This window comes from Hyla sarda, chromosome 5, assembly GCF_029499605.1.
Source record: "Hyla sarda isolate aHylSar1 chromosome 5, aHylSar1.hap1, whole genome shotgun sequence".
Classification (NCBI taxonomy): domain Eukaryota; kingdom Metazoa; phylum Chordata; class Amphibia; order Anura; family Hylidae; genus Hyla; species Hyla sarda.
In genome coordinates this window covers 213,807,302-213,938,190 of record NC_079193.1, presented here as the reverse complement: position 1 = coordinate 213,938,190, position 130,889 = coordinate 213,807,302, and the positions used below count along the sequence as shown (strand labels likewise).

Genomic DNA, 130,889 nt, shown 5'->3' with positions numbered 1-130,889 from the left:
TCATTCCGAATATATATCACTATATTCTAAGTATTCACGAAATTGCGAAGTGTCTATATTCACGGTAAAAGTTCCCAATTTGAATATTTGCACTCAACACTACCTCAACTCCGCTACATTAGGCATATTGGGAACAAGAAAGGTCAGTGGTATTTATATTTAGCATTTTTGCACTTTCGTTTGTTCCTCATCACCTTCTAAAAATCATAACGCTTTCAATTTTGCACCTACAGACTCATATGAGAGCTTATTTTTTGTGCCATTAATTGTACTTTGTAATGACTTCAATCATTTCGCCACCAAATTTATGGCAAACCTAGAAAAACAACTATTTGTGGGGCAAAATTGGAAAAAAAACACAATTTTTTAACTTTTGGGGGCTAACAATTCTACGCAGTGCACTTTTCGGTAAAAATGAAACCATATATTTATATATATATATATATATAAATATATATTCATTATTTAGGTCCATACGGTTACAATGATACACAATATATATAGGTTTTCTTTATTTTACTACTTAAAAAACAATTTTAACTACATGCACCAAAATGTGTATGTTTAAAATTGTCCTTCTGACCCCTATAACTTTTTTATTTTTTGGTTTACCGGGTGGTATGATGCCTCATTTTTTGCCTCGCAATCTGAAGTTTTTATTGATACCATGATTGTTTTGATAAGACTTTTTGATCACTTTTTATACATTTTTTTAGGGTATACAAATTGTCCAAAAGTATGCAATTTTGGACTTTGTAATTTTTTTTGTGTGTATGCCATTGACCATGCGGTTTAATTAACCTTATATTTTTATAGTATGGACATTTACGCATGCGGTGATACCACATATGTTTATTTTTATTATGTTTATATTTTTTATAAGGAATTTGGAAATAGGGGAATGATTTGAACTTTTAATAAGAAAGGGGTTAATGTGTGTGTTTTTAAACTTTTTTAAACTTTTAGTCCCCTTGTGGACTTTTAGGAGGAATCATTAGATTCCTCATACAGATCAATGTGGTCCTGCCAGGCTTTATCATTGTCAGAGCCACAGCCAGCACAGAAAGTGAGGTAAGCCTGACGGCTACCTCCACAATGGATCATCCCCCATACCCCCTAAACCCCCCCCCCTCCTGCACGATCTGCGCTGTGTGTGTGTGGGGAGGGGGCGATCCACCCCACTGGACCACCAGGGAGCAGTTAAAGGTACCTTAAGACACTGCTGTCAGCTTTGACAGAGGCAATCTAAAGGGGTAATAACCGGCCATGGCGATCGCCACATGTCGGCTATTAATGCCGGCCCTCAGCTACAAGAATCGGGAGCCCGCGCTATACCTGCTTAATAGCACATGGACATGTATAAACAACCATTATGCACATAAGCTGGTATAGTTTCAATAATAGATAAACTCAAAACATCAAAGTTGCTGTCATGTTTAAGTGATAAGTGACGGGGCACGCTGTGTAGCATGTAACAGTTCTTAACATTTTATCTATGCTTATTCATGCAGGCCGCATTGTCTGAAAAGTGTGGCCCACATATTGAAGACTGCATGAACAAGATAAATTGCATACATAGTATCACAGTTACTAAAAACATAAATACAATACATGTTTTTAGAGATATTGGAGGTAAAAGAATGTTTAGCATACCCAATTATAGAGCAACAACCTAGATGTGTTGCATGGAAAGATACCCTTCTCAGCGGTACTGCTTGCATCAGTTGTATTACTCAAAATGTCATTGTTTATCTACTGGGGGCGATTAGATTTTGCAGGTTCACAGACCTGCGGAATGTAACCCCAGGCTGAGCTGGGAGAAGATCACCCAAAACTGGGTCATCCTTTAGAATGGACCAATGCTTTCCAAAGATTCGCTTAATGTCATTCGCAGCACAGTTAGAGCAAGTAATGAAACCATATCTATATTCATTTGGATTTTCCTGACTATTATTGATATTCTGTGGTGGAATCTGGGGTTTAAGGGATACCAGGTCTAGAAAGTATAGCCTTAGAGTAACCCTTTTCAAGAAAACGATCATGTAAAATAAGGGATTGTTTGGAAAAATCTTCAAACTTCGTACAGTTTCTACGGATCTGCAAATATTGCCCGTAGGGCACATTGCGGATCCATTTTGGATAATGCAAGCTATTAAATTCAAGTAGACTACTAATGTCCACTGGTTTAAAAAAAAGTTTGGGTATTAATTCCCCCCAAAGAATCCTTTCTAATCAATAAATCTAAAAACTCTATATCGGTGGAAGAACAGTGGAGAGTGAATTTAAGGCCCACTCGTTTGTATTGAGCAAGTCCACAAAATCATAAGCCTGTTGTAATGATCCAGTCCAAATAATAAACAAATTGTCAATGAATCACCTTTAAAAGGTGTCAAACTGACAAAAACTGGGAAACTGCGCGATATGAAGGGACTCGAAACGCCCCATCACCAAATTAGCATAGCTAGGGGTGAATCAAGTCCCCATAGCACAGCCTCTCGTTTGCCTGTAAATAATATTGCTGAATGAAAACACATTGGGGGGATTCATCAATTTATATAGAGTAATAATAATAATTAATAATTTTATTTATATAGCGCCTACAGATTCCGCAGCGCTTAGTAATTTTAGGTGTATTTTCTTGCGCAAGGATATTTCCTGCATTCTTTTTGTGCGTGTTTTTTGGTGGAACTTTTTCTAAAGATATCACCATTCAGGTGTACCGTAGAGCCGTTTTTCCTATAGACATGAATTTACTAACTGCGTCTTTTTTTTTGCGCACAAAAAGAACGCAAGTGTCATTTTTTTGCGCAAATATACACCAGCTCCGAGCACACATACAAGTCTGCCTTATATTTTTTTCAAGAGCTGAGATGGGCTGGATTCTATTACTGCACATGATTCACAGAGACCTGTGCGCAAGTTTAGTAAGTTTTGCGCAACTTAATGACAAATACACGCAGCAGAAAGGGGTAAAAAAAAAAAGCTCTACCATACACTGATGTTGATGAATCCCCCCCATTGTGTCCAAGAATAAAGTGCATAACATTAATTAAAAATGTTGCCAGAACAGAAGAAAAATTTGTGTCCATAGAAAAAGTGTCTTAAATAGCCCGTATCCCAAAAGATTTAATAATATTAGAATACAGTGCAGACTTTCACCGTTAGAAGTTCCCGAAGTTCCACACACCACGTAAGGCACACAATTCCTTGGAAACAATGGAATAAAACATATCAATATGTGGTCCCTTATGATGAATGAGATAAAAGGATGACGGTGGAACAACTCTAACATGTTGAACATTAAGATCAACAGTAGGTAAAGTTTCTGTGGGGACTATCGGGTCTGTAACAGTACCTAATTTTTCTAACAAAGAAAAATGGCATCCTAACGTTAGTTTGCGAATAAAACAATTCAGGTCCAAAAATAAATGAAGATCATTAGGAAAGGCTACGGGACAAAACGATAACCCTTTAGATAACAAATCTATCTCATTTTGATTAAGAATATATGAAGATAAATAAAAATAATCTTAATTTTATTCTTATTTGTATTGTCTTTAGTTACAGAAGTGTTATTAAATTAGATTTTTTTTTTTTTGAGTCTGGACTGGGACCTTCTCATTCTGTGTTTTTTTCCACCCCTACAGCCTCTAAAAGGAATTTTCTTTTTACTGATTTCCCTTGGACAGGTTGGAAATTTTGGGTAATGAGGTTCGAAGTCGCACACTCCTGAATTTGATGGAGTGCCGCAGTGCTGACAATAACAAGACGGGAGTCCAAAAAATGAATTGGATACATCATGTACGGTAAGGATTGAACTATTAAGAGTATCTTCCTCAATAGTAGAATCAAACCAATACCATTCAGGGTAATCGAGGAGTATGATAAGCATGTTTTCACACACTGCAGTGGTGCGATAACAGCCGACAATTTATCAGCTGAACCAGCAACTCCCGGTGGTGTGGACAACATGCTGCTCGGAACAAGAGAAACAACAGAAGCTGCACCAATGGAGCCCTTAGAAGTGACCTTGGTATAGCTCATACTAGATATAGAATTGGTTTGCAAATTAGAGGTACCAAAATCTTTTTCGGATTTTTCTTATGAAACCTAGAATTGTAAATCATCCGACTGCAACTCGGAGAAAACTTAGATTTATCATTACCGCGGGGATGACTCTGATGGTAGGAATTATTTCTATTTTTAATATTATTTTTAGGAATAGCTCTTAATGATTGAGGCCTCAAGCTTACATCAGCACAGGTGGTAGAATTATTCACCTGTGTTACAGACAAAATTTCCTGTGTATGGTGCAAATTCACATTAGAAGTAGATAACCCTGAAAAGTTTGTGGATATATCTTATTCTTGTTATTGTTGGTAGTACTGTTAATAGATGTCACATTATGTTGGTTATATTTAGGCCATTTCTGTACCTGGCAACAAGCATAGTCATTTTTGTCCCTGTTAAATGTATGGACCTTTTAATTGATGGTATCTAATTCAATTTTTTTCAAACAATTTAACACCAGATTATCCAATCTTTTAAAGGGGTATTCCGGGAATTTTTTTTATTTGACGATGCTACAGGGGCTGTAAAGTTAGTGTAGTTCATAATATAATGTCTTTAGCTGTGTGTGACTGTTTTCTCACAATTCTTATGTGATTTTCACCCCAATATTTATTTTTAACAGCATACAAAATGACTGCTGTCTCGGATTTTTTCCCAGCTTGCAATGCGGTTGAGACCTAACTCACTAGTCAGCTGATGACAGGTAGCCTGTCTGCTTCAATGGGTGGAGGGATCAATCTGCAGCTAATGCAACAGCTGTAGGCATCCTGATTGAAGACCACAGGTCTGCAGCTCATTTATGTTTCAATGGGTGGGGTAGCTGATGCGTGGGAAGAAGGAAAATGGTATCATGGGATTTGTAGGCAAACAAGAAAACTGAAAACAGGAAATACAAGTTCACAGAAAGCTAGCCATAGTGTTCTGGTAATCTCACAGCACAGCCATTTAGCCCCAAGACAAGTGCAGATCCTTCCTAAACATGTCCATTACTGTCTGCCAGGTACGTACTAAAATCACCTTGTGGTGGATAACCCCTTTAAATTCACCACAATGACTAAACTGTAGCAAAGGATCTCTAATCTTACGAGCAGTGAGCATATAGCTCATGGATAAGGTATTTCTTTTCTTACGAAGGCGTTCAATCATACCTCGTGAGCAGGACTCAAGATATTCCTCCCATACAAGGGTAAAAGCAGTATCATTATGAAATTAAGATTCAATAGGAGGATATAATCCTCTTGGTGAAATATGATTCTCAAAATATCTAGTTAAATATAGCACATCAACACTATGCTGTATTTCCAATTTACAAGCATCCTCCTATTGCTTAAAAAGTTTATGCAAACGATTAAGATCCAGTTCAGACAATGTGTCATGATTCGTCTCCACTAAAAACAACAACTCCCAGTATTGCTGGACAGCTATTGACTGTCCAGCCATGCTGAAAGTTTTGCATTAGCAAAAGGCACCCTGTTTGAGAAACACTGCCGTACAGTATTCCCTAATTTAGGCTTCAAATGCGCACTCCAGAGCCCTGTCATATTTCAAGGCAACAGTTTTGTGCCAAACATGGGGCATTTCCGTACTCGGGAGAAAATGCATTACAAATTTTGAGGACTTTTTCTCCTTTTGCCCCTTATGAAAAGGTAAAGTTGGGGTCTACACCAGCATGTTAGTGTAAAAAAATTTTAAGTTTTGCACTGACATGCTGGTGTTGCCACATACTTTTCATTTTCACAAGGGGTAAAAGGAAAAAAAAGACCCCCAAAATTGTAACTCAATTTCTCCTGAGTATGGAAATACCCCATATGTGGGCGTAAAGTGCTCTGCGGGCGCACAACAAGGCTTAGGCGTGAGAGTGCACCATGTACATTTGAGGCCTAAATTGGTGATTTGCACAAGGGTGGCTGATAGTTTCAGCAGTTCTGACATAAATGCAAGAAAAAAAAAACACCCACATGTGACCCTGTTTTGGAAACTACACCCCTCATGGAATGTAACAAGGGGTATAGTGGGTCTTAACACCCCACAGGTGTTTGAAGAATTTTCGTAAAATTTGTACGTGAAAATGAAAATTTTTTATTTTTTCATTACAATGCTGGTTTAATCCCAGATTTTTCATTTTCACAAGGGGTAATAGGAAAAAAAAAACAACATAATTTGTAACACAATTTCTTCTGAGTACATAAATACCCTGTGTGGACGTAAAGTACTCCCTAACGTAATGTGGGGTGCAAATGCTCACTGCACCCCTTATTACATTCTGTGTGGAGTGTAGTTTCTGAAACAGGGTCACATGTGGGGGGATCCATTGTTCTGTTAGCATGGGGGCTTTGTAAACGCACATGGCCTCCGACTTCTGTTCCAAACAAATTCTCTCTCCAAAAGCCCAATGGTACTCCTTCTCTTCTGAGCATTGTGGTTAGCCCGCAGAGCACTTTGCATCCACATATGGGGTATTTCCATATTCAGAAGAAATGGGGTTAAAAATTTTCAGGGGCTTTTTCTCCTATTGTGAAAATGAAAAATTTGGGGTAACACCAGCATTTTAGTGAAATTTTTTTTAGTGAAAATTTGTCAAACACCTGTGGGGTGTAAAGGCTCACTGTACCCCTTGTTATGTTCCTTGAGGGGTGTTGTTTCCCAAATAGTGTGCCATGTGGGGCTTTTTTTTTTTTTTTTGCTGTTCTGTGCACCTAAATAGGGGCTTCCTAAATGTGACATGCCCCCCAAAAACCATTTCAGCAAAATTTGCTTTCAAAAAGCCAAATGTGGCTCCTTCTCTTCTGAGCATTGTAGTGCTCCGCAGAGCACTTGACGTCCACTTGAGTATTTCCATACTCAGAAGAAATGGGGTTACATTGGGGGGCATTTTCTCCTAATACCTCTTGTAAAAATGGCACGTTTGGGGAAAAAACTGCATTTTAATGAAAAAAAAAATGTATTTACACATTCGACTTTACCGAAAAGTCATCAAACACCAGTGGGGTGTTAAGGCTTGGTGCACCCCTTGTAATGTGCCATGAGGGGTGTAGTTTCCAAAATAGTATGCCATGTGTTTTTTTTTTCTTTTTTGCTGTTCTGGCACCATAGAGGCTTCCTAAATGTGACATGCCCCCCAAAAACCATTTCAGCAAAATTCATTCTCCAAAATCCCATTGTTGCTTCTTTGCTTCTGAGCCCTCTAGCGCACCCACAGAGCACTTTACGTTCACATATGAGGTATTTCCTTACTCGCGAGAAATTGGGTTACACATTTTGGGGGGCTTTTTCTCCTTTTACTCTATTCTAAAACTGGGTCTACATGTTAGTGTAAAAAATGGAGATTTTGAATTTTCTCCTTCACATTGCTGCTATTCCTGTGAAACACCTAAAGGGTTAACATACTTTCAAGATGTCATTTTGTATACTTTGAGGGGTGCAGTTTTTATAATGGGGTCATTTATGGGGTATTTCTAATATGAAGGCCCCTCAAATCCGCTTCAATACTGAACTGGTCCCCGAAAAATTCAGATTTGAACATTATGGGAAAAATTGGAAAATTGAAGCCCTCTGATGTCTTCCAAAAGTAAAAACATGTCAACTTTATGAAGCAAACATAAAGTAGGCATATTGTATATATGAATCAATATATAATTTATTTGGGATGTCTGTTTTCCTTACAAGCAAAGAGCTTCAACGTTAGAAAAATGAAACCTTTTCAAAATTTTCATGAAAGTTTGAAATTTTTCACCAAGAAATGATGCAATTATCGACGGAAATTTACCACTATGTTAACCCCTTAAGGACTCAGGGTTTTTCAGTTTTTGCACTTTCGTTTTTTCCTCCTTAACTTTTAAAAATCATAACCCTTTTAATTTTCCATCTAAAAATCCATATTATGGCTTATTTTTTGCGTGGCCAATTCTACTTTGCAGTGACATTAGTCATTTTACCCAAAAATGCACGGCGAAACGGGAAAGAAAATCATTGTGCGACAAAATCGAAGAAAAAACGCCATTTAGTAACTTTTGGGGGCTTCCGTTTCTACGCAGTGCATATTTCGGTAAAAATTACACCTTATCATTATTCTGTAGGTTCAAACGGTTAAAATGATACCCTACTTATATAGGTTGGATATTGTCATACTTCTGGAAAAAATCATAACTACATGCAGGAAAATTTATACATTTAAAAATGTCCTCTTCTGACCCCTATAACTTTTTTTATTTTTCCACGTACAGGGCGGTATGAGGACTCATTTTTTGCGCCGGGATCTGAAGTTTTTATCGGTATGATTTTTGTTTTGATCGGACTTTTTAATCACTTTTTAAACATTTTTTTATGGTATAAAAAGTGACCAAAAATGAGCTTTTTTTTGTCTTTTGAATTTTTTTGCACGTACGCCATTGACCGTGCGGTTTAATTAATGATATATTTTTATAGTTCGGACATTTACACATGCGGTGATACCACATATGTTTATTTAAAAAAATTTTTACACTGTTTTATTTTTTTTAATGGGAAAAGGGGGGTGATTCAAACTTTTATTAGGGAAGGGGTTAAATGACCTTTATTAACACTTTTTTTTAACTTTTTTTTTGCAGTGCTATAGGTCCCATAGGGACCTATAACACTGCACACACTGATCTTTTACACAGATCACAGGCGTGTATTAACACGCCTGTGATCAGTGTTATCGGCGCTTGACTGCTTCTGCCTGGATCTCAGGCACGGAGCAGTCATTCGCCGATCGGACACCGAGGAGGCAGGTAAGGGCCCTCCCGGTGTCCTGCAAGCTGTTCGGGACGCCGCGATTTCACCGCGGCGGTCCCGAACAGCCCGACTGAGCAGCCGGGTCACTTTCACTTTCACTTTAGAAGCGGCAGTTCACTTTGACCGCCGCTTCTAAAGGGTTAATACCGCACATCGCCGCGATCGGCGATGTGTGGTATTAGCCGCGGGTCCCGGCTGTTGATGAGCGCCGGGACCGACGCGATATGATGCGGGATCGCGGCGTGATCCCGCTTCATATCGCGGGAGCCGGCGCAGGACGTAAATATACGTCCTGTGTCATTAAGGGGTTAAAGTAGAATATGTCACAAAAAAAACTATTTCGAAATCAAATTCATAAGTAAAAGCCTCCCAGAGTTATATATGCTTAAAGGGACAGTGGTCAGATGTGCAAAAAGTGCTCTGGTCCTTAAAGCGTACCCGTCAGATCCAACAAAATTTATTTTTTTATATATCGCTCAGTTCCTAATCCTGACCATAAACATCTAATTTTTATGTGTCTAGCATCTTTATATATTTTTTTATTACACTTTTAATTTAGCTCACTAGTCTTAATTCCTCTCAACGTGAGGGGGCGTGGCCTCACTGTGCAGGTCTCCACCCCCTCCCTCAGTATGCTGTCTGCTCACATCTCCCCTAGCATTAGCAAAACGACAACTCCCAGCTTGTCCTCACTGACAGTAGCGGGACACAAGCTGACAGTGGGAGGATTTTTCCTCCAGCTGTGCGCCCTGCGCTCACAGCTGTCAATCAAGGAAGTGTGTCCATGACATAGGTGATGATACATGGACACAGCAGGACTAGTATATGTCGAAGCAGGCAGGGGGGCAGTTGTTTCACTGTCTTTTTCAGTATGAAATACTGAACATTTTCTAATGAAAGCAATTGCAAACTCTATTGGTTTTGCATGATTTACAACACATCAAAAGTTTTTGTATCTGACAGTGCCCACTTAAGGTGAAAATTGGCTTGGTCCTTAAGGGGTTAATGTTTTTAGTAACTGTGATACTATGTATGCAAGTTATCTTCTCGCTTGTTAATGCGGTCTTCAATATGTGGGCCACACTGTTCAGACAGTGCGGACCCGCAAGAATAAGCATAGATCAAACGTTAAGAACCGTTACATGCTACACAGCGTATCCCATCACTTATCACTTAAACATGACAGCAACTTTGATGTTTTTAGTTTATCTCTTATTGAAATTATACCATCATATGTACATAATAGATTCCAAAAAATGATCAATAGAGAATCTTTCTGAATATTCACACTGGACACACTTTCCGAGCAATTTAAATGAGACCATTGAAAACGCACGTTAGCATGTGACCTGTGTTTTATGTATATTTAAATACTGTGGATTTCATGTATTTTTATATTTTGCATTTAATATGTATATATTTTTTGTACTGTTTATATATCGCTATATACTTTTGTACGTTTATGCAAGGGTTAATGGTGTCATATAAATACCACTGACCTTTCTTGTTCCCAATATGCCTGATGAAGCGGAGTTACCGCAAAATGCATTGCATTATGGGTAATAAATCCTTTTAGCCTTGAAGAGTCCCAGTGCCATGCTTGATCCTAACGTTCTGTATTGTGCCAGGAGCGGCTGCAGAGTCTCGCATGCTCATTCTTATCATGCTGACACCATAGTTGTACCTGGACAGTACAACCACCGTTGGTGAGCACCAGTCACACTGGTCTTTTTAATTTATGTTTTATAAATGGTATCACACTATGGAGCACTTGTTCCCTCTGTTTTAGTTAAGAAATGGACTCCTGCCTTCTTTGATGGATTTTAATTCATGAATGAAGCGATTAAAAAAATGTGGAGTATCTTACAAGTATCTTAGCTTAACAAAATAGATCAATACAGTTTGGTCACTTCAGGACACCTTCTGCATTCTGCAGGAAGCTTAGTGGAGTCTCTGTCCATGTGGAACTCAGCTTTATGATCATATCTTCTCTTAGTGACACTTAACTTGACTCTTCTTTATTCCTTCTTTCTACCCTTTTATTGCTTGACTCTAGTCTTAAGTTAAGACATGCGGTCTACCAAGGCTTTCCTATATCTTCAGAGATTATGATGGAACAACATTATCATTTAGTCATATGTTAAATATTACATTTGCATAAGCATTAAATTACTTAAGTAATGCATCTTCCATAATGATGGAAATATGTACAATAATATTAAATATATTAATGTTACCCCTTCTTTTTACATTCTAAATTGATTCTGTTTTACCCAGTTGTTTTATCATCTTTAATAAATCAAAGCTGGAAAAAAAAAAAAAGAAAACCCATTATAACATACTACTATTATTGGAGCTCCCACAGTGCACTGTAATTGGTAACAGGGAAGTATAATCCTAAATTACACTTGTCACTAGAGAAGAAAACATCACACAAATCCGTAAAAGATAAATAAGGTTTACCCAATATCATATATAAATGTAAACTGTTAAATATAAAAATAGTTAAACAAATATTTCAGTTTTTCATTCATTTTTTTATTATAAGAGTGCTTCTGTGTCTGGACATTGCTGTTGAATACTTGTTATAGTGCCCCCTAGTGTTTGTTTGATTCTCTTTCAGAACCTCCACACAAGAATCCAGTGAAGATGGACACACACATGCTCCCATCACCAAGATACTCTTGTACACGGGTGATAAAGCAATTCCTGATATTGCACCGGCCACCGGGCAACTAGTATGAAATTAAATATTTAAATAATAGGATTATGTATTGTTTGTTCTAACAGGTCAACCCTGTAAATGTGTATTGTTAGTTTATATAGTATCTGGTTTACATGTGGATACATCTGTGTTGCTATCTTCTTCAGGTGAATGGGATTTTGTATTCCATTTTATTCCAGCAGTGATGTAAAGAAATGGCATAATAGTACAATTAAGCACTATGGCATAAATACTGGCATAGAAAAAAGCAACCGTTTGGATGTTTGTGGGTATTAAATGAAAGTACATTAGAAGCCATAAAAAGTTGAATGGAATGACAGATAAGATAAACACAATAACTGTTAAGATTATGAAAGCATAAAGTTCTGTAGAGACCTGATGATTGAATTTCTTCTTTATACGGATGAGCAGAATAAAGGATGAGGTGACCATGGTTGGTAGGCAGACAACTATAGCTAAAGCAAATGTTATCAGCTGTATTGCCGTGCATCCTGGAGTCGGAGTCACAAAAGCATCTGATGTGCACACCAAGTTTTCAGAAAGGCTTTCCATCCAGCCGATTGACCAAAGTATAACACACACATATATAGACAATCTCTTGGGACGATGACAATTGTGCCATACAGGGAACTCAACAGAGATACATGTTTCCACGCTGATGGCTGTCAGGATGAACATTCCTGAATAGAGTGCGCTGTCATAAAATATTTCTAGAAATAAGTACAGGGAATCCTTCCCTTCAAAATCGGAATTTATATTATTCAGTGTATTGATATTAAGTATCAGTATGCACACACTGAATAGTAAGACTACGAAGTAAGCCACTGCCAAGTTGATACTGTAAGTAGTACATTTGTTCTTCTTGATCTTAAAACACAGGTCCCATAGTACAATAATATTTCCCACCAAGCCGATCAGGCAGAGAAGTAAAGCAACAGCAGCTGCAATTGTAAAATGTATATAGGCATCTTGTGAGTAACCACCACTTGCTTCAGCTTCAAGGTCAGTTGTTATTGTGGTGTTGTTAAGTGACATGTTTGTTTGTTTGCTTTTTTTCTATATTGCTCGTTGTCCTCAATTATCTTCCACACAGCTTATTTACCTGGTATGAAGAATAAAATATAGTAGGTTTATAAATATGCCAGTAAATGGCAGCAATAGATAGATCATAATAAAATGAAATAATGTATTAGTGAATAAAAGGCAGCAATGGGAGATAATAAAATAATGATTAAACAGCTAATGTTAAGAAAAAAAAACTATAACAATAGATTTTCTTTAGTTTTTTTTTTGTTTTTTGTTTTTTGGGGATAATTGCTTTCTGTAATCAAACAGACAAAGCTTCATTCACATTTGCACTGCAGATTTTGTCAAAAAGACAGTAAAAGCTCAGCATGCAGCTCTATTTTATCCAGTAAACTACCATACACCATGACACCAAATAAAAAGAGGCATTGTACTTATTACATACCTGCTTGCTTTTTGGTAGCCATGGTATCATCACAAAACTTATTCAAATACATCTTGTTATGTAACCTGCACTGATAAAAACACATCCATGAGCGCGGAGGTCACAAAAAGGGACGTCCATGCACTGAAGTGTAAGGTTATGTTTATATGGTTGTTGGAGTCATCATCAGCACTTTTATCACATTTGACGGCAATAAAAGCACTAATGGAAGGTAAATGGGGTCCATCGGATGTTGTTGGGATCTCATTTTAGATAAGATATTGGATGGCATTTTAACCCCTTAAGGACCAGGCCCATTTTGGCCTTAAAGAGTTATTCCAGGCAAAACCTTTTATATATATATATATATATATATATATATATATCAACTGGCTCCGGAAAGTTAAACAGATTTGTAAATTACTTCTATTAAAAAATCTTAATCCTTCCAATAGTTATTAGCTTCTGACGTTTTCTGTCTAACTGCTCAATGATGATGTCACGTCCCGGGAGCTGTGCATGATGAGAGAATATCCCCATAGGAACTGCACAGCTCCCGGGACGTGAGTCATCAGAGAGCAGTTAGACAGAAAACAACAACTCAACTTCAGAAGCTAATAACTATTGGAAGGATTAAGATTTTTTTAATAGAAGTAATTTACAAATCTGTTTAACTTTCCGGATCCAGTTGATATATAAAAAAAAAGTTTTGGCCTGGAATACCCCTTTAAGGACCAGACCAATTTTATTTTTGCGTTACCAATTGTACTTTGTAATTACATCACTTATTTTACCATAAAATGTATGGCGCAACCAAACAAATATTATTTATGTGGGAAAATTGGAAAGAAAACCGCAATTTAGCACATTTTGGAAGGTTTTGTTTTCACGCTGTACATTTTCCGGTAAAAATGACTTATTTTCTTTATTCTGTGAGTCAATATGATTAAAATTATACCACTGTTATATACTTTTCTATAATTGTACCGCTTAAAAAATCTCAAACCATTTTAACAAAATTAGTATGTTTGAAATTGCCCTATTTTGACCACCTATAACTTTCTAATTTTTCTGTATATGGGGCGATATGAGGGCTCATTTTAATAACAGTCGTTATTTTGTGACGGGTGATAGTAACAGGAGAAATAGTGCATGCAATATTTCTTCTATTCACTCCCCCATCACAAAATAACGGACGTTCATTACGGATACATTTTTATAGTGTGAAAGGGGCCTTAGAAAAAAAAGGATTATTTGTAATCAGAAACAAGACTACTGTTGCCCATAGTCAGTGGGGGAGATTTATCAAAATCTGTCCAGAGGAAAAGTTGCCCAGTTGCCCATAGCAACCAATCAGATCGCTTTTTTAATTTCGCAGAGGCCTTGTTAAAAATCAAAGAAGCAATTTGATTGGTTGCTATGGGCAACTCAGCAACTTTTCCTCTGCACAGGTTTTGATAAATCTCCCCCATTGTCTGGAAGAAAAAAAATGACTACAAAGCTACACTGTAACTAATTGATTTTAACCCTGAAGCTACAGCTATAGCAAAAACATATACATTATGTTCTATGTAATCTTGCAGACTGCAGTTGTCACTCAATAAGTCAATAGTAAGATCAGTGCTCTTGGCACTGGTCTTTTCCTGAAAATAATAAATTGCCCTCAACTCAAAGATTAAAATGAATTCAATAATATTGGTTTAACCAGCATATCTTTCTCAACCAAGACATAATAGAACAAAATACACATTCATATTAAAGCTCTCGTCACAGCACAAGAAGCCTATGTACTAGAAGTATTGTGTATTTGCATGCCTTTGTTGTTCAATACTGCAAAAAAGAGAACACATTTTAAAGGTTTTATCTAAACAGATTTTCAAAAAATGTGTACAGTTGGTTTAAGGTCATGATGTTTTTGTCTTGTATAAAACATATGTGTTTTGTTCGGATTTATCAGGCCAACTAATTTTTATATAAATAGAACACCTCATATCTGTTTTTTATGCAGTGTTGAATATTTTAGCTGAATATTGTATAAAAGATACATTATTCTCAACCCCCCCACACACACACACAAAAAATAAAAAATAAAATAAAAATACAATATTCTGGTGTAAATCTGTCAAATATGCCAAACAGGAATTGTAGTATGGATGGCCTATAGTAGCCTATTGGAATGTTACAAAGCGTTTGTGTTGATAGAAGCCAAGTAAGAAACAGAAACCTAAGTAGTGAATAGAGAAAAGAAGAAGAAAAACCAACCAGAGGCATCTTCCTTGGATTTGCTTGGATGATACTAATTCTGATCCTGCCTTCCATCGCCTGCAGTGACAGCACATATAACTTGGTATAACATATAATTAAGAGTTCACATCATGATAGAGAGTCCCTCATTTACACAATGTTTTTGTTGTAATACATAAGCATGCTATTAATACTACAATATTTCACAATCTATAAGGAAATGTTCCTAAAATAGAGTGTATAAATATAGCTCTACCTACCTCAAGGAATTTATGTGCATCTGCTGTATTAGTGTTTCTTTCTTGAAGAAAAAAATTGTGGCCTACTTTTTCTAAAAGGTAAAGTAGTTGTGCAGTTGGCACTCTGATCTGTTCTGGTGCACATTGAAGAAGCACTGTGAGTCTCAAGAGTATACCCGAAATAAGGACATTATGCAGTCATCATGGGAACAAAATAAAGAAACTAAATCCAGAGCAGCACAGCTGTGTATTGTACACAAACATAATACAGGGTGGGCCATTTATATGGATACACCTTAATAAAATGGGAATGGTTGGTGATATTAACTTCCTTTTTGTGGCACATTAGTATATGTGAGGGGGGAAACTTTTCAAGATGGGTGGTGACCATGGTGGCCCTTTTGAAGTCAGCCATTTTGAATCCAACTTTTGTTTTTTCAAGTAACTTTATTCTTTCATGGGTTATTTACAAGTTTCTGACCACTTATAAAATGTGTTGAATGTGCTGCCCATTGTGTTGGATTGTCAATGCAGCCCTCTTCTCCCACTCTTCACACACTGATAGCATCAACGCAGGAGAAATGCTAGCACCGGCTTCCAGTATCCGTAGTTTCAGGTGCTGCACATCTCGTATCTTCACAGCATAGACAATTGCCTTCAGATGACCCCAAAGATAAAAGTCTAAGGGGGTCAGATCGGGAGATTAAACTGGCCCTCGACAACCAATCCACTTTCCAGGAAACTGTTCATCTAGGAATGCTCGGACCTGACACCCATAATGTGGTGGTGCACCATCTTGTCAGGTGTCAGGTCCGAGCATTCCTAGATGAACAGTTTCCTGGAAAGTGGATTGGTCGTCGTGGGCCAGTTGAATGGCCCCCAAGGTCTCCCGATCTGACTCCCTTAGACTTTTATCTTTGGGGTCATCTGAAGGCAATTGTTTTTCTTCCCAATGAGTTTGATGTGTCACATGACCCTCTTCCTATTGAAAAAACAAAAGTTGGATCCATAATGACCGACTTCAAAATGGCCTCCATGGTCACCACCCATCTTGAAAAGTTTCCCCCCTCACATATACTAATGTGACACAAACAGGACGTTAATATCACCAACCATTCCCATTTTATTAAGGTATATCCATATAAATGGCCCACCCTTTACACTAAAGGTAAGTATCCACAGAATGGTGTGAATAAATGACATAAAACTGTACTGTACTTGTCACAAACTAACCTCAAGAAATGGCATGAACCCACTTTCTTAATTTTGTATTTGCACTAAGCAGGGTGTCAGGGGCCTAAAGGGTTTTGCATTTTTACCTAAAATGCACTTGACAGGGGTAAGGACTAAATGCATGGGATTCCCCTGTCACGTCCCTTTAGTAGTTGTCATCGGTAATGGTAGTAGTTCTAATGACTACAGATGGTGTATAGATGCAATTCATAAGACAAATGTGGAGTCCTTAAAATTTGAGGTCAGTATAGGCAGAGTTCTATCATATATGATCAGAACTGGCCACAATCAGAAATAATGTCAATAAATAGTTTGGATCTAAACCAAGTACAGCAAAATGCTATTCACAACCTCATTAAGGGTAGGGTCACATTTTGTATATTGCGGCGTATCAGCTGCTGTATATTTTCCTACCCATTGCAGTCAATGGGTAGCAAAATACACAGCTGATTGTGCTACCCATTGACTTCAATGGGAAGAAAAATATGCAGCAGCAAATATATAGCAAAATATGGCACAGGGGACCATACCCTAACAGGTGCAGTGCACCTGCATCCCTATCGTGGGCATGATGCAATCAAGATAGTGTAGCATTGCAGTAGACTACTAGGCTACAGCAGAAGGCTGTCCATGACAGCATAACAAATGTATAGCATCCAACAGCTTATATATGAAACACAACAATGTCAGCCACAATGGCAACCATGTTGCCCTGGCCAGCACAGACTTCAGCTGCAGCCTATAAAAGGACAGGCGGGGCACCTCTGAATTAACACCATTCAGGCAATTTAGAATTTGGAAGCATGTAGAGTTTCATGTCATAGATGTAGAAATCTGCATAGAAAATACTCTTAGCACCCACCACTGCTGGCAATGGTAATGATTGGTTACAGTAAACACATTTTTATATTTTATTCAATAGTAGAGAGAAAAACTCGGCACTGCTTGCCTAATTATTAGCACCTGACATCCAATGCCTCTGTTGGCTCAACCACGTCTGATGGTGCTCACTGGTAATAGCAAAGTCCAATGCAAATAATCCGTAGAAAAGAGAAAAGAAAACCAGGGCAACTCACCAAATACGTAAACTTCAAGCTTCTTTATTGATCCATGAAGGGTATAAACAGTGCAAGACACGAGTGGACAGAACACAGGGGGACATTCGTTCGGGGCTCTGAACGAACGTCCCCCTGTGTTCTGTCCACCCGTGTCTTGCACTGTTTATACCCTTCATGGATCAATAAAGAAGCTTGAAGTTTACGTATTTGGTGAGTTGCCCTGGTTTTCTTTTCTCTTTTCTACGGAACATTTTTATATTTGCAGTATTTTTTTTAAACATGTTTCCACTGAGAGTTTGTACATCATTTGTTTCAACCATTGACAAGTACAATACATCACTGCTGACATTGTTACTATTAACATTTGGACTTTCCAATTCATTGCATTACAATTGTAACACTGTATACGTTTCTGAAGGATTGCATCACTCCCTTCACGTTATTGCTGTCATGGCTTTACACCTTTTCTTAAGTGCAAGACATTTGCATTTCCTTCTGAGTCATAGAATCATACCATTTATTTTTAGATCACTTTATACCTCCATCATCACGGTCCACCTTAATTAACTTCCTACTTTAAACATGCAAATCAAATGAATGCAATTTTACTAAGATTTTTTATATTGAATAAATAGAACAGCAAAAACAATCAATGGATACTATGTATGCTAAACAGTAAGCCATTTCCTGATATTATGAGACATTTGCCCATTGTAGGACTTCATAGACAATGCTATACTTTTTCAAATTTGTTCACAATTTCATGGAAATATGACACATGCTGAGATGGAGCGAAATAGAGGCACTCATCTCCCCCAAAACTATATCCAATTAATCCGATATCCAAAATAATTAGTGACTCTGCAGCTGCTGCTCCTACTGTTAAAGTTTGCGCTACATGGAGACTCTCTGCAATGCAACTGATTGATTACCTACTGGGTGACAGCTGCAGTTTATCAGATTGCATGCAATTTATGCCAGAATTGAAAAAAACCTGACCAACTCTCCATTTTACTGAGAAAACCCTGAAATATCCCCAACATTTTTGAAAAATCCCAACATATTTACTAAGGTTTCCACAAAATGTGGTGGATTTGAGCTGAGGAAAACCCTACAGCTCAGAGCATGTGTAAAAAAAAAAAGCACAATGTAGGGAAAAGTGCAACATGTTAGGGAAACATTAGTAAATACTGTGTAATAATATCTGTTGGAGAAAAAAAACCACAAAGAAAACTACACTACACCCATCAGGGCCATTGTGTTCATATAACAGTGCAATAGACTCTTTGTAAAAGAGTATAGCCCACTGAATAAATATTTGTAATGTATATGAGCTGACTAAACACTAAAATTAAATGTGGTATCCGTCACATGACCCCCACCACACACACTCCCAAAAATGACACACATCATGTAACCACTGGCATTGACTTAGCAACAGGGTTATATGATATAAATTTGATGATTCAACACGTTATGATTAACCTTATAGTTATTGCAACAACCTCAATGGCCCTCATTTACTATTCTAAACCCGACCTCTTTTGTCGGGTTTTTTTGTCGCATCTTTGTCTGCGCCATGTCGCAGACATCGTGCGCCAGTCTGCGACACGATGCAACATTTTTTCCCGACGGACCCGATGTGGATTCTCCCAAACCCGAAAAAGGGGCATAACCAGACATTTCTGAGCTTTCCCACGTATTTATAAAGGTTTCCAACCCGAATTTGTTGTATTGTTGTGGATTTTTTCCCGACAGCTAAGAGGAGTTGGAAACCAAAACCAACAAAACCCACGTGCGACAAACAGGATGCGACATAATAATAAATATCAGGGGAAAAAAGCAATCGGGTAAGAAAGCAACATAGACTTACAACCCGATTTTCTTAGTAAATGAGGGCCAATGTGTGTATTGACTTCTCTGCAATCTATTACAAGCCATCCACTGTACTAGCACTCTGCTTGAGTTAGGGGGCGCAATATATACCTTGCTGCCGTCACTGGCAAACCACGTAATACCACTGAGAAAAGGCTTAAGAGGAAATAAGGAGATACCACAAATAGCGACTGAGAACAGGCCAAAGATACAACCAAGAGATACCATAAACTAGACCAGGAACAGACCAAGAACTTGGACCTAGGAAAAAACTTGGAAAAGGCCAGGAGTCAAAACCAGAAACATGGGTACCAGAGAGCAGATTGGGTCAGAACCAGCAGCAAGACAAGGCAGAGAATAGAAGCAGGAGGTCTGAACCAGGAGTAGCAGGTGCCAGACATAATATCCAATGGTTTTGGCAGGAACATAATAAGGAGTAACTTGTAGTCAGACAAGTAGCAGCATTTTACTGAAATACCAGGTGTACTAGACTAAAGCTAGACTAAAGGTAGGACTACAAGTACTAAGCATTATATACAAGGTTTAAGGCAGTAGTATGAATAAGGAACAACTCAGGAATAACTACACATTTGAGCCAGGAGTAGTACTACAAGTACCAGGTGTAGCATTCACGGCTCAAGCAGGGGCATACTCAGCAGTAGCCAGAAGTCTGGGCAAGTGGTAATATCACATGCATTATGGAGTATTATGTAGTATTCAAGAGTAAAAGCAGTAGCAATTTGGAGAAACAGGGCCGGCGTCATAACCAGGAATACAAGGCAGCGAACAAGAATCCAGGAATACTGTACCAAGAACAAGGCGGTTTAGGGCAGGGTCCACCGAAACAGAGATCAGATGGACCAGGATCAAGAACTTCACTGTAATCTGTACATTGATACTTTGGACAAATCATCATGTGTTATTTGTTCCTATAATTTTTTATTAGTTTTTACTATTTTTATGTAATGTATTTTAGACTGAAATTGGATCTATGTAACAGGCAAGGCTGAAATCTTTCAAATGCTGGATATGAACCGAGTATGGCGCAGACTCGAGACGGGAGCCCGGGCCACACACGGTTAATGGCACAAGGTCGTTTATACACATCCTTGGTCGTTAACCAATTAAGCTTTCCTCATAGTTAAGATGTCCTATGCCCCTTATTAGTTTAGTCACCCCTCTCTGCACCATTTTGAGCTCCAAAACATCCCTTTTATGAATTGGTGCCCAAAATTGAACAGCATATTCCAAGTGAGGCCGAACCAATGCTTTGTAAAGGCGTAGTATTATGTCCCTTTCCCTCAAGTCCATGCCTTTTCTGATACATGACAATATCCTGCTGGCCTTAGAGGCAGCTGCCTTACATTGCATGCTATTCTGTAGTCTATGATCTACAAGTACACCCAGATCCTTCTCTACAAGTAACTCTCCTAGTTTAACCCTCCCTAAGACATAGGATGCAGGCAGATGTTTAGTACCCAGATGCATAACTTTACATTTATTTATTATTATTATTATTTTTTTGCATGTTGACACATATGGGGGCATGTGTGTGGGACCTAATCACTATATGGGGTAGTATTGGGGACCCAACTACTATATTGGGGCAGTGTGAGGTCTTACTAAAATATAGGGGCAAAGTGGAGGGCTAGCTATTATATTGGGGCAGTGTGAGCCTGTCTACTATATGGGGTAGTTTGGGGTGCTAACCACTATATGGGTGCAGTGTGAGGGACCGAACTATTAGAGCATGTAAAGAGTTCATATTCACCTCTATATGGTCATTGTTTGGGGGAATATTGATCTGTATATAGCACATTCTATTTTATAACAGGTATAATAGTACAGGCCTGCACTACTTGGCAGTAGGTGGCGTTCTGGAATTAATATAGGCTACACTTTTTGGGGCCACACTTAAGTTTTAAGTGAGGTATTCCTATCTTAACTCATGTAGTTAAAGAGTACCTATCACCAAATAAACAGTCCTAAACTAACTCAGGCTATGTTCCCTAACTACTCCTAAACACTCATCGCACCCTTTAAAAAAAATTCAGAGCTTTAAAAAGCTTCACCTTTTTCTTGTTTCCCAGCAGGCATGACATCACTGAAGCCTGCTGGGGGACCACTTCCGCCCTTACATGGTTGCAGTGCTGTGATCAATAGAAGACCTCAAGCTTCGTGCATGTTTTAGTCTGTGTTGCTATTAGTGAGGCTCTCCTGCAGGTTTCAGTCTGTGCAGCTTTCTGTGAAAATCTGTGGAGCTTTCACTTTCTGTGCAGTTGTCAATCAAGCTCAGTGCAAAGAAGCACTTCCTGAGTTTGGACTCCTACCAGGCCGAGAGGAGACCTAACTCACTATATTAATTGTGGCAGGGAATAGAACAGAGCCACCTAGTGGCCGTGTTTTCTATTACATTTTAAACATATTTATGTTGATCATTTTAAAAGCAAGTGAATGGGAAAGTGTCTGCTAATTACACAAGGAACACTATATTAAAAGTTTTATTTGGTGACAGATACTCTTTAACCCCTTAAGGACTCAGCCCATTTTGGCCTTAAGGACTCAGACAATTTAATTTTTACGTTTTCATTTTTTCCTCCTCGCCTTCTAAAAATCATAACTCTTTTATATTTTCATCCACAGACTAGTATGAGGGCTTGTTTTTTGCGCGACCAGTTGTCCTTTGTAATGACATAACTCATTATATCATAAAATGTATGGCGCAACAAAAAAACACTATTTTTGTGGGGAAATTAAAACGAAAAACGCAATTTTGCTAATTTTGGAAGGTTTCGTTTTCACGCCGTACAATTTATGGTAAAAATGACGTGTGTTCTTTATTCTGAGGGTCAATACGATTAAAATTATACCCATTATTACATACTTTTATATTATTGTTGCGCTTAAAAAAAAATCACAAACTTTTTAACAAAATTAGTACGTTTATAATCCCTTTATTTTGATGACCTATAACTTTTTTATTTTTCCGTATAAGCGGCGGTATGGGGGCTCATTTTTTGCGCCATGATCTGTATTTTTTTTGATACCACATTTGCATATAAAAAACTTTTAATACATTTTTTATAATTTTTTTTTAAATAAAATGTATTAAAAAAGTAGGAATTTTGGACTTATTTTTTTTTTTCGTTCACGCCGTTAACCGTACGGGATCATTAACATTTTATTTTAATAGTTCGGACATTTACGCACACGGCGATACCAAATATGTCTATAAAAAAAAATTTTTGCGCTTTTTGGGGGTAAAATAGGAAAAAACGGACGTTTTATTTTTTTATTGGGGGAGGGGATTTTTTACTTTTTTTTTTACTTTTACATTTTTTACCTTTTTTTTTTACACTTGAATAGTCCCCATAGGGGACTATTCATAGCAATACCATGATTGCTAATACTGATCTGTTATATGTATAGGACATAGAACAGATCAGTGTTTACGGTGATCTTCTGCTCTGGTCTGCTCGATCACAGACCAGAGCAGGAGACGCCGGGAGCCACACGGAGGAAGGAGAGGGGACCTCCGTGCGGCGTTCTGAATGATCGGATCCGATCATTCATTCAAATCGCGCACTGCCGCAGATGCCGGGATCTGTATTGATCCCGGCACCTGAGGGGTTAATGGCGGACGCCCGCGAGATCGCGGGCGTCGGCCATTGCCGGCGGGTCCCTGGCTGCGATCAGCAGCCGGGATCAGCCGCGCATGACACGGGCATCGCTCCGATGCCCGCGGTTATGCTTAGGACGTAAATGTACGTCCTGGTGCGTTAAGTACCACCGCACCAGTACGTACATTTACGTCCTGTGTCCTTAAGGGGTTAAGTTGTAGGGCATGTCAAAGTATATGTTTTTGCAAATACATTTATTTAGCAAACTTGCAAACTTGCCTCGTTCTGATTTTATGATGAAGTACCCTTTTACAGTGTACCTGTCATTTCAGGTGACTATTCAAGATAAGCCGCCCTGTGTGTGTACATGAAGAACAGTTTCTGGCCGGTATATAACTTGTATATCTCTCTAGTATGCAGTTCTCCTTGAGCTGGTGGGTGAGCTCCCTCCTCCCCTTCATGGATTTGTATTGCTTTGTCTTGCAAAGACATAACAAAGTTCAGCTAATTTTCTGAGAAAAATTTTAACGGCAAGGGGGAAGGGGTTGAGGGAAAAAGAAGCATTTTTGTCTAATAAGAAATGTTACAAAAATTTTTATACACTAACACTAACCTAAAATAAAAAGTAAAAAACACTACATATACACATACCCCTACACAGCCCCCCCTCCCCAAAAAAAAGAAAAACGTCTGGTACGCTACTGTTTCCAAAACGGAGCCTCCAGCTGTTGCAAAATAATAACTCCCAGTATTGCCGGACAGCCATTGACTGTCCAGGCATGCTGGGAGTTTTGCAACAGCTGGAGGCACCCTGTTTGGGAATCATTGGCATAGAATACCCCTATGTCCACCCCTATGCAAATCCCTAATTCAGGCCTCAAATGCGCATGGCGCTCTCTCACTTTGGAGCCCTGTCGTATTTCAGGGCAACAGTTTTTGGACACATATGGGGTATCGCCGTACTCGGGAGAAATTGCCTTACAAATTTTGGGGGGCTTTTTCTTCTTTAACCCCTTATGAAAAGGTGAAGTTGGGGTCTACACCAGCATGTTAGTGTAAAAAAATAATTTTTTTACACTGACATGCTGGTGTTGCCCTATACTTTTCATTTTCACAAGAGGTAAAAGGGAAAAAAGACCCCCAAAATTTGTAACGCAATTTCTCCCGACTACGGAGATACCCCATATGTGGGCGCAAAGTGCTCTGGGGGCGCACAACAAGGCCCAGAAGGGAGAGTGCGTCATGTACATTTGAGGCGATTTGCACAGGGGTGGCTGATTGTTACAGCAGTTCTGACAAACGCAAAACAATAAATATCCATATGTGACCCCATTTTGGAAACTACACCCCTCACGGAATTTAATAAGGGGTGCAGTGAGCATTTACACCCCACTGGTGTATGACAGATTTTTGGAACAGTGGTCTGTGAAAATGAAAAATAAAATTTTTGATTTGCACAGTCCACTGTTTCAAATATCTGTCAAACGCCAGTGGGGTGTAAATGCTCACTGCACCCCTTATTAAATTCCATGAGGGGTATAGTTTCCAAAATGGGGTCACATGTGGGGGGGGTCCACTGTTCTGGCACCATAGGGGCTTCCTAAATGGGACATGCCCCCCAAAAACCCTTTCAGAAAAACTCACTCTCCAAAATCCCATTGTCGCTCCTTCCCTTCTGAGCCCTCTACTGCGCCCGCCGAACACTTTACATACGCATATGAGGTATTTCCTTACTCGAGAGAAATTGGGTTACAAATTTTGGAGTGATTTCTCTCCTTTTACCCCTTGTAAAAATTCAAAAATTGGGTCTACAAGAAAATGCGAGTGTAAAAAATGAAGATTTAGAATTTTCTCCTTCACTTTGCTGCTATTCCTGTGAAACACCTAAAGGGTTAAAACACTTACTGAATGTCATTTTGAATACTTTGGGGGGTGCAGTTTTTATAATGGGGTCATTTATGGGGTATTTCTAATATGAAGACCCTTAAAATCCCCTTCCAACCTGAACTGGGCCCTGAAAAATTACGATTTAGAAAATCTTGAGAAAAATTGGAAAATTGCTGCGGAACTTTGAAGCCCTCTGGTGCCCTCCAAAAGTAAAAACTTGTCAATTTTTTAATGCAAACACAAAGTAGACATATTGTATATGTGAATCAATATGTAATTTATTTGGAATATCCATTTTCCTTTCAAGCAGAGACTTTCAAAGTTAGAAAAATGCTAAATTTTCAAAATTTTCATGAAATTTTTAGATTTTTTACCAAGAAAGGATACAAATATCAGTGAAATTTTACCGATAACATAAAGTAGAATATGTCACGAAAAAACAATCTCGGAATCAGAATGATAAGTAAAAGCATTCCAGAGTTTTTAATGTTTAAATTGACAGTGGTCAGATTTTCAAAAAATGCCCAAGTCCTGAAGGTGAAAATGGGCTGGGTCATGAAGGGGTTAATGCACCAGGACATCACTGTTTATGACAGGCAGAGGCGATCTGTCATTAACCCTTTAGACGCCGGTATCGATATCGATCACATCATCTAAACTACAAGTGAAAAATGCAAGTAGCTTAGTGGAGCTTATCGTCTTGATGAGCTAAAATGATGAGGGAGGGTCCCCTTACCTCCCTATGGCCGCAAGATCAACACTGCAGTGATGCAGCCTGGGAGTGCCATCCATTTGGTTACCAGCTGAAGGGTTGTAAAGGCGTCATTGAGCAGTACATAATCTAACCCCACCCTGCATGATTGACATACCAGCAGCATGCTGTTGTGGATCAGCCCCGTTTCTATGATACAGAGTTGTCAGACTCTGTTTAAGGATAAGCTGCTACATATGTTCTAGTGCTTTTTTTTTGCCCCTCAGGCTAAAGTTTGCCAGCCGTGAATGATCAGTACACCCAGGGCCGGAGCCACCTATAGGTGAGGTAGGCGCCAGCCTAGAGCACCCAGGGGATAAGGGCGCAGCTTGGGAACTCCAGACTCCCGTCCCAAACACCCTGAGCAAGACCTCTTTTAAACTATGTATGCACCTTTAGGAGGTCAAGGTACAATGCGTGCAGCCATCACAGGAAAGAGCCACCCGGCTCAGACCTGTCACTGCTTGCATTCTGTGCATGCAGTGTGTGTATGACACTGTGTACAAAGAAACATAGGAGCTGCGGGCAATGTGAGGGGGCACAAATTGGGCACTATTACTGTGGATAGTTTGTAAAGAGTCGAGAATTCTGCTGGAACAAATGTCTAAAATGTTTGGCAGTCTGGCAAAGATGAGTCCTGGCTGGAGTATTCATGTTGGCCAGATAAAGAAGAAAAAGAAAAGTGACTGACTCAGATTCGGGGTAGGGTCACACATAACAGATCCGCAGTATACAGTGGGGTAAAAAAGTACTTAGTTGGCCGCCAATTGTGCAAGTTCTCCCACTTAAAAAGATGAGAGAGGCCTGTAATGAGAAAAAATAAATCCATACATTTTTTAAGAATTTATTTGCAAATTATGGTGGAAAATAAGTATTTGGTCACCTACAAACAAGAATTTTGGCTCTCACATACCTGTAACTTTAAGAGTCTCCTCTGTCCTCCACTCATTACCTGTATTAATGGCACCTGTTTCAACTTGTTATCAGTATAAAAGACACCTGTCCACAACCTCAAACAGTCACACTCCAAACTCCACTATGGCCAAGACCAAAGAGCTTTTAAAGGACATCAGAAACAAAATTATAGACCTGCACCAGGCTGGGAAGACTGAATCTGCAATAGGCAAGCAGCTTGGTGTGAAGAAATCAACTGTGGGAGCAATTATTAGAAAATGGATGACATACAAGACCACTGATAATCTCCCTCAATCTGGGGCTCTACGCAAGCACAAGATCTCACCCCGTGGTGTCAAAATGATCACAGGACAGGGAGCAGTGAGAGAGCTGGGACCAAAGTAACAAAGGCTACCATCAGTAACATACTACACCGCCAGGGACTCAAATCATGCAGTGCCAGACTTGTCCCCCTGCTTAAGCCAGTATATGTCCGGGCCTGTCTGAAGTTTGCTAGAGAGCATTTGGATGATCCAGAAGAGTATTGGGAGAATGTCATATGATCAGATGAAATCAAAGTAGAACTTTTTGGTAAAAACTCAATTCGTCGTGTTTGCCGGAGAAAGAATGCTGAGTTGCATCCAAAGAACACCATGCCTACTGTGAAGCATGGGGGTGTAAACATCATGCTTTGGGGCTGTTTTTTTGCTAAGGGACCAGGATGACTAATCCTTGTAAATTAAAGAATGCATGGGGCCATGTATCGTGAGATTTTGAGTGAAAACTTCCTTCCATCAGCAAGGGCATTGAAGATGAAATGTGTCTGGGTCTTTTAGCATGACAATGATCCCCAACACACCGCCCAGGCAACGCAGGAATGGCTTCGTAAGAAGCATTTCAAGGTCCTGGAGTGGCCTAGCCAGTCTCCTGATCTCAACCCCATAGAAAACCTTTGGAGGGAGATGAAAGTCCGTGTTGCCCAGCGACAGCCCCAAAACATCACTGCTCTAGAGGAGATCTGCATGGAGGAATGGGCCAAAATACCAGCAACAGCGTGTGAAAACCTTGTGAAGATTTACAGAAAACTTTTGACCTCTGTCATTGCCAACAAAGGGTATGTAACAAAGTATAGAGATTAACTTTTGTTATTGACCAAATACTTATTTTCCAGAAATAATTTGTAAATAAATTCTTTAAAAATCAGACAATGTGATTTTATGGATTTTTTTTCCTCATGTTTCTCATCGTTGAGCTATACCTATGATGAAAATTACAGGCCTCTCTCATCTTTTTAAGTGAACTGCACAATTGGTGACTGACTAAATACTTTTTTGCCCCACTGTATTTTTGCTGCCAATCCGGCGATGACCGACCCTAGAGCAAGCCCCCTGTCTGTGCCTATGTGTCCGTTGCTCCGTTGCTACGAGCACACACAGAGGGATCTATGTGACTGTAGTAAACTGTGCAGATATCGTGGCCTCTCCTCTGCTCACTGAGATAGACAGAGAGCGGCCACGATGTCTGAGTGTAAACTGCGCATGCGCGTGTAGTTTACTACTGTCGTGCAGATTACTGTGTGTGCTTGTAGCAGGACTGCTGCTATGAGCGGACAAAAGGGCACAGACAGGGGCTCACCCTAGGGTCAGTCATTGGCAGATCCATTACCTGTGACCCTACCCAAGAATAAACGTCTCTTGAGAATCCCTTCATGTAGCTGTAATCACTTATATGAAGAGCCTGTGTAGAACTGGTATATATGTATGTGGGAATATTGAATAGTAACTTTTATTAGACAAATAATGCAAAAAAAGGGGTGCGACCTAGGGGTGGCAAAATTAGGTTTTGCCTAGGGTGGCAAAAATCCTTGCATCAGCCATGAGTACACCCCCAAAACCTAATACTATACAAAGTACTTTGAACCCCTAAATGATCCTTAAGGTGCAAAGAAACAGCATTATATTAAGTGCCAAAGACAAAACATCCACTATTTTCAAACAATCTAAAAAGCATAGTTTTATCTAAAGTTTTCTTTAATGGGTATAGAATGTGTATGTAAACCCAATAGTAGGAGAGACCACCTCAGAAAATTACTCAACCAGGTACGGTTATTAAATGTAACTATGACTACCCACCAACCTTTTGGGCTCAGCTCAAGAGATGGCCTTATATATTGTTATTGAGTGTCAGGAAGACTCGTACATGTGTTGCTTAGTGCACAGTACTATTTATAAGCTGTTCAAAGTTAGCTGCATAGAGTATATTTGGATAGGTGCTTATTCACATGCGGTTTAGTTTAGTTTTTATTTTCTTACTATAATTCTACAAATCCATGTTTGCCGATGCTTTCTCAGATAGCCTATGCCTTGGGTTTCTGGTCACCCCTCTTACTGAGGCCATCCTCATCCTAATTTGGTGGGGCTGCCGGCTCTAGGTTGTGTTGGTTCTTTCAAACTTTTTTTTATTTCACCCCTACTTACCTGCTGGTACAGGGTAATAGTGTAAGTGAGGCTGAATTTCAAAGCACTTTACCTTTTTTTTTTTCCTATGTGGCCCCATTTCCGAGTTATGCCTGAAAACCCAAATATGCAAATTAAGTTCTTTGGTGTACTGGGGTATTCCCAGCCTCTTGGTGCACTCTTCTGCCCATCTGACTCAGCCCTGTGCAACACCCACTTCCTAAATGTTCATGGACCTGAGCTCCATTCTATACAGGGTACATGTAATTCTAGATCTTCTCCCCCCCACTCCTGTCACATGATTATCATCATCACAGGTCCTTCAGCCACATTCTCTTCTATCCTGCACTGCTGTTCTCTGTCCCCACATTAACTGCTAACAGATACAAAGCAGGTCCTGGTCCCTGGTCGGGTAGGCACAGAGGAACAGAGATCTCCACACACAACACAACAACAGTGACTGGCTCATCCAGGACCTGCTCTGTATCTTTAGGTGTAGACCTTGTGATGATGTCACAATCATGTGACCAGTACATGTGGGGCGGTGCTCAGCAGTGCAGGATAGAAGAAAATGTGGCTAAATGACCTGTAATGATAATGATCATGAGATAGGAGCCAGGTGGGCAGAAGAGTTCACAAAGAGGCTGGGAACCCCCCACCCCCAGTGCACCAAAGCACTGCATTTGCATATTTAGATTTTTCGGGTATAACTTGGGAAAGGGACCTTGTACGAAAAAAGGGTAAACAGCATTAGAATTAGCATCACTCGCACTATTTATCCTTATGAGCAGATTAATGTGGGTGACACTAATGATAGATTCCCATGAAAGGGGTTGTCCCATCTCAGTAACTGAATTTGGCACTATCAAGCACATCAGAATCTAAGCACACTACAACATGGGCTGCAAGGTACACAACCAATGTGGAGGTAGTAGAGAACAGAAAACCAGCATCTTAAACTGGTTTTAATTCCCCAGGAATGTACACAATGTATGGAATAAATAGTAAAGTTATATTTATTAGAATCGAAGAAACAATTCTTTTATGTTCTGGACAAGACCCTTCTTCAGGCAAAGTGCATACAGAGAGAGTGTTACATACAGACCTAAATAAGGGCAGTAGATAAGGTCGTTTAGGTCATATCAATTAGCATGTTATGTAATCTACATCTCCTATTCCAAAGGTTTAACCACCTACATCACAGAGGAAATAAACATTACAAACAATACCATAAGGGTAGCACACTTGACTTCCAAGATTCCCTATAAATGTCAGATCCCACCAACATTTATCTAATGTGTATGGGCATCTTAAAACTCAAGAGAACTTAGCAGCATACTTTCTCCCTCCACCCCCTGTAAACCAAGTCTTTAAATACAACAAATGTTTTTGTTGTGCTCTTTATGGACAATTTCAGCATTTTCGGTATTGTAGCTAAAAGACTCAGATTATACAAAGCAATAAGTCTTGAATACAGATCATAAAGAGAGAGTTGTTGCCAAGAAGGAACAAAATCTTGGAAAAAATAATTGCGTAATTGCAGTAAAAACACAGTAACACATTTTCTTTTTAAATCCATTCCTGGCTTTGTATTCAATAATTGCAATTAAAAACCTCAACATGTGAACATATCTTTCACTGAACAAGTTATTGAACACAATTTCTACATGCAGCTGAAGTCCCCAATAAATTAAATAAAAGTTGACTTGAACTGTAATCACTAGCATAATTATAAATAAGTATTCGGAACCTTAACAGCTATATACATACATTTTATTGAACAAATCAAATGGTCGACTTATTTTTTCTTAGAAAATAGAGAAATCCTTAACAATAAATGTACGTCATTGTGGGAACATTCCATATACAATTGTATTTTCAAATAAAGAAGCCATACTCAGATTTCCTGCTATGTGAGAATATTAGCCAAGGGCCAACATTCACATGATTCAATTCTGCCAGACCTTAAACAAGAGCATCCAGGGCTTCTGCAATCACAAACAGGTATAATATTTAGACATTTTCTTTATTTTATTCTGATTTTTTATTTTATAACATAATAACATATGTTAATTAAACAGCAGAAAAATTACTTTACATGCCAGTGATTATATATATATATATATATATATATATATATATATATATATATATATTTATACAGAGTATATACAAGTTTAACATACAAGCATAGCTTATTGATCCATTATTAAAGTAAGTTTGTGCATTCCTGGTTACGCAAGTGGAGACCATCTAGTTCATGTACACAGCAAGTTTATGAGCCCTAACTGTACCTTCTTAAGCCTCTCATTTTCATTCATAGGCATATGGAGATATATATAAAAAAAAAGTATAAAAATCTGAACATGTTTCATAGCATTGCTTCTTATGTGGAGGCTTCCAAAAATTCCTGCTCTTATCTGTGCTTGAGTCCTCAGACCTGTTTTATCTAGAGGAAAACAAAATGCAACCTCTTGATAGCTGCTGACAACGTTGCCTCAAGGGGAAAAGCTCTAGTCTCCAACAAAGAAGTTGGAGAGAATTAATGGCTCAAACAGTACACTTGAACATTTCCTCTTAATAATAATACATAATAACCCTCGGAATACATATTGTAATATTTTGTATGGCTGTAAGAGACTTTTTGTGACTTCTGCTCTGTTGCATATAAAATAATGTTGTTGTATTGTTATTCAATGGAAATACATTCATGTGACTCTTGTGCCACCTTTAACAGAAAATTTGATATTTTCTAAAAGCATTTGTACCTTTTTTCTTGCAATTGGAGAAATTGTCCCAGATTAATCAATCCATCCAAGACAAAACTCAAGTGTTTTGCCCATAGCAACCAATCATAGTTCAGTTGTCATATCTTACCGAGCTTGGGTAAAATGAAAAGCTGAGCTGTAATTGGTTGCTGTGGGTAAATCACATGGGGTATGGCATAACTCTGGGTCACTGGACATAACATTGGACATAAGATGTTTAAGAATACAAAATGACACAAAAATGTCTGCACATGATAGAGTGTTCCATTTAACATAATGGAACATAAATTTGAGTCTTGTATTAAAGGGTTGTTTAACAAAAAAAAACTATAATTTACAGCTATTTATTTTTTATAACTTTGTTAAGGGTGGGCTCACACACAATATTTTGGGCAATATTTTTAAATACTGACCAGAATACTCTGTGTGAACCCAGCTTCAGGTCAGGTTCACACTTCGTCTGGCTGGCATATTTTATTTGACACATTTTCACCTGTCATTGATAACAAAAACAGCCTATTTTTTTTACAGCAATTTAGTTTTTTAACAAAATCAATATGCTGCAAAAGTGCAAGTATGGACCCAGACTCAGACTGATGTATTTTATATTCTACAATGTAAAAATGTGTGCTGTCTCGTCTACATTCTTTTATTTATATTATTGTGGGCTATCACAATGTGTTTCTTTGTTGCATAACCTGCTAGCTGATGTGACTAACATCAACTGAAAGATGGGTAGGGCAGCTGTGAAACTGATCAGATTTTATTTATTGTTCTACAAGTACAGACTGGAAAAGCAGAAAGGGGTGTCACATATCTCCTGTCAAAGCCCAATATACCTTTCGCATGCACCCTTTCAGCCCAAAAAAGATCAAGGCTATTTTGTACACCTTTGAATTGTTAATCGTTGAGGATCTATGTATTTTTTCATAGAAGAGTGTTTCTGTGAGGTCACTCATACATATAAAGTAGAAATCTGCAATATTTTTCAGTAGAAAACTAACTTTCTATGCCTGACCATAAACATGCACACTTGGCTCCCATGATTACTCAAGAGAAATCCCTTGCACATTACACCAATGTAGAAACAAAATGTTTTTCTTGTGCTCTTTACCATTGGACATTTTCAGCATTTTCTGTATTTGAGCAGGATCAGACAAAGCGTTCCTTACCAAGCATGTTGGTTTAATCTTAAATTTTTGATTATGAGAGAGACCTGGTGTTATAATTATCATATGTTTGTTTTTGTAAAAAAAATTATCATAAAAACAAAAAGAAAAAAGTGAACATATTTTCTAAATACACAAACATTATTATTATTATTATTAGGGATGAGCTAATCGAATCTGATGAATCCGAATTTGTTACAAATTTCAGGAAAAATTTGACTTGCATCGAATGTGAATATTGTCGTGATTTGATCGCACAAATCTCTTCCTTAAACTCCATTTAGTGTGGTCCAGGGCATCAAAAATGGCAGATCCACATGGCAGGACATGGGGAAAGGAATCCTGGGAAGGTGGGAACAAGGTTCGGCGGGATGACCCTGAATCACATGCAGCCTATCAGCAGCCAGCCACCCCTGTGATGCCACTGCCCTATATAAATCGGCAGCCATCTTGCAGCCAGTCACTTCAGCCTTTTATTGCAGAGAGAGAGAGAGAGAGAGAGGGACAGACAGCAGTGTGTGTTGCACAGAAAAGCATTTTTACAGCAGCGATTCACCTCCCAGTCACATCAGTGTTCTATTGCAGAGAGAGAGAGAGAGAGAGAGAGGGACAGAGAGCAGTGTGTGTTGCACAGAAAAGCATTTTTACAGCAGCGATTAACCTTCCAGTCACATCAGCATTCCATTGCAGAGAGGGATAGAGAGCAGTGTGTTGCACAGAAAAGCTTTTTTACAGCAGCGATTCACCATCTGACAGGAGAGAAGCAGCAGGAGCAGCTAGAGGAGCCAGAGGGTTATGAGGAAGGCGAGACAGAGGATCCAGACACACGGTGGCAGTATGCAGTGGAGATGGAGGCATGTTCACTTGCTTGCGTAGTGACTGCTGAATTGTCACCATTCGGCAGCGGGATGACTTCTGGCATCTTCATCTTATTGGACCCTCACTACTGGCACAAAATGGGGGTCTTTTTTACACCCACTGAGAGGGAGGACAAACTGACCTACTACAGAGACATCCTTAAATAGTCAGTTGGCCGATGCCTATCTGCGCCATCGTCCATCCTCTCGCAGGTCTGACTCGGGGGGGCCCTCTGTGCTCACCTTTCACTGCCATGGCTGCTGGGGAGGGGTGGGGTGACAGGAGCAGTACCATCAGCAGGAGCCTGAGTCTACAGTCGCTGATGAGTAGCTTTCTTCACCCGCATAGTGAAGCAACTCATCAGCAGCAGGTAGACCTGGAGCAGGACCTGAACCAGCAGGTGGTGACACACCTTGAAGATCAGCTGGACTTTTGGGCAGCCAAACTTAATTTGTGGCCGCAACTAGCAGAGTTTGCCCTGGAAAAGCTGTCCTGCCCTGCCAGTAGTGTGCCATCACTACTTGTGAAGGTGTTTAGTGCGGCGGGGGCCAAAGTAACCTCAAGGAGAACTCATCTGTCCACAAAAAATGGGGAGAGACTGACCTTTGTTGTAAGGCCCTACTCTCGCATTATTAATTCCCTTCTTGGCAAGTGTTACTCGCCCTAAAAAGGAACAGGAACCTCTCCCTATTTCCCCCTACAAACACTGCCATTTCCCAGGATTTTTAGGTGGAAATAGAGAGTTTCCTGTGTGGGGTCACCCTATTTAGAGTGGGTAACACTTGCCAAGAAGTGAATTAATAGGGCGAGAGTAGGGCCTTACAGGGGAAGTTTTTTCCCCCACCTGCTACAATGGACAATATGATGCTCCCTTCCACCTTTTCGAGGAAAGTGTTACTCGTCTTAAAAAGGGCAGCCCCACACAGGAACCAATCCCTATTTCCCCCTAAGAACCCTGGGAAATGGCAATGTTTGTAGGTGGAAAAAGGGAGAGGTTCCTGTGTGGGGCTGCCCTTTTTAGGGCGAGTAAAACTTGCCAAGAAGGGAATTAATAATGCGAGAGTAGGGCCTTACAGGGGAAGTTTTTACCCCCACCAGTTACAATGGACGATACATTGTTCCCTTCCACCTTTTAGAGGTCTTTGCATCACATCAATACTTGGTGGTGTAGATGTCACATGGTGTTTTTTTTTGCAAACCTTTCCTTTCGTTTGATAAAAAAAAGAATAATTTGGGTCCATATATTTTATCCTAAGCATATTATTAAAAGTTAAGTTTTATGTAAAGCATATCCTCAATACTTACTTGTACACACTAACACTTTTACAAAAGAGACTGTTTTCTTCTGCCTACCTGCCTCAGCTACTATTCTGATCCTGCCACCCGCCTGATGCCACACATCTGATGCCAAGTTCTCCTTTTTTCACTTACCTTCATCACCGGGTACTGGTATTGCCACCCACCGCACCACTCTGTTACCGGTTCACTTTCAGGACTCCTGATGCTGCTGCTGCCACCTCCAGGCTGTCTCATTCTGCCACCATATGTTCACCTCATGCTTCTTTCACCTCCAGGCTGTGTCATTCAGCCACTATATGGTCACTTCATGCTTCTGCCACCTCCAAGCTGTGTCATTCAGCCACTATATGTTCTCCTCATGCTGCCGCCAACTCCAGGCTGTGTCATTAAGCCACTATATGGTCTCCTCATGCTTTCGCCACCTCTACGCTGTGTCATTCAGCCACTATATGTTCTCCTCATGCTGCCGCCACCTCCACGCTGTGTCATTCAGCCACTATATGGTCTCCTCATGCTGCCGCCACCTCCACGCTGTGTCATTCAGACACTATATGGTGTCCTCATAATGATGCCCCCTCGAGGCTCATCATACTGAATAACAGTACTATTTCACTAACCCAGCGCACACCCTATGCTTGTTACAGCAAGGCAAAGTGTTCTACACCCCTATTTAGGCTCTCTGTAGGCCAGAAACAGCCGTTTTTAAGAATGATTCACCGCAAATAAATAACATTTTTGGGCAAAATTTGGCAAATCAGCTAATCGAATTTCTCAAAAATTCGCTCATCTCTAATTATTATAATAATAGTAACATCATTTACATTCAGTGTTCGTGGTCTATCATGGCAAAAGTTATAGGAGATACTATGGGGCTGAGTGGCAACCCATCACTTTTGTTGTTGTTGGTATGGGCAGTGAATTATTGTTTGTTTTTGCCATTTGCCTGAAGAAGGTAGAGCAAGAGCAAGATTATGAAGAGATTATGAGGAAGCTGAAGAAAATAAAAGGAACAGAAATATAGTAAACATTTCTACAGGGGAAGACCCATTGGTATGTGCATGCTAAAGGATGTCCTATTGTCTAGAGGTAATAATCAATCAGGGCCCCACTGCAATGTGTGACATGGAGCTTAGAATAGCTTTTATATGCCACGGTAATATGGATCATAAATGACGGCCACATGGTGTAAATTGGGCAACAATTAGACAGTCTAGATCAGCCTCTAAACTTTAAATATTACCTGTACTTTCATGCTCTACTTTACCTTTATGCTTTAGAATCTAAAGCATAGAGGTAAAGTAGAAAATGAAAGTACAGGTAATATTCATGGAAGAAAATATTTCTCTGAATTTTTGTTCTATTTTTTTCAAACAGATTAAAAACCAGAAGACACATCAGAAATGAAAATCATGTCAGTCATCAGCATTGAAGAGGTTGACTTTAATGAAACACAGGAAAGAACGTTCCGAGAACCCTCCGACATCCATTTCACAATCACAGCGTGTTGTATCATTGCCATCTGCTTGTTTGGAATGTTAGGAAATGGAGTTGCCTTCTGGTTCCTTTCTTTTAAAATTCCAAGAAACAAATTTACAGTATATATAATTAATCTGATTATTGCTGACTTTATGTACCTGTTTTTTAATGCTGTTCTCATGTCCCTACAAATTGATCAGCTGATGGATCTGCATCCTAATTTTCCTGGCATGTCGAGTGTCATTCTTGTGTTAGAGCTGTTCTATGATTGTGCATATCAAGCTAGCATGTTCTTTCTTCTAGCAATCAGTATTGAGAGATGTGTTTCTGTTTTTTATCCTATTTGGTATCGTTGCTGTCGTCCAAAAAAACAATCTTTAGTTATTTGTTTGATCATGTGGTTCATTGCCTGCCTTGAAAGTTGTCTTAATAACCTTATATGCTCGGTGGAGGCTTTCTCAGCTGGATCATCGAAATGCACAGGAGTTCAGTATATGACATTTGTCTTATCAATTGTTATTTCTCTTCCTCTAATGCTAATATCCAGTACAGTTTTACTTATTAAGATCCAAAATACATCTATAAAATGTAGACCTCCAAAGCTTTACATTACTATAATTATTTCTGTGTTTGTTTTTCTTGTAGCTTGTGTGCCAGTCAAATTTATGTGGCTCTTATGGTATCTGAAACGGTTACCCAATGGTTTTCAATCTGTACATTTCTTCTTTGCCAGCATCTTTTGTACTGTATTTAGCAGTAGTATTAATCCATACATTTACTTTATGATTGGAAGAAAGAAAAAAAAGAATTTTAGAGTGTCAATTCACTCTGCTTTGCACCATGTTTTTCACGTGGAAGAAGATGAAACTGAAAAAACATTTGGAAACAGCTCAGGTATCAGCTGTATTAGCTAAATTATTAACTTTAACCAGAGGATTCGTCACCACTCTTGACTTGTCTGTTGAGTAAATACTTGTATTCTTTATAAAATAATAATATGCACAGTATGATTCCTTTGTTATTTCTCTTTGGCATTACTGAATACATTGACAACTGAGCAGTACCATTGCCACCGCTTACTAAATTATTACATTCAGTTGTCAATTTAATTATACATTTCTAAAAGAAATAGCAGAAGAGCCTAATGCAGAGTCCTAAGAAAATCATTTCATGAGGAATACCTGTTTACTAAAATACACAGTAATGCTGACCGATCTTCTTTAACCCCTAGTGCAGAGCTTTCCAAATTTTTCATGTTGGTGACACCCTTTTTAGACATACATAGTTTGATGACATGCTCCTCCTGGCCGTACCGCCAATTTCACGTATCACGTTGCTCGTTGACGACGCATGACATGATACCAGTATCAGCATTACAAATGTGACTTCTACCCCTCTGTGCCATTTTGTCACCCTCTTCATCACCCATTGTGACATTTCATTTCCCCTTTATCCTTCCCTGTACAATTTCATTCTCCCTCTTGGTCACCACGTGCCACATCATTACCCCCGTTTATCAACCCCTGTGCCACATCATTGCTCCCCTTTTTCACCGACTGTGCCACACCATCCCCCCCTATGCCATTTCATCCCCCCCTCTATCCCCCCTGTGCCACATAATTCCCCCCTTTATCCCTCTGTGTCATTTTGATCCACCATTTTTCAGCCTCTGTGCCACCTCATCCCTTCCCCCTCTGATCGCTGTGCCACATTATACCCCACTTCACCCCCCTGTGCTCTTCCCCTCTTTATCAGACCCTGAGCTACATCTTACCCTCCTCCTCTTCACACTAATTCCCCTGCTGTGCTGTTCCACATCTTTCCCCCTCCTCCCCACACTGTTTCACCTGCTGTTCAACATCTTTCCCCCTCTTCCTCACACTGTTTCACCTGTTGTTCAACTTCTTTCCCCTTCCTCCTCACACTGATTCCCCTGCTGTTAGCACATGCCCCTCTTCCCCTCCTCCTCACACAGTTTTTTCCTGCTGTTCCGCATATTTCCTCCTCCCCCTCGCACTGATTACCCTACTGTTCCACATCTCCCCCCCCCCCCCCCTCCTCTGCTGTTTTTTTTTTTTTACCTGGTCTGTGTCCCGGCGTGCTCCAGCAGGCTCTGGTTCAGGAGGTGTCTGGGCTGCATGTGTCCGCGCTGCTCTTCTGTGCGCAGTCAGTGCAACACTGACGAGTGAAATCCTCCTCTGTGGCTCCTCGGTGCTACGTACGTCAGGGGCGTCACTCGACCCGGCAGACTCTGATTTAAAGTGGCCAGGCCGCACCACTTAAGAATAGTGCCTGACGGCGGTTGCTGGGGGCCCCAAGTTTGAAAAGCCCTGCCTAGAAGATACAGAGTGTAAATGTACTTCATGGTTCCCTGGTACATACCACATCATGACGTATATTTACATTAATCAAGCACAAGAGCTGCGCTTGGTGCATAGATCAAGGCATCTAAAACACCTGTGTAGCTTTGGGGACACCCATTGGACCACCCACAGTGCGATTGCGTGGGTTACGAAGAGTGAAGATGACTGCCAGAGGTCTCTTACCCTCCTCTGTGCCACTCTCCAGAAATTCTCTCGCCATCTGACAGACTGTACAAGTAGATCGCCAATATTACTGATCAGTGCTGTCATTGCATAGCACTGAACAGTAATAGCAATATCAAAAGATAGCTAATAATAGTCCCCTAAAATGTGAACTAGATAGTAAAATAATGTTTTTAAAATATAAACAAGCCCTGCTCTTAATTAAAAAAAAAATGAATATGATGTTGATTCTGTATGGAGAACAATGTATGTAGACATAAAAATGACAAAATACATTTTTGACTCTTGGTTACATCACATCTTAGGCACCTTTCACACTACAAAATTACTCAGTTTTAAAGATCCGCTCGAAGTTCTGTCTGAAAATCGTCTGTAAAACGTCAGTTACAAAAAACCCATAAGGCCGTTAGAAAATCCCATTATAGTCTATGGGATTTTTCTAATAGCCATTTTAACCCGTTATCGCCCGTTATCAATAATGGCCGTTATTTTGTGACGGGCGAATGAACAGGAGAAATAGTGCATGCACTAATTCTCCCGTTACTATCGCCCATCACAAAATAACGGCCGATATTAATAACGGGTGATAACGTGTTAAAACGTCTATTAGAGAAATCCCATAGACTATAATGGGATTTTCTAACGGCCTTATAGGTTTTTTGTAACTGACGTTTTACAGCCGATTTTCAGACAGAACTTCGAGCGGGTCTTTAAAACTGAGTAATTTTGTAGTGTGAAAGAAGCCTCAGAAAAATTTGAATAAAAAGGTGATCAAAAAGACACATATAAAATAAAATTTGTGCCGATAAAAACTGTAGGTCTCAGCACAATTTTTTTTCCCTCATAAAGCCCATATGCTAAAAAAAAAAAAGTATTTATAAGAATACTTTAAAGTAGTACAATAATAGGAACGCATGTAAATATGGATATTGTTTTAATAGTATTGACCCACAGAAAAAAGATACTGGCCCTCATTTACTAACAGGATTTCGACCTTTTTGTCGGGTTTTGCGCCTAAATTCTGTGCCTTCAGAATGTGCGACTGGAAAAAAAAACAAAAAAACAACAGAATCTGAATCACTCTGAGTGGAAAAAAAACAACCTACAAAATGGACATTGTTTTGGGGAAAAGGGGCGTGTTCCCTACATTTCATCTAAAATCATTTGTCTTTTCAGTAAACCACTCTGAAAATCCTGTGAATTTTCTGGGAAGAAAACCCTACACTTGAAAGCATGTATAAAGTTTCAGAAAGCGGAGTCAATTCTATGGCTGTTAGCTCCTTTGCCTGCCTCATTTTTTTCAAGCGATTCTTACTTGTAATTTTTAATTTTTTTGCACAATTAAATTTTTAAACAAAGTTTTAGCTTCATTTTCACGTTTTCAACATTCTTTTTTTATTTTCCAATTGCTTCAGTAATAATGGTGAATAAAAAAAAAATAGTTAAATATCTCTATACATATATATGTTCATAAAAACCTAAAAATATTGCAGCACTACTCAGCCTCAATGTGTGGGTGCCAGCATCCAAAAACTTCTTGACCCAAGTCTTTAGTTTAGATAAGATCCAACAACAACGCAGCACTCCAAAAAACGGTGAAAAAAGTGTTGATTTATTCCTGTCACATCAGTACAAGCAACGTTTCTGCTCCTATGGAGCCATTTTCAAGAGCTTGAAAATGGCTCCATAGGAGCAGAAACGTTGCTTGTACTGATGTGACAGGAATAAATCAACACTTTTTTCACCGTTTTTTGGAGTGCTGCGTTGTTTTTGGATCTTATACATGTTCATAATTTTTTTTTTCTTTTCCCAGTTTTTAGAGTAAAAATCTGTTGCACTGTGATAGAATTTTCATTGCAACAGATTTATGCATGTGCCAGATTTTAATGTGCGACAGTATTAACCCTGCGACAGATTTTGCCATGCGACAGATGAATCCTGTGACAGAAATTGCTGTGTGACAGATTTTTTCCCTGCAACTAAAAGATGGGGAAAAGTGCGACAGATTAGTAAATACCAAGAGTCGGAAAAGCAAAAATTAAACACAAACCGACACTCCACTCTTAGTAAATGAGGGCCACTGTGTTAGCTTTACCATAAAGTGCACCCCCTTCCCCTCATAATTAATATTCTTTTAATTGTGCCTTACATTTTATGGTAAAATGAAAGGTGTCATTACAAAGTAATTACAGTTTGGTCCTGAAAAAACAAGTCCTCATATTGCTGTCAATAGAAAAATAACAGTTATGCCACTTAAAAGGCAAGGCAAATGCAAAAGTTTAAATTGGCTGTATCCTCAAAGCCAAAATGGGTTGTATCCTTAAGGGGTTAAACTGTTTAGTATATGTTTGAATCTATACAACTGCACCATTTTTCTCTTAATTGTCGTCAATAAGTTACATTGTTACTGGTTATTACTAGTGATGAGCAACAGGGGCAATATTCGAATTCGCAATATTTCATGAATATATGTACGAATATTCATCCTAGGTTCGCATAATTCGCATATTCGCTATGTTCGTTCTCTTTTTTTTTTATGCGAAAATTCATATTAAAATTCACCGATATTCACATAAATATTTGCATACAAAAAGTGCTGATATTTGCGGTAAAAATTTACATTTTGAATATTCGCGCTCAACACTAGTTATTACTTTTATTTGGTATATTTTGAGAAATGTTTCTAGATTAACATACAATGGTTGTGGATTTTGATTGACTTAACCATTGAAAAATCGTTGGCTGGGTACATCTCATATATGATAAAAATAATGTGCGATTTACTTACATTTCTTTTCATAAGAATGTATTAAAAAGCATAGCAGCCTTAAAGGGGTACTCCGGTGGAATTTTTTTTTTTGTTAAACCAACTGGTTCCAGAAAGATTTGTAAATTACTTCTATTAAAAAATCTTAATGCTTCAAGTACTTATTAGCTGCTGTATATTTCAGAGGAAGTTCTTTTCTTTTTGAATGTATTTTCTGTCTGTCCACGGTACTCTCTGTTGATACCTCTGTCCATGTCAGGAATTGTCCAAAGCAGGATAGGTTTTCTATGGGCATTTGCTTCTGCTTTGGACAGTTCCTGACATGGACAGAGGTGTTAGTAGAGAGCACGGTGGTCAGACAGAAAGGAAAAATCAAAAAGAAAATAACTTCCTCTGTATTATACCTCAGCTGATAAGTACTGGAAAGGTTAAGATTTTTTTAATACAAGTAATTTACAAATCTGTTTAACTTTCTGGCACCAGTTGATTTAAAAAAAAAATGTTTTTCACTGGAGTACCCCTTTACGAACAGTCTTTAGCATACATAGGGCTATTTAAAGGGGTACTCCGACCCTAGACATCTTATCCTCTATCCAAAGGGGGGTTCGGCCACAATTTCTGAGCCGGCAACCCAGTGTTCTGAACATTTATGTCAGAAGATTGTCCTGACATATACACCAAATACACAATGTAAATGTGGTGTGCACCTAGCCTCAATTGTATGTTACAGATATAGTTATTATAAATGTAAAATACACTAAGAATATTGCTATTTCTAGTTCTTACATATAGGGGTAGTTTTAATGAATATATAATATGGTATGAGAATTGTCTCAGGGTTTTTTATTGCTTAAATTATATGAACAGCCTGCATTGTATAGGGTTGCAAACAATGTACTTAGACTGTTGATTTAGCTGTTCTTACATAGCTAATAGCTAAGAGTAATGAATAAACAATTTGCTTTATAAATGGCTTCCCTGTGATTTTTTCATTATTATTATTATTTTTTTTATATATAAGTGAACAAGATGTGAACAATATTTATCTAATGGGAAGTGGCCCTTATAGTGCCCTATTCTAACCCATGATTGGATCCTATTGTATGACCAGTAACCTGATCTTTGACTAAAAACTGATGTACTTTCCATAGTTTTGCTTCTTTCATACTTACATTATCTCAGCCACCCAACTATTCCTATGGGTAGCAGCTGGGAAAGCTGTGCTGGGGGGGATGGGGGGGGGGGGGGGGGGGGGATTTCACTAGCAGCAGGTTGAAACTCTAAAATCTTTGCAGCCTCCCTATTTGTGCCTCAGTCTCTTATATTGCACCCCCTTCCATTTTCTTCCTGTCCTTCTTTATGCTCTTTAACCTCTATGGGCAGCTATAACCTAATTTCTTAGTGAGGCTACAGACTGTGACCAGTGAACAGGTAAAGAGAGGCATGTAAACTAAGTCGGATGGCGGCTGGTAAGGGACAGAAAAAAGCATTTGTGTGTTTAAAGATATATATCACAAAGTTGTTATTTTTTTTATCTTCACTTGTGCTACTGATTTATGGAAAGTTTTGAATATGCAATTCTTACATAGGAAATATCTAATCTATATCGTGGTCTCTAAACTGTGGACCTCCAGATATTGCAAAACCTCAACTTCCAGCAAGCCCAGGAAATGTTGGGAGTTGTTATTTTGCAAAATCTGGAGGTTCACACTTTTGAGACCACTGATCTGTACCTTTAAAATAAACATTAGTTTGGCTGGGCTCACACCACGGTTTTTGGTCCGGGTGAAAAAGGAGATTTTTTAACACTTACCGTAAAATCTCTTTCTCGAAGGATCCATTGGGGGACACAGACTGTGGGTGTATCCTGCTGTCTCTAGGAGGTGTGACACTATGGCAACAAGAAAGTCGGCTCCTTCCAGCACGATATACCCACCTCCAGGCCCTGAGCTAATCAGTTTTAGTACCAGTACAATAGGAGAGGACTGACAGGTCAAGGAAAAAAACACGAAATGTCCGAGAACCAGAAGAAAAGATATAACAGAACCCACCCTCGGGCAGAGAACCAAAGAGAAACCCAAAAGGGCGAGAGCTGTGTCCCCCAATGGATCCTTTGAGAAAGAGATTTTACGGTAAGTGTTAAAAAATCTCCTTTTCTCTATCGGCTCCAATGGGGGACACAGACCGTGGGACGTACCAAAGCCATCCCTTGAGTGGGTAAGGAAACAGACAGGAGGATAGTGGGACCACCGCCATCTGCAACATCTTACAGCCCAGAGTAGCATCAACTGATGCGAAGGTAAGAATCTGGTAGCACCTTGAGAAAGAGTGCGAAGACGACCGCGCGGACGTCTTACAGAATTGCAAGGCCGAAGCCACGTAGCGGAGGGCCCAGGATGCCCCGAAAAACGGGTGGAATGAGCCAAACCCCCGAAGGGTGGGATCTTCCCCTTGCAGCGGTAAGCTCTCAAAAAAGAGCAGACCGGATCCACCAAATAAAGGTGGTCGTAGAAGCAAGTTGTCCTATACAACGACCTTCCGGAAATACAAAAAAAGGAGAGAAGTCCGAACAGCCCTCACCACAACCAGGTTGTGGAACAAACGCTTCCAGAGATGAGAAGGGACCGGACAAAAGGACGGTAGGACGATGTTCTCATAGAGATGACAAAGTCAAAAACCATCTCAGGTAAGTAGGACGGACCTGGACGGAAAACAACTTATCCTGGTATACAACCAGGAAGGAGGAACGGCAGGAGAAAACTACCAGCTCTGACACCCTCCTAACAGAGGTAAGAGCAATAAGGAATGCAACCTTCCGGGAAAGGAGGCGGAGAAAAAATGTCCCTGAGAGGGTCAAAAGGAACCTGAGACCAAATGTAAGTCTAAAGGGAAAAGAAGGGAACTGATAAGGAGGGGCAGTTTGTGCCACTCCCTGAACCAGGTTGGGACATGATAATTGAACGTCAGAGGACGTCGAATGGAAAGACCGAACCTTGACCCTTAAGGAAGCTGAAAGCCAACCCTTGGGCCAGCCCCGACTGGAAAGGGAAAGGGTCGGGAAGGAAAACCGCGACCGGAGAAAAAGCTGAGTTTCACACCAACTGAAACAAGACCGCCAGGTATGGTGGTAAGTCTTGCAGAAGAAGGCTTGTGAGCCCTCAGCATGGTGCAAACCACTTGGAAAGAGAAACAGTGGGTCCCCAGAACCGCTGTCTCAACCGCCACACCGGCAAAAGCAGAGACGTTAAATAGGGTGGCACAGCAGACCTGAGCTAGGAGGTCTGGACAATGGGGAAGGTGCAGCGTTAAGTCGTTCAGGAGTCTGACCATAACGCCGAATCACGGCTGGGTCACGAGAATGGTGGGAACGCCCTACTATGAGTTTCCTCAGAACCCCGAAAAGAGAGGAAGGGGAGGAAAAACAGACAAGGTAGGGCAACGCCCGACCACTAAACAGATAAGCTAGGGCAAAGCCCGACCAAGAGAGAGGAACGCTTTGGTTGTGGCGGGACAAGCAGAGGTCCATGCCAGGAGCGCCCCAGAGGTTGCAGATCACTGCAAACACCCCCAGATGTGGGGACCACTCGTCTTGGACGACTGAGGACCAACCAAGAAGACCACATCCCAGGGACAGACAGAAAAAAGATAGCTGAGATGGCCAGAAACCTGAGTTCCGCACAGAAGGGAAATTTCCAAGAATCAAGCAAAGAAAAAATTGCCCTAGACCCCAACATGTTGAAGGGGAAAAGGGGGGCTTCTCGGGGGACCAAGGTCCCAGACCGGCCGATCCCTGAAAAACACCTCCCCAGCCCGACAGACTGGCAAGGAGGGGCAGGAAGGAACACCCCTGAAAAATCTGGGGGAAAACAAAGCCACCATAGAAGGGACTGACAAGACTGTCAGAGCCAATGGAGACCTATCCCACCGGAAGAGAATCAGCAGGTGGAAAAAAAAGTCAGTGATGAAAGTGGGCAAATGGCACAGCCTCCACCAACCAACCCAGGACATCCATGCAAAAGCGAATCAAAAACTGGAGCAGGGTGCCAAAGTCTAGATAAGAGAGTAGGACGATTGTTTGGCGGAGTCAAAAGCGGGCAGAGGCCGCGTCGAACTGGAGCCCCAGGAGAGGGTTGGACTTGTCCCGATAGAACATCCAACCGAAGTGAGACAAAGACTGGAGGTTGAGACCAAGACTCTCCAGGATCTGGGCCCTGGCTGGAGCTCTGATCAGGAGGTCGTCCAAGTCAGGGATCACGGAAACAACTGATGTCCGTATTAAAGGGCTATCACAGGCGCCAGGACTTGGAAAGGGTCCGCAGAGAAGTGGCCAGACCGAAATGGAGGGCCACAAAAGAAATGACCGTCCGGAACTGCAAAGCGGAGGTACCGCTGATGACTGGGAAATAATTAGACGTGGAGGCAGGCCCCTTTGATGTCCAGCGAGAAGCAAAAACTCCACTTGAACCATGGGCGCCAGCACTGAATGGAGGGACTCCATTTGGAATGAGAAAGTAGAAGATGCTGGCTGAGATACTCGAGAACCAAGATTGGGCGAACAGAACGCCTTTCTTGGGGACCACAAAGAGGTTGGAATAAACCTTGAAAACGTTCCTCTGAAGGAACCGGAACAATTACTCCCCGGATAAAAAAGAGCTGGAGTGCGACCCGAACTGCCTTCACTAGAGAGCAGGAAACAGAGGGACCAGGAAAGAAAAAGGCAATCCAAAGGAGGGGAAGCAAATTCGATCATGTTTCCATTGACTACCACATTCCTGACCAAGGGATCCTGAATGTGTGTGGACCAGGAATCCCGGAAAAGTAAGAGGCGACAAACCACTCAAGAAAAGGTCGGTGGGTGGGGCGACCCGTCAAGCCGAGGAAGGCCTATGGGTGGGATGGGTCCGGAAGAGGGGAACCCTCTACCCGTGAAGGCGCCAGGCTGGACCCTTTGTTGGAACCAAAGGTCTGCAGGACCGGAAGGAGGAGGACCTCCGATGGAAAGTGGTTCTGCGAGCCTTATCCAGAGGTATAAGGAACTCTTACCGCCCGTCGCCTCTCTTCTTGAAGGCTGTGTCGGCATTCAGGTAATAAGCCACATGGAGCGACGGAGGGCTACCAAGTACCCTGTGGCAAAGGCAGCACAGTGGCTGCGCATGGGAGCAGAACACAGAAAAAACTCTGGCAGAGGAACATCGGAGAGCTAGTTCAGATAGATCCTCCGGAGGAATCCTGAATACTACCTGGTGGAGTTGGGAGACCATACTGAAAGGGCATCTGACACCCAGGCAGAAGCAAAAGCAGGAAGAAAGGAGGGACCTACTGGTTAAAAGGCAAATTCTGCCAAAGTCCCCACCTTTTTGTCCGCTGGATCCTGAAAGGCAGCCGCATCAGTCAACAGCAGGACAGTCGCCTTAGAGAGGCGGGAGACCGGTAGATCCACAGTTGGAGAGGAGGTCCACCGAACAATGAGGTCCTTGTCGAGGGAATACCGCGCTTGAACCTTCTTCGTTTCCTGAAACTTCTTGTCAGGACGCCTCCAGGCGGATTCCAGCAGGACGTCAAATTCAGCGAGAGAGCTGAAAGTCTTGCGTACCAGTCGGGTACGAAGAAAGGAGACTTCTGGAACTACGTCCGAAGTTCTTGGGTCCTTTAACTGGAAGGAGTCTTTTATGGCCGAAACCAATGAGTACACCACATCAGGCCTATGTCAGAGGCCGAAGCAGAAACCTCATCCACAAGTTCTCCAGGTGAATAGGAACGAGGTGAGGCAGCCCTGTAAGAGGTTGGGCACAATGAAAGGTAACTTCTGGAGACACGTCCAAAGTTCCCGGGTCCTCTAAATGGAAAGTGTCTCTTATGGCTGAAACCAATGAGTGCACCATGTCCATTTTTTTTTTTTTAAACCGGTCCTCTGAGTCAGAGGCCGAATCGGAAACTTCAACCCCAAGTTCTCCAGGTGAATGGGGACGTGTGAGGTGGTCCCGGAAGAGGGAGAAACTGACCTGGTACGCGGGTCTGGAGAGCCAGAGCGGCGACCATGGGAGCGTCCTCCAGGGGAGCTGGAGTAACAGGGCGATGCCTGTGAGGGGAGCGCCCGTGCCTGCCAGGAGACTCGGGGAGTCAGATTAAACATCCTTACGACGCTGCAAGAGCGTCAGTATAGGGAAGAGCGGGACCCTCTGGAGGGCCGGAGGATGGAGGATCCCTCCAAAGGCAATCCCCACAGAACTGGAGCCCTTCACAGAGGAGTCTGGGGAAGCAGTGTGTAGGTAGAACCAACAGGTTCAGCAGAACCATACATTTCAGTGATAAAGCTCCTAAAGGTGTAAAAAGTAACCTCCCAAGCTGTTTAGAGGGAGGAATCTGTCTGATCCTGATTAGCCCTAAAAATCCCTCTGTGCGCACACAGTACTGATAACGCGCTCTGGGGAATGCCCGCCGGCCACGGGTGGGCGGAGCTAAGTCCGTACAGGGCCCGCAGTCAAAGTACGTACGGCCGATAATGGCACCTGCTCCCGGCCCCAAACTCATATGTGAATGACAGGGGGAGTGGGCGAACATACCTTCGGCAGCCTCCGCTGCCGATAACAGCGATATGCAGCCGAAGCTGCATATTCAGAATAGTAAAAGTCACAGCCACGGCTCGCAGGTAGCGGGGCTTAAGACCGTGTGGAGCCCGCGGCTGAGACATGCGGCCGGACGTTAATGGCGCCCGCTCTCAGCTCTAAACCCATATGCGGTCGCATGTGCGAGCGCAAATGGGAAGAGAGCGGGTGAAAACACCGTCGGCAGCTTTTACACGCTGCCGATGGGAAGGAGAGACAGGCGCGAGATGCAGCTAAAACTGAAGCCGGCACTCGCAAGAGAAAGTCGGCATCCGCGGCTGCTGAGGGAGGGAGCTGGCCATGGTGCTTGAACACAGTTCTCACACCAACGCACTGTCTGTAAATATTTGAACCCTGTCTCTACCACATCCCTATATCTCTCTCTCCATATGTCCCCAAACCTGAAACTAAGAGAGGGCTGCAAGTCCCTCTTGAATAAGCCCCCAGACCACCATGAAGGGGTTGCCCTGGTAAAATAAAGAGTGGGACAAAAACTAGGGGTCTCCAGAGGTTGCGAGTCCACACCTAAAAGGGGGAAATACTCACCTCAGTCAGAACTTACCTCATGAAGTCTTCTCTATGAAGTCTTCAGTCAGCTTTAGTTACCTGCATCATCGGAGATAGGGTGACCCGGACCCATGAGGTACAAACCCAGGCGCTGACCGTTGGCGAGAGGGGGTGAACCCGCATATACGCAATGTCTGTGCCCCCTTACTCACAATGGGGAAACAGTGAGCCGCAGTTCCTGAGTCCCCACCTTAAAACAGGAAAGAAAACGGGATAAAGAACTATCACATTCCCTAACTAGGAAAATAATAAAACATAAGACCTGGTCTGGAGAGAACTCCAGACAGTGTCTACCTCCTTAGACACTAAGCTTAAACTGATTAGCTCAGGGCCTGGAGGTGGGTATATCCTGCTGGGAGGAGCCGACTTTCTTGTTGCCATAGTGTCACACCTCCTAGAGACAGCAGCATACACCCACGGTCTGTGTCCCCCAATGGAGCCGATAGAGAAAACCGTATTGAAACGTATGTTTCTTTTTAACATGGTAGTCAATGGGAACCGTACAGAACTGTATGTGCGTACGGTTCCATCCGGTTTTCACCATAGGGTTTTTGACTTTGCACAGTTTTTTTTCTTGGAATTTCAATCAAACAAGTGAAGCTTTATTCATAATGGAGTGAAAAGTTAAAAACTTATACTTTTTTTTCTTAAAAACGGATGCAACCGGACAAAATTTTTCAAACAGTACACGGTTTTCAACCATATACGGATTTAAATTTGTACACACGTTTTGATACAGTTTAGTCAGGTTTTGAGGAATCCATTTTTTATCAAAAACTTGATACGGGAACTGTATTGCAAAAATGTGTGGTGTGAACCCAGCCTTTGTACTTTGCAATTTTGTCTTTATTGATATTCCTTTGTATTCTATGTACATAAATAAAGCTTACTAGGCATTCTTGTACAGTGCTGCTTTGTCCCCCTGCTATATGATCTAATTACATCAAAACCACCACCTCCTACTATGTAATGTAATACTCTCATACATTAAAGGGCCTTTTACATGTCAATTATCAGGTAAATGAATATTCATATGAATGTTTGTTCTCATAAGGCTTAAAATATTATGGAATGTCTGTACAAAAGCAGGGAATCCTTTCACAGTCAGGACTCCCTGCTCCTGTACACAAAGTGGTAAAACATACAGTACTGTATGCCTCATGATATCCCTTAAAGGAGTTATCCGTCTTCCTGAGCCAGAAAATAAAAATGGTTAAAATGTTCCTCTCAGTGCTGTAGCTATAGAGGTCTCAATGATCGCCACTGACCACCACTTGTATGTACATATGAAATGCTATGGATGTGAAACATGCTAATGGGAGGGGTACATGGTGTGAATAGGGGACACAGTAATGGGGGACATGCTGACGAGAGGGCTACATGGTGATTAAGGGGAACATGCCGATAAGTGGGCTACATGATGGTAATATGGGTCATGCTGATGAGGGGCTACATGAAAGTAATAGTGGACATGCTGTAGGGGGCTGCATGGTGATAATGGGGGACATGCTAATGAAGGGGCTGCATGAAAGTAATAGTGGACATGCTGTAGGGGGCTGCATGGTGATAATGGGGGACATGCTAATGAAGGGGCTGCATGGTGGTAATGAGGGACATGTTGACTAGGGGGCTACATGCTAGTAAGAGAGCTACATGGTGTGGATTGGGGACATAGTGATGGTGAAGGGGGGCTTCATGGTGTAAATAAGTGACATGGAGATGAGGGGGCTACAGTGTGGTAATACAGGAGATGTAGATGAGAGGGGCACATGATGTGGAAGGTAAACATGCTGAAGAGGGGGCTACATGGTGTTAATAAGGTGAATGTTGATGAGGGGGTGACATGCTGATATATGGATAAATGGTTCCGATTGTAGACATGGTAAAGATGTGGAACCATAGTGTTGGAGGGGGACATACTTATGTCATGAGGAGTACATGTGAGTAGTACATGCTGTGAGAGGGTACATCATACGAATGGGGTCCATTGAGTAGGGTCTATCATGTGGATTGGAGACATACTGATGTGGATGGAACAGCAGCAGTCGTGTGTGGGCTGTGCTCATACTGACACGCAAGTCCTGGGGTCTGCATTTTGTTAAGGTCATACATACTACCAAAAACACCACTAAGTGAAACCCACAGTGACACAAGACCAGGGCCGGACTGGCCATTCAGCAGACCAAGCATTTGTCTAGTGGGCCAGGCCGTCCGCCTGCCCTGATGCGATACACCTGTTTTCTTCACTACACTGGCCGCTACTTTCAAAGCCTCAGCTGCCGCTTTGAAAGTAGTGGTTGGTGTAGTAAAAAAAAAATTACAGCCTGCTCACTAAAACACCCACTCAAAAATGTGAAGGAGGATGACTGAGGGGTCTTGGGGTGGAGAAGGGATCTGGGGTTGGCGCGGGCGGTCAAAAAAGTGTTAAGAAGGATGACTTGGAGGGGCGATGGGTCTGGGGGTGCAGAAAAATGTGATGGAAGATGACTGATGGGAGGGGTGCTGAGGAGAAGGGGAAGCAGAAAAGTGTGAAGGAGGATGACTAAGGGGTCTTGGGGGGCAGAAAAGTGTGACGGAAGATGACTGAAGGGAGAGTTGCGGAGCAAAAGGGCTGGGAGGGGGAAAGAAAAGTGTGAAGGAGGATGACTGGGGGGATCTTGGGGGGATGAGTCTGGGGGTGCAGAAAAGTGTGAGGGAGGATGGCTGAAGGGAGGGGTGTGGAGACAAGGGCTGGGAGGGGGATAGAAAAGTGTGAAGGAGGATGACTAAGGGTTTGAGGAGAAGGGGGCTGGTAGGGCAGAAAAGTGTGAAAAACGCTGACTGGGGGAAAGGGGAAGGGGTCTGGGGGAAATCAGAAAAGTGTGAAGGAGGATGACGGGGGGGGGGGGGGGGCAATGGAGTCTGAGGGGGACTAAAGGGTCTAAAGGAGAAGGGGAAAGATGGGCCTGGAAGAGTACTAAGGAGTCCGGGGGGACTTAGGTCTAGTTCACACGGAAGCAGGTCCGGCATTAGGGTGGGGCAACCTGGGCAGTAGCCCAGGTCCCCCATCCAAAAGAGGGACCCTTAACATATGTACATGCATATTCACAATACAATATTTTGCCACGATTTGCGCAAAATCGTGGTAAAATCCCAGCGCTTTTATTTTGTCATTTTTCAGGCACTGGCAGGGCCGATTGCAACCCTGACTGGCAGCAGCTATGGGACCCATGGCCGCACTTACATCCCTATGCTCTAAGGCCACAGGCTGGTTTAGACCTGCAGGAGCGTGTTGATGACATCACAAGTCCGACAAAGGCAGCATGATGTAATCTCTTCATTGTACCCTCTATGTCAGATCTCAGAGGTCACCAGTGTGTTCCCCGTGTCTCATAGACTGCAGATCTAAACCAGCCTGTGCAGTCTGTGGGGTGACACAAGGAGAGGAGTGCTGAGGAGAGCCTGCAGAGCAAGAGGGAGATGACAATTCTTCTCCCTCTGCTCTTTACAAGTTACCCAGTGCTATCATATTTTCAGCTAAGACGGGCACTGCTTAGGAGGAAGGAAGTGTGAGGACTGCCCCACACCGGAGAGCCGGACTGCAGGCTGTGACAGTGATGGATGTAAGTACTTGTCACTGTCTGCTTGTGATTAAATGTAAAAAAATTGTCCTTATGGGGAGGGGAGTGCACACTGACAGCCCTTTTAGTACTACTACTCCCAGCAGCCTGCTGCAACAGGCTGAGTCTATTAGTCCAACATGAGCTACTGTACAGCAGAGCCTTATGTTATGTTGCTTGCCAGACTGTAAATGTACAATATAAACTACAACTCCCAGTGTGGTCTTTCTGTTTGGCCTATGTAATTACTCACCACATCCCTTTAAGGCTGGGGGAGGAGGCACAGACAGGGAGACCACACTGGGAGTTGTAGTCCTATGTTGTATAATAAATTGTACCTCTAGAGTTCTTTTTAACATATGACTATGACGCAGCACTGTGTATGATATTCATTTGTTTAATATGATTTTTTTTAAATCAGCTCCTAAAAAGCGAAACGGTAAGCTTTAATCCTAGATGTTTCAGCTGTATATCGCTGTGCCGTGTAAGAAGAAGTTACCACTGCGTCTCCATAGGACCCATCTCCAGTGATGAGACCCAGTGCCGTAGAATTACATTACGATGGTTCTCATCACTGGGGATGGGTCCTATAGAGACACAGTGGTAACCTCTTACACGGCACAGCAATATACAGCTGAAGGCATCCAGAAGAAATCTTACTGTTTGCCATTTTAGGTGTTGATTTTAAAATAAATCATATTTAGACTAATGAGTATCATGCACAGTGCTGCGTCATAGTCATATGTGAAAAAGAACTCTAGAGATACATTTTAACACTCTGAAATGCAAAGTTAACTTGTGGCTCTGCTGTGCTTTAACTTCTGTGGAATTAAAAGACTCAGTATTACCCACTTGGCTTCTTTGAGAATTAAGTGCACTACCAAGGTAGTGCCAGCTAGCTGACTTTTACAGATGCTCTCTGGTATAGAGGTTGCCTGGCTGTATTGCATTGTGGAAATGTATTATTTTGTTTTCTTTTTGCAAACTCAGAGGTTTTGTAGTCATCATGGCGGTTTGGAGTGGAGTGAGAAGATGGGAAAAGAAAATAACTCCTGATGGGTAATTAACACTAACAGTATCCTGCGCATATTTGATCCACATAATTTGAAGCTGCAGATTTTATGCTACAGATTTCAATGTAAACTAATTGAACACAGCTTCAAATCTGCATTTTCAAATCATGTGCATCAAATATGCACAGGATACTGTACATGTGAATAGACCCTAACAGAGAAGATTATTCTGCCTCTGAATTTGTCTGATAAGAATTATATTCATTTATCCAGCACTGATTGTGGTGAGAGGCCACAGGTCACCATATGCTATCTGATATTGATATATTGTATGTGTATTAAGTCTCAGTATGTTGGCAATATTGGTATTCCTATAGTTGTTTTTACCTGAATCACTGAATGGTGGTGTTATTTACTCATGGCATGGTGGTGTTATATAGTCTTGGTGTGATGTATATGGAGCACAGGGGGCTTAATGGGATTATCCAGATGGAGGGGTTTTGTTTTTCTAGAAGCATGCCCATATAGTAATGAGAATATAGCCCGAAAGCTGTCCGGGCTGCACAGAGCCCATAGACAGCACATACACTTAATTTGGATCTTCTAGGACCTTTGGTGACATCATCAGGACTCTGAGCCAATAGGAGTCATCCCAGGTCTTGGAAGATACATAGTAAATCTGTGTATGCTGTCTATGGGTTTAACAAACATAGGAGAGGAGAGTATAAGTTAGGGGGAAAGTATAGGGGGTGCCATAGGGAGCAGTGTATAGTTATACCTTAGAAATGGGGAGTGGGGGTGTGATTTAATATTTTAGCCACTCAGGACACAGCTGGGTTTTATTTTTGCATTTTTGTTTTTTCCTCCTCATCTTCTGAGAGTCATAACTCTTATATTTCCATCCACAGACCCATATGAGGCTCGTTTTTTTGCTTGACCATTTGTACTTTGTAATGACATCACTCATTTTACCATAAAATGTACAGCGAACCTAAAAAATTATTATTTTGTGAGGAAATTAAAAAGAATACCACAATTTTGCAGTTTTGGGGGGTATAATTTTTAAGCAGTACACTTAACATTGAAAAGTCCATATTTTCTTTATTCTGTAGGTCAATATGATTAAAATGATACCCATGGTTACATGCTTTACTATTATTGTACTGGTTTAAAAAAAAAATATATATATATATACTTAACATTAACAAAACAAATAATTAACAAAATCAATATGTAAAATTGTCCGATTCTGACCCCTGTTATCTGTAGTTTTTATTTGTTTCACTTTTTTGTATATGTGACTTTTTGATCACTTTTTTATTTTATTTTATGAAATACAGTAAATGATGTGACCAAAAAGCAGCAATTTGAGGACGTTTATTTCTTTTTACATATACACCGTTCACTGTACTGGATCATTAACATTATATGTTATTTTAAATCAGGCACCAAAAGCCAGAAGACCAGGACCGGAGGGCGGGACTGCAATATTGGCGGCACCAGGGGAGCGGCGAAAGGTTAAAGTTTATAATTTTTATTCTGGCAGCACGGACATAGTGGATAACATTTTTTTTACTGAAGTTCTCCTACAGGGTACATTCACACGCTCATAACTAGCAGCCAGTTTTCCACTGCAGAAAAACCTGTGCAGGTTACGCTACCATTCATTGTAACGGGTCTGCAAACTTGCCACTATTATGGATTGTCCATGTGCCCAAACAAGTGCATGGTAGAATAACTCGCAGTGGAAACCTACTGCTAGTTATGGACGTGTGAACGTTCTCTTAAACACAGAAAATATTTACTATAGATCTTAGATTTGGACCCTGATACGTTTGTGTTATGGCCATAGATGCTTTTCCCCTCATTGGGATCTCAGGCCGTATTCACATGGTGCATGATCAGTAACCTAGTGCTGTGTATTCTCTATCACAAAACAGAGGAAACCAGGAAAATCTTTGGTCATGCAATTCGGGGGCCCCATATTTTATTTTGCCCAAGGGCCACAGTTAGTCTAAAACCGGCCCTGCACTGGAGACAATATAGGTGAAAGTAGATCCCGGCACACAAATATCTTGATGCAAATCTTGATCATTTTTATTTAAGCATTAATTCATGCTGAAAAGAACGCAGCACGCATTCCGGCTGTAAAGCCTTTTTCAACTGCAGTTGAAAAAGGCTTTACAGCCGGAACGCGTGCTGCCAATTACTTTTCAAGATTTTCTCAGTTGCCCCACAGTTATAATTAGTTGTGAAATTATATTTTAATCTATTATCATGTTTCCTACTCTGTTCTTCATCTCTTTTTCCTTTTTCTTTTGTAATAGTATTATATGAATTTTCATTTTTATTTTTTGGAGTGATGAGGTCAGTTTGTTTAATATTTCTTACTTGTTGGTATGCCTTACTAAGAAGGCCTCCTGGGTAGCCCTTGGCTGAGAAGCGGCCCCTAAGAATAGCAGCTTGATGGTAAAAATCTGCATCAGAGGTACAGTTTTTTTCAAATCCTCAGATACTGACCATAGGGGACACCTCTCAGCCAAGCAGGATAATGAGCACTTTCATAGTTCAAAAAACTATTAACATCTACTGACTTAAAATAAGTTCTTCATAGCTTTTCATAGCGCTAATAAATGTACATTGAGCAGTTACATAACTTTTCATTTGCAAGTTAAAGGCCAAAGAACATTTGATCTTGGAATACCCCTTTAACATACGTTGGACCATGTGTGAGAATACCCAGTGTATTGAATACATACTACACTACGTAAGCAGCAGTGCATACAGCAGCAACTCTCACCTTCAGGCTGCAGTAACCATTCACTGGGCCTGCTATGAGAGCACCCAGACTAGCAAATGTGATGATGTCAAGACCATTTATCCCTTTCCTGCACCATGACTATATTAAAGGGGTTATCCACCATAAGGTGATTTTAGTAGTACGTACCTGCCAGAACTGAGTATTTCCTGCTTAATTTCATTCTCTAAACTACACGTCCCATAGTTCCATGCTTGAAATGTGAAGTAATTTTCCTCCCTCCCACACATCAGGCACATCACCCATTCCACCACAAATGAGCTGCATCCATTCAAAGACCAGTGTTTCCTAATCAGGGGGCCTACAGCTGTTGAAAAATGAACTCTCTCCCACCCAGCGGTCGCTCCACCCATTGAAGCAGAACAAACTCCCTCTCATCACCTGACTAGTGATGTCAGGTCTCAACACACTGCAAGCCGGGAAATCCCGAGACATGTGTAATTTTGTATGCTGTTAAAAATAAATATTGGGGCGAAAATCACAGAAGAATTGTGAGAAATCCATCACACACAGGTACAGACACTATATTATGAACTACACTAACTTTACAGCCCCTGTAGAATAGTGAAATAAAAAACATTTCTGGAATACCCCTTTAACGACATAGGGGCCGCAAATGGTGTAAGGAGTTGTGTAAGGAGTGGGATCCTGATTTCAGTAGCCAGGGGCCACTGCTTAGAGCCCTCTCACAGCCCTGTATACAGAAAAATAAAAAAGTTATAGAGGTCAGAATATTTAATTTTTAATCATACTTAATTTCTTAACAAAAGTTAACATTTTTTAATAGTAGTAAAATGAACCAAAACCTATAAAAATTGGGTATTGTTGTAATGGTATGGACCTACATAACAAAGATAACATGTCAGTTGTACCATAAAGTGCACTGTGTAAAAATGAAACCACTTAAAAGTTGCAAAATTGTATTATTTTTTTTTTTTACATCACAATTTTTTTTTACTTCTCCGTAGATTTTTGTGGTAAAATGAGTATGTTTTTATAAAGTACAATTGGTTATACATAAAAAAAAAGCCCTCACATGGGTCTGTAGGTGGAAAATTGAAGGCGTTATTGATTTTAAAATGCGAGGAGGACAAAATGAAAATAAGCTGCGTCATTAAGGGTTAAAAGTGTTGATAATAACCTCCCCCTTTCTCTGCCCAAGACCATTAGGATACAGACATAAAAGAGTACCTTTCACCAAACTAAACTTTTAATATAATATTCCTTATTTAATTATAAGACACTTTGCTATTTGCTTGCTGTCAAAATTCTCAACCTTTATTTGTTTTTAATGTGATTGAAAAAAACGGCCACTAGATGGCCCTGTTCTGCCGCAAGTCAAACAGTTAGTTTGGTCTCCTCCAGGCCTGGCAGGAGACCAAACTCAGGAAGGGCATGCAGGGCATGGCGAGGCACAGCTCTCGCAGGCTTCAGTGATGTTGCGCCTGCTGTGGGATGCCCACTTTCTCCTGCAGGGAGCTCACACAATGTGAGCAAAGGGAAAAGTATGATACAGAGCTTTTTAAAGGGGTGTTAGGAGTAGTTAGGGAATATAATTTGAGTTAGCTTAGAAAATATAGTTTGATGACAGGTACTTTTTAACCCATTTACTGCCCTTGATCTCCAGAGGTGCAAACATTAATCCTTTATTGCCCTAGATTCCAGGGATGTTACTATGAACAGCTGCCCTAGCTAATTATTACAAATTATTTGGCACTATAAGAGTAGGGCCACACACAGCACATCTGCAGTGTATTTGACACTGCAGATGCACTGCCGGCAGTCACAGAGCAACTTTAAATACACTGCTGATGTGATGTGCTGGGTATGACCATAATATTTATTTGCTGCTGTTCTGGATTTCCTGATTTATAGGGATCAGCACCCATGTCCATAACTGCCATGCTCACTAGCTACAAAGGCTACAAATATTGGTCACATTCTTTTTCTCCAGAACTTGTTTTCAGGTCCAGGTGCCGGCTACACTTGGTTCTGGACTGTCCAGCATCAGGACACAGTTTTTGTGCAGTGGCACAAGGTACTGATGCTGAACAGCATCAGAACCCAGTGCTGTGGACTTGGACCTGAAAGAGTACATTAACACAGTGAGTTTCCCACTTTGAGTTTTAGCGGCGGTAGGTTTTCCACAGCAGAGTATGAACAGCAGAATAATATCTGCAGTGAAAAATCAGCAGATTACATTGACTTCAATAGAAATTATGTTTCCAAAAATCAGCCACGGAAAACCCGCCTCAGTTCAAGCTCGCTGCAGGAAACTCGCTGTAAACCTGCTTGTTTAACCCCTTAACGACCACGGACGTAAATGTACGTCCTGGTTTGGCGGGACTTTGCGCACCAGGACGTACATGTACGTCCTGTGTATGACCGCGAGCATCGGAACAGTGCTCGCGTCAGCCGGGGATTCACCAGTAATGGCCGACATCCGCGATCTCACGGATGTCTGCCGTTAACCCCGCAGATGCCGTTATCAATACAGATCACGGCATCTGCGGCAGTGCCTGTTCTTTGAATGGATGATCGGATCGCCCACAGCGCTGCCGCGGCGATCCGATCATCCAGCATAGCGGCCAGAGGTCCCCTCACCTGGCTCCGGCTGTCTCTCGGGGTCTTCTGCTCTGGTCTGAGATCGAGCAGACCAGAGCAGAAGATCACCGATAATACTGATCGGTGCTATGTCCTATGCATAGCACTGAACAGTATTAGCAATCAAATGATTGTTATAGATAGTCCCCTATGGGGACATAAAAAGTGTAAAAAAAAAAAAGTTGAAAAGTGTAAAAATAAAAAGTAAAAAAAAGTGAAAAATCCCCTTCCCTAATAAAAATGTAAATTGTCAGTTTTTCCCATTTTACCCCCAAAAAGCGTAATTTTTTTTATAAACATATTTGGTATCGCCGCGTGCGTAAATGTCCAAACTATCAAAATATAATGTTAATGATCCTGTACAGTGAATGGCGTAAACGTAAAAAAAAAAGTAAAAAAAATGCTGCTTTTTTTGTCAAATTTTATTTAAAAAATGTTTTATAAAAAATTATATAAAAGTTTTATATACGCAAATGTGGTATCGATAAAAAGTACTGATGACGGCGCAAAAAATGAGCCCTCATACCGCTCTATATACGGAAAACTGAAAAAGTTATAGGTGGTCAAAATATGGCGAGTTTAGATTACTCATTTTGTACAAAAAGCGGTACAAAAATATAAAAGTATGTAGCCATGGGTATCATTTTAATCGTATTGACCCACAGAATAAAGAACACATGTCATTTTAACCATAAAGTGTACAGTGTGAAAGCAAAACCCTCCAAAATGTGCAAAATTGTGGTTTTCATTTTGGTAAAATGAGAGGTTTTACATCTTTAGATGTAAATATAAAAGAGTTATGGATTTTATAAGGCAAGGAAGAAAATATGAAAACGCAAAAATAAAATTGGCCTGGTCCTTAAGGGTTAAATGTACCCTAAGTGGCTCAGTAGTAGTAAAGTAAATATATGGGCCTGATATATTTTTTGATGTCTGGTCTAAGACACTAAGACCTCGTTCACACTGCAGACATTCTGCCAGCAGAATTCTGCTGCGGAATTCTGTTTGCAGCACAGTCCTGTTGTTTTTTTCAATGGGATTCTGCTGCTCTATTTATACTGGAAACCGCTGCAGCAAAATTGCATGTGCGGAAAGTACATCCACACAAAGAATGAACATGTTCATTCTTTGAGCAGAATTCCGCCGGGACAGTATTTATGTCTATGGAGATGGCAATGTCCACGCGGTCCTACTGCCCATGCAGAAGACAGTGCCCTACCTCTCGTGATCTTGTTAAATTTTATAATCCTCCCAGTTCACTGACCCTTCATGATAAACCACCCCCTGCCTTAATTTTTTTTAAAATTTTTTTAGATTTCTACCATGATTTTGCTCTGTATTTTTTGCTTAGTCTCAGTCAGATTCACAGACTGGGAAGGGGTGTTCCCCAGCAGGCGTGACATCATCTGAAGCCATATAGGGAAGAACTTCCTCCCTCACTCTGCTACACACAGCCCACAGCAGTTCAGTGTTTGAGATGAGCTATGATTGGCTAAGGCTGCACACACCCCCCTCAGCACTCCAGACTGCATTTCCTGATTTTGGACTTCTGCCTGCCAGTGTGCAAAAGATGGGGGGAAGGTTGCTCTGGACAAGAAGGGAGACACCTAGTTGCAGCTTTTTTAAACACAAATAAAACATAGAAAACGTCCTTTTTTTAAACAAATTACATTAGAAAGATTTTTTATTTATCATATTGAGTGCAATAGCAATAATTAGTTTTAATGAGAGTGCCCCTTTAAGGTTAAGTTCCCACACTGTACAATGGAAAACATAATACTACAGTAAAAATAGCTATAATAAGTGTCAGTCAATGCACACATTGCTTTACAAAACTACAGTAATTCAAATATTGGAATGACTGCAGATATATATATCTGTAAAAAATATATGGAAAAAGATATATGGAAAAAAATGCAGCTTTTTACATACATTTTACTATAGTTCTCCCCTCTGCTTCCATATGCCTACATATTAGAGCAGAGGGGGTGAAGGCAGGGAAACTGGGTATGCCGGATCCCGCCTCCATTGTGCAAAGCCAGCCATTTCCAGATAAGCAATGCTCCCTAATAAAACTGGTATCTCCGGAACCAGACTGCGGACCTGGTAAGTGATTCCTCTTTGTTATCCGGTTCACCTGTACTACAACCCTGTGTATTTGGTTTAGTGAGGGTGAGCCCACTGTCAGTTTCCCTTCAAATTCACTGGATTTATGTGGAGCACTTTACATGTTGTGTAGACTGTCTTTAAAAATTTGCAGCACGAATGAGCTGCATGGAATATCTTTTTCATATCAAACTGTCAACAGGGTTTATGAATTAGATGGACAATTTTCAAAATCAATGGAGAAGAAAATTTTCAATATTTACTAATCTTTACTATTTACCTTTGGCAACACTTAATGCCCTTATCAACTAAGAGTTGTGCAGTCAGATATGAAACTGAACTGAAGTGAATACAGAGGGTAACCATAGTAACATGGCTGGAAAATTGTAATGAATGAAAAACAATTAATGTGCTATAGTAGCAAGTCAAAGATACAACATAACAACCTATATAATTAACTGTCACAGCCTATATACTGTTGTATTTGTTGGAAGTAAAGTAAATTATAAATTCGTAGGCTTATAATGATCTCTTTATATCAATCTTAATATTAATCAAAAATAAAAGTGTACGCTTACAAAAAATGAAATATACTTCCATTTATAGAAAACAGAATAATGGGCTTACATAATCATACCTACTGAACGATAACAAAGCAAGAACAATATGTACTCATGATAGGATATAAATGAGAGGGGACCGTCCTCGCGCTTGGGAGTGATCTGCTACGGGCAAAATATCTGGAGCCACAAGAGCTTTTTTCTACTATTCTGCAAGTGGCTGAATCAAAAGGAACTGCTGTTGATGTAATATCATGTAAAAGGTAAGTCTATATATTTGTTTTAACCATCTGTCAGGATTAATTAAGGAAACCAGCAATGCAACCTTCAGAGCTTATCAAATATATATTCTTCGCTTCAAGGAACAACACAGTTAATTGATATCAGTGAAATGGCTATTAAAGCTTACCGACTTATTCACGTCTTAATTTTGATATATTGTAAGCACAATGGAAGTTTTTCTTTGAAATCCCAGTAGATGCCTTACCAATAAAAGATAACAATAAAAATGTAATTCTGCTAGTCTGCTATGAAAGCTGTGTATACAATAATTTCTAAATATATCAACATTAGGGCACGTTACCACGTGCTGTTTTCTGCTGCGTATTTTCTTTCTCATTGAAATCAATGGGTAGCAAAATACACAGCTGATAAATATGCAGCTGGTAAATACGCAGCAAAATACGGCACGTGGTAACGTGCCCTTAAAATGGTTATCCACCATTAGGTCATTTTAGTACGTACTTGTCAGACAGTAATGGACATGCTTAGGAAGGATCTGCGCTTGTCTTGGGGCTAAATGGCTATGTTGTGAGATTACCATAACACTGTGGCTAGCTTTTTGTGAACTGGTATTTCCTGTTTCAGTTTTCTTTTATGTTTACAAAACAAATCCCATAATTCCATTTTCCTCCCTCCCACACATCAGCCACCCCACCCCTTGAAACATAAATGAGCTGCATCCATTCAAAAAACCTGTGGTTTTCACTCAGGGTGCCTACAGCTGTTGCATTAGTTGCAGATTAATCTCTCTCCCACCAATCTCTCACATCGCTCCACCCATTGAAGCAGACAGGCTCCCTGTCATCAGCTGACTAGTGAGTCAGGTCTCGGCCGCATTGCAACCTGGGAAAAATCTGAGACAACAGTTATTTTGTATGCTGTTAAAAAAAAAATATTGGGGTGAAAATCACAGAAGAAACCGTCATACACAGGTATAGACACTATATTATGAACTACACTAACTTTACAGCACCTGTAGTATAGTAAAATAAAATAAAAAATCCTAGAATACCCCTTTGAATAGATTTATAATGAAATTGGCTTCACGTACACAATCATATAATGAAAAGTATTCCTACTACATAACCACTAGAAATATTTCTGAGTGGACTGAGTGATGGTGTCATTGAAATAATACACACAACTAAATTACTCATAATAAAAATCTGAAATTTATTTGAATGTCTACAGAACATACACTAAATAAAGGCATATTCAATATATTACCAGAGTACAGCACATTACCATGCTTTTATGTGCAGTTTATATGTGTGACTATTGGTATTCAAAATACAGTATATTTCATGTTTTTTTTTTTTATATAGACAGCTTTTTTGACAGATTATAATTTTTGTTAACCAGTAAGAAAAAGCAGCCGACACTAGTTGGCACTTTATCCCCCAGGACACACAACAAAAACCTCCAGGCATTCACGGCACTGACCCCCGGTGCTCACAGTGAAACACAGAGGACAGCTTTCCACAAATAGAATGTAGACAAAAATAGCACTGGGCACATAGGTTCCGGTCAAGTGGTTTATTTGCAGGTGGAAATGCTCAGCAACAATTGTTTCGCTATTCACAGATAGCTTTCTCACAGCCTAATCGAACCAGGAATCTCCACCTCCTTAAAAAGGTCCCAGCATTCCCAAACGAACTTTATTAACAACGAACAATCTGGGAATCCATTTAAAAATTTTAATATGTAACATATCACATTGTAACACATTATATTAAAATCAAGATATTTATCGAGATAGGTGGAAACATATACAATGGGGATCAAAAGTTTGGGCACCCCAGGCAAAAATTTGTATTAATGTGCTTAAAGAAGCCAAGGAAAGATGGAAAAATATCTAAAAGGCATCAAATTACAGACTAGACATTCTTATAATATGTCAAAAAGTTATTTTATTTCCTTAATTTACACTTTCAAAATAACAGAAAACAAAAAATTGCGTCTGCAAAAGATTGTGCACCCTGCAGAATTTATAGCATGCACTGTCCCCTTTGCAAAGCTGAGACCTGCCAGTGTCATGGATTGCTCATCCTCATCTGGAAAGACCAGGTGATGTCAATCTCAAAGGTTTTAAATGCCCAGACTCATCTGACCTTGCCCCAACAATCAGCACCATGGGTTCTTCTAAGCAGTTGTCTAGAAATCTGAAACTGAAAATAGTTGACGCTCACAAAGCTGGAGAAGGCTATATGAAGAAAGCAAAACATTTTCAGATGTCAATATCCTCTGTTCGGAATGTAATTAAGAAATGGCAGTAATCAGGAACAGTGGAAGTTAAAGCAAAATCTGGAAGACCAAAAAAAATATCAGACAGAACAGCTCGCAGGATTGTGAGAAAAACAATTCAAAACCCACGTTTGACTGCACAATCCTTACAGATATATCTGGCAGACACTGGAGTTGTGGTACAATATTCCACTATAAAAGAGATACTTGTACAAATATGGTCTTCATGGAAGAATCATCAGAAGAAAACCTCTTCTACGTCCTCACCACAAAAATCTGCGTTGAACTTGTCAAATGGACATATAGACAAGCCTGATGCATTTTGGAAACAAGTTCTGTGGACCGAGGTTAAAATTTTACTTTTTGGCCGGAATGAGCAAGGGTACGTTTGGAGAAGAAGGGGAACAGAATTTAATGAAAATAACTTCTGTCCAACTGTTAAGCATGGGGGTGGATCAATCATGCTTTGGGGATATATTGCAGCCAGTGGCACAGGGAACATCTCACGAGTAGAAGGAAAAATTGATGGATGCTAACTTGATGCCATCTGTGAAAAAGCTGAAGTTAAAGAGAGGATGGCTTCTACAAATGGATAATGATCCTAAAAACACCTTGAAATTAGTGTTGAGCGGCATAGGCCATATTCGAATTCGCGAATATTCGCGAATATATGGACGAATATTCGTCATATATTCGCGAATATTCGCATATTCGTTATATCCTCGTTTTATTTTCGCATATGTGAACATTCTCGTATGCGAAAAATTAACATGTGAATATCAACATATACAAAATTCGCATATGCGAAAATTAGCATATGCGAAAATTCGCATATGCGAATTTTCGCATATGCGATTTTTCGCACGACAGTCTCACACAGTAGTATTACAGCCTTCTTTACACCACACAAGCTGGAAGCAGAGAGGGGTGATCACTGTGATGTGTACTGTGGAAAAAAAAACAAAAAAAAACGAATATTCGTAATTACGAATATATAGCGCTATATTCGCGAAATTCGCGAATTCGCGAATATGCGATATTCGCGAATAATATTCGAATTGCGAATATTCGTGAGCAACACTACTTGAAATCCATGGGGGATTATATCAAGAGGCGTAAACTGAAGGATTTGCCATGGCCTTCACAATCTCCTGACCTCAACATAATTGAAAATCTATGGATAGACTTTAAAAGAGCAGTGCGTGACAGACAGACCAGAAATCTCCTAGAACTGGAAGACTTTTGTAAGGAAGAATGGGCAAAGATACCTCAAACAAGAATTGAAAGACTCTTGGCTGGCTACAAAAAGTATTTACAAGCTGTGATACTTGCCAAAGGGGGCAGTACAAGATGTTAACTCTGCAGGGTGCCCAAACTTTTGCAGATGCCATTTTTTTGTTTTCTGTTATTTTGAAAGTGTAAATGCTGGAAATAAAATCTAACTTTTGTTGACATATTATAATAATTTCTAATCTGTAATTTGATGCCTTATAAACGGATATGTCTCAGGTATTTATTGGATAGAGAGAATACCATTCTCCCCTCCAAATCCAAATCCAATATTTGCAAAAGTTGGTGCGACCGGGGTCCCCATCGTGGTCCCCGCCTGCTGCCAGTACCACTGGCCACCAAACATGAATGCATTGTGTGAGAGGACAAAGGTAAGTGCCTGACAGATGAAGTCCCTTTAGGGATCCTCCATCTTCATGCGACCTAACTGGCGTTTGACAGCCTCCACACTCGCATCCTGTGGGATGCAGGTGTAGAGGCTCTCCACGAAAGAGGGATCTAGTGATCAATTTTTTGGTGGTGTTTCTTCTTGATTTAACCCACCCTTGCCTGCCAGTTCACCCTTAGAAATATTTAGAGACAAAGTGGCCATGGAAGTAAAAGCTCTATTCTATCCTTCCGCACCAGACAATTTGTCTGTTGGGGAAAGGAGAGCACTTAAATGGCTGAGATCTCGGGGTGATCTTATGATAAAACTGTCCGACAAGGGTGGGAATATTGTAATAATGAATACCAGCTACTACTTGGAGGAGGCCAAACGTCAGCTAAATGATGTAGGTACCTATATAGTCTTACCTTATGACCCCATGAGAAGATACCAAGACGGTCTGAGGAATTTATTGCGAGGAGGAGTTGAGAGAGGCATTCTCTCAGATAAAAAGATGCTGATTCAACCACATCCTGAATGACCGTACTGGTACTTTCTCCCGAAAACCCATAAATCCTTGTCGAGACCACCGGGTCAACCAATTGTAGCAGGTTGTAAGTCAATCACAGAAGCGTTGTCCCTCTACCTAGACTGGACTTTGTGACCAGTCCTGGATACACTACCGGCTTACATAAAGGATACGGGCAACTTTTTGCAGCATCTGGATTGCCTTGAGTGGCAGGAGGACTTTATGTTAGCGACCCTGGATGTGTAGAGCCTCTACACCCGCATCCCACAGGATGCGAGTGTGGAGGCTGTCAAACGCCAGTTAGGTCACATGAAGATGGAGGATCCCCATAGGGACTTCATCTGTCAGGCACTTACCTTTGTCCTCTCACACAATGCATTCATGTTTGGTGGCCAGTGGTACTGGCAGCGGGCAGGGACCGCGATGGGGACCCCGGTCGCACCAACCTTTGCAAATATTTACTTAGGTGATTTGGAGGAGAGAATGGTATTCTCTCTATCCAATAAATACCTGAGACATATCCATTTATAAGTGAGATTTATAGACGATGTCTTTATGGTGTGGTCAGGTCCTAGGGAGACTTTTAATGCATTTGCTGGGTACCTTAATTCTAATGATGACAATATGACCTTCACCAGTGACTGTAGTGAGACAACAATTAATTTTTTGGACGTCAGGGTCTCTTTTCTAAACGGCTCTATTCATACCTCGACATACACAAAGCCAACTGCGACCAATTCACTATTGCAATACAATAGCTTTCACCCCAACTACACAAAAGAGTCATTACCCTATGGTCAATTTATTCGCTTACGCCGTATTAATAGTGACACTGTCTCATTTAACCAACAGGCAAAATTGCTCAGTGATAAATTATTAGACCGAGGATACCCCCCATCAATAATCCAACAAGCCTGGGATAAACCATTGCACAGAAAACGTGAACACTTATTATATCCTCAAAATCGGGGTAGGAATAAAAGAGAAGGTTTTTCATTTACCTTTAAACATAGTATGATGTCTAACATCATTAGATCTGCTATACAGAGAAATTGGCATATTATTGCCAGAGAACCCATCTTTGCAGAAAAGGCTTTTCATAAACCTATTGTGTCATTTAAACGTTGTCGTAACCTAAAGGATTCCTTAGTGAAAGGGAGAGTGGAGAGAACGCATGGGCAACCACCCATGTGGGAGTTGTCGCTTCTGCAGTCAATTATGCATAGTATCATTCATTCGTCTGGGTCCTTATGAGGTTAAGATTGATCAATTCTTCACATGTCGCACGAGCTTTGTGATATATGCAGTCATATGCAACTGTGGTCCCTATTATATTGGCAAAATGATCCGACCCCTGTTGAAGCGTTTTGGGGAACATGTTTGTTCACTGAGAACAGGGGTCGGATCACCAAGACTCATAGACCACATGAGGCAGTGCCATGAGGGTGATGTTAAAAACATGCGCTTTTGTGGCTTAAGATGAGGTGACCCCCTACCAACGGATTCTCAGAACAGAAGCATTGGGCCCTATGGGAATGAATGAGAGGAGCGACTTAAACAGTATAACATAATGAATTTAGTTAAGACCTTACAGTTGCATAGATGCATATATGTTTCCACCTATCTCGATAGATATCTTGATTTGAATATAATGAGTTACAATGTGAGATGTTACATATTCAAATTTTTAAATGGATTCCCAGATTGTTCGTTGCTAATAAAGTTTGTTTGGGAATGCTGGGACCTTTTTAAGGAGGTGGAGATTCCTGGTTCAATTAGGCTGTGAGAAAGCTACCTAAGAGTAGTGAAACAATTGTTGCTGAGCATTTCCACCTGCAAATAAACCGCTTGACCGGAGCCTGTGTGCCCAGTGCTATTTTTGGCTACATTGTTAACCCTTATTACAAGACCTCATTTGCTAGTGCTGAGGGCAAAAATTAAAAGTTATTGTGCTATATGTTGTACCCATAGAGCTCAAAGGACATTCATTCTTTGCAGCTTCATCTAATAGTGGAGAAGCAATAGCAAAGGTTCCAGAAGTGGTGTACGAAGGAATTTTTTTGGGAGCACATCACTGGATGGCCAGGATTTCAGGAGTGTGGTGAGTAGAGAAGTTTGCAACTGAATGACTGCTTTACTGCCACAGTGGTTACATTACTTTACCCAGGGGCATCCTCTGAATGCAGATGCAGTGAAGCAGAACCTGTCAGCTCTTTCTTCTACGATTCCCTCATAGGCTGTAGGCACTTCAGGCCTGTAGCCTATAAGCCACCAGGTAATGAACTATGCACTGGCCTGCAAAATGACATAATGTTATCACATCTCCCATCCCTACAGCTTACAGATTTGCAGAAGAGAGAGATGAAAGCTTCATTTATCTTGGGAACCAGAACCTGCTCTGATTTTTATTTTTAGGTTTACCCACAATGAATTATAATTAGTAAAGGAGCACAGAATGCATTACTAAAATATGTGAGAGGGTGGAACAGAGGGCATTGTTACTACATGAGGGATATTAATACTTTATGGGACACAGGAGGCACTATTACTATATGGGGCATAGGGAACATTATTACTATATGGTGCACAAGGGGACACTATTTATATATGGGAAAACAAAATGCATTATTAATATATGGAGGCACAGAGGGACATTATGAATATATGGAGGCATTACTACTATATAGAGGCACAGGGAATATTATTACTATTTGGGGAAATGGGGTATTAATATAGGGTAGCAGGAAGACATTATTACTATCTAGAGGCACATAGGGTACAATTACTATATGGGGGCACAGGGGACATTATTACTATATGGTAACAGTGGGGGCAATATTACTATATAGTGGCACAAGGAACATTATTACTATGTAGGTACACAGGGGACACTATTACTACTACTACTACTACTACTACTACTACTACACTGCTCAAAAAAATAAAGAGAACACTAAGATAACACATCCTAGATCTGAATGAATGAACTAATTGTATTAAATACTTCTGTCTTCACATAGTTGAATGTGCTGACAACAAAATCACACAAAATGTATCAAAGCAAATCAAATTTATCAACCCAGGGAGGTCTGGATATAGAGTCACACTCAAAATCAAAGTGGAAAACCACACTACAGGCTGATCCAACTTTGATGTAATGTCCTTAGAACAAGTGAAAATGAGGGTCAGTAGTGTGTGTGGCCTCCACGTGACCGTATGACCTCCCTATAATGCCTGGGATTGCTCCTGATGAGGTGGCGGATGGTCTCCTGAGGGATGTCCTCCCAGACCTGGACTAAAAGATCCACCAACTCCTGGACAGGCTGTGGTGCAATGTGGCGTTGGTGGATGGAGCGAGACATGATGTCCCGGATGTGCTCAATGCCTTCCTCTTGCAGGAACTGCTGACACACTCCAGCCACATGAGGTCTAGCATTGTCTTGCATTAGGGGGAAGCCAGGGCCAACCGCACCAGCATATGGTCCTACAAGGGGTCTGAGGATCTCAGTACCTAATGGCAGTCAGGCTACCTCTGGCAAGCACATGGAGGGCTGTGCAGCCCCCCAAAGGAATGCCACCCCACTCCATTACTGACACTGCCAAACCGGTCATGCTAGAGGATGTTGCAGGCAGCAGAATGTTCTCCATGGCGTCTCCAGACTCTGTCATGTCTGTCACATGTGCTCAGTGTGAATCTGCTTTCATCTGTGAAAAGCACAGGGCACCAGTGGCAAATTTGCCAATCCTGGTGTTCTCTGGCAAATGCCAAACGTCCTGCACGGTGTTGGGCTGTAAGCACAACCCCCACCTGTGGACATCGGGCTCTCATTACAACCCTCATGGTGTCTGTTTCTGACCGTTTGAGTGGACACATGCACATTTGTGGCCTGCTGGAGGTCATTTTTCAGGGCTCTGGCAGTGCTCCTCCTTTACAGAGGCGGAAGTAGTGGTCCTGCTGCTGGGTCGTTGCCCTCCTACAGCTTCCTCCATGTCTCCTGATGCATAGGAAGCAGAGGAGGGGGAGCACTCACGGCCAGGATGGATGACCAGAGCACTGCTCCTAACAGTACCCCCCCCCCTTGGGTCTCCTCCTCTTCTTGGGTCTAAGAAAATCCTGCACCAGGGTACAACCAAAAATATTCTCCCTGGGTTCCCATGATCTTTTCTCAGGACCAAAGCCCCTTATGGCGAGGATCTCTTTCACCTCAAAAATGTCTGAAGAACCAGAGACAGGAGTGGAAGCTACGACTTTTTGAGAGAAACAATTAATGACCAGGGGTTTGAGCAAATAGACATGAATAGAATTAGGAATGCGAAGAGAGGAGGGTAGACATAATTTGTATGAGACAGGATTGATTTTGTGAAGGACCACTAATCGACCTAGGTAACGAGGCCCCAACTTGTAACTGGGAACCTTTAAGCGTAGAGCCAGACTTTGTCGCCAGGAGAAAAAGATGGAGGAGGTCTGCTTTTCTTGTCCGCTTGAGAAATCATTTGGAATGAAGCGGACTGTGACGAACGTCGAGTCTTTTGCCAGATGTTGACAACATTTCTAATCATAGAATCAATGGCCGGCATTCCAGAGGAGTCTGGTAGAGGAAGAGGTGGATGAGGATGAAGACTGTAAAGAACAAAAAAGGGTGAAGTCTTTGTGGATTCAGAGTCTCTATGATTGTATGAAAACTCTGCCCAAGGCAGAAAATCAACCCACTTGTCCTGCTGAGCTGAAACAAAATGTCGCAAGTAGCCCTCCAGGACCTGATTGACTCTCTCCACTTGCCCATTGGATTGAGGGTGGTAGGTGGAAGAAAAGTCCAGATTAATTTTTAAACGAGAACAAAGAGCACGCCAGAATTTGGAGACAAATTGCATCCCATAATCCGAGACAATATGGGAAGGGAGGCCATGCAGACGAAAAATGTGTTGGAGGAAATGTTTGGCCAGCTGAGGAGCAGAAGGAAGTCTGGGCAAAGGAATAAAATGTGCCATCATGGAGAACCGATCAACGACCACCCAGATGATGGTATGGTTATTGGAAGGAGGGAGATCAGTGATTAAATCCATTACTATATGAGTCCAAGGAGTATCCAGAATAGGCAAGGGCAGTAGGAGTCCTGTTGGTTTCAATCGGGGAGTCTTGTCACGAGCACAGGTGGTACAGGAACTGACGAAGTCTGTGACGTCCTGTTTGAGATGTAGCCACCAATAGTGTCTGGGGATTAACTGAAAAGACTTCTTAATCCCAGAGTGACCAGCCAACAACGAGGAGTGACCCCCAACTGAGGACCCGACATCTAAGACGAGGAGGCACAAACAACTTCCCGGGAGGGACTTGAAGAAGAGAAGCAGGAGCCACAGTAATAAGACACTCAGGAGGAATGATATGCCGTGGAGCGAAATCCTGACCAATAACATCAGAGGAACGTGAGAGAGCATCGGCTCTAACATTTGTCCCTGCAGGACAGAATTGAATGAAGAAGTTGAATCGGGAGAAGAAGAGCGACCATCTTGCTTGGCGGGGATTCAGGCATTGTGCAGATTGAAGATATAAGAGATTTTTGTGATCTGTAAAAATGCTGACAGGATGAGTTGGGCCCTCTAAGAGATGGCGCCATTCTTCTAAGGCCAGTTCAATGCCAAGGAGTTCTTGATCACCAATGGAATAGTTTCTTTCCACAGGAGAAAAGGTCTTGGAGAAAAAAACGCAAGTAATGTTTTTGCCTTTAGAGGATTTTTGTGTGAGAACTGCGTCGGCTCCTACTGAAGATGCATCAACCTTTAAAAAGAACGGTTTTCCAGGATCAGGTCTGGAGAAAAGAGGCACAGAAGAGAATGCAGATTTTATCCGAGAAAAAGCTTCTCCAGCCCCAGGAGACCAATTCTTGCTGTTACTATTCTTTTTGGTAAGGGCTACTACTGGGGCTACCACGGAAGAAAAATGAGGAATGAATTGACGGTAGTAGCCGGCAAACCCCAAGAATCATTGAATTGCCCGAAGTCTAGAAGGGCGAGGCCAGTCCAGGACGGCTGAAAGTTTAGTAGGATGCATCTGAAGTCCATGATGAGAAACAATATATTTGAGAAAAGGTAGACTTGTTCTCTCAAAGAGACATTTCTCCAACTTGGCAAATAAACAATTCTCCCGGAGACGCTGCAGGACTTGGCGGACATGAACACGATGTAGCTCTAGATTATAAGAGAAAATCAGGATATCATCCAGGTAGACTACCACACAGGTATACAAAAGATCACGAAAGATGTCATTAACAAATTCTTGGAAGACTGCGGGAGCATTACAAAGTCCGAAAGGAATAACTAGATACTCAAAATGGCTCGGGTGTTAAATCCCGTTTTCCATTCATCACCTTCACGAATGCGAATAACATTTTTTGCTCTTCGGAGGTCCAATTTAATGAAGATTCTGGCCCCACGTAGACGATCAAAGAGTTCTGAGATCAGAGGCAAAGGATAGCAATTTTTTATGGGGATTTTATTTAATCCCCGATAGTCATGCAAGGTCAAAGAGAGCCATCTTTTTTCCCGACAAAGAAGAATCCAGCCCCAGCAGGAAAAACCCTTTTGAAGATTTTCTTAAATATATTTTTCCATAGCTTGTGTCTCAGGTACAGAAAGCAGATACATTCTTCCTCGAGGAGGTGTAGTTCCTGGTTGAAGGTCAATGGGACAATCATAAAGGCGATGTGGTGAAAGAGTCTCTACTTGTTTTTCACAGAATACAGTACAGACCAAAAGTTTGGACACACCTTCTCATTCAGAGTTTTCTTTATTTTCATGACTATGAAAATTGTAGATTCGCATTGAAGGCATTAAAACTATGAATTAACACATGTGGAATTATAGGCATAACAAAAAAGTGTGAAACAACTGAAAATATGTCATATTCTAGGTTCTTCAAAGTAGCCACCTTTTGCTTTGATTACTGCTTTGCACACTCTTGGCATTCTCTTGATGAGCTTCAAGAGGTAGTCACCTGAAATGGTTTTGACTTCACAGGTGTGCTGGTGTGGAGGAGGAAGTGTGATGGTGTGCTGGTGACACTGTTGGGGATTTATTCAAAATTGAAGGCATACTGAACCAGCATGGCTACCACAGCATCTTGTAGCGGTATGCTATTCCATCCGGTTTGCATTTAGTTGGACCATCATTTATTTTTCAACAGGACAATGACCCCAAACACACCTCTAGGCTGTGTAAGGTCTATTTGACCAAGAACGAGAGTGATGGGGTGCTGCGCCAGATGACCTGGCCTCTACAGTCACCGGATCTGAACCCAATCGAGCTGGACCGCAGAGTGAAGGGAAAAAGGGCCAACAAGTGCTAAGCATCTCTGGGAACTCCTTCAAGACTGTTGGAAGACCATTTCAGGTGACCATCTCTTGAAGCTCATCAAGAGAATGCCAAGAGTGTGCAAAGCAGTAATCAAAGCAAAAGGTGGCTAGAACCTAGAATATGACATATGAATATGACATATCTTAGGCAGAATGGACTCAAGACAGCGACCTTGACAAAAAGCTTCCCAACGAGAAACCTCTCCTGAACTCCAGTCAAATTGAGGAGAGTGAAGCAGTAGCCAAGGAAGTCCCAGAAGAAGTTCAGAAGTACAATGGGGAAGTACTAAGAACTGTATCTTCTCCTTGTGTAACACTCCAACTTGCATGAAGAGAAGTTCCATGCAAAAAAGGACCTTAAACTTCAGGTGCTCCCCATTAACAGAAGATATAAACAGAGGCTTGATAAGACGAGATACTGGTATGCGATGTTTATGGACCAGGTAGGCATCAATAACATTTCTGGCAGAACCAGAATCGAGGAAAGCTGTGGCAAGGAATTAAGACTTCATAGGAGTAAGAAGGTGAACAGGCATTGTCAAACATGGAGAGGCACTATGCTCACCCAGAGACGCCTCTCCTATGTGCCCTAGGTGCGACCGTTTCCCAGACGCTCAGGACGAAGAGTGCACTCTTTTAGGAAGTGTTCAGGACTAGCACAATACAGGCATAAGTTCTCAGTACGTCTACGGGTTCCTTCTTGAGAAGAAAGTCTAATGCGGTCCACCTGCATGGGCTCTTCTGCAGGTGGAGTAGAAGATTATTGTAGGGGAAGTTGAAAAACTGGGGCCAAACGGGGATAAAGTCATGACCGGGGTTGTTCCCTCTCACGTCTAAGCTCCTCTTGTCTCTCCAAGAATCGTACATCAGTCTAAGGTGCACCCAGGTCGCTACCGCTGGCATGATCCATCCACACAGGTTGCCCAGGTGATGCTTGGCAGCAAAGTAGCGTAGTCAGGTCACAGGCAAAAGGTCGGGAGGCAGGCGGCAAAGGAGCATAGTCAGGTCACAGGCACAAGGTCAGGAGGCAGGCGGCAAAGAAGCAAGGTCAGGTCACAAGCAAAGGGTCAGAAACACTATATGGCACACACACAAGGTAATGCTTTCTCTTGGCATAAGGCACAAATATCCGTCAAGGGTTACTATACAAGCACCAATTAATGGTGTGCTGGCCCTTTAAACTTTACAGAGCCATCATGCACGCGCCCTAGGAGGCTGGGGCGCACGCACAGACGGACACAGGAAGTAGAGGAGAGAGGAGGTGAGTGAACGTTTGGGACTCAGATGCGGGTGCGTCCCACATAGCGGGTTCCGGAGCCGCCAGGGGCCCAAGAGGGGGAGTGCTCACAGCCGGACGGAATGGCCAGAGCATTGCCCCTAGCAATGCCCGGGACACGTGTGCAGGCGTGTCCTAGGTAGGGCAGGAACAGAGGAGGGGAAGTGCTCACGGCCAGGATGGATGGCCGGAGCGCTGCCCCTAACACGTATTCATTTTCGTGCATGTAGTTATGATTTTTTCCAGAAGTTAGACAAAATCCAACCTATATAAGTAGGGTATCATTTTAATTGTATGGACCTACAGAATAAAGAAAAGGTGGAAGCCCCCAAAATTACAAAATGGCATTTTTTCTTCAATTTTGTTGCACAATTAATTTTTTTTCTGTTTCGCCGTGGATTTTTTGGTAAAATGACTACCGTCACTGCAAAGTAGAATAAAAGTAGAATTGGTGGCACAAAAAAATTTAGTTTTAGGTGCATAACTGAAAGGGTTATGATTTTTAAGGTAAGGAGGAAAAAACAAAAGTGCAAAAACAGAAAAACGGCTAAAAACAAAAAAACTGCGGGATTAGGGTTAACGGGGGAAAGAGAGGGGGACAGTACCTGAAGGATTAACAGGGGAGAAAGGGTATAGCACCTGAAGGGTTAACCTTTGAGCTGAAGACTCGCAGTATAGGAGAAGGAGCAGTACAAAGGCCCACATTTATCATTGTAGTGTAAGTGAAGCATTTTTTTACACCTTTTTTTGTGTGCTGGTAGTGTGTAGGAGCACCAAATTTATTAAATGGTCAAAGAGCATTTGATAAATTTTGTGCAGGTCACATGGACCCCCCACCCCCCATTTTGGAAACTACACCCCTCACAGAATTTAATAAGGGGTACATTCTGTGAGGGGTGTAGTTTTCAAAATGGGGTCACATCTGGGTATTTATTGTTTTGCGTTTATGTCAGAACCGCTGTAAAATCCACCACCCCTGTGCAAATCACCAATTTAGACCTCAAATGTACATAGTGCGCTCTCACTCCTGAGCCATGTTGTGTGCCCGCAGAGCACTTTACGCCCACATATGGGGTAGTTCTATACTCAGGAGAAATTGCGTTACAAATTTTGGGGGTCATTTTTTCCTTTTACCGCTTGTGAAAATTAAAAGTATGCAGCAACACCAGCATGTTAGTGTAAAAATATATATTTTTTTACACTAACATGCTGGTGTAGACCCCAACTTCACCATTTCATAAGGGGTAAAAGGAGAAAAAGCCCCTCAAAATTACGGAGATGTTTCCTTAAAATACGACAGGGCTCCAAAGCGAGAGAGCACCATGCGCATCTGAGGCCTAAATTGAGAATTTGAATCCGCCACAAAAATACCCTACGGCAGTGTTTCCCAAACAGGGTGTCTCCAGCTGTTGCAAAACTCCCAGCATGGCTGGACAGTCAATGGCTGTCAGGCAATACTGGGAATTGTTGTTTTTCAACAGCTGAAGGCTCCGTTTTGGAAACAGTGCCGTACAAGACATTTTTTTTTTTATTGGGGGGGGGGGTGACTGTGTAGAAGTATGTGTGTATGTAGTGTTTTACTTATTATTTTGTGTAGGTGTAGTGTAGTGTTTTTAGGGTACATTCACACAGGCAGGGTTTTACAGTGAGTTTCTCGCTGGGAGTTTGAGCTGTGGCGGAAAAATTGCCGCATCTCAAACTTGAAGCAGAAAATTCGCTGTAAACCCGCCCGTGTGAATGTACCCTGTACATTCACATGGGGGGGCAAACCTCCAGCTGCTGCAAAACTACAACTCCCAGTATGCACCGACAGACCATAAATGCTGGGAGTTGTAGTTCTAGCTGGAGGCACATTGGTTGCGAAACACTGAGAGTTTGTTACTTAACTCAGTGTTTTGCAACCAGTGTGCCTCCAGCTGTTGCAAAACTCCCAGCATGTACAGTCTCTCAGTGAATGCTGGGATTTGTATTTTTGCAACAGCTGGAGACACACTGGTTTGCGAAACAATGAGTTAGGATACAAACTCTGTTTCACAACCAATGTGTCTCTAGCTGTTGCAAAACTGCAACAATCAGTATGCAGACAGTCGAAAGGGCATGTTGAGAGTTGTAGTTTTGCAACAGCTGGAGGCAAACTGCTACAACTCCCAGCATGCCCTTTGGTAGTCTGTGCATGTTGGGAGTTGTAGTTATGCAACAGCTGGTTGCACACTTTTTCATAGAGAAAATGTCCCTCCAGCTGTTGTATAACTACAACCCCCAGCATGCACAAACTACCAAAGGGCATGCTGGGAGTTGTAGTTGGAACTCCAGATGTTGCAAAACTAAAACTCCCAGCATGCCCTTTGGCTTTGCATGCTGAGAGTTGTTGCTAAGCAACAGCAGGAGGTGAACAGGCCTCACCTCCTGCTGTATCCTGCCGCTGGGACCACCGCCGCTGCTGCCACCGATCCTGCTGCTCCTGTCGCCGCCACCGCACCAAACAGGACCCCCGCCAGACCAGGGAGAGGTAAGAAACCCCCGCCGGCCTCAATCACCGCCCAGCAGGGTTGTGATCGTGAGGCGGCACCCGTTCACCCGGCCACCTCACTCCTGCTGGGTAAGGGTGGATGGGGCTGTCTTGGAAAGCCCCATTCCCCCTTTCTTTCCGGGTCACGAGAGACCCGATTGACCCGGAATCGCTGCAAATAGCCGGTCTGAATTGACCGGCGATTTGTGGCGATCGCCAACATGGGGGGTGTCAGGACCTCCCCAAGGGTTTGCACGGGGTGCCTGCTAATAGATATCAGCAGTCACCCGGGTCCAGGACCGAAATTCCCATGGGCGTACAGGTAAGTACCAGGGAGCAAAGGTGTACCTGTACGCCCTTGGTCCTTAAGGGGTTAATCATTGCTGCTCTAGTGGAAATATAGCCTTATAGGTTACAGAAGAGGACTATTCTAGGCCTGTTCATTTTCATACAAAAAGTTATTAATCTCCGTGCTGCTCCAGTCTCGGAAGAAGCTCATAGAAAGTGATGAGGTTTAAACAAAAACCTTATGAGGTTTAGAAATGAAAGCTGTTCTCTGAATAGTTGCTATGGGCAAAAAAAAAAAAAGGCAGTTTTGATAAATCTGACCACTGTATTTTCAACAACCCCTCCAAAAATCATCAACACTCTTGGTTTTACAAAAAAATTGGTACAAATTCATTGCTTGTGATTGTTATTTGGCTCGCTATCTGTTAGAAGCTCATGTTCTGTACAATGTCAATAGAATTTCTATTAAACCTTCTGTGTCATAGAACAATGAGTCAATTTGTTAAGATAACACTCGTGTTTGGGCACAGGTTTTTATTTAATCACATAATGGGCTCAGCAAGACATTTATATGGTATTTGTTTATAAAAATAGAGCTTTTATTGTAAATCATATATAGTTTAATGCCCACTGAATTATGATCAACGCAGACTGTATATAAAGGAAAGGATCTATCATGTCTACAGTCATGGCCGTAAATGTTGGTACCCCTGAAATTTTTCTAGAAAATGAAGTATTTCTCACAGAAAAGGATTGCAGTAACACATTTTCCCTTTGTGTGTACTGGAACTAAACCAAAAAAGGGAGGAAAAAATGCTAATTGGACATGTCACACCAAATTCCAAAAATGGGCTGGACAAAATTATTGGCACCCTTAACTCAATATTTGGTTGCACACCCTTTGGAAAAAATAACTGAAATCAGTCACTTTCTATAACCATCAATAAGCTTCTTACACCTCTCAGCCGGAATGTTGCATCACTCTTCCTTTTCAAACTGCTCCAGATCTCTCCACAGGTGTTCAATGGGATTTAGATCTGGACTCATTGCTGGCCACTTTAGAACTCTCTAGCGCTTTGTTGCCATCCATTTCTGGGTGCTTTTTGACGTATGTTTGGGGTCATTGTCCTGCTGGAAGACCCAAGATCTCGAACACAAATCCAGCTTTCTGACACTGGGCTGTACAGTGCGACACAAAATCCATTGGTAATGCTCAGATTTCATGATGCCTTGCACACACACATTCAAGGCACCCAGTGCCAGAGGCAGCAAAACAACCCCAAAAACATCATTGAATCTCCACCATATTTCACTGTAGGTACTGTGTTCTTTTCTTTGTAGGCCTCATTCCATTTTCGGTAAACAGTAGAATGATGTGCTTTACCAAAAAGCTCTATTTTGGTCTCATCTGTCCACAAGACGTTTTCCCAGAAGGATTTTGGCTTACTCAAGTTCATTTTGGCAAAATGCAGTCTTGCTTTTTATGTCTCTGTGTCTGCAGTGGGGTCCTTCTGGGTCTCCTGCTATAGCGTTTCATTTAACTTAACAATGTCGACAGATAGTTCGCACTGACACTGATGCTCCCTGAGTGTGCAGGACAGCTTGAAGATCTTTGGACAAAAAGAAAGGTGAGGAGGCACTCACGGTTTTAAGGTGCAGCAGATTTCTTTATTTTTGGTGCAAACTGAAGTAGAGCAGCATCAGCTGGACGTCATCACAGGTACACAGGTGCAGTGACAATTGTTCCACACCCCTTCTGGGCGTTTCATCAGACTGCCTTCACTCCACCGTCACACAGGTAAATACTCCTCTCATAGTGACGTATGGTGTGTAGGGCGTGGCTAAGAGTGAATTTAAAATCACATTAAAAGCAACACACACAGAAGGTACAAAAAACACATATATGGAAAAACAATGACTTGACTGCATTACAAAACAAATGCTCAGATCTAAACGATCATTTAAATCCAAGTATTCCTGGGCGTTTGTTTCCAGGATAATTCTTGCTTCACGTTGTAAAAGTACTTTTTGTCTGTCTATTCCCCTCCCTAGCAAAAACGCTCTCCAGACTGAGGAAGGACAGACAATTAATATCGCCAAGATGTTCATTCTTGACATATGAAATGAGTTTTGGACAACCTTTGCCAGATTTTATGGAGTACATATGTTCTCTAAAACGTATGTTAACTGAATGTATGGTGCAAAGCGTTTACAACTACATAAAATGGCGTAGACTACGTAATTTGTGCGACAGCACATAGTAACCCTAAAATTAAAAGACTTGCCACCAATAGTTATATTCTTGTCTTGACAAATAAAGCTGCATCAATTATATCCATTACATCTGTAATTCCCTGGTGACAGGGTTCTATTTAACCAATTGGTTCCTGGTTTTGAGCAACAAAAAGGACTTCTGACTAGTTCATCACATAGATTTCTGCATTTTCTGACCGAGATGAGTGGTCTAGTTTTTCCATATTCAGAAAGAACAGTTTAGCTCCCAACCAGGAACCAATTGTCATGAATGATCTTTTTAATTTTTCTGCCATCGGGCTAAAGCGAAAAGAGAATGAAAAATGTACGTCCTTACATTGTGGCTCAAGCCGGCCGTCTTCTTTTTTTCGTTTTTTTCTATCTTTCAAAAGGACGGATCTGTTTTTTTTTTCAGTGCTCTGTTGAGGGCTTTTTCTAGAACTATCTCTGGGTATCCTCTTATTGCCGGCCATCTTTTTAAATCTCTTGCCTGCATTAGAAAGCCCTCATCCCAACTATTCACCCTTTGCAGTATCAAAAACTGTCCATAGAGGACGGCCCTTTTCACATGGTCAGGATGATAACTCTCAAAATGCAGCAGAGAATTACAAGCGGTTGGTTTTCGGAACCCTTTTGTTACTACAGGATGGGCCATTTATATGGATACACCTTAATAAAATGGGAATGGTTGGTGATATTAACTTCCTGTTTGTGGCACATTAGTATATGTGAGGGGGGAATCTTTTCAAGATGGGTGGTGACGATGGCGGCCATTTTGAAGTCGGACATTTTGAATGCAACTTTTGTTTTTTCAATAGGAAGAGGGTCATGTAACACATCAAACTTATTGGGAATTTCACAAGAAAAACAATGATGTGCTTGGTTTAATGTAACTTTATTCTTTCATGAGTTATTTACAAGTTTCTGACCACTTATAAAATGTGCTGCCCATTGTGTTGGATTGTCAATGCAACCCTCTTATCCCACTATTCACACACTGATAGCAACACCGCAGGAGAAATGCTAGCACAGGCTTCCAGTATCCGTTGTTTCAGGTGCTGCACATCTCATATATTCACAGCATAGACAATTGCCTTCAGATGACCCCAAAGATAAAAGTCTAAGGGGGTCAGATTGGGAGGCCTTGGGGGCCATTCAACTGGCCCACAACGACCAATCCACTTTCCAGGAAACTGTTCATCTAGGAATGCTCGGACTTGACACCCATAATGTGGTGGTGCACCATCTTGCTGGAAAAACTCAGGGAACATGCCAGCTTCAGTGCATAAAGAGGGAAACACATCATCATGTAGGCCACTGGATATGCGAAATTGCTACATGATGATGTGCTTCCCTCTTTATGCACTGAAACTTGCACTTTCCGTGAGTTTTTCCAACAAGATGGTGCTCCACCACATTATGGGTGTCAGGTCCAAGCATTGGCAGAAAGTACCAGTTTGCCACACTGGGATTTTTTGGAAATAATCTATCTGCCATCTTTTTTAGAAAGAATATTTTTTTTCCACATACATGCGTAAAAGTGACTAATTTACTGGATGATTTTTTCAGGGGGCTTTTTGATATTTTACTGTAGAACCTCTTATCTCCTAACTGCCAATTGGCTTCACTCATATAATACTCTTTTTTCATAATGACGATGCCCCCCCCCTTTTTTTCTATCACAATGTCTTCCCTTTTCTTTAATTTTTCTAGTGCTATTTTTTCTGCTGTTGATATATTCTCTTGATCTTTTGCATACACTAGCGCTTTTACTTGCTCCAGTACTCTTTATTGGAACAGGTCCAAGTCACTGCCCAGGACCAAAGGTAGGCAGAACGTGGACCGGTTACCACCAGTGAACTCCGGAACAAGAATGACATTGGTGGGGGAAAAGGGTCATTTTCACATAACAGGTCTAATAGAGTTTCTAAGCCCTCTAACTCAGCTTGTGGAGCTTCCCTGAAAATACTGAAGCCCAAAGGGCCAATACCGATGGGGACTTCTCCCTCCATTCTACATTGTTCATAGAAATTTTTATTTTGTGAAAAAAAACCTTTTTAAATACATTTTTCTAACAGCCTTGAAGAGGTCGATCTCAAATGTTATGGGAATGAACTCTTCAGTCAGGCAATATGTTAAGCCCTTTTTCAAAAGGGTTTCAGTGTCCTTATCAAGATTGAAGTCTGACAAGTTGATAATAGTGATCAGTGTTGCTACTGGTTAATTCCAAGACACCTTCTTGCGCTTGAAGCTTCCTCCTTTGCTTGGCCCGCCATGTGTGGGCCCTTCTTGTTCTCCACCTAAAGGGACAGCAGACTCTGCAGACTCAGATCGAGTAGTATCCATCCTCGTGTTGCCTGTGGCAATGGACTTTTTTCTGGAGCGATTGCTTTTATTTTGCTCATCTGTACCACGGGACTCGGAGTCCATTGTCCAATTATCAGTTTTTTTGCTGGGATTCTTGGTTTATTCTTGGTGTCTTCTTGGTTTATAATTTTTTTTTTGAAGTTGAAAATCCTATTTTCATCATAATCAGTCTTGTCTCTAATAAACTTATCTTTTTTAACGTCCTTAATTATCGTCTGGATGTGGGTGAGCTTTTTTTTTCTAGCTTTTTCTAGCTGGAGTACTACTCATCATTTAGACGTACTCTTAGTTCCGTCTTCGCTTTGAGTAGATCCTGTCCGTGTCTGGCAATAATGGCTCTCATCATATTTAACGAGTATTCCTCATGTATTTTCTGCCAGTTATCCATGAAAACAGTGTCGTCGTTATACAGTGCTGGCTCTTTAACATTTCTTAACCCCCTCGGGACTCTGTTACATTCGTCATATGACCTTAACCCCTTAAGGACCCGGGCTTTTTCCGTTTTTTCATTTTAAATTTTTCCTACTTAACTTTAAAAAATCATAACTCTTTCAAATTTTCACCTAAAATTCTATATGATGGCTTATTTTTTGCGCCACTAATTCTACTTTGTAATGACATTAGTCATTTTACCCAAAAATCAACGGTGAAACTGGAAAAAAAAACTGCGACAAAATTGATGAAAAAACACTATTTTGTAAGTTTTGGGGGCTTCCGTTTTTACGCAGTACATTTTTCGGCAAAAATGATACCTTATCTTTATTCTGTAGGTCCATACGGTTAAAATGATACCCTACTTGTATAGGTTTGATTTTGTATGACTTCGGAAAAAAATCATGAATACATGCAGGAAAATGTATACGTTTAAAATGGTCATCTTCTGACCCCTATAACTTTTTTATTTTTCTGTGTTCAGGGCGCTATGAGGGCTCATTTTTGCGCTGTGATCTGAAGTTTTTAGTGGTACCATTTTTGTTCTGTTCAGACTTTTTGATCACTTTTTATTCACTTTTTTGTGGTATAAAAAGTGATAAAAAATGCGCTATTTTGGACTTTGGAATTTTTTGCGCGTACGCCATTGAACGTGCGGTTTAAAAAGCGGTATATTTTTATAATTCGGACATTTATGCACGCGGGGATACCACATATGTTTATTTTTATTTACACTGTGTTTTTTTTTATTCTTGGAAATGCCGGGTGATTCAAACTTTTATTAGGGGGAAGGAATAATTGAAAGTGTTAATTATTTTTTTTACACTTTTCTTATGCAATATTATACCTCCTATAGGGGGCTATAACATTGCATTAACTGATCTTTTACACTGATTGATCCATCTCCATAGGAATGGATCAGTGTTTTCGGCGATTGAATGCTCAAGCCTGGATCTCAGGCTTGAAGCATTCAATCGGTGATCGGACTGCAGGAAGGAAGGTAAGAGACCTTCCTCCTGTGCTACAGCTGTTTGGGATGCCGCGATTATACCGCGGTGATCCCGAACAGCTCCCTGGGCTAATCGGCAACTTTCACTTTCGTTTTTAGCCACGCGGCTCAGCTTTGAGCGCGCGGCTAAAGGGTTAATAGCTATTAGAAGCGGGTCCCGGCTTCACTATGACGCCAAGGCCACCGCGATATGATGCGGGGTCACCGCGTTTTAGCGCAGGACCGGGACCCAGGACGTACCCATACGTTCTGGGTCCTTAAGAGGTTAAAGATTTTATTTTCCAAAAGAGATGTGTCTCCTTTTCTGCAAGGTCCTCAATTCTTCTAACGACATGAATCTAAGACTCACTAGTAAGATTGGTCCGTACAAACTTTAATTTTTGGACATCCTGATTTGTCTGAGAGAGTTCAATCCAGTAACAAAAAGGTTCGGAAAACCAACCGCTTGTAATTCTCTGCTGCATTTTGAGAGTTATCATCCCGACCATGTGAAAAGGGCCGCCCCTATGGACAGTTTTTAAGACTGAGAAGGGTGAATAGTCAGGATGAGGACTTTCTAATGCAGGCAAGAGATTTAAAAAGATGGCTAGCAATAAGAGGATACCCAGAGATAGTTCTAGAAAAAGCCCTTGACAGAGCACTGAAACAAAACAGATGCGTCCTTTTGAAAGGTAGAAAAAAAAAAAAAGAGGGCCGGCAATGTAAGGGCGCACATTTTTCATTCTCTTTTCGCTTTAGCAAGATGGCAGAAAAAATTAAAAAGATCATTCATGACAATTGGTTCCTGGTCGGGAGTGACACAGTTCTTTCTGAATATGGAAAAACTAGACCACTCATCTCGTTCAGAAAATGCAGAAATCTACGTGACTAACTAGTCAGAAGTCCTTTTTGTCGCTCAAAACCAGGAACCAATTGGTTAAATAGCACCATGTCACCAGGGAATTACAGATGCGCAACTTTATTTGTCAAGACAAGAATATAACTATTAGTGCCAAGTCTTTTCATTTCAGGGATACTATGTGCTGTCGCACAAATTATGTAGTCTCTGCCATTTTTTGCAGTTGTAAACGCTTTTACATTGGTTGCACCATATGTTCAATTAACATACGTTTTAGAGAACATATTTACTCCATAAAATCTGGCAAAGGTTGTCCAAGACTCATTTCACAAGTCAGGAATGTTCAAACGTCATCTTGGTGATATTAATTGTCTGTCCTTCCTCTGTCTGGAGAGCGTTTTTGCCAGGGAGGGGAATAGACAGACAAAAATTATTTTTACAATGTGAAGCAAGAATTATCCTGGAAACAAACGCTGTTTAGATCTGAGCATTGTTTTTGTAATGCAGTCAAATCATTGTTTTTCAATATATGTGTTTGTGTACCTTCTGTGTGTTGCTTTTAATGTGATTTTAAATTCACTCTTAGCCATGCCCTACACACTAAACGTCACTGAGAGGAGTATTTACCTGTGTGACGGTGGAGTGAAGGCAGTCTGATGAAACGCCCAGAAGGGGTGTGGAACAATTGTCACTGCACTTGTGTACCTGTGATGGCATCCCGCTGATGCTACTCGGCTTCAGTTTGCACCGAAAATAAAGAAACCTGCTGCACCTTAAAACCGTGAGTGCCTCCTCACCTTTCTTTTTGTACTATGGACTATGCATGTTTTGCTCTGGAGGATTGAGCACCCCGTTTAATTAAAGTCAGGAACCTGCTTCCCTGTAGCGCAGTGTTTTGTGGCTGATTGCCAGAGCCTGTTAGAGATTGCCTATAACTGAGATGTCAGTGCCAGTCTTTGTCTCTTAACCTGTGAATATCTTTGGAACTTGTTTGGGGCTGCTTATCCACCATCCAGGCTATCCTGTGTTGACACCTTTCATCAATTTTTCTCTTCCGTCCATGTCGAGGGAGATTAGCTACAGTGCCATGGGTTGCAAACTTCTTGATAATGTTGCGCACTGTGGAAAAAGGCAAATCTAGATCTCTGGAGATGGACTTGTAACCTTGAGATTGTTGATATTTTTCCACAATTTTGGTTCTCAAGTCCTCAGACAGTTCTCTTCTCCTTTTTCTGTTGTCCATGCTTAGTGTGGCACACAGACACAATGCAAAGACTAAGTGAACTTCTCTCCTTTTTATCTGCTTTCAGGTGTGATTTTAATATTGCCCACACCTGTTACTTGCCCCAGGTGAGTTTAAAAGAGCATCACATGCTTGAAACAATCTTATTTTTCCACAATTTTGAAAGGGTGCCAATAATTTTGTCCAGCCCATTTTTGGAGTTTGTGTGACATTATGTCCAATTTGCTTTTTTCCTCCATTTTTTGGTTTAGTTCCAAGACACACAAAGGGAATAAACGTGTGTATAGCAAAACATGTGCTACTGCAATCCTATTCTGTGAGAAATACTTCATTTCCTAGAAAAAATTCAGGGGTGCCAATATTTACGGCCATGACTGTATGTTGCAACTGAGGCACTTAAAATTGCATAAAACAAAACCAAATTTAAATGAACCCTAGCATTTTTTGGACACGTATTGCCAGCTCACTCACAATATTCTAGCAATGTCATTTGTTTCTTCCCAGCTCAGTTTCATTCAAATATTGTAAACCATTTCATTATGGGAAGCTATGTCATAAGATTCCAAGTCTGAATACCAGTCTACAGCTTGCAATCCTGTACAGATTTGAAGTCAAGTCTTGCCTGTGTGAGTGACTTCCTGTAAACTACAGGATTACATCAGCATCTATCAAACGCCACCTAGCACCTATCAGATACCTCCTCTTCAAATTTAGCTCCTCCCTCCTTACTTCTCTGTATGCCCCCCCCCCCCCCCCCAGTGCTACTGTAGAGATTTTTACCTTATCTAAGGTACTAGGAGTGCCTACTGTGTCACTGTATCTGCTGTGTTCTGAAAGATCAGTGAATTCTTATGAGATGCAGCTTCACAAACATTGATGAGACTCTTCCTCACTGTCTCTGGAAAGCCAGGGGCATCATGGCAAATGTAATATATATTAACATAACCACATCAGAGGGAAAGAAGGAATCATCATGAAAGACAAGTAACATATAAACGACACATCAAGTATAACAGATATATACACAGTATACACACAAGCCTGTACATGAGCCTCTAACATTAACCTTGTAGGATGAACACAAATTGAGCAGGGAAAATATTACCTGCTCTGTGGTTTATTACATACATGATAGGTTAGAGCCATAAAGGGAATGTTCAATGACTACATATTTTTTTTTTAAGTATTAGAATGATATAAAATAATTGGAACATACCCACTTCACCAACTAAAGCCAGAGTTCAAACAGGGACCAGGGGCACATCACAACTGGAGCAGTGAGGGATCTGAAAGTATAACTCTTTTTTTTATTTTACAATGTTTACTTCCCTTTTCCAGGCAAAACAGTGAATGGCAATAGAGATCTCATAGTTTTGGTAGGTTTGGAACAAAGCCTTGGAGATCTCTATTCCCCTGCATATGATGTCAGAACTTATAGTTACGGTCTCACTAGTGACCACTATGGAGGCATGTAGCTAGATATAGGCACCTAAAAGTCATGTTCTATATAAAGATAGGGAAGTAAATGCTCCATAGAATAATATTGTTTGGACTCAGATAGTGAGATTAGTATATAAGTGAACTGCTCACCCTGGGTGGTTGTGTAAACACATACACAACAATGGAATAGGCATATAAAGTAGGTCATCTGCTGCCCTCCTGAGTAAGTACGGTAATGGATGATTGGCTTCAAGGAGACCCAGCTCACGGCGCTGATCGACCAAACAGGTATGTTGATTTAAAAGAAGATTTATTGATCAGACTGAAACGCGTTTCGCTGCACATGCACAGCTTCCTCAGGCATCGATTCAGCGCTGTGAGCTGGGTCTCCTTGAAGCCAATCATCCATTAGTGTTCTATATAAAGGAAGGATTAAAGGAGATCTGCAGTGTATAACACTTACCCTCTATCCGCAGCATAGGGGATAAGTGTCTAATTGGAGGGGGGGTCCAAGCGTTCGGACTCCACGTGATCAGACACTTACCTCCTGTATGGGGTCTAGGCATTGCAGCGGCTGTGCATGGCTAACGCGCATGTCATCGACCTCACTGAGGTCAGCGGCACTTCTCCCCCCCCCCCCCATATGCCTTTATGGGAGAAGCAGGGATGCACGAACGCTGAATCTCCGCCTCCCCCATAAAGATACATGGAGGGGGAGTGTCAGCAGCAGCGTCATTCTGCGGCCAACATGTCTCCTGCATGGGGAACCACGGGGAGCTCCAGAGCCGGGGCCCCGTACAGGTGATCGCGGGGGTCTCAGCCTTCGGACCCCCCCCCCCCCCCCCCCCCGGATCAGACACTTATCCCCTATCCTGCGGATAGGAGATGAGTGTTATACACCGCAGATCTCCTTTAAAGAAGCTGTCTAGTGAAAGAAACAAGCTGTGTATGGTGTCAAAAAGTATAATAAAAGGAACTTGCTAACTTAGGCCCTGATTTACTAAGAGTGGAGTGTAGTTTTCTTTGTAGGTTTTATTTCCCCAATTTTTTTTCCACGGTATTTACTAATGTTTCCCTACATTTTGCTTTTCTGACATATGCTCTGAGCTGTAGGTTTTTCTCTGCTCAAAATCCAGTACATTTGCTTTGGAAACCTTAGTAAATATGTTGGGCTGAAAATGTCGGGACCATGCACCTTTTCGGCAGCCACACCCCATTTCCCTGGTGGCCACGCCCCTTGTTTGGGGTTTTCCCACTAAAATAGAGTTGGTCGTTTTTTTTCCCATTCTGGTGCAAATTCTCGTGCAGACAGAATTTCTGGCGCACAAGCTGACGAAACAGGTCGGGTTTACAATAGTAAGTCAGGGCCATAATTTGCACAGATTTTTCCATATCAACTCTACTCTCTCCCTTGTAGCCTTGATATCCATCACACTCTTTGAAAGCAGAGCTCCTGTCCCTGCATCTCTTCCCTTCTGTCTGCTCAGGATAAGACCATTGGGGGGAGTTCTTATTACTGCTTATCAGATTTTAACATAACATCTTATCCCTTATCCCAGTGGTCGGATCAACCCCCCCCCCCCCCCTGGCCCTGGTGTTCTGAACATTTGTGTTCAGAGCAACAGCTCTTCTCTTGTTTTACAGCAGTCCTGGTCAGCACACTCCCTCCATGCATCTCTACAAGAGAGCCGGAGATACAGCGCTCGTGTATCTAGCTTTCCCATAGAGATGCATGGAGGGGGCATGTTGATCACAGCTTCATGTGGTGGTTGACAGTCTCCTTACATGAAGCAGAGATTTCACTGTCAATGAGGAGAAGCTAGGGCATCGGGCAGGAGATCGCAGGACCCCCGTGATCAGATACTTGTAAGATGTTATCTATCAGATACTTGTAAGATGTTAAAGGGGTACTCTGCCCCTCGACATCTTATCCCCTATCCAAAGGATAGGGGATAAGATGTCTGATGGCGGGGGTCCCACCACTGGTAACCACCGTGATCTCGCATGCAGCACATTGTCATCTGCTGCACAGAGCGAACTTTGCTCCGTGCTTGATGACGGGCCATACAGGGGCCTGAGTATCATGACGTCACGGCCCTGCCCTCGAAGTTTGCTCCGAGCAGCAGATGACACAGGGTGTTGCAGGAGAGATTGCGGGGGTTTCCAGTGGAGGGACCCACATGATCAGACATCTTAAAGGAGTACTCCGGCGCGCACTTTTTTCCTTTTATCCCGTCCGGGCTGCAAAATAAAAGAAAACACACTTTCTCTTACCTGCCAACGAGCCCCCGGAGCTCCGATACAGGTGTTCGGTCCCCGGGCTGTATTCTTCTTACTTCCTGTTAGCCCGGCACGTCACACGGAGCTTCAGCCTATCACCAGCCGAGGCGGCACACCAGCCGAGGCGGCACTGGGGGCTAGTTGGCAGGTAAGAGAAAGTGTGTTTTCTTTTATTTTGCAGCTCGGACGGGATAAAAGGAAATAAGTGCGCGCTGGAGTACTCCTTTAAGATGTCTAGGGGCGGAGTACCTCTTTAAGGCAGCAGAAAGCCTTTCCCTGATAGGGCAGAAGTGACCTACTTTTACTGAGAAAGGCTTCCTGCTTACTTAAAATCTAATGAGCAGTAATGGGAGCTCCCCTCATATCACAGGCAGGAGGGGAGGCAGGAGCAGGGGCAGGAGCTTTGCTTTTAGAGAGTAAGTTAATGTTAAAGGTACAAGCTAGATAGCTCAGCTGATAATGGAAGATCTGTGCAGTATGGCTAATAACATTATATTAGTAGCTTTATTATACTTTTTGACACCATACACAGGTTGTTTCTTTCATTGGACAACCCATTTAAAGAATAAATTGTTGAGCAAATGGATGGAGAACCTTAGTAGCCATAACTGCATCAGAGTCCTTTTAACATGATTGTTCATTGAAAACATAGCTCTCTCTCTGAGTGCAGTAAATATCCCATCAAAAGCCTTCAAATCAGTCATGTGTAAATAAAATGCTGTGAAATATACAGCATTTGTTGGTTGTTCAATGGCGCAGTTCATTAGCGTTACCACCAAAATCTTTATAGATAGTTAATGTTTGCTATCTCTATAGACCAAGCATTTGGTTCACTCAGGTACTTCCTGTGATAATTGTGACTCAGTTACCTCATGTTATTGACTTACGTTATCGTGTTTTTCCACTGGTTAATAAACAAATGTGGAGATAACAGCAGATTCTGTATTCAGGGTATAAAATAAATTTACATGTCATAAGCTACTTGAATGTTGCTATCAATTCCCCTGAAAACAGCTTTAGTCCTTTGTAACGTCCTATTGTTCTAAGTTGCTATATTTAACAGAGCTTTCCTAGAATATATGTTTCAAGTAATGGGGAGCATTTTATGATACATTATTATACAGGTGGGCTATTTATATGGATACACCTTAATAAAAATGTGAATGGTTGGTGATATTAACTTCCTGTTTGTGGCACATTAGAATATGTGAGGGGGGAAACTTTTCAAGATGGGTGGTGACCATGGTGGCCATTTTGAAGTCGGCAATTTTGAATCCAACTTTTGTTTTTTCAATAGGAAGAGGGTCATGTGACACATCAAACTTATTGGGAATTTCACAAGAAAAACAATGATGTTCTTGAGGTTAACGTAACTTTATTCTTCCATGAGTTATTTACAAGTTTCTGACCACTTATAAAATGTGTTCAATGTGCAGCCCATTGTGTTGGATTGTCAATGCAACCCTCTTCTCCCACTCTTCACACACTGATAGCAACACCGCAGGAGAAATGCTAGAACAGGCTTCCAGTGTCCGTAGTTTCAGGTGCTGCACATCTCGTATCTTCACAGCATAGACAATTACCTTCAGATGAAAGTCTAAGGGAGTCAGATCGGGAGACCTTGGGGGCCATTCAACTGGCCCACGACGACCAATCTACTTTCCAGGAAACTGTTCATCTAGGAATGCTCGGACCTGACACCCATAATGTGGTGGTGCACCATCTTGCTGGAAAAACTCAGGGAACGTGCCAGCTTCAGTGCATAAAGAGGGAAACACATCATCATGTAGCAATTTCGCATATACAGTGGGCTTGAGGTTTCCATTGATGAAGAATGGCCCCACTATCTTTGTACCCCATATACCACACCATACCATCAATTTTTGTGTTTCAACAGTCTTGGAAGGATCTATCCAATGTGGGTTAGTGTCAGACCAATAGCGTTGTTTTTTTTGTTAACTTCACCATTCACATAAAAGTTTGCCTCATCACTGAACAAAATCTTCTGTGTAAGCTGAGGGTCCTGTTCCAATTTTTGTTTTGCCCATTCTGCAACACCTGAAACTACGGACACTGGAAGCCTGTGCTAGCATTTCTCCTATGGTGTTGCTATCAGTGTGTGAAGAGTGGGAGAAGAGGGTTGCATTGACAATCCAACACAATGGGCAGCACATTGAACACATTTTATGAGTGGTCAGAAACTTGTAAATAACTCATGAAAGAATACAGTTATGTTAAAACCAAGCACATCATTGTTTTTCTTGTGAAATTCCTAATAAGTTTGATGTGTCACATGACCCTCTTCCTATTGAAAAAACCAAAGTTGGATTAAAAATGTCCGACTTCAAAATGGCCGCCATGGTCACCACCCATCTTGAAAAGTTTCCCCCCTCACATATACTAATGTGCCACAAACAGGAAGTTAATATCACCAACCATTCCCATTTTATTAAGGTGTATCCATATAAATGGCCCACCCTGTACATTTTTTGTTGTCAGGGTATGAAATAAATTTGTATATACAAGACATCATATGCTTTCTGTTTTGAGTGTTGCTGTAAAGGAGTATTCCAGGCAAAAACATCTTATCCCCTATCGAAAGGATAGGGGATAAGATGTCTGGGATCGCCGCTGGGAGCCCCCGCGATCTCCCTGCAGCATCCGGCATTCTATACGTAGCTGCATCTGCAGTTCGGAAACTGCCAGGCTTCCGAGGTGGGTATGTGACGTCACGCCACGCCCCCTCCATTCATGTCTATGGGAGGGGGCGTTGCGGCCGTTATGCCCCCTCCCATAAAAATGAATGGAGTGGGCGTGGCGTGATGTCACGTCCCCTTCTCGAATTCCCTATCCTTTCGATAGGGGATAAGATGTTTTTGCCCGGAATACCCCTTTAATTTTCTTGAAAACAGCTTTATTCTTTTGTAATGTTCTATAATATATTTAACAGGAAAAAAAAATAATCAAATAAGGCTTTATTAATACTCCCATCAAATGTGATGGTAAGACTATTACACTATGCAGAGAAGGGTACCATGTCTGTATCTCTGCTGCATAGATTATCAAGCACCTACATCTTTGTTCTTATCACTACTGTATAATACAGAGAAATCCATCTTATATTGCTGCTTACATACCATTATCCAGCAAAAAGAGCAGATAGAAGAAGAGATGTTTATTGTATACCTGCCACACACTCTCAATCCCCCCCCCCCCCCACCCTACAGTGGTTTCCCCCAGCTCAGGAGCAGGAAATCTCACATAGCATTCAAAATTTGGTGAAGCTGACAACTCACTCTTGCATAATAATCCAACTGCAGCTCAAGTTGGCACACTGAAAGCTTTAATCCCTAGATGATATACGTTTAAGAAAAGTTTCCTTTTTAACCCCTTCACAGTATATTACAGACAAGGGTACTATAAAATTAACCCATGTAGTTGCTGTGGGTCCATGACTAGAGTTAGAGCCCATTCCAGGCTGGTCTTGGAAAGTGGACTGGAAAATGAGTTTGAGGCACCATTACCTCCTGTACTGGGTGGTTAGAAGGGTGTGTGGAGATCTCATCAATATCTAAAAGTAGACTGCTGTGTGGCCCATGGCCTAGCATTAAATAACCCAGTACTGGAAAGGAATTAAAGTAGACCTAATCATTTTACATAAGAATAATTGTGTGTCACTTTTTGCAGCCCCCAAAGAAAAAAAAAAAGAGACTGGTAATATATGTACAGTATGTTTCCACACATACATGCTTTCTATGTTAAGTAAAAATGAAATGCCACACACAACAACTTTCTTGTTTTTCTCATTTGCTTTTAGTGACATTCTTGCATGTATTCACAATTTCTTAAGACAGTATTGCAAAAAAGTTGAAAATACAAAATATGACAAAATGAAAATGAATCACCCAAGGTGCACCTTCACGGACACGCTAGACACTCTTCAAGCTGTTGGAAAATATTCAGCCCATGTCCGGGCTCCCTTCAGCTTGAAATCCTTCCTCTCACGAAGGGGATAAGAGTGGAGCTTGCGTCGACACTTACGATGTTTCGGAGACCATGCCTCCTTTTTCAAGTATCCCTATCGTGCTACCAACACCACATTAAATAGGTACACGAGGACTCATTTCTAAAAACGAGAATAACAGCATTAAAATCCTATAATAATAATACAAACAGGGGTCCGATTTTAAATATATAGGACTAGGAACAGCATCAAGATGTTGTCTCACAGGTAAACTCCTAAATTACAAGACTCATTTAAACCGTTAGGATTAAAGGAATTGAGTGTCTCAATCCAAAACACTTCTCGTTGTAACAATCTTTTTCTTACTTCATTTTCTGTCGCACCTTGTACCTCTTCTACTACCGTCCAGTAGCCCACTTACTCTATGTTTCTGTTCCACAAGTGCTTGGCAACTCCCGTTTCTCCATATTTATTAGTCTCGTCTGTAAGCATTTTGGCAAGTTCATCCCGGATTACGCGATGATGTTCAGCAATCCTGAAAACACTTTGAATTGTTTGACCAACATAAATTCTGACACAAGGGCATTTAAGCAAATATACCACTTGCTTTGTTTCACAGCTGTACCATCCTCTAATAGGGAACTTAGTTCCATACAGTGGATGGACTATGTGATCGCTTTTAATAATACTGGAACAGTTCTAACATGACAAGTAGTGTTGAGCGGCATAGGCCATATTCGAATTCGCGAATATTCGCGAATATATGGACGAATATTCGTCATATATTCGCGAATATTCGCAAATTCGTTATATCCTCGTTTTATTTTCGCGTATGCGAAAATACACGCATACGAAAATTAGCAAATATGAAAATTCGCATATGCGAAAATTAGCATATGCTAATTTTCGCATATGCTAATTTTCGCATGTGCTAATTTTCGCATATGCGAATTTTCGCACGCCAGTCTCACACAGTAGTATTACAGCCTTCTTTACACCACACAAGCTGGAAGCAGAGAGGGGTGATCACTGTGATGTGTACTGTGAAAAAAAAAAAAAAAAACAAAAAAAAAAAAACGAATATTCGTAATTACGAATATATAGCACTATATTCGCGAAATTCGCGAATTCGCGAATATGCGATATTCGCGAATAATATTCGAATTGCGAATATTCGCGAGCAACACTAATGACAAGAATGCAAAGGTACCTTTATTTTTATACTGCAGAAAAATTTGTTTAAATTTTTTTTTTTTCCTGATATCTGCTCTCACTAAACTATTCGCCAGTGATTTCGCTTTCTTATATGTGAAATGGGGAGTTTTGCTAAACTTAGGGTCAGCTTTAAGTAGACCCCAATATTTCTTTATCATGTTTCTAATCAATTGCACATGTTTATCATATGTACCTTGATACACGGGCTCATCATACTTTTTTCCTCTATCCTTCTTTTTTCTTTGCCTTAATTCTACTCTTGGGATCTCCTGCACTTCATCTCCCACTTTTCTTACTTCGTCCTCTCTATAACCTCTCTCAACGAACTTCTTAATTAGCACTTCTTAATTTTTAGTATATTCGTCTTCTGTACTACATATTTGTCTAGCTCTTACAAACTGACTTTTTGGAATTCCCTTGAATGACTGTGGCGCATGATAACTTTTTCTGGACAATAGATTATTTCTGTCAGCCTCTTTTTTTATAAAGTGTGGATTCAAGTTTCGTCCCCTATTATAAATTTCCACATCAAGATAATGGATCCTCTGGAGATGTGCCTCTAGTGTAAATTCAATCAGTTCATGACATTGGTTTAGTGTTTCAACATACATATCAAGTTCATCTCACGGTCCCTCCCATAGCATAAAGACGTCATCCACATACCTGACCCATGTGGTAACGTATTATTGGCGAATGATGGGGCCACTGGGGACCTTTTCGAAATGCCTTGCAGCTGTAAAAAATAATCATCTCCAAAACGAAAATATAATATTAATATTATCTCCAGAAGGTCCATTAAGAATCTGATTTTAGAACCATCCAAGGTAGCTTCCCTGGACAATTCTTCTCTTACCACCATAACCCTTACCTTAACCCTTCATTAGTCGGGATGTTAGTATATAAGATTTTCATATCAAGCGTGCATAGCCATGTGTTCTCATCAATATGTAAATTTTCTATGCAAACCGGGGGCGTACGTGGAAAATTGTTATTCAAAGCCTGGTGAATATTAGAATCAATAATACCCAATTCAAACGCCTCTTCCAGTAGAATCTGTATATCTTTCCTAAATACAGAGGTAGGATCACCTTAAAATTTTCTGTATACCTTCTCATCTTTAAGTTGTTTTTCAGCCTCAAGTAAATACATTTGTTTATCCCATAGAACTGTTGCCCCCCCCCCTTTATCATCTTTTTTAAAATTATAATCCTATAATCATCTTTACTAAATCAGTCAAAGCTCTTTTCTCCGATAGAGTCAAATTAGAAGAGGGTCTAGAATTACATTTATCCCATTTCTCACAAACTTAATTAATTATCACTTTTTGAAAGTTATCCAGTAACAGACAGTTCACATTTGGATCAAATTGGCTACATTTTCTCAAGGATGTCAGAATCTCATTTAACACATCCACACCTTAGTGCCTCCTGCTCTATTTACATCATAGAAAAACATTTTCAGCCCTCACAAAAAACGCATTACATAGGTGACTTTGTATATTTATGCTTTCTTTGTTCCCTAACATAAAAAATCTGTTAGCCTCTCATAACTTATTATTAGAAGGGTACTCCAGCATTTAACTTAAAAAAAACCTTTACTTATCTTCCGCCAATCCCCAGGGGCTTCCAGTACCACTGCTCTGATCCCTGTTGCGATCCACTTTCTGGTGGACTCAACGCATCAGACTGAAGCTCAGCTAAGCACTGGCTGCAGCATTGTCCCATCTTGGCCTGTGATTGGCTAAGAGGCAGTGAGAGGTCTTGAGCCCCTAGTACTAGTGTTCTTACACTGCCACTCAGACAAATCACTGGGCAAGACGGGACATCACTTGCGGCCAGTAATTAGTTGAGCGGCAGTCTGGCGCGCCAAACCCACCAGGAAGAGGATCTGGAGCAGCTATAAAGCATACATTGGGGAAGTGGCAGGAGGTATGTAGGATTTATGGGCAAGATTTTAAACAAAAAGTTAAATACCGGGGTACCCTTTAAGTGCATTGGCTTCAGAACTACATTGGATTATTACACTGCACCTAAAATACTTTAGAGTTAGTAATGTGCATGTCCTGGCTACGAAGGTTTTAGAAAGAACTAGATCCACAAACAAGCCTGTATAACCTAGCTAACATTATATGAGGACAAACAGTGAATCATTTTTACAAAGCATTTGTAATTTTATTATCTTTACAGACATGATGATGAATGAACACCTCAATGACTTCATCAACAATGCGTCAATGGATGATATGAATGGAACCGAAGACAGTCAGTCCTTAACCAAACAAGTCACCTACGCACTGCCTTTAACCATATTTTCTCTTGTTGTATGTGTTTTGGGGCTGTTGGGCAATGGAATTGTCATTTGGTTCCTCTTTGGAAAGATTAAGAGGAACTCATTTACCATTTATATCCTAAATCTCGCTGTAGCAGATTTTACCTTTTTATTTGGATTATGGGTATGGATGATGTACACATTTTGTTACTTAAATGGCTTAAGGAGCTCAGTTATTGAGCAGAGCTATTTAGCTTTTATCATTGGTCTGCTTTATAATTTTGGCTTTAATGCTAGTATATACCTTCTTATGGTCATTGCGCTGGAAAGATGCCTTGCCGCACTATATCCGTTCTGGTACCAATTCCAAAGACCCACAAACTTATCAACCTACTTGTGCATAGTGTTTTGGTTACTGTCATTATTAGTGACAGGACTAGAAAATGTAATTTGTACTGGTGCAGCACAATATCAAGACCCAGGTTCCGAAAACTGTACATATGTGTATTTCTTTACTTCAGCTCTATATCTTACTGTTGTTCCCATAATGATACTTTCCAGTGCTTCCATTGTTGTTGTTTTTCAGAAAAAACGCTGGCAGCATGCTAAACTTTATATTGTCATTGTCATCAGTGTCACAGTCTTCCTCTTGTCTGTGGTACCTGCACGGATTCTGGGACTTCTCTTATATTTTAAAGCACTACAGGCAAATGAATTCCTTGTTGCATTTTTTTTCGCCACATCCCTATGCTCAGCTTTTAACTCCAGTGCTAACCCGTACATTTATATAGCTGTGGGAAGATGGGGAAAACAGAAAATGGAGGAAGGTTCAATCAAACATGTATTAGAAGAGGTATTTAAAGATGCCACAGCAAGCCAAAACATGACTTAAAAGGTACTGCAAAGCACAAATGATATAGCAAGTTGTTGAATTGATGAATTCATAAAATTAGTACTGTAGAATGTTTACTTGTTCCGGATATCTCAAAACCAACCATATCCCATTTCACCCAATTCCCAAGATGTCTTCAGTGCTTTCAGTCACTGGTCAACATTTTGAATGTTCACCTCTGGATTCTATGTAACATTTAAAAGGGGTGCTCCACTGCTCGGCATTTGGAACAAACTGTTACGAACGCTGGAGCCGGGAGCTTTTGACATCATAACCCTGCCCCCTCATGATGTCATGCCCCGCCCACTGAATGCAAGTCTAACTTTGAAGCTCTCTGCTTGTAAGGAAAATGGATATTCAAAATATTTTTTTTTTGGGTTCACACATACAATATGTCTACTTTATGTTTGCATCATAAAATTTATTAGTTTTTACTTTTGGAAGACACCAGAGGGCTTCAAAGTTCAGCAGCAATTTTGAAATTTTTCAAACTCACTATTTTTCAGGGACCAGTTCAGTTTTGAAGTGGATTTGAAGGGTCTTCATATTAGAAATACCCCATAAAAGACCCGATTATAAAAACTACACCCCCCAAAGTATTCAAAATGACATTCAGTAAGTGTATTAACCCTTTAGGTGTTTCACAGGAATAGCAGCAAAGTGAAGGAGAAAATTCTAAATCTTCATTTTTTACACTCGCATGTTCTTGTAGACCCAATTTTGAATTTTTGCAAGGGGTAAAAAGGAGAACATTTTTACTTGTATTTGAAACCCAATTTCTCTCGAGTAAGCACATACCTCATATGTCTATGTAAAGTGTTCGGCGGGCGCAGTAGAGGGCTCAGAAGGGAAGGAGCGACAAATGATTTTTGGGGGGCATGTCACCTTTAGGAAGCCCCTATGGTGCCAGGACAGCAAAAAAAAAAAACACATGGCATACCATTTTGTAAACTAGACCCCTCAGGGAACGTAACAAGGGGTAAAGTGAACCTTAATACCCCACAGGTGATTCACGACTTTTGCATATGTAAAAAAGAAATAATAATAATTTTTTACCTAAAATGCTTGGTTTCCCAAAAATTTAACATTTTTTAAAAGGGTAATAGCAGAAAATACCCCCCAAAATTTGAAGCCCAATTTCTCCCGATACAGCAAAACACCCCATATGGGCGTGAAAATTGCTCTGCTGGCGCACTACAGGTCTCAGAAGAGAAGGAGTCACATTTGGCTTTTTGAAAGCAAATTTTGCTCTGGGGGAATGCCACATTTAGGAAGCCCCTATGGTGCCAGAACAGCAAAAAAAAAAAAAAAAAAACACATGGCATACCATTTTGGAAAATAGACCCCTCGGGGAACGTAACAAGGGGTAATGTGAACCATAATACCCTACAGGTGTTTCACGACTTTTGCATATGTAAAAAATAAAAAATTTTTTACCTAAAATGCTTGGTCTCCCAAAATTTTTACATTTTTAAAAAGGGTAATAGCAGAAGATACCCCCCCAAATTTGAAGCCCAATTTCTCCCAATTCAGAAAACACCCCATATGGGGGTGAAAATTGCTCTGCTGGCACACTACAGGTCTCAGAAGAGAAGGAGTCCCATTTGGCTTTTTGAAAGCAAATTTTGCTCTGGGGGTATGCCGCATTTAGGAAGCCCCTATGGTGCCAGAACTGCATAAAAAAAACACATGGCATACCATTTTGGAAACTAGACGCCTCGGGGAACGTAACAAGGGGTAATGTGAACCTAAATACCCTACAGGTGTTTCACAACTTTTGTATATGTAAAAAAAATTATTATTTTTTTACCTAAAATGCTTGTTTTCCCAAAAATTTTACATTTTTAAAAAGTATAATAGCAGAAAATACCCCCAAAATTTAAAAACACAATTTCTCCCAAGTACGGCGATACCCCATATGTGACCCTAAACTATTGCCTTGAAATACGACAGGGCTCCAAAGTGAGAGCGCCATGCGCACTTGAGGCCTAAATTAGGGACTTGCATAGGGGTGGACATAGGGATATTCTACGCCAGTGATTCCCAATCAGGGTGCCTCCAGCTGTTGTAAAACTCCCAGTATGCCTAGACAGTCAGTGGCTATCTGGCAATACTGGGAGTAGTTGTTTTGCAACAGCTGGAGGCTCCGTTTTGGAAACAGTGGCGTACCAGACGTTTTTCATTTTTGTTGGGGAGGGGGGCTGTGTAGGGGTATGTGTATATGTAGTGTTTTTTACTTTTTATTTTATTTTGTGTTAGTGTAGTGTAGTGTTTTTAGGGTACAGTCACACGGGTGGGGATTCACAGTAGTTTCTCGCTGACAGTTTGAGCGGCGGCAGAAAATTTGCCGCAGCTCAAACTTGCAGCCGGATACTTACTGTAAACCTCCGCCCATGTGAGTGTACCCTGTACGTTCACATTGGGGGGGAGAAACATCCAGCTGTTGCAAAACTACAACTCCCAGCATGTACGGTCTATCAGTGCATGCTGGGAATTGTAGTTTTGCAACCGCTGGAGGCTCCGTTTTGGAAACAGTGGCGTACCAGACGTTTTTTCATTTTTATTGGGGAGGGGGGCTGTGTATGTGTATATGTAGTGTTTTTTACTTTTTATTTTATTTTGTGTTAGTGTAGTGTAGTGTTTTTAGGGTACAGTCACACGGGCGGGGGTTCACAGTAGTTTCTCGCTGGCAGTTTGAGCTGCGGCAGAAAATTTGCCGCAGCTCAAACTTGCAGCCGGATACTTACTGTAAACCTCCGCCCATGTGAATGTACCCTGTACAGAGAAACATCCAGCTGTTGCAAAACTACAACTCCCAGCATGTACGGTCTATCAGTGCATGCTGGGAGTTGTAGTTTTGCAACAGCTGGAGGCACACTGGTTGTGAAACACCGAGTTTGGTAACAAACTCAGTGTTTTGCAACCAGTGTGCCTTCAGCAGTTGCAAAAGCTACAACCTCCAGCATGTACTGACAGCGGAAGGGCATGCTGGGTCTTGTAGTTATGCAACAGCTGGAGGCATACTACTTTGGCTGGGGATGCTTGGGATTGTAGTTATGCAACAGCTGGAGGCACACTGGTTTGCTACTTAACTCAGTGTGCCTTCAGCTGTTGCAAAACTACAACTCTCAGCAGTCACCGACAGCCAACAGGCATGCTGGGAGTTGTAGTTATGCAACCAGCAGATGCACCACTACAACTCCCAGCATGCACTTTAGCTGATGTGCAAGCTGGGAGATGTAGTCATACAACAGCTGAAGGTACACTTTTCCATAGAAAAAATGTTCCTCCAGCTGTTGCAAAACTAGAAGTCCCAGCATGCTCGATCACAGACAAGAGCAGGAGACGCCGGGAGACGCACGGAGGAAGGAGAGGGGACCTCCGTGCGGCGTTATGAATGATCGGATCCCCGCAGCAGCGCTGCGGGCGATCCGATCATTCCTTCAAATCGCGCACTGCCGCAGATGCCGGGATCTGTATTGATCCCGGCACCTGAGGGGTTAATGGCCATTGCCGGCGGGTCCCTGGCTGCGATCAGCAGCCGGGATCAGCCGCGCATGACACGGGCATCGCTCCGATGCCCGCGGTTATGCTTAGGACGTAAATGTACGTCCTGGTGCGTTAAGTACCACCGCACCAGGACGTACATTTACGTCCTGCGTCCTTAAGGGGTTAAGGACACATGACTTTCTCATACGTCTCCATTTCCGAGTCCTTAAGGACACATGACGTATGGTCATGACCATGACATGACCAATAATTCCAGGTCACCGGAGACCCGATTGACCCGGAATCCGCCGCAGGTCGCTGGACTGAATTGTCATCATGACCCCCCCTGGGCGATATGCCCCGATGCCTGCTGAACGATTTCAGCAGACATTGGCCACCGGCTCCGCTCCAGATGGATGCGGGGGGCCGGTAAAACACATGACGTTCTCATACGTCATGTGTCCTTAAGGACTCGGAAATGGAGACGTATGAGAACGTCATGTGTCCTTAAGGGGTTAATAATGGACTATAATACATTTCACTTTTTTTGTTTTAACCTCTTAAGGACCCATGACGTACCGGTACGTCATGAGTCCGCTCCCGATCTATAACGCAGGGCCACGGCGGGGCCGCTAACAACGACCGGGACCCTTGGCTAATAGCGCACGGCATTGATCGCGGTGCAGTGCGCTATTAACCCTTCAACTTTGAACGCCGCGTCTAATGTGAAAGTAAAACCATGACGGTTAGCTCAGGGAGAAATCGCGGCATCCCGAACAGCTTACATGACAGCCGGAGGATCGCTACCTGCCTCCATGCTGTCCGATCGCCGAATGACTGCTCAGTGCCTGAGATCCAGGCATGAGCAGTCAAGCGGCAGAATCATCGATCAGTGGTTTCTTATGAGAAACCACTGATCAATGTAAAAGATCAGTGTGTGCAGTGTTATAGCTCCCTATGGGAGCTATAACATTGCAAAAAAAAGTGAAAAAATAAGTGAATAAAGATCATTTAACACCTCCCCTAATAAAAGTTTGAATCACCCCCTTTTCCTATAAAAAAGAAAAACAATTTGTAAATAAAAATAAACATATATGGTATCGCCGCGTGCGGAAATATCCTAATTATAAAAATATATAGTTAATTAAAACGCACGGTCAATGGCGTACGCCGAAAAAAATTCAATAAGTCTTATCAATGCAAAAAAGGTACCGCTAAAACACGGCGCAAAAAATGAGCCCTCATACTGCCCCATTTGCGAAAAAATAAAAAGTTATAGGGGTCAGAAGATGACAATTTTAAACATATAAATTTTCCTGCATGTAGTTATGATTTTTTTCCAGAACTACAACAAAATCAAACCTATATAAGTAGGGTATCATTTTAATCGTATGGACCTACAGAATAAAGAGAAGGTGTCATTTTTACCGAAAAATGTACTGTGTAGAAACGGAAGCCCCCAAAAGTTACAAAACTGCGTTTTTTTTTTCAATTTTGTCGCAGAATGATTTTTTTTTTCCGTTTCACCGTAGATTTTTGGGCAAAATGACTGAAGGCATTACAAAGTAGAATTGGTGGTGCAAAAAAAATAAGCCATCATATGGATTTTTAAGTGCAAAATTTTTTGCACTTTTTTATGATTTTTTAAAGGTAAGGAGGAAAGAACTAAAATGCTAAAACGGAAAAAACCCCGATCCTTAAGGGGATAAAGGAGTAGTCCAATGCTGAAAAATTCTATACAGTTAGCAACAGTTTAAAAAGTGATATAACTTTGTAATATACTCACATAACCCATCTGGAACGGAAAGTACCTTTTTCAGTGATTTTTCTCTGGACAGGAAGCGCTGCATAATCCAGCATCTCAACCTACACTTCTACAGCCTGTGGTCAGCTCGTCATTCCTTTCCTCATAGTTCTCAATATGTGAGTGCTCACCAATCACAGCACTCACACATTGAACCAATCCCAGCAGTCCTGCTTGAGCCTGGTCACGTGGGTGCAGTGCTGTAAGCCAGGAGAAGTGTGAGGGGGAGAATGAGAATGTACACAGCTCCTCCCCTCCCCCCCCAGCTCTGTCTACATAGGACCTAACTTATCATGGGGAGGTTTCAAGTTTGCATGGGGGGAGGGGAGGGAGGACGTGTGTGAAGGAGACATAATAACGGGCTGGGGATGTATAGACTGCAGGGGAATAAATATCATACTGGGAATGATTTATATGTGTGAGGGGGGGGACTCCTGAATGAAATGCTGGGAGTTGTAGTCCCTGTTATGTGTGTGTATGCTAGTGTTTCCAAACCAGTGTGCCTCCAGCTGTTGCAAAACTACAACTCCCAGCATGCCCTGACAGACTTTGGGCATGCTGGGAGTTGTAGATTTGCAACAGCTGGAGGCACACTTGTTGGGAAACACTGTTCTAGCCTATTCAGCATAGACATCATGTTACACCAGTGTTTCCCAACCAGGGTGCCTCCAGATGTTGCAAAACTACTACTACCAGCATTCCCTAGTTGGGAAACACTAGCATACACACACATAACAGGGACTACAACTCCCAGCATGTCATTCAGGAGTCCCATCCCCTCACACATAGAAATCATCCCAGTATGATATTTATTCCCTGTAGTCTATACACCACCAGCCCCTGCAGTGCAGTATGTCTCCTCGCATATAGAAATCATCCCCAGCCCCTGCAGTGTAATATGTCTCCTCACATATAGAAATCATCCCCAGCCCCTGCAGTGTAATATGTCTCCTCACATATAGAAATCATCCCCAGCCCCTGCAGTGTAATATGTCTCCTCACATATAGAAATCACCCCCAGCCTGTGCAGTGTAATATGTCTCCTCACATATAGAAATCATCCCCAGCCCGTGCAGTTTAATATGTCTCCTCACATATAGAAATCATCCCCAGCCCCTGCAGTGCACTATGTCTCCTCACATATAGAAATCATCCCCAGCCGTGCAGTGTAATATGTCTCCTCACATATAGAAATCATCCCCAGCCCCTGCAGTGTAATATGTCTCCTCACATATAGAAATCATCCCCAGCCCGTGCAGTGCAGTATGTCTCCTCACATATAGAAATCATCCCCAGCCCGTGCAGTGCAGTATGTCTCCTCACATATAGAAATCATCCCCAGCCCCTGCAGTGTAATATGTCTCCTCACATATAGAAATCATCCCCAGCCCCTGCAGTGTAATATGTCTCCTCACATATAGAAATCATCGCCAGCCCCTGCAGTGCAGTATGTCTCCTCACATATAGAAATCATCCCCAGCCCCTGCAGTGTAATATGTCTCCTCACATATAGAAATCATCCCCAGCCCCTGCAGTGTAATATGTCTCCTCACATATAGAAATCATCCCCAGCCCGTGCAGTGCAGTATGTCTCCTCACATATAGAAATCATCCCCAGCCCCTGCAGTGTAATATGTCTCCTCACATATAGAAATCATCCCCAGCCCCTGCAGTGTAGAATGTCTCCTCACATATAGAAATCATCCCCAGCCGTGCAGTGTAATATGTCTCCTAACATATAGAAATCATCCCCAGCCCCTGCAGTGCAGTATGTCTCCTCACATATAGAAATCATCCCCAGCCCCTGCAGTGTAATATGTCTCCTCACATATAGATATCATCCCCAGCCCCTGCAGTGTAATATGTCTCCTCACATATAGAAATCATCCCCAGCCCCTGCAGTGTAATATGTCTCCTCACATATAGAAATCATCCCCAGCAAGTGCAGTGCAGTATGTCTCCTCACATATAGAAATCATCCCCAGCCCCTGCAGTGTAATATGTCTCCTCACATATAGAAATCATCCCCAGCCGTGCAGTGCAGTATGTCTCCTCACATATAGAAATCATCGCCAGCCCCTGCAGTGTAATATGTCTCCTCACATATAGAAATCATCCCCAGCCCCTGCAGTGTAATATGTCTCCTCACATATAGAAATCATCCCCAGCCCCTGCAGTGTAATATGTCTCCTCACATATAGGAATCATCCCCAGCCCGTGCAGTGTAATATGTCTCCTCACATATAGAAATCATCCCCAGCCCCTGCAGTGTAATATGTCTCCTCACATATAGAAATCATCCCCAGCCCCTGCAGTGTAATATATCTCCTCACATATAGAAATCATCGCCAGCCCCTGCAGTGTAATATGTCTCCTCACATATAGAAATCATCCCCAGCCCCTGCAGTGTAATATGTCTCCTCACATATAGAAATCATCCCCAGCCCGTGCAGTGTAATATGTCTCCTCACATATAGAAATCATCCCCAGCCCCTGCAGTGTAATATGTCTCCTCACATATAGAAATCACCCCCAGCCCCTGCAGTGTAATATGTCTCCTCACATATAGAAATCATCCCCAGCCCCTGCAGTGCAGTATGTCTCCTCACATATAGAAATCATCCCCAGCCCGTGCAGTGTAATATGTCTCCTCACATATAGAAATCATCCCCAGCCCCTGCAGTGTAATATGTCTCCTCACATATAGAAATCATCCCCAGCCCGTGCAGTGTAATATGTCTCCTCACATATAGAAATCATCCCCAGCCCCTGCAGTGTAATATGTCTCCTCACATATAGAAATCACCCCCAGCCCGTGCAGTGTAATATGTCTCCTCACATATATAAATCATCCCCAGCCCCTGCAGTGTAATATGTCTCCTCACATATATAAATCATTTCCAGCCCCTGCAGTGTAATATGTCACCTCACATATAGAAATCATCCCCAGTCCGTGCAGTGCAGTATGTCTCCTCACATATAGAAATCATCCCCAGCCCCTGTAGTGTAATATGTCTCCTCACATATAGAAATCATCGCCAGCCCCTGCAGTGTAATATGTCTCCTCACATATAGAAATCATCCCCAGCAAGTGCAGTGCAGTATGTCTCCTCACATATAGAAATCATCCCCAGCCCCTGCAGTGTAATATGTCTCCTCACATATAGAAATCATCCACAGCCCCTGCAGTGCAATATGTCTCCTCACATATAGAAATCATCCCCAGCCCGTGCAGTGTAATATGTCTCCTCACATATAGAAATCATCCCCAGCCCCTGCAGTGTAATATGTCTCCTCACATATAGAAATCATCCCCAGCCCCTGCAGTGTAATATGTCTCCTCACATATAGAAATCATCCCCAGCCCGTGCAGTGTAATATGTCTCCTCACATATAGAAATCATCCCCAGCCCTGCAGTGTAATATGTCTCCTCACATATAGAAATCATCCCCAGCAAGTGCAGTGCAGTATGTCTCCTCACATATAGAAATCATCCCCAGCCCCTGCAGTGTAATATGTCACCTCACATATAGAAATCATCCCCAGCCCCTGCAGTGTAATATGTCTCCTCACATATAGAAATCATCCCCAGCCCGTGCAGTGTAATACGTCTCCTCACATATAGAAATCATCCCCAGCCGTGCAGTGTAATATGTCTCCTCACATATAGAAATCATCCCCAGCCCCTGCAGTGTAATATGTCTCCTCACATATAGAAATCATCCCCAGCCCCTGCAGTGTAATATGTCTCCTCACATATAGAAATCATCCCCAGCCCCTGCAGTGTAATATGTCTCCTCACATATAGAAATCATCCCCAGCCCCTGCAGTGTAATATGTCTCCTCACATATAGAAATCATCCCCAGCCCCTGCAGTGTAATATGTCTCCTCACATATAGAAATCATCCCAGCCCCTGCAGTGTAATATGTCTCCTCACATATAGAAATCATCCCCAGCAAGAGCAGTGCAGTATGTCTCCTCACATATAGAAATCATCCCCAGCCCCTGCAGTGTAATATGTCTCCTCACATATAGAAATCATCCCCAGCCCGTGCAGTGCAGTATGTCTCCTCACATATAGAAATCATCCCCAGCCCGTGCAGTGCAGTATGTCTCCTCACATATAGAAATCATCCCCAGCCCCTGCAGTGTAATATGTCTCCTCACATATAGAAATCATCCCCAGCCCCTGCAGTGTAATATGTCTCCTCACATATAGAAATCATCCCCAGCCCCTGCAGTGTAATATGTCTCCTCACATATAGAAATCATCCCCAGCCCCTGCAGTGTAATATGTCTCCTCATATATAGAAATCATCCCCAGCCCGTGCAGTGTAATATGTCTCCTCACATATAGAAATCATCCCCAGCCCGTGCAGTTTAATATGTCTCCTCACATATAGAAATCATCCCCAGCCCCTGCAGTGTAATATGTCTCCTCACATATAGAAATCATCCCCAGCCCCTGCAGTGTAATATGTCTCCTCACATATAGAAATCATCCCCAGCCCGTGCAGTGTAATATGTCTCCTCACATATAGAAATCATCCCCAGCCCCTGCAGTGTAATATGTCTCCTCACATATAGAAATCATCCCCAGCCCGTGCAGTGTAATATGTCTCCTCACATATAGAAATCATCCCCAGCCGTGCAGTGTAATATGTCTCCTCACATATAGAAATCATCCCCAGCCCCTGCAGTGTAATATGTCTCCTCACATATAGAAATCATCCCCAGCCCCTGCAGTGTAATATGTCTCCTCACATATAGAAATCATCCCCAGCCCCTGCAGTGTAATATGTCTCCTCACATATAGAAATCATCCCCAGCCCCTGCAGTGTAATATATCTCCTCACATATAGAAATCATCGCCAGCCCCTGCAGTGTAATATGTCTCCTCACATATAGAAATCATCCCCAGCCCCTGCAGTGTAATATGTCTCCTCACATATAGAAATCATCCCCAGCCCGTGCAGTGTAATATGTCTCCTCACATATAGAAATCATCCCCAGCCCCTGCAGTGTAATATGTCTCCTCACATATAGAAATCACCCCCAGCCCCTGCAGTGTAATATGTCTCCTCACATATAGAAATCATCCCCAGCCCCTGCAGTGCAGTATGTCTCCTCACATATAGAAATCATCCCCAGCCCGTGCAGTGTAATATGTCTCCTCACATATAGAAATCATCCCCAGCCCCTGCAGTGTAATATGTCTCCACACATATAGAAATCATCCCCAGCCCGTGCAGTGTAATATGTCTCCTCACATATAGAAATCATCCCCAGCCCCTGCAGTGTAATATGTCTCCTCACATATAGAAATCACCCCCAGCCCGTGCAGTGTAATATGTCTCCTCACATATATAAATCATCCCCAGCCCCTGCAGTGTAATATGTCTCCTCACATATATAAATCATTTCCAGCCCCTGCAGTGTAATATGTCACCTCACATATAGAAATCATCCCCAGTCCGTGCAGTGCAGTATGTCTCCTCACATATAGAAATCATCCCCAGCCCCTGTAGTGTAATATGTCTCCTCACATATAGAAATCATCGCCAGCCCCTGCAGTGTAATATGTCTCCTCACATATAGAAATCATCCCCAGCAAGTGCAGTGCAGTATGTCTCCTCACATATAGAAATCATCCCCAGCCCCTGCAGTGTAATATGTCTCCTCACATATAGAAATCATCCACAGCCCCTGCAGTGCAATATGTCTCCTCACATATAGAAATCATCCCCAGCCCGTGCAGTGTAATATGTCTCCTCACATATAGAAATCATCCCCAGCCCCTGCAGTGTAATATGTCTCCTCACATATAGAAATCATCCCCAGCCCCTGCAGTGTAATATGTCTCCTCACATATAGAAATCATCCCCAGCCCGTGCAGTGTAATATGTCTCCTCACATATAGAAATCATCCCCAGCCCTGCAGTGTAATATGTCTCCTCACATATAGAAATCATCCCCAGCAAGTGCAGTGCAGTATGTCTCCTCACATATAGAAATCATCCCCAGCCCCTGCAGTGTAATATGTCACCTCACATATAGAAATCATCCCCAGCCCCTGCAGTGTAATATGTCTCCTCACATATAGAAATCATCCCCAGCCCGTGCAGTGTAATACGTCTCCTCACATATAGAAATCATCCCCAGCCGTGCAGTGTAATATGTCTCCTCACATATAGAAATCATCCCCAGCCCCTGCAGTGTAATATGTCTCCTCACATATAGAAATCATCCCCAGCCCCTGCAGTGTAATATGTCTCCTCACATATAGAAATCATCCCCAGCCCCTGCAGTGTAATATGTCTCCTCACATATAGAAATCATCCCCAGCCCCTGCAGTGTAATATGTCTCCTCACATATAGAAATCATCCCCAGCCCCTGCAGTGTAATATGTCTCCTCACATATAGAAATCATCCCAGCCCCTGCAGTGTAATATGTCTCCTTACATATAGAAATCATCCCCAGCAAGAGCAGTGCAGTATGTCTCCTCACATATAGAAATCATCCCCAGCCCCTGCAGTGTAATATGTCTCCTCACATATAGAAATCATCCCCAGCCCGTGCAGTGCAGTATGTCTCCTCACATATAGAAATCATCCCCAGCCCGTGCAGTGCAGTATGTCTCCTCACATATAGAAATCATCCCCAGCCCCTGCAGTGTAATATGTCTCCTCACATATAGAAATCATCCCCAGCCCCTGCAGTGTAATATGTCTCCTCACATATAGAAATCATCCCCAGCCCCTGCAGTGTAATATGTCTCCTCACATATAGAAATCATCCCCAGCCCCTGCAGTGTAATATGTCTCCTCATATATAGAAATCATCCCCAGCCCGTGCAGTGTAATATGTCTCCTCACATATAGAAATCATCCCCAGCCCGTGCAGTTTAATATGTCTCCTCACATATAGAAATCATCCCCAGCCCCTGCAGTGTAATATGTCTCCTCACATATAGAAATCATCCCCAGCCCCTGCAGTGTAATATGTCTCCTCACATATAGAAATCATCCCCAGCCCGTGCAGTGTAATATGTCTCCTCACATATAGAAATCATCCCCAGCCCCTGCAGTGTAATATGTCTCCTCACATATAGAAATCATCCCCAGCCCGTGCAGTGTAATATGTCTCCTCACATATAGAAATCATCCCCAGCCGTGCAGTGTAATATGTCTCCTCACATATAGAAATCATCCCCAGCCCCTGCAGTGTAATATGTCTCCTCACATATAGAAATCATCCCCAGCCCCTGCAGTGTAATATGTCTCCTCACATATAGAAATCATCCCCAGCCCCTGCAGTGTAATATGTCTCCTCACATATAGAAATCATCCCCAGCCCCTGCAGTGTAATATGTCTCCTCACATATAGAAATCATCCCAGCCCCTGCAGTGTAATATGTCTCCTCACATATAGAAATCATCCCCAGCAAGTGCAGTGCAGTATGTCTCCTCACATATAGAAATCATCCCCAGCCCCTGCAGTGTAATATGTCTCCTCACATATAGAAATCATCCCCAGCCCGTGCAGTGCAGTATGTCTCCTCACATATAGAAATCATCCCCAGCCCGTGCAGTGCAGTATGTCTCCTCACATATAGAAATCATCCCCAGCCCCTGCAGTGTAATATGTCTCCTCACATATAGAAATCATCCCCAGCCCCTGCAGTGTAATATGTCTCCTCACATATAGAAATCATCCCCAGCCCCTGCAGTGTAATATGTCTCCTCACATATAGAAATCATCCCCAGCCCCTGCAGTGTAATATGTCTCCTCACATATAGAAATCATCCCCAGCCCCTGCAGTGTAATATGTCTCCTCACATATAGAAATCATCCCCAGCCCGTGCAGTGTAATATGTCTCCTCACATATAGAAATCATCCCCAGCCCGTGTAGTTTAATATGTCTCCTCACATATAGAAATCATCCCCAGCCCCTGCAGTGTAATATGTCTCCTCACATATAGAAATCATCCCCAGCCCCTGCAGTGTAATATGTCTCCTCACATATAGAAATCATCCCCAGCCCGTGCAGTGTAATATGTCTCCTCACATATAGAAATCATCCCCAGCCCGTGCAGTTTAATATGTCTCCTCACATATAGAAATCATCCCCAGCCCCTGCAGTGTAATATGTCTCCTCACATATAGAAATCATCCCCAGCCCCTGCAGTGTAATATGTCTCCTCACATATAGAAATCATCCCCAGCCCGTGCAGTCTAATATGTCTCATCACATATAGAAATCATCCCCAGCCCGTGCAGTGTAATATGTCTCCTCACATATAGAAATCATCCCCAGCCCCTGCAGTGTAATATGTCTCCTCACATATAGAAATCATCCCCAGCCCGTGCAGTGTAATATGTCTCCTTGTTACGCCGAGCGCTCCGGGTCCCCGCTCCTCCCCGGAGCGCTCGCTACACTCCTCTCACTGCAGCGCTCCGGGCCCGGGGCGCTGCGATACCGCCTCTGGCCGGGATGCGATTCGCGATGCGGGTAGCGCCCGCTCGCGATGCGCACCCCGGCTCCCGTACCTGACTCGCTCTCCGTCAGTTCTGTCCCGGCGCGCGCGGCCCCGCTCCCTAGGGCGCGCGCGCGCCGGGTCTCTGCGATTTAAAGGGCCACTGCGCCGCTGATTGGCGCAGTGGTTCCAATTAGTGTTTACACCTGTGCACTTCCCTATATCACCTCACTTCCCCTTCACTCCCTCGCCGGATCTTGTTGCCTTAGTGCCAGTGAAAGCGTTCCTTGTGTGTTCCTAGCCTGTGTTCCAGACCTCCTGCCGTTGCCCCTGACTACGATCCTTGCTGCCTGCCCCGACCTTCTGCTACGTCCGACCTTGCTTCTGTCTACTCCCTTGTACCGCGCCTATCTTCAGCAGCCAGAGAGGTTGAGCCGTTGCTAGGGGATACGACCTGGTCACTACCGCCGCAGCAAGACCATCCCGCTTTGCGGCGGGCTCTGGTGAAAACCAGTAGTGACTTAGAACCGATCCTCTAGCACGGTCCACGCCAATCCCTCTCTGGCACAGAGGATCCACTACCTGCCAGCCGGCATCGTGACAGTAGATCCGGCCATGGATCCCGCTGAAGTTCCTCTGCCAGTTGTCGCTGACCTCACCACGGTGGTCGCCCCAGCAGTCACAACAGATTGTGCAACAAGGCCAACAGCTGTCTCAACTGACTGTTATGCTACAACAGTTACTACCACAGCTCCAGCAACCATCTCCTCCGCCAGCTCCTGTACCTCCTCCGCAGCGAGTGGCCGCTTCTGGACTACGACTATCCTTGCCGGATAAATTTGATGGGGACTCTAAGCTTTGCCGTGGCTTCCTTTCCCAATGTTCATTACACTTGGAGATGATGTCGGACCAGTTCCCCACTGAAAGGTCTAAGGTGGCTTTCGTAGTCAGCCTGCTGTCTGGAAAAGCCCTGGCTTGGGCCACACCGCTCTGGGACCGCAATGACCCCGTCACTGCCTCTGTACACTCCTTCTTCTCGGAAATTCGAAGTGTCTTTGAGGAACCTGCCCGAGCCTCTTCTGCTGAGACTGCCCTGTTGAACCTGGTCCAGGGTAATTCTTCCGTTGGCGAGTATGCCGTACAATTCCGTACTCTTGCTTCTGAATTATCCTGGAACAATGAGGCCCTCTGCGCGACCTTTAAAAAGGCCTATCCAGCAACATTAAAGATGTTCTGGCCGCACGAGAAATGCCTGCTAATCTTCATGAACTTATTCACCTAGCCACTCGCATTGACATGCGTTTTTCCGAAAGGCGTCAGGAGCTCCGCCAAGATATGGACTCTGTTCGCACGAGGCGTTTCTTCTCCTCGGCTCCTCTCTCCTCTGGTTCCCTGCAATCTGTTCCTGTGCCTCCCGCCGTGGAGGCTATGCAGGTCGACCGGTCTCGCCTGACATCTCAAGAGAGGACACGACGCCGCATGGAGAACCTCTGCCTGTACTGTGCTAGTACCGAACACTTCCTGAGGGATTGTCCTATCCGCCCTCCCCGCCTGGAAAGACGTACCCTGACTCCGCACAAAGGTGAGACAATCCTTGATGTCCACTCTGCTTCTCCACGTCTTACTGTGCCTGTGCGGATGTCTGCCTCTGCCTTCTCCTTCTCTTCTGTGGCCTTCTTAGACTCCGGATCTGCAGGAAATTTTATTTTGGCCTCTCTCGTCAACAGGTTCAACATCCCAGTGACCAGTCTCACCAGACCCCTTTACATCAATTGTATAAACAATGAAAGATTGGACTGTTCCATACGTTTCCGCACGGAGCCCCTTCTAATGAGCATCGGATCTCATCACGAGAGGATTGAACTTTTGGTCCTCCCCAATTGCACCTCGGAAATTCTCCTTGGACTTCCCTGGCTTCAACTTCATTCCCCAACCCTGGATTGGTCCACTGGGGAGATCAAGAGTTGGGGGCCCTCTTGTTCCAAGGACTGTCTAAAACCGGTTCCCAGTAACCCTTGCCGTAACTCTGTGCTTCCTCCAGTAACCGGTCTCCCTAAGGCCTATATGGACTTCGCGGATGTTTTCTGCAAAAAACAAGCGGAGACTCTACCTCCTCACAGGCCTTATGATTGTCCTATCGACCTCCTCCCGGGCACTACTCCACCCCGGGGCAGAATTTATCCTCTCTCTGTCCCAGAGACTCTTGCCATGTCTGAATACGTCCAGGAGAATCTAAAAAAGGGCTTTATCCGTAAATCCTCCTCTCCTGCCGGAGCCGGATTTTTCTTTGTGTCCAAAAAAGATGGCTCTCTACGTCCTTGCATTGACTACCGCGGACTTAATAAAATCACGGTTAAGAACCGCTACCCCTTACCCCTCATCTCTGAACTCTTTGATCGCCTCCAAGGTGCCCACATCTTTACTAAATTGGACTTAAGAGGCGCCTATAACCTCATCCGCATCAGAGAGGGGGATGAGTGGAAAACAGCATTTAACACCAGAGATGGACACTTTGAGTATCTAGTCATGCCCTTTGGCCTGTGCAACGCCCCTGCTGTCTTCCAAGACTTTGTTAATGAAATTTTTCGTGATCTGTTATACTCCTGTGTTGTTGTATATCTTGATGATATCCTAATTTTTTCGGCCAATCTAGAAGAACACCGCCAGCATGTCCGTATGGTTCTTCAGAGACTTCGTGACAATCAACTCTATGCTAAAATTGAGAAATGTCTGTTTGAATGCCAATCTCTTCCTTTTCTAGGATACTTGGTCTCTGGCCAGGGACTACAAATGGATCCAGATAAACTCTCTGCCGTCTTAGATTGGCCACGCCCCTCCGGACTCCGTGCCATCCAACGTTTTTTTGGGGTTCGCCAATTATTACAGGCAATTTATTCCACATTTTTCTACCATTGTGGCTCCTATTGTGGCTTTAACCAAAAAAAATGCCGATCCCAAGTCTTGGCCTCCTCAAGCGGAAGACGCCTTTAAACGACTCAAGTCCGCCTTCTCTTCGGCTCCCGTGCTCTCCAGACCTGACCCATCTAAACCCTTCCTATTGGAGGTTGATGCCTCCTCAGTGGGAGCTGGAGCTGTCCTTCTACAAAAAAACTCTTCCGGGCATGCTGTTACTTGTGGGTTTTTTTCTAGGACCTTCTCTCCGGCGGAGAGGAACTACTCCATCGGGGATCGAGAGCTTCTAGCCATTAAATTAGCACTTGAGGAATGGAGGCATCTGCTGGAGGGATCAAGATTTCCAGTTATTATTTACACCGATCACAAGAACCTCTCATACCTCGAGTCTGCCCAACGGCTGAATCCTCGTCAGGCCAGGTGGTCTCTGTTCTTTGCCCGATTTAATTTTGAAATTCACTTTCGGCCTGCTGATAAGAACATTAGGGCCGATGCTCTCTCTCGTTCCTCAGATGCTTCTGAAATTGAACTCTCTCCTCAACACATCATTCCTCCTGACTGCCTGATTTCCACTTCTCCAGCCTCCATCAGGCAAACTCCACCAGGAAAGACCTTTGTTTCTCCACGCCAACGCCTCGGAATCCTCAAATGGGGTCACTCCTCCCATCTCGCAGGTCATGCGGGCATCAAGAAATCTGTGCAACTCATCTCTCGCTTCTATTGGTGGCCGACTCTAGAGACTGATGTGGTGGACTTTGTGCGAGCCTGCACTATCTGTGCCCGGGATAAGACTCCTCGCCAGAAGCCCGCTGGTTTTCTTCTTCCTCTGCCTGTTCCCGAACAACCTTGGTCTCTGATTGGTATGGATTTTATTACTGACTTACCCCCATCCCATGGCAACACTGTTATTTGGGTGGTCGTTGATCAATTCTCCAAAATGGCACATTTCATCCCTCTTCCTGGTCTTCCTTCAGCGCCTCAGTTGGCTAAACAATTTTTTGTACACATTTTTCGTCTTCACGGGTTGCCTACGCAGATCGTCTCGGATAGAGGCGTCCAATTTGTGTCTAAATTCTGGAGGGCTCTCTGTAAACAACTCAAGATTAAATTAAATTTTTCTTCTGCATACCATCCTCAATCCAATGGACAAGTAGAAAGAATTAACCAGATCTTGGGTGACTATTTACGACATTTTGTTTCCTCCCGCCAGGATGACTGGGCAGATCTTCTACCTTGGGCCGAATTCTCGTATAATTTCAGAATCTCTGAATCTTCCTCCAAATCCCCGTTTTTCGTGGTGTACGGCCGTCACCCTCTTCCCCCCCTCCCTACCCCCTTGCCCTCTGGTCTGCCCGCTGTGGATGAAATTTCTCGTGATCTCTCCATCATATGGAGAGAGACCCAAAATTCTCTCTTACAGGCTTCTTCACGCATGAAGAGATTCGCGGATAAGAAAAGAAGAGCTCCTCCCATTTTTTCCCCTGGAGACAAGGTATGGCTCTCCGCCAAATATGTCCGCTTCCGTGTCCCTAGCTATAAGTTGGGACCACGCTATCTTGGTCCTTTCAAGATTTTGCGCCAGATTAATCCTGTCTCTTACAAACTTCTTCTTCCTCCTTCTCTTCGTATTCCTAATGCCTTTCATGTTTCTCTTCTTAAACCACTTATCATTAACCGTTTCTCTCCCAAATCTGTTCCCCCCACTCCTGTCTCCGGCTCCTCGGACATCTTCTCCGTCAAGGAAATTTTGGCATCTAAAAAGGTCAGAGGGAAAACCTTCTTTTTAGTGGATTGGGAGGGTTGTGGTCCTGAAGAGAGGTCCTGGGAACCTGAGGACAATATCCTGGACAAAAGTCTGGTCCTCAGGTTCTCAGGCTCCAAGAAGAGGGGGAGACCCAAGGGGGGGGGTACTGTTACGCCGAGCGCTCCGGGTCCCCGCTCCTCCCCGGAGCGCTCGCTACACTCCTCTCACTGCAGCGCTCCGGGCCCGGGGCGCTGCGATACCGCCTCTGGCCGGGATGCGATTCGCGATGCGGGTAGCGCCCGCTCGCGATGCGCACCCCGGCTCCCGTACCTGACTCGCTCTCCGTCAGTTCTGTCCCGGCGCGCGCGGCCCCGCTCCCTAGGGCGCGCGCGCGCCGGGTCTCTGCGATTTAAAGGGCCACTGCGCCGCTGATTGGCGCAGTGGTTCCAATTAGTGTTTACACCTGTGCACTTCCCTATATCACCTCACTTCCCCTTCACTCCCTCGCCGGATCTTGTTGCCTTAGTGCCAGTGAAAGCGTTCCTTGTGTGTTCCTAGCCTGTGTTCCAGACCTCCTGCCGTTGCCCCTGACTACGATCCTTGCTGCCTGCCCCGACCTTCTGCTACGTCCGACCTTGCTTCTGTCTACTCCCTTGTACCGCGCCTATCTTCAGCAGCCAGAGAGGTTGAGCCGTTGCTAGGGGATACGACCTGGTCACTACCGCCGCAGCAAGACCATCCCGCTTTGCGGCGGGCTCTGGTGAAAACCAGTAGTGACTTAGAACCGATCCTCTAGCACGGTCCACGCCAATCCCTCTCTGGCACAGAGGATCCACTACCTGCCAGCCGGCATCGTGACACTCCTCACATATAGAAATCATCCCCAGCCCCTGCAGTGTAATATGTCTCCTCACATATAGAAATCATCCCCAGCCCGTGCAGTGTAATATGTCTCCTCACATATAGAAATCATCCCCAGCCCCTGCAGTGTAATATGTCTCCTCACATATAGAAATCATCCCCAGCCCGTGCAGTGTAATATGTCTCCTCACATATAGAAATCATCCCCAGCCCGTGCAGTTTAATATGTCTCCTCACATATAGAAATCATCCCCAGCCCCTGCAGTGTAATATGTCTCCTCACATATAGAAATCATCCCCAGCCCCTGCAGTGTAATATGTCTGCTCACATATAGAAATCATCACCAGCCCGTGCAGTGTAATAGGTCTCCTCACATATAGAAATCATCCCCAGCCCTTGCAGTGTAATATGTCTCCTCACATATAGAAATCATCCCCAGCCCCTGCAGTGTAACATGTCTCCTCACATATAGAAATCATCCCCAGCCCCTGCAGTGTAATATGTCTCCTCACATATAGAAATCATCCCCAGCCCGTGCAGTGTAATATGTCTCCTCACATATAGAAATCATCCCCAGCCCCAGCAGAGTAATATGTCTCCTCACATATAGAAATCATCCCCAGCCCCTGAAGTGTAATATGTCTCCTCACATATAGAAATCATCCCCAGCCGTGCAGTGTAATATGTCTCCTCACATATAGAAATCATCCCCAGCCCCTGCAGTGTAATATGTCTCCTCACATATAGAAATCATCCCCAGCCCCTGCAGTGTAATATGTCTCCTCACATATAGAAATCATCCCCAGCCCCTGCAGTGTAATATGTCTCCTCACATATAGAAATCATCCCCAGCCCCTGCAGTGTAATATGTCTCCTCACATATAGAAATCATCCCCAGCCCCTGCAGTGTAATATGTCTCCTCACATATAGAAATCATCCCCAGCCCCTGCAGTGTAATATGTCTCCTCACATATAGAAATCATCCCCAGCCCGTGCAGTGCAGTATGTCTCCTCACATATAGAAATCATCCCCAGCCCGTGCAGTGCAGTATGTCTCCTCACATATAGAAATCATCCCCAGCCCCTGCAGTGTAATATGTCTCCTCACATATAGAAATCATCCCCAGCCCGTGCAGTGCAGTATGTCTCCTCACATATAGAAATCATCCCCAGCCCGTGCAGTGCAGTATGTCTCCTCACATATAGAAATCATCCCCAGCCCCTGCAGTGTAATATGTCTCCTCACATATAGAAATCATCCCCAGCCCCTGCAGTGTAATATGTCTCCTCACATATAGAAATCATCCCCAGCCCCTGCAGTGTAATATGTCTCCTCACATATAGAAATCATCCCCAGCCCCTGCAGTGTAATATGTCTCCTCACATATAGAAATCATCCCCAGCCCGTGCAGTGTAATATGTCTCCTCACATATAGAAATCATCCCCAGCCCGTGCAGTTTAATATGTCTCCTCACATATAGAAATCATCCCCAGCCCCTGCAGTGTAATATGTCTCCTCACATATAGAAATCATCCCCAGCCCCTGCAGTGTAATATGTCTCCTCACATATAGAAATCATCCCCAGCCCGTGCAGTGTAATATGTCTCCTCACATATAGAAATCATCCCCAGCCCGTGCAGTGTAATATGACTCCTCACATATAGAAATCATCCCCAGCCCGTGCAGTGTAATATGTCTCCTCACATATAGAAATCATCCCCAGCCCCTGCAGTGTAATATGTCTCCTCACATATAGAAATCATCCCCAGCCCGTGCAGTGTAATATGTCTCCTCACATATAGAAATCATCCCCAGCCCCTGCAGTGTAATATGTCTCCTCACATATAGAAATCATCCCCAGCCCGTGCAGTGTAATATGTCTCCTCACATATAGAAATCATCCCCAGCCCCTGCAGTGTAATATGTCTCCTCACATATAGAAATCATCCCCAGCCCGTGCAGTGTAATATGTCTCCTCACATATAGAAATCATCCCCAGCCCGTGCAGTTTAATATGTCTCCTCACATATAGAAATCATCCCCAGCCCCTGCAGTGTAATATGTCTCCTCACATATAGAAATCATCCCCAGCCCCTGCAGTGTAATATGTCTCCTCACATATAGAAATCATCCCCAGCCCGTGCAGTGTAATATGTCTCCTCACATATAGAAATCATCCCCAGCCCTTGCAGTGTAATATGTCTCCTCACATATAGAAATCATCCCCAGCCCCTGCAGTGTAACATGTCTCCTCACATATAGAAATCATCCCCAGCCCCTGCAGTGTAATATGTCTCCTCACATATAGAAATCATCCCCAGCCCGTGCAGTGTAATATGTCTCCTCACATATAGAAATCATCCCCAGCCCCTGCAGAGTAATATGTCTCCTCACATATAGAAATCGTCCCCAGCCCCTGAAGTGTAATATGTCTCCTCACATATAGAAATCATCCCCAGCCCCTGCAGTGTAATATGTCTCCTCACATATAGAAATCATCCCCAGCCCCTGCAGTGTAATATGTCTCCTCACATATAGAAATCATCCCCAGCCCCTGCAGTGTAATATGTCTCCTCACATATAGAAATCCTCCCCAGCCCCTGCAGTGTAATATGTCTCCTCACATATAGAAATCATCCCCAGCCCGTGCAGTGCAGTATGTCTCCTCACATATAGAAATCATCACCAGCCCCTGCAGTGTAATATGTCTCCTCACATATAGAAATCATCCCCAGCCCTTGCAGTGTAATATGTCTCCTCACATATAGAAATCATCCCCAGCCCCTGCAGTGTAATATGTCTCCTCACATATAGAAATCATCCCCAGCCCCTGCAGTGTAATATGTCTCCTCACATATAGAAATCATCCCCAGCCCCTGCAGTGTAATATGTCTCCTCACATATAGAAATCATCCCCAGCCCCTGCAGTGTAATATGTCTCCTCACATATAGAAATCCTCCCCAGCCCCTGCAGTGTAATATGTCTCCTCACATATAGAAATCATCACCAGCCCGTGCAGTGCAGTATGTCTCCTCACATATAGAAATCATCACCAGCCCCTGCAGTGTAATATGTCTCCTCACATATAGAAATCATCCCCAGCCCTTGCAGTGTAATATGTCTCCTCACATATAGAAATCATCCCCAGCCCCTGCAGTGTAATATGTCTCCTCACATATAGAAATCATCCCCAGCCCCTGCAGTGTAATATGTCTCCTCACATATAGAAATCATCCCCAGCCCGTGCAGTGTAATATGTCTCCTCACATATAGAAATCATCCCCAGCCCCTGCAGTGTAATATGTCACCTCACATAAAGAAATCATCCCCAGCCCCTGCAGTGCAGTATGTCTCCTAACATATAGAAATCATCCCCAGCCCGTGCAGTGTAATATTTCTCCTCACATATAGAAATCATCCCCAGCCCCTGCAGTGTAATATGTCTCCTCACATATAGAAATCATCCCCAGCCCCTGCAGTGTAATGTCTCCTCACATATAGAAATCATCCCCAGCCTGTGCAGTATGTCTCCTCACATATAGAAATCATCCCAAGCCTGTGCAGTGCAGTATGTCTCCTCACATATAGAAATCATCCCCAGCCCCTGCAGTGCAGTATATCTCCTCACATATAGAAATCATCCCCAGCCGTGCAGTGTAATATGTCTCCTCACATATAGAAATCATCCCCAGCCCCTGCAGTGTAATATGTCTCCTCACATATAGAAATCATCCCCAGCCCCTGCAGTGTAATATGTCTCCTCACATATAGAAATTATCCCCAGCCCCTGCAGTGTAATATGTCTCCTCACATATAGAAATCATCCCCAGCCTGTGCAGTGTAATATGTCTCCTCACATATAGAAATCATCCCCAGCCCCTGCAGTGTAATATGTCTCCTCACATATAGAAATCATCCCCAGCCCGTGCAGTGTAATATGTCTCCTCACATATAGAAATCATCCCCAGCCCCTGCAGTGTAATATGTCTCCTCACATATAGAAATCATCCCCAGCCCCTGCCGTGTAATATGTCTCCTCACATATAGAAATCACCCCCAGCCCCTGCAGTGTAATATGTCTCCTCACATATAGAAATCATCCCCAGCTCGTGCAGTGCAGTATGTCTTCTCACATATAGAAATCATCCCCAGCCCGTCAAGTGCAGTATGTCTCCTCACATACAGAAATCATCCCCAGCCCCTGCAGTGTAATATGTCTCCTCACATATAGAAATCATCCCCAGCCCGTGCAGTGCAGTATGTCTCCTCACATATAGAAATCATCCCCAGCCCCTGCAGTGTAATATGTCTCCTCACATATAGAAATCATCCCCAGCCCCTGCAGTGTAATATGTCTCCTCACATATAGAAATCATCCCCAGCCCCTGCAGTGTAATATGTCTCCTCACATATAGAAATCATCCCCAGCCCCTGCAGTGTAATATGTCTCCTCACATATAGAAATCATCCCCAGCCCCTGCAGTGTAATATGTCTCCTCACATATAGAAATCATCCCCAGCCCGTGCAGTGTAATATGTCTCCTCACATATAGAAATCATCCCCAGCCCCTGCAGTGTAATATGTCTCCTCACATATAGAAATCATCCCCAGCCCCTGAAGTGTAATATGTCTCCTCACATATAGAAATCATCCCCAGCCCCTGCAGTGTAATATGTCTCCTCACATATAGAAATCATCCCCAGCCCCTGCAGTGTAATATGTCTCCTCACATATAGAAATCATCCCCAGCCCCTGCAGTGTAATATGTCTCCTCACATATAGAAATCATCCCCAGCCTGTGCAGTGTAATATGTCTCCTCACATATAGAAATCATCCCCAGCCCCTGCAGTGTAATATGTCTCCTCACATATAGAAATCATCGCCAGCCCCTGCAGTGTAATATGTCTCCTCACATATAGAAGTCATCCCCAGCCCCTGCAGTGTAATATGTCTCCTCACATATAGAAATCATCCCCAGCCTGTGCAGTGTAATATGTCTCCTCACATATAGAAATCATTACCAGCCCGTGCAGTGTAATATGTCTCCTCACATATAGAAATCATCCCCAGCCCCTGCAGTGTAATATGTCTCCTCACATATAGAAATCCTCCCCAGCCCCTGCAGTGTAATATGTCTCCTCACATATAGAAATCATCCCCAGCCCGTGCAGTGCAGTATGTCTCCTCACATATAGAAATCATCACCAGCCCCTGCAGTGTAATATGTCTCCTCACATATAGAAATCATCCCCAGCCCTTGCAGTGTAATATGTCTCCTCACATATAGAAATCATCCCCAGCCCCTGCAGTGTAATATGTCTCCTCACATATAGAAATCATCCCCAGCCCCTGCAGTGTAATATGTCTCCTCACATATAGAAATCATCCCCAGCCCCTGCAGTGTAATATGTCTCCTCACATATAGAAATCATCCCCAGCCCCTGCAGTGTAATATGTCTCCTCACATATAGAAATCCTCCCCAGCCCCTGCAGTGTAATATGTCTCCTCACATATAGAAATCATCCCCAGCCCGTGCAGTGCAGTATGTCTCCTCACATATAGAAATCATCACCAGCCCCTGCAGTGTAATATGTCTCCTCACATATAGAAATCATCCCCAGCCCTTGCAGTGTAATATGTCTCCTCACATATAGAAATCATCCCCAGCCCCTGCAGTGTAATATGTCTCCTCACATATAGAAATCATCCCCAGCCCCTGCAGTGTAATATGTCTCCTCACATATAGAAATCACCCCCAGCCCCTGCAGTGTAATATGTCTCCTCACATATAGAAATCATCCCCAGCCCCTCCAGTGTAATATGTCTCCTCACATATAGAAATCATCCCCAGCCCCTGCAGTGTAATATGTCTCCTCACATATAGAAATCATCCCCAGCCCCTGCAGTGTAATGACACCTCACATATAGAAATCATCCCCAGCCCCTGCAGTGCAGTATGTCTCGTAACATATAGAAATCATCCCCAGCCCGTGCAGTGTAATATTTCTCCTCACATATAGAAATCATCCCCAGCCCCTGCAGTGTAATATGTCTCCTCACATATAGAAATCATCCCCAGCCCCTGCAGTGTAATATGTCTCCTCACATATAGAAATCATCCCCAGCCTGTGCAGTATGTCTCCTCACATATAGAAATCATCCCAAGCCTGTGCAGTGCAGTATGTCTCCTCACATATAGAAATCATCCCCAGCCCCTGCAGTGCAGTATATCTCCTCACATATAGAAATCATCCCCAGCCGTGCAGTGTAATATGTCTCCTCACATATAGAAATCATCCCCAGCCCCTGCAGTGTAATATGTCTCCTCACATATAGAAATCATCCCCAGCCCCTGCAGTGTAATATGTCTCCTCACATATAGAAATTATCCCCAGCCCCTGCAGTGTAATATGTCTCCTCACATATAGAAATCATCCCCAGCCTGTGCAGTGTAATATGTCTCCTCACATATAGAAATCATCCCCAGCCCCTGCAGTGTAATATGTCTCCTCACATATAGAAATCATCCCCAGCCCGTGCAGTGTAATATGTCTCCTCACATATAGAAATCATCCCCAGCCCCTGCAGTGTAATATGTCTCCTCACATATAGAAATCATCCCCAGCCCCTGCCGTGTAATATGTCTCCTCACATATAGAAATCACCCCCAGCCCCTGCAGTGTAATATGTCTCCTCACATATAGAAATCATCCCCAGCTCGTGCAGTGCAGTATGTCTTCTCACATATAGAAATCATCCCCAGCCCGTCAAGTGCAGTATGTCTCCTCACATACAGAAATCATCCCCAGCCCCTGCAGTGTAATATGTCTCCTCACATATAGAAATCATCCCCAGCCCGTGCAGTGCAGTATGTCTCCTCACATATAGAAATCATCCCCAGCCCCTGCAGTGTAATATGTCTCCTCACATATAGAAATCATCCCCAGCCCCTGCAGTGTAATATGTCTCCTCACATATAGAAATCATCCCCAGCCCCTGCAGTGTAATATGTCTCCTCACATATAGAAATCATCCCCAGCCCCTGCAGTGTAATATGTCTCCTCACATATAGAAATCATCCCCAGCCCCTGCAGTGTAATATGTCTCCTCACATATAGAAATCATCCCCAGCCCGTGCAGTGTAATATGTCTCCTCACATATAGAAATCATCCCCAGCCCCTGCAGTGTAATATGTCTCCTCACATATAGAAATCATCCCCAGCCCCTGAAGTGTAATATGTCTCCTCACATATAGAAATCATCCCCAGCCCCTGCAGTGTAATATGTCTCCTCACATATAGAAATCATCCCCAGCCCCTGCAGTGTAATATGTCTCCTCACATATAGAAATCATCCCCAGCCCCTGCAGTGTAATATGTCTCCTCACATATAGAAATCATCCCCAGCCTGTGCAGTGTAATATGTCTCCTCACATATAGAAATCATCCCCAGCCCCTGCAGTGTAATATGTCTCCTCACATATAGAAATCATCGCCAGCCCCTGCAGTGTAATATGTCTCCTCACATATAGAAGTCATCCCCAGCCCCTGCAGTGTAATATGTCTCCTCACATATAGAAATCATCCCCAGCCTGTGCAGTGTAATATGTCTCCTCACATATAGAAATCATTACCAGCCCGTGCAGTGTAATATGTCTCCTCACATATAGAAATCATCCCCAGCCCCTGCAGTGTAATATGTCTCCTCACATATAGAAATCCTCCCCAGCCCCTGCAGTGTAATATGTCTCCTCACATATAGAAATCATCCCCAGCCCGTGCAGTGCAGTATGTCTCCTCACATATAGAAATCATCACCAGCCCCTGCAGTGTAATATGTCTCCTCACATATAGAAATCATCCCCAGCCCTTGCAGTGTAATATGTCTCCTCACATATAGAAATCATCCCCAGCCCCTGCAGTGTAATATGTCTCCTCACATATAGAAATCATCCCCAGCCCCTGCAGTGTAATATGTCTCCTCACATATAGAAATCATCCCCAGCCCCTGCAGTGTAATATGTCTCCTCACATATAGAAATCATCCACAGCCCCTGCAGTGTAATATGTCTCCTCACATATAGAAATCCTCCCCAGCCCCTGCAGTGTAATATGTCTCCTCACATATAGAAATCATCCCCAGCCCGTGCAGTGCAGTATGTCTCCTCACATATAGAAATCATCACCAGCCCCTGCAGTGTAATATGTCTCCTCACATATAGAAATCATCCCCAGCCCTTGCAGTGTAATATGTCTCCTCACATATAGAAATCATCCCCAGCCCCTGCAGTGTAATATGTCTCCTCACATATAGAAATCATCCCCAGCCCCTGCAGTGTAATATGTCTCCTCACATATAGAAATCACCCCCAGCCCCTGCAGTGTAATATGTCTCCTCACATATAGAAATCATCCCCAGCCCCTCCAGTGTAATATGTCTCCTCACATATAGAAATCATCCCCAGCCCCTGCAGTGTAATATGTCTCCTCACATATAGAAATCATCCCCAGCCCCTGCAGTGTAATGACACCTCACATATAGAAATCATCCCCAGCCCCTGCAGTGCAGTATGTCTCGTAACATATAGAAATCATCCCCAGCCCGTGCAGTGTAATATTTCTCCTCACATATAGAAATCATCCCCAGCCCCTGCAGTGTAATATGTCTCCTCACATAACGAAATCATCCCCAGCCCCTGCAGTGTAATATGTCTCCTCACATATAGAAATCATCCCCAGCCTGTGCAGTATGTCTCCTCACATATAGAAATCATCCCAAGCCTGTGCAGTGCAGTATGTCTCCTCACATATAGAAATCATCCCCAGCCCCTGCAGTGCAGTATATCTCCTCACATATAGAAATCATCCCCAGCCGTGCAGTGTAATATGTCTCCTCACATATAGAAATCATCCCCAGCCCCTGCAGTGTAATATGTCTCCTCACATATAGAAATCATCCCCAGCCCCTGCAGTGTAATATGTCTCCTCACATATAGAAATTATCCCCAGCCCCTGCAGTGTAATATGTCTCCTCACATATAGAAATCATCCCCAGCCTGTGCAGTGTAATATGTCTCCTCACATATAGAAATCATCCCCAGCCCCTGCAGTGTAATATGTCTCCTCACATATAGAAATCATCCCCAGCCCGTGCAGTGTAATATGTCTCCTCACATATAGAAATCATCCCCAGCCCCTGCAGTGTAATATGTCTCCTCACATATAGAAATCATCCCCAGCCCCTGCCGTGTAATATGTCTCCTCACATATAGAAATCACCCCCAGCCCCTGCAGTGTAATATGTCTCCTCACATATAGAAATCATCCCCAGCTCGTGCAGTGCAGTATGTCTTCTCACATATAGAAATCATCCCCAGCCCGTCAAGTGCAGTATGTCTCCTCACATACAGAAATCATCCCCAGCCCCTGCAGTGTAATATGTCTCCTCACATATAGAAATCACCCCCAGCCCCTGCAGTGTAATATGTCTCCTCACATATAGAAATCATCCCCAGCCCGTGCAGTGCAGTATGTCTCCTCACATATAGAAATCATCCCCAGCCCCTGCAGTGTAATATGTCTCCTCACATATAGAAATCATCCCCAGCCCCTGCAGTGTAATATGTCTCCTCACATATAGAAATCATCCCCAGCCCCTGCAGTGTAATATGTCTCCTCACATATAGAAATCATCCCCAGCCCCTGCAGTGTAATATGCCTCCTCACATATAGAAATCATCCCCAGCCCCTGCAGTGTAATATTTCTCCTCACATATAGAAATCATCCCCAGCCCGTGCAGTGCAGTATGTCTCCTCACATATAGAAATCATCCCCAGCCCCTGCAGTGTAATATGTCTCCTCACATATAGAAATCATCCCCAGCCCTTGCAGTGTAATATGTCACCTCACATATAGAAATCATCCCCAGCCCCTGCAGTGTAATATGTCTCCTCACATATAGAATTCATCCCCAGCCCCTGCAGTGTAATATGTCTCCTCACATATAGAAATCACCCCCAGCCCCTGCAGTGTAATATGTCTCCTCACATATAGAAATCATCCCCAGCCCCTGCAGTGTAATATGTCACCTCACATATAGAAATCATCCCCAGCCCCTGCAGTGCAGTATGTCTCCTCACATATAGAAATCATCCCCAGCCCGTGCAATGTAATATGTCTCCTCACATATAGAAATCATCCCCAGCCCCTGCAGTGTAATATGTCTCCTCACATATAGAAATCATCCCCAGCCCCTGCAGTGTAATATGTCTCCTCACATATAGAAATCATCCCTAGCCCGTGCAGTGCAGTATGTCTCCTCACATATAGAAATCATCCCCAGCAAGTGCAGTGCAGTATGTCTCCTCACATATAGAAATCATCCCCAGCCCGTGCAGTATGTCTCCTCACATACAGAAATCATCCCAAGCCCGTGCAGTGCAGTAGGTCTCCTCACATATAGAAATCATCCCCAGCCCCTGCAGTGCAGTATGTCTCCTCACATATAGAAATCATCCCCAGCCCGTGCAGTGTAATATGTCTCCTCACATATAGAAATCATCGCCAGCCCCTGCAGTGTAATATGTCTCCTCACATATAGAAATCATCCCCAGCCCCTGCAGTGTAATATGTCTCCTCACATATAGAAATCATCCCCAGCCTGTGCAGTGTAATATGTCTCCTCACATATAGAAATCATTACCAGCCCGTGCAGTGTAATATGTCTCCTCACATATAGAAATCATCCCCAGCCCCTGCAGTGTAATATGTCTCCTCACATATAGAAATCATCCCCAGCCCCTGCAGTGTAATATGTCTCCTCACATATAGAAATCACCCCCAGCCCCTGCAGTGTAATATGTCTCCTCACATATAGAAATCATCCCCAGCTCGTGCAGTGCAGTATGTCTTCTCACATATAGAAATCATCCCCAGCCCCTGCAGTACAGTATGTCTCCTCACATATAGAAATCATCCCCAGCCCCTGAAGTGCAGTATGTCTCCTCACATATAGAAATCATCCCCTGCCCCTGCAGTGTAATATGTCTCCTCACATATAGAAATCATCCCCAGCCCCTGCAGTGTAATATGTCTCCTCACATATAGAAATCATCCCCAGCCCCTGCAGTGTAATATGTCTCCTCACATATAGAAATCATCCCCAGCCCGTGCAGTGTAATATGTCTCCTCACATATAGAAATCATCCCCAGCCCCTGCAGTGTAATATGTCTCCTCACATATAGAAATCATCCCCAGCCCCTGCAGTGTAATATGTCTCCTCACATATAGAAATCATCCCCAGCCCCTGCAGTGTAATATATCTCCTCACATTTAGAAATCATCCCCAGCCCGTGCAGTGCAGTATGTCTCCTCACATATAGAAATCATCCCCAGCCCCTGCAGTGTAATATGTCTCCTCACATATAGAAATCATCCCTAGCCCGTGCAGTGCAGTATGTCTCCTCACATATAGAAATCATCCCCAGCAAGTGCAGTGCAGTATGTCTCCTCACATATAGAAATCATCCCCAGCCCGTGCAGTATGTCTCCTCACATACAGAAATCATCCCAAGCCCGTGCAGTGCAGTAGGTCTCCTCACATATAGAAATCATCCCCAGCCCCTGCAGTGCAGTATGTCTCCTCACATATAGAAATCATCCCCAGCCCGTGCAGTGTAATATGTCTCCTCACATATAGAAATCATCGCCAGCCCCTGCAGTGTAATATGTCTCCTCACATATAGAAATCATCCCCAGCCCCTGCAGTGTAATATGTCTCCTCACATATAGAAATCATCCCCAGCCTGTGCAGTGTAATATGTCTCCTCACATATAGAAATCATTACCAGCCCGTGCAGTGTAATATGTCTCCTCACATATAGAAATCATCCCCAGCCCCTGCAGTGTAATATGTCTCCTCACATATAGAAATCATCCCCAGCCCCTGCAGTGTAATATGTCTCCTCACATATAGAAATCACCCCCAGCCCCTGCAGTGTAATATGTCTCCTCACATATAGAAATCATCCCCAGCTCGTGCAGTGCAGTATGTCTTCTCACATATAGAAATCATCCCCAGCCCCTGCAGTACAGTATGTCTCCTCACATATAGAAATCATCCCCAGCCCCTGAAGTGCAGTATGTCTCCTCACATATAGAAATCATCCCCAGCCCCTGCAGTGTAATATGTCTCCTCACATATAGAAATCATCCCCAGCCCCTGCAGTGTAATATGTCTCCTCACATATAGAAATCATCCCCAGCCCCTGCAGTGTAATATGTCTCCTCACATATAGAAATCATCCCCAGCCCGTGCAGTGTAATATGTCTCCTCACATATAGAAATCATCCCCAGCCCCTGCAGTGTAATATGTCTCCTCACATATAGAAATCATCCCCAGCCCCTGCAGTGTAATATGTCTCCTCACATATAGAAATCATCCCCAGCCCGTGCAGTGCAGTATGTCTCCTCACATATAGAAATCATCCCCAGTCCCTGCAGTGTAATATGTCTCCTCACATATAGAAATCATCCCCAGCCCCTGCAGTGTAATATATCTCCTCACATTTAGAAATCATCCCCAGCCCGTGCAGTGCAGTATGTCTCCTCACATATAGAAATCATCCCCAGCCCCTGCAGTGCAGTATGTCTCCTCACATATAGAAATCACCCCCAGCCCCTGCAGTGCAGTAAGTCTCTGTTACGCCGAGCGCTCCGGGTCCCCGCTCCTCCCCGGAGCGCTCGCAGCATCCTCTCATTCGCAGCGCCCCGGTCAGACCTGCTGACCGGGTGCGCTGCAATATCACTCCCAGCCGGGATGCGATTCGCGATGCGGGAGGCGCCCGCTCGCGATGCGCATCCCGGTTCCCGTACCTGACCCGTTCCCCGTCTGTCTTGTCCCGGCGCGCGCTCCGGGTCCCCGCTCCTTAGGGCGCGCGCACGCCGGGTCTCTGCAATTTAAAGGGCCACTGCGCCACTGATTGGCGCAGCAGGCTTAATCAGTATGTTCACCTGTGCACTCCCTACTTATACCTCACTTCCCCTGCACTCCCTCGCCGGATCTTGTTGCCATTGTGCCAGTGAAAGCGTTCCCTTGTGTGTTCCTAGCCTGTGTTCCAGACCTCCTGCCGTTGCCCCTGACTACGATCCTTGCTGCCTGCCCTGACCTTCTGCTACGTCCGACCTTGCTCTTGTCTACTCCCTTGTACCGCGCTTATCTTCAGCAGTCAGAGAGGT

The 130,889-nt window shown here is 42.6% G+C and overlaps 1 protein-coding gene and 1 long non-coding RNA gene across 3 annotated transcripts; one reads left to right on the top strand and one right to left on the bottom strand.

The window, feature by feature from the left end:
• Positions 1 to 11,337: 11,337 nt before the first annotated feature.
• Positions 11,338 to 61,760, bottom strand: LOC130273773 (proto-oncogene Mas-like). Of its 2 annotated transcripts, XM_056521083.1 has the most exons (3): positions 61,734 to 61,760; positions 38,910 to 39,162; positions 11,338 to 12,653 (listed from the first exon to the last, which is right to left on the bottom strand). In XM_056521083.1, the coding sequence occupies exon 3, from the start codon at positions 12,584 to 12,586 to the stop codon at positions 11,645 to 11,647; it is 942 nt and encodes a 313-aa protein (XP_056377058.1). In that variant the 5' UTR covers positions 12,587 to 12,653; positions 38,910 to 39,162; positions 61,734 to 61,760; the 3' UTR covers positions 11,338 to 11,644. The 2 variants fall into 2 exon arrangements, 1 of the variants encoding a protein (XP_056377058.1); XR_008844114.1 differs by lacking the exons at positions 11,338 to 12,653; positions 61,734 to 61,760 and adding an exon at positions 36,881 to 37,606 and having other exon boundaries at positions 38,910 to 39,156.
• On the top strand, positions 61,208 to 97,476 carry LOC130273774 (uncharacterized). Its single transcript, XR_008844115.1, has 4 exons — positions 61,208 to 61,453; positions 62,060 to 62,276; positions 68,724 to 68,826; positions 97,375 to 97,476. It is a non-coding gene; the product is annotated as an uncharacterized LOC130273774 (long non-coding RNA).
• Positions 97,477 to 130,889: the final 33,413 nt, after the last annotated feature.

What these genes read in the sequence shown, in the direction of transcription:
- LOC130273773 (XM_056521083.1), bottom strand. Translation starts at nt 12,586, where the DNA reads ATGTCACTTAACAACACCACAATAACAACTGACCTTGAAGCTGAAGCA.